Source organism: Antechinus flavipes, chromosome 1 (assembly GCF_016432865.1).
Source record: "Antechinus flavipes isolate AdamAnt ecotype Samford, QLD, Australia chromosome 1, AdamAnt_v2, whole genome shotgun sequence".
NCBI lineage: Eukaryota > Metazoa > Chordata > Mammalia > Dasyuromorphia > Dasyuridae > Antechinus > Antechinus flavipes.
In genome coordinates this window covers 645,295,294-645,439,472 of record NC_067398.1, presented here as the reverse complement: position 1 = coordinate 645,439,472, position 144,179 = coordinate 645,295,294, and the positions used below count along the sequence as shown (strand labels likewise).

The window sequence follows — 144,179 nt, the reverse complement described above, 5'->3', positions numbered from 1 at the left end:
GGAAAATTTAGTCGCACCTCAGATGTAAGAAAACATGAAATAATTCATATGGAGAAAAATCTTATGAATGCAATCAGTGTGGTGCTAGAACCTTTAGTCATGGCTCACATCTTTACACAACATCAGAAAATGCATACTGGAAAGAAACCTTTTAAATACAAAGAATGTGGGAAAGCCTTCAGTGAGAACTCAGATCTTATTCTACACGAGATAGTTCATACTGGAGAGACACCTCATGTTTGTAACAGAGGTGGGAAAGTTTTCCATTGGAAATCATATTGTTTTTGACATGAGAGAGTGCATATTGGAATGAAATCTTATAAGTGTAATGACTTTGGGAAAGACTTCACTCAGTCCTCAAGTTTTATTCAGCATCAGAGAGTTCATACTGCTAAGAAGCCTATGAATGCAAGAAATGCAAAGTTTTTGGTCAAAGCTCACATCTTGATGAACCTAAGAACATTGTATCTGGGGAAAACCTTTAAATGTAATGAAGGGAAAGCCTTCAGCTATTTCAAAAGTTTTAGTTATCACATAATAATTCACAGTAGAGAGAAACCCAATGAATATAGTAAATGCAAAAAAGCCGTTAGTTATCATTCCCTCCTCATTGTCATCAGAGAGCTCAACTGGAGAAAAACCATTGGAATATAATGAATATGGAAAAGCTTGCAGTAGACAATCAGTCCTTAAGGAACATCTGAGAATTCATACTGGGGGAAAACTATATGTATGTATTGGGTGTACACAGACCTTTAGTGGGAGTTTCACCTAATAGAACATCAGAGAACTCATACTGGGGAGAAATCATATGAATGTAATGAGTGTCAGAAAACTTGTAGTTGAAGTTCAGATTTCTTAAAACATCAGAGAATTCATGTTATGAATATAATGAATTTGGGCAAGCCTTTGGTCAGAATTCATATCTTATTTGACATAAGAAAATTCATTCTGGTTGAAAACACAATAGGCATAATGAATGTGAGAGCATCTTTATAAGAGGATGAAATGAAATAATATTTGAAAGCATTATGCTTATTCCCTTTTCTTTCCCCCTTTATTCAGAACTTGGTGAATATTAGTGAAAGGACATAGACAAGAAACAATTTAAGTGAAATTAATGTTTGATAGTCTTCAATTAGATTTTCTTTGGTAGCAGAGGACATATTGGAAAAATATTACAAATGTAGTAAGTATGGAACAGTTTTTTTAAAAAAAAATTTTTATTTTAAAAACATATGCATGGATAATTTTTCAACATTGACCTGTTTCAGATTTTTCTTTTCTTCCTCCCATCCCCTCCTCTAGATGGCAAGCAATCCAATATATGTTATACATCTTAAAATATATTAATTAAATATATTAATTAATTAATTAAAATATATATTAAATCCAACATGTGAAAACATATTTATACACTTCTCTTGTTGCACAAGAAAAATCAGATCAAAAAGGAAAGAAAACGAGTAAGAAAATAAAATGCAAGCAAACAACAACAAAAAGAGTGAGAATGTTATGTTGTGATCCATATTCAGTTCCCACAGTTCTCTCTCTGGATGTAGATGGCTCTCTTCATCATGAGATCACTGAAACTGGCCTCAATCATCTCATTGTTGGAAAGAGTCATGTCCATCAGAATTGATCCTAGTATACAATGATCTCCTGGTTCTGCTCATTTCATTCAGCATCAGTTCAGTAAGTCTCTCCAGATCCCTCTAAAATCATTCTCCTGATCATTTCTTATAGAACAGTTCCATTACATTCATATACATAACTTATTCAGCCATTCCCAGCTGATGAGCATCCACTCACATTTCCAGTTTCTTGCCACTACAAAAAGGGCTGCCACAAACATTTTTGCACATGTGAGTCCCTTTCCCTGCTTCAATATCTCCCTGGGATATAAGCCCAGTAGTAACACTATTGGATCAAAGGGTATATACAATTTGATAACCTTTTGAGCATATTTCCAAATTGCTCTCCAGAATGGCTGGATTCTGGAACAGTTTTTTGACAAAGGCCACTCCTTGAATATTGTAGACATCATACTGGCCTGTTTTATTTGTTTTTTTTTTTCCTCTATAATGAACATGGGAAAATCTTACATTAGATTAGTTTTAGGTGTATCCGATAATTCATTCAGAAGAGAAATTTGTGAATGTGGAAAATGCATCAGTTGCCATCAATTCTTATTCTAGATCAAATAATCTCTACTAGAGATTACAGTAAACATACTAAACATCTTTTTAAATGCTATGTGAAAAGCTTCAGTCCTTAATTCAGACCAGGGAGTTCACAGTAGAACAAAACTGCTTAAACACCATGAATATAGAAAAAGTCATAATAGAAGCATAGCTTTTAATGAACATCCAATTCAAACTAGGGAGAAGCCAAACAAAAGTAATAATTGTAGGCAAAATACCAGAGCTTTCATACTAGAGAGAATATTTGAATGTAAAAAAGTTTTTTTCCCCCCAGACACTTCTTTCATTGAACATCAGAGAATTGGTAACTCTTAATTTATTAATGCATTGGATTTTGAGAAAGAGCTTTGTAGATCCCAAAGAATGTATTTTGAGTTATATATCTTTTATTATAAACTTTTTGAAAGCACTGATTAAGTTTTTAACATTCTGCTGATACAGCAACTAGCCTTTCACCAATTAAACAGGCAATGAAGAATAGTGCTTGCCTATTAAATGATTAAAATGATGATTGTGCTGAAAGCCTTCAGTGATAACTTTCCCTTTAACCATAATGTGAGGGTTCCAATAAATACCCAATATCTAACAAATATTAATAAGCACCTACTATGTGCCAGATATTGTGTTAATTGCTAGGGCTACAATTAATAAAAAGAAAGCAGAGAATGCCTCTTATTAATAACTTGTTGTACTTCTGAAAATGGCACAAAATGCATAAAAATAACCTGGCTTGGTCTTTATATGCTTTATCCAGAAGAATCTTTTATTCTCTCAGATCTGAAATTTCATATATTGGGTCATATCCAAATAGTAAATAGTCCTTGGGCCTTTGATTATTCTGTTCTGGAAAGAGTGTGGGAAATAGAACTATGAGTCAAATTTCTCCCTATTCAATAAATATTTTCCCTCAAATATTAATTGAAAATGCCTGGCCTATATTAAGTGTTAAATAAATGCTAATTGACTAAGCTGACTAAAGATTGGGATGAATAAGTGAATTTCAGGTATGGGGTGACCTATGCAGAGATCAGGAAGTAGGATATGGCGTACTCATGTAACACTGGCTACCCTGCCTCCCACTGTCTGAAGACCAGGTATGTTAGATTTCACTTCTCCCCCAAGGTTTTCTAGACCCCATAAGGGGAGTTGTGGGTGTCCAAGATCTCTGCCATGACTCCATTCCTCAATAATGATGATGTTATCCCTAGTGTAGGGCAGGGTCCCTGCTCCCTAATTCCATTTACCCACCAATAGCTTAGTTTTTACAAAGGAATATTTACTTTCAGAGTTTAATCACACATAGACACTTATCCCCAACACAGGCATCATCACTCTCTCCTCAAACACCTCAGTTTCTCATTTACAGCTTAGCTCTTTGGCTGGAGAGTTTCCCAGTCCATTTCCAAGTCCCCAAACCCCTCTAGACTCAGCCCTGCAGGACTGGCTGCACTGCACCCTCCTGCCACCGATTCTGGCTGAATCGGCCACTGTGGCTGTGGCTCCAACTTCCAAGTCTACTGCTGCGAGGATAAACAGTCCAGAACAGGAAAAAAGAAACAGCAAACGGAGAAAAGAAGGAGGAAGTCCTTTCACTAGGTCAGTTCATGGTGCTCACACTGTGGATAACTGTGATCTTTACCTTTTAGATGCAGGGGGAAAGGGAAAGGGGAATGGAGGAAGAGCAGAGGCAGACAATGAGAGAAGGAAAAAGGGGGAGGGAAAGAGAGAGACAGAGATAGAGTGGGGAGAGAGACACAATGGAGTAGGATGGAAGGGAGAGTGTGGTGATCTTGTTCTCAAAACGCAGCCAGGTGATAAAAGTTCAGATCTTTTATTATCTCCAATATAGCCCGGTTAGTTTAGAGGTCTATCTCTCTGCTTGGTTCCAAGAGCTCCCTCCGAATGTCGCCAAATCCAAGGATTCTGTCCTTCAGCTTCTGCCTCTGCTTTCTTCAGCCTCCAGCCAGTTCCACTCTTCATGTCATTCCGGTGAAATCTCCCAAAGTGCTCTGTGTCTGCACCAGAGTGCTCCTCTCCAATGCAGCTGAACTCTCTTCCACGACCAGCCAGCCAAGTGGAATATGCCTTGCCTGGGAGAGAGGGCTTCTGGAGTAACTCTGCTGAAATCTGACCTTTTATACAAGAGGGATGAATTGTGGGATACGAGAGAGAGGGATTGTGGGTTTTCTCCCATAGTGCTCTCTGGCCCAAAGAGCTTCGAGGGAGGTATGAATTCACGAAGGTACAAAGTTTACTTTGTGAAGCTGGCATACTTGTGAACTCCAATGAGTAAAGATGCAAACACAAGCATTGTACTAATCAGTTCTACTTAGTACCTTGTTTCAGGTTCTGCCCAAAACATCTTCTTGTAAGATTAGATCAACTCTAATGAGTTAGCAGTTTGTAAAGATTCCAACAGGAGAGAAGGAGGGAGAGAGAGAGACACGAAAGGGAGGGAGAGAGATAGTGCAAATTTTGTTTGTTTTTTAAATTCAGAACCATTTTCTGTAGTCTGGGAAGGTATAAACAATGTCCTTTTACTTGCTTTTTCTAGTGCCATGCAATAAAGTCCCCAGATAGCCAATGCCAACATTCTCATATATAAAAACGAAAATTACAATTTTCATCAAATACAAAATTTTGCAGATTCAACAAAATAATTTTTGCTCCTCTGCCAATTATCTCTCCTAGCTTAGCTTTACAGGACCTTTCTCTACCTAAAAGACAAAAAAAAAAAAAAAAAAAAAAAAAAGGCAGACAAAACTGACTTGTGTCTGTAATAGAGATCTGGTCCACACTGAGCTTTCCAAACTACATGGAGCACTCCCCATAGAAATTTGGGACCTGGAGTCAACATGGCATCATCCCATTCTCAAATGAGAAAATTGTCTTGAGTGGAAACTTCCAGAGGTTTCCTCAGTGCATAAGATCATTCAAGTGGGATCTGCACAAAAACTATCTCCAGATAGGACACACTAGTTCTAACATAGATGATCCCTATAGAGGTCCAACCAATTTCCTCTTGGGCCCTTATCCTAAAGGGCACCTGAAATTCCCCAATGAATTCCTGCCATTGCTAGGGCCAACCAAATGGAATCACAAACTCACCCATCAGCACACAAAGACAAGTACAGTTGCCAAAACAATTTTCCTTTCCTTAAACTCTGGAAGCTGGCTATTGCTTCTAGGATAAAAAATAAAGTTCTTCCTAATCTGACTTCAAATCATTCTAGCCTTTTTATATATTACTTACCTTCCTGAATGCCAGGATTCTGCCAAACTGGCTTCTTTGTTCCTCCCTTCTCCTGACTGTTTGACTGCATTGAATGTCTCTCATACTGGATGTTTAGTCCTTCCTCACTTTCTTGTGATATAGTCCTGTCCTTCTAGGAACAGCTTAGAAAGTTAACTTCTACATGAAGCCTTTCCTGATTGACCTTAAAGACTTCCCTCTCTCCCTCCTGAAATACTGTGTATTCAACTATCTTTTATTTATTTTGCATGTACCCTTTGTTTTTATTTTGTATATACTTATATACAGTATATGTAGACTTCCTGATCGAGTGTAAAGTTCTCGAATGTAAGGATTGTCTCATTCTTTTTATCTATATCCCTAGAGTCTGGCAGACAGTAAGTACCTAATAATTATTTGTTTATTGCTGATTGACAATTTATTTTTCATTCTAGAGGCAATTATTTACTGATGAAATAGCCACTGTCTCAAAAAATAATCATAGTCTCATATACAAGTTTTTGATCATTTTAGAAACAATGTAGTGAAGCAATCTGAGTTCATATAGAGATAATAATACCTGCCCTACTACCTAACCTAGTTGTGAAGAAATATTTAGTCCTTGGTACTTGATGTTTGCCAAGTTTTATTTTTAGACTTTTACAGAATTGTACAATACACAAATGTGTGCTATGATAGAGAAAAGGAACTCTAGGTAGTTGACTGTCTTTATTTGTCAGTTATTCCTATGCAGATGATTTCCCAAACCATGAATTCAGTTCTGAATTCTTGCCCAGACTCCAATCTCACATCAACTGCTATATTCTTTTGGATAGAGGGATCTCAAACTCAACACACCCGTTATTTCCTCTGCCAGCAATTGGCATGAATGCTGGATGAAGCAATGAGTGAAATAAATATGAATGGAGCCAGGTGAATTCAAGCTTATATCTTTTTTTTAAATTTAATTTTATTTAATAATAACTTTGTATTGACAGAATCCATGCCAGGGTAATTTTTTACAACATTATCCCTTGCACTCGCTTATGTTTCGTTTTTTCCCCTCCCTCTCTCCTCCCCCCCCCCCCAAGATGGCAAGCAGTCCTATATATGTTAAATATGTTGCAGTATATCCTAGATATAATACATATTTGCAAAACCAAACAGTTCTCCTCTTGCACAGGGAGAATTGGATTCAGAAGGTAAAAATAACTCGGGAAGAAAATCAAAAATGCAAATAGTTCACATTCGTTTCCCAGTGTTCCTTCTTTGGGTGTAGCTGTTTCTGTCCATCATTTATCCATTGAAACTCAGTTAGGTCTCTTTGTCATAGAAATCCACTTCCATCAGAATACATCCTCATACAATATCGTTGTCGAAGTGTATAATGATCTCCTGGTTCTGCTCATCTCACTTAGCATCAGTCCATGTAGGTCTCTCCAAGCCTCTCTGTATTCATCCTGTTGGTCATTTCTTACAGAACAATAATATTCCATAACATTCATATACCACAATTTGCCCAGCCATTCTCCAATTGATGGGCATCCATTCATTTTCCAGTTTCTAGCCACTACAAACAGGGCTGCTACCAACATTTTGGCACATACAGGTCCCCTTCCTTTTTTTAGTATCTCTTTGGGGTATAAGCCCAATAGAAACACTGCTGGATCAAAGGGTATGCACAGTTTGATAACTTTTTGGGCATAATTCCAGATTGCTCTCCAGAATGGTTGGATTCGTTCACAACTCCACCAACAATGCATCAGTGTCCCCGTTTTCCCGCATCCCCTCCAATATTCATCATTATTTTTTCCTGTCATCTTAGCCAATCTGATAGGTGTGTAGTGGTATCTCAGAGTTGTCTTAATTTGCATTTCTCTGATCAATAATGATTTGGAACACTCTTTCATATGAGTGGTAATAGTTTCAATTTCATCCTCTGAAAATTGTCTGTTCATATCCTTTGACCATTTATCAATTGGAGAATGGTCAAGCTTACATCTTGAACTATTTCTTATAGCTTCCCTTTTATATCCCACCAGAGGCATATTTTTCTATTATTACATTACACAAATGCCAGAAAATCACAGAAAGTATAACTAAGTCTGTGACATTTCCTTGTTCTAGTAGACAAGGACTATCTTGTTATTTGTTTTCATTTTTGAAAGCATCCTGTCTCAGAAATGCACCTGGGTCATGTCAGTAAATAATCCAAAGGAGCTCAGTTATGAGTTATTAGTTGAAAAACTGACCTTGTCAAGTGTCCTAAAGTCTTCCAAGAGGCCTTGCCTTGCTTTGGTCTTCCAAAGGATTTACAGTTGGCTCCCCACATGCCTCCCATATAAAATGGCCCTCCTTTAGACTCCCTTATTTTGAGGGCACAACCATTTTTCCAAGAATGTAGGTTATAAACCTTGGAATCACCCTGGACTTTTCATTCTTCCCCACTCTCAATAGATTGTCTCCTTCTGTCTACTCACAGCCCACATTTAGGCCTTTACACCTTTTTTATCTGAATTATTTCAATGGCTTGCTAATTTCTAACTTCCTGTCTTCCTCTTTTCCAACCCATCCTCCTAAACAATCTTCCAAAAACACAAGTCTGACCATGTCACTCTCCTAAAAAGCTTATACAGGGATGAAGTCATACATAGCACATTTATCAGATAGGCACATAATATACACATAATAACAATCTGGGACAGATTGCATGTCTGTTGACAGCTTTAAAAATATATCTTAAGTAAGGATTCATCTAACAATATGAACTATAAGTAAAAAAGTCTAAGTTTATAAACTTGAATTCAAAAATATTATCTGCAGAAATATATGATAGTAAGGGTTAATTAAGTCACACTGAATTAAGATCTGGGGATTTCAGTTGCCCAAAGCTTAACTCTCAATGTATAGTGTGACATGGTGAACAATCTGATTTTTGAAAGCTTTAAAACAATCATGACATGTAGAATAAGGGTGATGAACATCTGGTTTGATAAGCCCCTTTCTGGAGTATTGCATTTCAGGGCATCACATCTGAAGAAGGATATTGATAAAGCAGTGTGTGTGTAAAGGAGAGGACTCAAATCTTTGCCATATAAGAATTGAAACAACTGTGGGGATTTTTAGTTAGGAAATGAAAACAGGGACATTCTGAACTAAATAGTAACTCAAACTCAAAAAATATTTTGAACTAAATAACTCAAACTCAAAATATCCAAAACAAAACTCATTACTCCCAACCCCAATCCCAATCAATTTACCTCTCTATATTCCCTGCTACTTCTAATCTCACATTTCCAACAACCTCTCAGAGACCTTGAACTAGATGTTGAGAAGACATTTAAAAAGTCAATATGTCCAAAACGGAGCTCACTGTCTTTCTTTCTGAATCCTCATTCCACCCTACCCCATTATTGTAAGGGTAATACCATCCTCTCAGTCCTCCAGGTTTACAATCTAGGTGTCATCTATTCTCATTATCTCTTATTCCCCCATATTTAATCTATTGCCAAGACCTGTGGATTTCATCTTTGTAATATCTCTTTCTTCTCATAACTGCCACCACCCTGGTATAGGCCCTCGTCTCATTCCTAGACTATTCCAATAGTCCACTGATGGATCTACCTTCTTCCATTCTTTTCCCACTCTAGTCTACAGTTCCTAGCACATAGAAGGCATTTAATAAATGCTTCTTGTCTGACTGACAGATTAACTTCCATTCTTTTAATCATAAGGGTTTACAGAAGTCATCCTTGAGGTCTCACTGTTTTTCACTTCATCTATCCATCTACCCAAATAATTATCAGGTTTTGTCAATTATATTTCTGCAACATCTCTCACATTCACTTTCCCTCCCCTATAGCAACCAACAGCATTTTTTCTTGGATTATTACATTAATCTCATTTTTCCTACAGCTCTGGCTCCACTCTCCAATCCATTTTCTGTATAGCTACAAAGTGATATTCCTATAGGGAGAAAGACACCCCTCTCCCCCCCATCCCCCCGCCACCAGATTCTTGATCTAAGCAGGTCCTTGATAATAAAGAGTGAAATTATCTAGAGAAAGTCTGAATTTTATTGTCCAAACTACTCTCTGAAGCAAGCTGGAAGAGCATTGATTATCTTGATCATTTACTCTTAATTGGACCTTTAGTTATCTTTATGTGGGCTTTTCTTACATTCCCACCTATGGTTGCGGCACTGCTGAAATTCCTAGCCAAATTATAAAACCATCATAACTCCACAAGTTAATGTGTCTGATCAGAAACCCAAGTTATGATGTCAATCTCCAATTTCCCCTATTAAAGAACCTATTTGTACTGTAATCCCTTGATGAATTCCTTTTTTAGGACTTTAGTTTATCTTATGCCTTTGAGGGTTTATTAGGGACTTGCCATGCCCTAATGACATCTCCCTTATTAATGGTGTCTTCCTCCACCCTCCCCTCTAGTCCCCCTCTCCCCTTCTCCCCCTCCCTCCCCCCCTTGGGTTGATTGTGACTTCTCCTGGGGAACTTTGCTGTCATTGATGAGGTCTAGCTTTGGGCTACCTAAATGAAATTAGGGTTTAAATGAGGTCTGGTGGCAGATTCAGGGTACAAGGAGTCAAAGAGAGCTCCCCTGCAACCCCTTTGGATTTGGCGCAAGGATATGGAGTTAAATGAGGTCTAGAAGCGGCACAAAGAGTCCCCTGTAAAGGAATTACAGGCTAGATTGATAAAAGAGGTTTATTATGGAAGTAATTATTAAATTAAGTAAATATTATTATTTGGAAGTAAGGTTCAAGGCAAAGGTTCCCCAGCAGGATGAATACAGAGAGGACTGGTGAGACTTACATGATCTGATGCTAAGTGAAATGAGCAGAACCAGGAGATCATTATATACCTCAACAATGATACTGTTTGAGGATGTATTCTAATGGAAGTGGATCTCTTCGAGAAAGAGAGCTAATTCAGTTTCAATTGATCAAGGATGGACAGAAGCAGCTACACCCAAAGAAAGAACACTGAGAAATGAATATAAACTGCTTGCATTTTTGTTTTTCTTCCCGGGTTATTTATACCTTCTGAATCCAATTTTCCCTGGGCAACCAGAAAACTGTTCGGTTCTGCAAACATATATTGTATCTAGGATATACTGTAGCCTATTTAACATGTAAAAGACTGCTTGCTATCTTGGGGAGGGGGTGGAGGGAGGGAGAGGAAAAGTCAGAACAGAAGTGAGTGCAAGGGATAATGCTGTAAAAAATTACCCTGGCATGGGTTCTGTCAATAAAAAGTTATTTAAAAAAAAAAAAAAAAAAGGCAGTGGTTCTCAAAGTCTGGTCCAGAGCATCCTGAGGAATCTCTGAAATCCTTTCAGAGAGTCTACAAATTCATAATTGGTTTTTATTTTTAATGTGATCAATTATCTATAACTATAACCCACATAAACAAAAACTCTTTGGACACATCCTCAATCATTTTTAATAGGATAAAGATATTGAGAACAAAAGTTTGAGGACCACTGGTAAGGTATAGTTAAGGAAATAGGTAAGGATAAAGAGATAAGAGGACGCCGGAAATAGGATTCCAGTGGACAGAGATTCCTGGCATGCCAGACTGACATGTTTGTTACCTCTGCAAAGAGAGGATCTTAGTTTGGCTCTTTTATAATGAGATTTAGCTAAAGGGGCCTGTGAGTGGAGTCCCAAGTTGGCTCAGATCCAAGTGGGGCTGGGACAGGCCTGGATCTTCCATTGGAATTCAAAGAGACTAGGATTCATGAATAAAAGGTCCTAGCTTCCTGGATAGATAATACATCAACTAGGAGGGGTTGGGAATCAGAAAGAAAGGAATAAATCAGTTCTTAAAGGGATCACAACCTACATCATCATCTTTCCCCTTGTTAATTCCCTTATTAATGGTATCTTCCCTCTGAGTTGATTATGAGTTCTGGGGAACTTTGCTCTCATCTTTTCCCTTGTTAATTGCTAAACCTCCTTTTCTTTGCTAAAAGCTATATGGAATTTAGGCCACTGTTTGCCTTTGCCTCTTTCCTCTTTGTCTCTTGATTTGGAGATATAGACCATCTACAAATTCTTTTGAGACACCTTGCAACATCAACCCATAACCCCCCATATACTTTTGGGGTTCAACATTTCCTCAACCCAGCATTTGATAGTGAATCCTATCACTTATTGCCTTCAACAGCAGTGTGATATACTGGAGGTTCTAGAGACCTGTGTTTAAGTCTCAACTACTCCATTGACCATCTGTATGAATTTGGGGGAATTATTTAACCCCTGTAGCTCCTATTATTCTCATTTATTAAGAGAAGTGATTCTTTTTCTACTATGTTAACAACCAATTATTAAATTAGGATTAAGGCTTTTTTCCTTTGTATTTCCTCATTCAGAGACCAATTCCTCTGATGTGGGTGTGGTCCCTTTAAGAATTGATTTATTCCTTTCTTTCTGATTCCCAACCCCTCCTAGCTGATGCATTATCAGTCCGGGAAGCTAGGACCTTTTATTCACAAATCCTGGCCCCTTTGAATTCCAATAGAAGATCCAGGCCTGTCCCAGCCCACCCAGATCTGAGCCAACTTGCGACTCCACCCACAGGCCCCTCTAGCTAAATCTCCCATTATAAAAGAGCCAAACTATAGCTGTCCTCTCTTTGCAGAGGGTCCTGGCATGCCAGCCTTATGCCTGGCATGCCAGCCTTATGCCTGGCATGCCAGGACCCTCTGTCCACTGGAACCCTGTTTCCAGTGCCCTCCACTCTTTATCCTCACCTATTTCCTTAACTATACCTCAGACCTTACTTCCAAACCCCATAATAAACCTCTTTTATCAATCTAGTTTTCGGCCTGTAATTCCTTTACAGGGGACTCTTTGTGCCACTTCTAGACCTCATTTAACTCCGTATCCTTGCGCTGAATCCAATGGGGTTGCAGGGGAGCTCTATTTGGTCCTCTGCACCCCAAACCTGCCACTAGACCTCAATTAAACCCTAATTTCATTTAGATACCCCATATCTAGACCTCACCTGCAGGCCACTGGACCCAGCTGCTCTGGAGAACGGGGTGAGACTGGTGACTTTGCACAGCCTCCCTCACTTAAATCCATTCCATTTGCATGTTATGGCATCATCTCCCTGATGTCATGGTCTTCAAATGAAGGGCCATTACTACCATCACTGCTGCAGCCACCATTACCACCACCAACAACAAAGGACAAGATAATTAGATGAGATGGCCTAAATTTTTAAAAAATGTTTTAAGATTTCTTGTTGTCTTAGATTGTCATTAGCTTCCCCTTGCTCAATTCTAGTTTTGTATTTTCTTAACTTGGTTGGCTCTCTTTTCATGATTTTCTTGCCTTGTTCTCATTTTTTCCCCTAATTTCCCCTCAATCTCTCATATTTGATTTTTAAATTCATTTTAAAATTCTTGTATTTGTAGGCTCATTTGATGTTTCTCACTGAAAAGATTATATTTTCAAATTCCACTATCTTCTACTGACAATGAACCCAATATCTTCTCTATCCCTATAGTAGCTATCTAAGGTAGGATCCTTTCTCCTTTGCTTACTCATTTTTATTTTGCCTTTATCAGCCCTTAATATAAACAAGTTTTAGAACCAAAGATGCCCCAAGCCTCAGGTCTTCCTTACATGCTATTTTCTGAGATCTGTCCTGGGGCCCAATCTTGGGTTCTCCTCTCCTTGGGTTGGGTACTCCTAAAGCCATGACTAGGGACCCCGGTCACACAGTCCTGCAGATGCTCTTGCTCCTTGCAGTTCCGTCATTGGCTCCAAACTATAGTTGTCCTCTCTGCTATGGAATTGAAACCAGCAATACTGTTCATCCCACATACCCACAGCCAACAGGGTCCCTGCCCCTCTGCTACCAGATTCACCAGGCAAGTGCTAGCTCCTCCCCATAGCCACAACACAGGATGAGTGTGAAAAATGGATATTCATTTATTTTGTTTCTACAGTTATGAAAATTAAATTGGAGAAATGAAACAAATTTGAAAATTGAAACCAACAAGGACATCAAAGAATAATCAAGGGTGTAAAAATGTAAGCTCCTTGGAGGCAAGGATTGGGTTTTGCAATCAAGTGTAGTGACCTGAGATTTGAAAAGAACCTTTTGTTCTGTGCCCCTAGTTTTCCACTTCTAGAAGGGAAGTCTTTGGGGGCAGGGACTGGATTGAATGGGATGAAGTTTCCTCAGGGGTGTGCTTTGCTGAGATAACTACAGAAGGGAGCCATTTCCCTGCTGTAATACCTCAGTTTCCCTGAATTGTTCTTAGTTTCCCTGGTGGCTACCCCCCTTTTTTGCTTCATTGGGACTGAGAGATTTGGAGCCTCGAAACTCTGGCCACTTTCACATTCCAAAGAGTCATAAAACTCCAGATGGCTTATATCAAATACTTGAGTATCTCAGACTTTTGTCTCCTGCTAGACCTCCTTATCTTGACCCCCAATCTGTCAGGACTAAGTTATGGTCCTTTCTGGAATTTCTATATCAAATACTTGAGTATCTCAGACTTTTGTCTCCTGCTAGACCTCCTTATCTTGACTCCCAATCTGTCAGGACTAAGTTATGGTCCTTCCTGGAATTTCTACTTGATGCGAACTGTCCCCCTGATCTTTGGGGGGAAGGGTTAGAAAGGCCCTGATGTAAATTGTGTCCTCTTTAACCTTTGGGGGAAGGGTGGTCCTGAGTCTCAAACCCTCTTGGTCTCTGGGAGGGGCCCCACCCATTCATAAGGGAAACTCCCAGATAAATAATCTCATTCAATTGGAAATCTTGGCCTGGGGCATAGTCAACATCCTCTATTGAAATGAAGATTAGTCCCTCAAACTGCTCCCCAGCTAGTGTTACACCTCCATGGACTGCTCTAACCTTGTAGCTCCCTTTAAGCTATTCTTAATGCCCAACCCGGATCCCACAGAGACAGACCACCAGGAGTTAGGGGTGAAGGAAAGAGAACTTTATTCTTAGAGAGCACATATTTATACCCCGCTGAAGATCTGGGGGAAGTGGTAGGGGGGGGGTCCTCTAGGAACCTGGCACAATGGGATTGGCCTGAGAAGAGGGCGGGAGGCTTGCTAGTCTTTGAGAGCCCTAAGGAGGGAGACTGGTACCTGAGGTCAGACACTGTCTCCTGGGGATAAGCCCCACTTCCACATAGGACTCACTTGCACCTGGGTACCGCTCATCCTTCAGGTCCTCCCACATGCCTTAAACTGCATTCCTTGCTCCAGAGGCCTTTAACCCTTACAAGCTAGGAGCAAAAACAAATCCCACATAACTAGAAACCCGTGAATCCATCACTACTAATTCCTAATCAGGAATGCCCACTAAGTTGCTTCTCATCTTAGTAAAAGTCCTAACAGGAGTTTGCCGGCTGATGAAACTATTTCTCTTCTCAGTAATAAACCCATTCTTGCCACAAACCTGAAGCCTGTATTCATTCGGGTTTGCAGATTCTTTGCAAAGCCTGCAGAGGAGCCAGTGGGTCCCATTGTTGTCAGGGGATCTCTCAACCCTCATTTCTCACACTCATCCAGTGCTCTGCCCTCCCCCGTTTCTCACCCCTCCCCCCCTTGCCTTTGTTTTCCTGATAGCTGGAGCCCTGTAGAAATCTCTGGAATTAATTGCTGGATGCTGGATACTTTGAGACAAGAGTCCCATTCAGCTGGCTAGAGATGGAGCATGAGTTCTGTTCAATTGCTAGTCCTAGTTCTTCATTATTAAAATATTAAAAACCTAATTTCTGTCTTGCCTCAGTTTCTCCAGCATTACACTGCTAATCTGCTTCATTTGTAAAAACACCCTGGTAAGCATTTGATAGCCTCAGATTTCCTTCATCTTTTTCAAAACTTCTTCCTTGTTCCTTAGCTCCAGGCAGAAAACCTCCACTGCATTCTTAGAAACTCTGCTTTAGAATGTGGGCTCCCAATGCCAGCCAATAGTTTGGAAAGCAGCTAGGGGTTTGGACAGGAGAGCTCTTAGGGGATAACCAGGGACTACCTCTGGCTTGTTTGTGTGGGGATCTCTTGAATGTCAGAGACTGTTCATCCTTTCTCATGAGAAAGAAATAAATGTTTTTTCCTGCATTCAGACTCCGACTCCAGATTGTATTAGTATTCGCTATTATCCCACACAAGTCTGATCTGCATCATTGCACATGGCATTTCTAGACAGGGGAAGTTCCTTCAATGTTCTACTCAGCCTTCAGACTCTCACACTATCCATGAGGTGAAAGTTCCTGAGGCTGAGGCTGCCTCTTGATCCAACTACCCCCAGGGTATGTTGTTTGTGGATTCCTCAAAGTCTGCCTTCACTGGTTTGTACTTCACTGAGGCTGAAACTCTGATCCTGGAGGTCTGGTCTTCCCTTGGTTCTTTTCAAGTTGTCTTAGGAGGACACTGTGTTTTACCCCAACTCCCTTTATTTCTGCTGCTCAATGTTCCTTCTGAGGAATGTCCTGACTTCTTTTGTAGAGGAAATTTGGAGAGCCAAAAGTTGTTTGTTTGCCTTTTTAGAAATCTATTTGGTCATCTTCCCAGAATCCTCTCACCTAGTTCCCTTCCTTTTAGAGCTGCTCCAGATCCTGATGTTTGTTAATTCAGTAGTGTCAACATGGACATGTCCATACTGCATTCAAGCCAATCCCAGCCTCTGAAGGTCCAGTCTTTTCTGAAGTGTCTCAAATTAAGGAGTACAACTGATTTACCCCATGCTTTTTATTGTTTGTAAAGGAAATCTGAAGAGGCTGGAAAATTCTGATTTAGTCCAACATGTTCTCAGAATTTATCTCTGTTCTTACTGAAAAGAGAAATACAAAACAGGAGAGTTAACCTTAAGTGGTGCCCTCACACTTGACTGCATTTGGCCCCTTGGGTCTCTTCAATCTAAAATTCACCTTGTATAGAATTTATTTCCCTGTCAATAGTCACCTGTAATAAGGTTAAAGGCAGGATTTGAAGTTACAGCTTTGCAGTTTCTGAACCCAACCATCTTCCTACAACCATTTGGGTTTCTACAACAAAATTTCACCTTCGTAAGCTGGGCTGCCCTACTTGCTGATGGAAGGAATCAAGGACAGGGACTTCTTCCTCCAGACAAAGCCTTGCCCAGACAAGAGTCTTTCTGTACTTTGAACAGAAACTGGATCTCCCAGTTGGGTGGAGTCCTGTCTGCCTAAGTAAGGAGTCTGTGCCTTAAGTGCAAGGAAGTAATCTCATCACTCAGCCACTTGAATGACGTTTTCAAAAATTTGGATTTACCAGAAATGAAAGAAAAAGAATGGATGGATGACAAAATTAATAACTAGTTATTATTCATAGAATAGTATAATATGTCTAATTCACACTCTGCAATTTTATTTTTTTCTTTTTTGTTATACTTATTAAGCAAGTGATTTATGGGAGATTGTCCTCTGACCCAGTTTTATAGTCCTATATAGCAACATTTGCCAAGCACTATTTACATTATACTTATATTAATTTGTGAATGGACCTTTACCATAATCCTGTGAGGTCAGTAGTATGTACAGAGCTTAGCTTAAGTCTTTTTTGTACAGATGAAGATTCTGAGGCTTGAAAGGATAATGGTGCTGTCATCAAGAAATGTGGGGATTTGTGTTGAACCCAGATATCTTATGAAGCCAAGTCCAATAATGCTATCTGCCTCACCATTCACTTAATGTCTTCTGTGAAATAAATACATCTTATGAAGAATTTAAAGTCATTTATAGTGATAAGGGGAAAAAAAGGCTCTAAATCCCTATTGATTAGAAACATACAAATTAAGACAAACTCTGAGTTATTACTTCACAACTTCTTACATTGGCTAAAATGACAGGAAAGAGAATGATAAATATTGGAGGGCATGTGATGATACTGGTGGACTTGTGAACTAATTCAGCCATTCTGGAAAGCAATTTGCCACTAGAGAGTCTAGGTCCGAAAGAGATTATAAAAGAAGGAAAAAGTCCCACATGTATAAAAATGTATCAGCTCTTTGTGATGGCCAAGAATTGGAAAATGAGTGGATGCCCATCAATTGGAGAATGGCTGAATAAGTTATAGTATATGAATATAATAGGACACTATTGTTCTATAAGAAATGATGAACAGGTAGATTTTAGAAAAGTTTGGAATACTTACATGAGCTGATACTAGGTGATTTGAGCAGAACGAGGAAAACATTGTACCCGACAACAGCAAGTTTGAATGATGATCAACTGTGATAGACTTAGCTCCTTTCAGTAATTCAGTGATCCAAGGCAATTCCAAAAACCTTTGGAAGGAAAATACCACCCATATCCAGAGAACTATGCAGACCAAATGCAGATTAAAGCATACTATTTTCTTTTTTGTTTTTTTCCTTTCTCATGATTTTTCCCTTTTATTTTTTTCTCCAACATAATACATATGGAAATGTTAAAAATTAATGCATGTGTATAACCTAAAAAAGAATACATCATAGAAGTGAACATAAAGAAATACTACCACTTTATCACACTAACGGTTTTATTTGAATGAATCTCAAAAAAAAAAAAAAAAAGAATTTATATTCTCCAGTGGTCAGAGGATCAAAATTACTATCAGGAAGTGATCTCAGAAAGCATAAAGTATAATTTCATCAGGTCACATGTTATAAGGGAGTAGGATCAAAAAAAAAAAAAATCAGTTGCAGTGCATAGAGTTTTGGCCTTGAAGTCAGGGAGACTTGAACTCAATCCTACCTCAATCACTTACTATCTAGGGGATTCTGGTCAAGATCACTTGATCTCAGCCTCAGGATCTTCCTCTGTGAAAATTGGAATAATACCTGTCTCACTAGATTGTGGTCAGGATACATTAAGGCCACAGGAAAAGCACATTGCAATCTTTCAAAGCATTATAGAAATACTAGTTAAGATTATGATGAAGACAACTCAAGAAAAAAAAAAAATTCCAAGTTTCTCTACCTGTAGTAAATGGGCATTTCCTCTGGAACTTAGCATCCTCTAAGAGTTTTCATAGGCCCAGAGATGTTAAAGGTAATACACCTAAATATATTGTGAAAGTCACAAATCCAAATATGCCCCAGGGTTACTCTGTCCTGCCTTGCCCTTTGCTCTTGCCTTATCCTTTCAAGACATCGGAATTCTTCCTCCATCAATAAGTTTCTTCTGTGATCATACTTCTCTAATACACAGGGCTCTGCTGATCTAGAAGGTTCTCAGCTTCTTCAAACTGCTTCTGCAAATTTCTCTGCATGGTCTGGAGCCGTTTCTTGCACTTGAGAGGAGCCTCTCCTACAGGAGAGCCTAAGGAGAGCCTACAGGAACCTCATGCTCTGGGGTTTCACAGCATCTCACACAGTGGTGTCTGGTCATTTTGGCAAAAGAGCTTGAAGACTTTCCTGTGAAGGGTGCACTGACTCTGTCCCTTAGTACTCTGAAGAACCTGGAAGCTGAACCTTTTGACCAGGTCAGTCAGCTGTGCTAGGTACTCATTAACTGGGGGTAATGCTCTGATCTGGGGCACTTGCCTGCATTCAGGACAAGAGAAATCCGTTTGCTGCCTTCCAGCAGGAGGAAAGACATTTTCTGAAAAGCTGTTGGAATACATGAGGGCTACCTGACAGACAGGAATCTGCCTGAGATCCAACCCAGAATCCATCATCTTTTGTGAGAGGACGACACAAGAAGACTGAGAGACCGCTGCTGTTCTCTGACCTCCCTGCTCTCCCTCTGCCTCCAATTTATTTCATTCCCAGTCTACCACACCTGTGTCAGCAAAGGCTGCCTTACAATTCCTTCAGATGTTATGATCCACAGCTGTGGAGGCTCTTGGAGAATTGACCTGTCCCTTAACAGTAGATAGCTAAAAAACAATGTTAATTGAATTGAGTAAAATAGTACTTTAAAGAATGCAACAGGATTGGGAAAGGAAGAGCTTTTTTCTGCTATTCTACTTATTTCTTCATTTGCTCAAGTATTGACCAATATTTCTAGAACTTCCCTGGAACTATCCTAGTATCAGGGGCTCCTCTAAGAGATACTATGAGTATTGGGAGTGTGATGGGACTGAGAAGGGAAACTTTTCACATGCATTATACTGATCTAAAAGCCTCAGGAATTATTGACAAGGGACAGAGGTTGGTCCAGAAATGGGGAAGCAAGGAGGTCTGAAATTGTCTTGTTAATGAAATGGCTTCTGGGGGGAAAGCTTTCAAACTGTGTTTGAGAGACATGGGGATGAAAAAGAACTGGAAGGATTGTGGGCAGACTTGTGAATTGTTTCTGAGGAGTGTTTCAGCTAATTTATCTGGAGACATGGATAAGTTGAGTCAGTGTGAGAGGGCAAGGGTAGTGAAGAGGTGGCGAACCCTGATCTGCTCTGATAGTGGTGTTCCATGTATAGGGGCTAGCATGGGGAGGGAGAAAGGAGCATCTTATATAAGCCACATTTTGAATTTCTCAGAAGGCACATTTACTTAGGCTCAACTTCCAGCCAAAAGTTGAGTTTGAACCTTCTGAATTTAGCCCAGATTCACCTCACAATGATTTTTTTTTTTTTTTTTTTTTTTTTGCTTTTGAAGTTTTTTTCTTCTTCAGAGTAAAAATGCCAAGGAAAAAGCAGGTTAACTTCAACTGATCCCATCACATTTGGTTATTTTGGGGTCGCCGAGTCTCTTCTATGTCAAAATCATTTGAAGTGAAGTTACTTGCCCACAGACAAAACTAATAAAGGGAAAGGGATATTTGAAGTCACAGCTCTCTTCAGTGTCTGAATCTAAGCATTTTTCTACTGCTCCACTGGCAGCCACAGAGGCTCTGTGGAGGCTGGAATCAGATGAGGAAGCAGCAAGAAAGCATCTGGCTTCCAAGAGCTCAACTTGACCTCTTGAGTTTCTGGGAATTAATAATCAGGTAACTAATCAGACTTGCCAGCAATCAATAAATTGATGGTCAGTGGTTCCCTGTCCTAACCAAACACATCAAAGGAGACTCTGAAATGCCTTAAAGCTCCTCTGAAAGGGAACTCCCCTGACAAGTGAAAATCAACCCTGATTGGTGGACATTGACTGAGGAGGTAAACTTCAGCTCTTCCTGCTGAGAATGTGGCTTGATCATGAGGCTGAATAGCTTCAAGGCACTTGAATCCAAGTCAGCCAGGATTCTCCTTCATGAGCTAGGTTGCCTACTCTCTGCTGGAAAGAATCAAGAAAAGGGGCTTCCCTCCCCCCCCTCCCCCGCCCCAGGCAATTCTCTTTGTACTGTGAACAGGCACTTGGTCTCCCAGTGGGGTGGGTCCTTCCTACTCAGGTAGGGAGTCTGTGCTTTAAGGGCTAGGAGCTATCATGGCTCTCAGAGGCCCAGTGAATTTGGTCTTGACAGGAGTGAAAGGAAAAGGGGAAGAGGGAATCCACAAAAATGAAAATTAATCATTAATAGAAGAGTATAATATTCATTTCTCTCACCTGAAATTTTCTCTCAATTCTTTGTTACATATATGGGAGATATTCCTATGATGATTTTATAATTCTGTAGGTCCAAATTTACAACCTCCCCTCCCCCCCCCCCCCCCATACACACACACATACATACATTACCTTCTTGGACATTTACCATAATTCTTTGAGGTCAATGGCATTTATAGGCCTTGGCTCCATTTGAGACATAAACAAATTAAGGCTTGGCAAAATTAATGGTTCTATCACCAAAAAGGTTGAGAATTTGGATTGAACTCGGGTCTCTCATGAAGCCAAGTCCAACATGCTATCTACCTCATCATTCATTCACTTATTGTTTTCAGTGAAATAAATATGTTATAGACAGAGATAAAAAGAAGAGAAATGCTACCATTTGATCACACTAAGAGTCTTTTTTGAATGCATCTCAAAATGCAAGGAGGCATTTATATGTTATGCAGATAACTCAAGGCAAAAATTTTTCCAAGTTTCTCTACCAGGTGTAAGGAACACTCACTTCCTTTGGAACTTTGTGTCTCTTAAAAGTTTTTCCAGGCACTGAGAAGTTACATGACTTAACTGACATTATTATGATCCAGGAAAGGATTTGAACTTAGATCTTCTTGACTTTGAGCCCAAGGTCTGGTTCCACAAAAGTGATATATTCTTGTGACTTTATTTTATCCTCTTTTCCTGTAACTTTCAATTGCATAATAAGGTGGACATTGGGAGAGCAAAGGGTATGGCAATATATGTTCGATCCTCCATTACTTTCTTGGTGGGAACAGAAACAGCTTTGTAGTTCAAGCCTTGCTTGATGTGAATAACTCTCTTCTCTTCTAGTGAACAGAATTTATTTTTCCTTCTGAATTATCTGATAACCCTACAAATTCATCCAGAAACGTGTGACTCTGCAAGATTATTTTCATCCAGTTCACCTCCACTGCATTTTGATTCTCTGAAAATAGAGAACTGAGCCCAGTAAGGCTGTTCCGTTTAGATCTTAAATCCGAGTCATCCTATGTGGTCTTAGATTGCCTTTATCAAAGTGTTCACATTATTCTCTACCTAATCAACCCAAATATGAAATTTTATATTGAGGTTTGTTTGGATGCTACTTTCTGAAGAGGAAGTTTATAAAGTAAAATTTATCTTGGGAAGAAAAAGCAGAGAAGCAGAAGGAACTGGAGATAACCCTGAGGACTTTAAGGAACAGAAAATGTTTATGTTGGAGGAGACAAAAATGTTTATTTTGGAAGAGACTTGATCAAAGTTTTTAAATATTTAAAGGACTTTTATTGTAAAGAGGGATTAGATTTGTATTGCCTGGCCTGAGGGTAGAAGTTGGAATAATATGTAAAAGCCAATTGATTTCAAGGTGAGTTGGGGGAACCCCCAGGAAATATTAACTTTTAGAACTCTCCAAAAATATCTAGTCTGCCTCAAAGCTTTTCAAAAGAAGTCTGTAGACATCTTTGTAGAAAGGATTTTGGTTTACAGGTTAATAATCAATTCTGAGATTCTATAAACCCCCAGTAAATATTTAGAACTAATCTGAGCAATTAGTTTTTTTGCCAGCCAGCAGCTGGCTATATTTAACTGCTAGCTTGTATGTAAAATAGTCATATTTTTGCTAATCATAACTGTCACTGATCACTGAAAAGGTGAAAAACTTACAGATCAAGGACATATTGATTAGAGACTGTTAGCTAAATTAGTTGAAGCCTTAAGGCCTGTTTCAGCTTCTGTGGAGTCATGCGATTTTAGATAAGGCCTGGACTACATTCCATTGTCCAAAGAAGGGATTAAAAGTAAGAAGCTATACATTGCCTCATCTACTGCATTCCACTGACCAAATAGGGGAATAGAGACTTAGGTAACCAGTCACAACATATAGAGGGTGGGATTTTCGGGTTCTTTGTCTGAAATGTATAAGAACTATGACCACTCTTAAGGGAACGGCTCTCCTGCTGTGAACTTTGGTTCATAGACCAGGATGGGATCCATTTCTATAGATTCTAATAAATAATTGTGCTTTCCATGAGTGATCTCTGAGTAGTCATTTTTGGGTAGGGGTCTTTTTACATCCCACCATAGTTGGGGGCTCATCCGGGATGAGGTCTTTGGGGGAGATGGCTGTGCACCCCGGACAGGGACAGGTGCCCATAGAGCAGTTTTTGAGAAAACCATCGCCCCTTCTTCTGATGTAATTTGGACTGATATGGAGAAGTGGGAAAGTGGTTGAATTGTCAGAATTTTAATTGTATTACTGTGTGTTTAAGACTTGGGATGGAAATTGTTAAACTTGTGTAATTATTGCTGTTATATTTGAAGGATTTTTAGTGTGTTATGTGCATATGTATATGATTTATATGTGGGGTGGTTATTTGATAATTCCTTTCTGTAAGGGGAAAAAAAAAGGGGAGGAAGAAATAGGAAATTGGGGAAACTGGTGTATTTTCTTAGGCACTTCTGCCCTACCCTCTATCTTACTAGTTCAGATTTAATTAGAAGTCCTTTTCATTTTTTACTCCTTGCTTAAATTTACTGGGCTATGATTTGCTAGTTATGCTTTAACTTTGAAATCTCTTATTCAGTTGGAATTGCCCTGGCAGTCTCAGTTTTGGGGATTATTTTTTAGGAACAACCAGGAATCGGATACCTCTCTTAGGACTGGCAGTCTCTCTGATATGTCTCTCCACTCTGTTTAACCCAGGTCCTTAATAGTATTTCAGCATACTTAAAAGGACCTTGTAGTTTGCTATCAGGCCTCTAAACATTCGGGGTTTGCCTGCCTTGGTCTAACTGTACATAATCTGCTCAGAAATCTGATCCCTATACAGCCCTCTCTGTTCCTCTGGGCAGGGACAGGTGGAGCTACTCCAAGCCTCACCCTTCTCCCCTGGAGCAGATTGCCCCTCTGAATGGTAGCGCAACTGTCTTGAGTCCTGCTGCTCTGTACACAGAGGCCGAGTCATTCACAAATGACCTCAGACCTAACCTAACAGTAATGCTCCCCAACTTCAGAGGACCTGACACGATTGAAATAAGGAACTTTGTGTGTTGCTGATTAACTCTGGGGTTATCAGGGAGAGACTTGACCTTGCCATAAGTCCTTGCATTGTTCTCGCTTTATTTTTATTTTTATTTGGTCTATTTACTTCACATAGGGTTGGTCAAAATTATGGTGCTAAAACCTTCTAGAGGAAGGTAATTCAAAGATTTGAATAGTTAGAAGAGAGTGTGGAATGTTGTGCCACAGTTCTCTTTTGATGTCCTGACCTAGTTTCTCCAATTGTCCTATTTAGTTACTCTTGTCTCAAGTTATAACCTTTCCCTCTTAGTGTTTGAGATAAAGGTTTTATATCCTTAGGCTATAATCATTCCTTCTTAATGTTTGACAGGATAAAGGTCTATCCATTTTAGACATCATTAGAATATCAGTAATCTCTCCAGTACCTCCCTCCATTGTGTCATCCTGGGTGCCCTCCCCCCATTAAGTTATCCCCATCCAGGTACCTCCCCCATTATGTCATTGTTCTTGTTATCCTGTAAAATTCTTGCTGTCCTGATACTCAGGCCTGGATTCTTTGAGACGATAGTCTCACTCATCCCTGGGACTAACCATGGATCCATTTGGTCACAGTATATCTCCCCATTTAATAAACTGTTGAATTGGTCTCTAATCTCTATCTCGCTCAGTTTCTCTAGCATTACATGATGTGCCCAGTACAGTGCTAAATTCTTCATAGATATTGTGTCATTTGATATTTACAACAACCCTGGGAAGCAGATGCTATCATTATCCCCATTTTATGAATGAAGAAACTTAGGCAGAAAGATGTGAAATGACTTGCCCCAAATCACACAGCTAGTTAAGTGCCTGAGACCAAATTTTAACTCAGGTCTTCCTGACTCCAGATCTGCTGATCTATTTACTGTGATACCTAATTGTCTTTGTTTCTTCACTTGTAAAATGTTGACAATAGCACCTACCTCCTGATGTTATGAGGGTCAAATGAGATATTAGTAAAATATTTTACAAATTTGAAATGCTGTGTAAATGCTAGGTATTACTGGTATTTGACTTCAAAGTGGAATCAGTTCATTTATTTTTGAAATATCTTTGAGGCATTCTACTCTTGCTTAGAAGCAACACACAAAAGGATGCTGGAAAGGTAAAAGAGGAGGTGCCCTGTGCAGGGTTTTGAAGAAGAAGACCATAGAAGTACCAGGAGTAGGAGATAGGTGAGGAAATAACTGACTTAGATGCACATAAACATACTTAAATGGAGACATTTGGTGGTACTCTTTGTTCTGCTTTCCCGTAAGAAGGGCAGAGTATCCAGGGTATTGATGGAGGTGTGAGTACCAAGGCTAATTGAATTTTGTAGGATGATTAGAGAGGTTCTGATGCTGAGATTCCTAAGGACATTCCTTGTTGGGAGTTCAAATGTTGGAGTTCTTGTTTTTCTCACTACACAGTCGGTTTAGCTTAGAGCCCTCCGAATGTCTCCAAATCCAAGGGTTTTGTCCTTTAGCTCCAACCAGCACAGAGATGGAATGAATCTCTTGTCTCCTTCACTTGGGGCTCGGCTAGCTTTCTGGTGAGTCTTTCAGACCAGCTTGGTCTCAGTGGGGGAAGTGCAGGAGCCCAGCCACCAACTACAGTGGTATGAGATGAAGATGAATCTGGTTGTCCACTGAACTCTCCACTCGTAGCTTTATCCTCTGAAAACTCTTCATCTGCCACCAGCCAGCCAAGTGGAATATATTCTGCCTTGCCTCGGAGAGAGGGCTTCTGGCGTAATTCTGCTGAAATCTGTCAAAGTGCTCTCTGTCTGCACCAGAGTCACTCCTCTCCAGTCCAGCTGAACTCTCCTCTGCGACCAGCCAGCCAAGTGGAAAATGTATTCTGGAATAGCTCTCTCTCCTCATTGGCCTTATATGTGAATCTTCTGAGAGAATGGGATTATGGGTTTTCTCCCATAGTGCTCTCTGGCCCAAAGAGCTTTAAGGGAGGTGTGAACACAAAGGTGTAAACACAAGCATTGTACCAATTAGTTCTACTTAGTACCTTGTTTCAGGTTCTGGCCAAAATCTTCTTGTAAGATCAGATCAACTCTAATTAGTTAGCAGTTTGTAAGGATTCCAACAATTCCTGAGTCCAATATTCCTTTCAACTTTATGTCTTAACAAATATTTATGACCAGAAGCTTGATAAACTAGATTTTCTTGTTGTGTTGAATGATTTTGATGTGTGAATGGAAGTACTTGTTGGAAAACATTCTTTCATTTGGGAGTTCATCCTACCAAGTGAAATATTTTTCATAATCAACAATGAGCATAAATATGAAGCATATGCAAAGGACTTTCAAGAGGAGGAAAGAACTAATGTCTAGGGATATTGGGAATGACTTTGAATTGAGTTTTGAAAAGAGTTAGGAGTACCAAGACATTGAGATAAAGGGGGAGACAATTGATAAATGGTCAAAGGATATGAATAGATGATTTTCAGATGAAGAAATTAAAGCTATCATATGAAAAAAATGCTCTAAATCATATTGATTATATAAATGCACATTAAAACAACTCTGTGGTACTACTTCATTCCTCTTAGATTGGCTAAGATGACAGGAAAAGATACTGATAAATGTTGGAGAGGGGACACTAAAGCATTGTTGATGGAGTTGTTAAATGGTTCAACCATTCTGAAGAGCAATTTGGAATTATGTCTAAAGAGCTATAAAACTGTACATACCCTCTCTGATCCAGCATTGCCACTACAGGGTCTGTATCCCAAAGAAATCATAAAAAAGGCAAAAGGAGTGACATGTGCAAAAATGTAGCTCTTTTTTTTTGTGGTGGCAAACAACTGGAAAATAAGTAGAAGCCCATCATTTGGAGAATGGTTAAATAACTTATGGTATAAGAAAGTAACGGAACATTAATGTTCTATAAAAATTGATGTGCAGGCTGATTTTAGAAAGGCCTGGAAAGATTTACATGAACTGATGCTGAAGGAAACAAGCAGAATCAGGAAAACATTATACATAGCAACTTTGTGCTATGATGAACTATGAAAGACTTGGTTTTTCTCAGTGGTTCAGTGATCCAAGGCAATTCCAATAAACTTTGGATGGAAAATGTCATCTTCATTCAGAGAGAGAACTATGGAGTTAATATAAATTAACCCAGGCTATTTTTGTTTCATTTACTTTTTTTTTTCCTCCCCTCTGTTTTCCCCTTTTATTCTGATTTTCCTTCCCAATACGATTCATAAGAAAACTTGTAAAAACAAATGAACGTACATGTGTAATCAAAAATCTTTTTTATATGTAACTGGGGAAAATACAAAAAAATAAAATAGAGAGAGAAATGGTGGAGGAGAGGGGGAGGAGGGGAAGAGAGAGAGACAAGAGACAGAAACAGAGACAAACAGAAATAGAGACAGGTGTTGGACTATTCATCATAACACTAGAGTGCAGGCAACAACTAGTAGAGGTCAGACATACTGGAACATATTGTGAAGGTAGTAATATGAAATAAAAGTTGTAAAGTAGGAAATTGATGGTTAAGGGCTTTAAGTAGTTAATAAAAGCTAGATTTTGGTGTTTTAAAAATATTTTTGGGCTTCTAAGATAAAATACAAAATTTTCTGTTTCTAATTTAAAACTTATCTTCCTTTAAGCTTCCATTTCATATTATTTCACTTTTAACTATATTCCTTCAGCTCCTCAAAATTTCAACTAGAAAGGCTTGTTTGCTGTTCCCCAAACTCATAATTTCCTCTTGTACCTTTTTATCTTGTTATACCAAAAGTTCTCAAACTTTTATTATCCCCTTACACTGTAAAAATTGAGAACGCGTCAGAGTTTTTGTTTCTAGGGCGTATAACAATCTTTACCGTGCTAGAAATGAAATTTTATTATGAAAATAGGTTTGACCTCAGTGATTCTTTCAGGGACTCCCTCGGGCATAATTACGAGCCCAGTATATATACCTGACACTGTCTAATAGAAGGCGACTCTAACCTAAGTCCCTTAAAACAATCCCAACCCTTCCTTCATCCCTAGTTAAAAGCCGTGGTCGGTGGGGAAAACGCGGGAGGCATTTTGAAAGATGGATTCCTCCCAGACTCTCTTTCAACTTCCGGGAAACTTCAAAGCTCTTCTATAGGCAAGCCTGGAGAGGAAGTGTGTCTCCGCACTCCTATCCTATCTCCAGGCCCCGCCTCACTTCCGGCGACACTCTAGGAAGCCGGAGAATTTGTCGTCTCGGTGCCCCAGTAGATTAGAGTTACATTTTAATTCTTTACCTATCCGATAGATAAAGATAAAGTCACAAGGACTCCAGGAAGGAAAAAGAAGAGAATAAAGGATAATTTAGAAAGCAGGAATGAAGACCTGTGAGGAAAAGCTTTGGAAATTTGCCCCTCCCTCCCTCCTCCCACACTCTCTAGATCCCGCCCTTATCCCGCCCCTCCCCCAACCCGGTAAAACAGCAGGGGATGTACATACCCTATAATGAGGCGCCCGCCTTCTGCGAATGTGTGATGAGGCGGACTTTTAACTTCGCCCCTTTCTGAATCCCAGAGTCATTCCTCACGTAAGGGTATGGAAACCACAGCACTCAGATGAGGGTTTTTTTAAATTTTTATTTGCTTTTAACTACTGAAACCGAACTGGGAAAATTCATAAGCAGATAGGACCCACTAAGAGAGTACAGACATTGGTGAGTGATACGCTTCAGTTTGCTGGGGGGGAAGGCAAATCTCCACTGGGTGAGCAGGGAGACACTACATCATCAAATAGGCGCTCCTTCTTCTCTCGGAGGCAGGCTGGAAATGGAATGACCACAGTCCGGAAGCCTGGTGGGGGTTTGAGAAGTGTTCTCTGGAGAAACGCTCACTGAGATGAAACGCAGCAAGCACAAAGATGGGAGTCCACTGGACAGAGAGTCATGGGACCAGGCTTAGTTCCTGGAAGTGGGGGGCCAGGACAAAAGGTGGGTTTGACGGGCGGTGTGAAAGAAACGCGTTGGAACTTATAAATAAGGGAGTGTTGGAGAACGTTGTAAAAAGCAAGACTTCTAGTGCTAAAGTCCAGGTAGACCCCAACCCTGGGTATAGGGCCTTTCAACCGATGGTTCAGTGATCCAGGATCGGTACTGATATAATAACCATCTTCCTTCTTGACACATACCAGCATGAAAAGATTGTAATAATAGCCGTACATGTCTCTGCGCCTTTTTCTCCAGTAATAGGAGGGGAAGATCCCCAATGCCCACTGAGGTACCTGACTCACATCCACCTCCCAGTAGTGTCTGCCGGAGCTGAAGGTCTGCTTAGCAAAAACACCATGGTAATAGTTTTTTTCAGGATTCTGGAGCGCCTCCTGGGCTTCTGTAGCCGTCACACTCCTCAGATCCTCAGAAACACTCACATAGGAAGCTGATGTGGGATCCATGATCATGTCCACTCTGAATCGATTGAGCATCTCTATCAGGCCGGGGATAGGATACTCTCTCAGCTCTGGGATGATAGCCGTGGCCCTTTGGGACAGCTCTGACTCACTCCTTTCCAGCAACTGCTTGGCATCCTGTAGCAAATCCAGATCCGGTCGGTTGCCCGCTTCCTGCAGTTGTAGCTTGGACTCCTGAAGGGTTTGTCTATGCTGGGTTAGTCTGTCCCGCCTTGCCCCTTGCTCTTCTCTTACCGTTTCAATACAGATGGATTCTTCCTCCTTCAATAAGTCTTCAAGTGTGAAATATTCTTCTGTGATCATCCTTCTCCAATACTCAAGGCTCTGCTGAGCTAGAAGGCTCATAGCTTCTTCAAAATGTTTCCCCAAATTTCTCTGCATGTTCTGGAGCTGTTGTCTGTACCTGGGAGCAGCCTCTCCTACAGGAGAGATCCTATGACCCCCGTGTTCTGCAGTTTCACAGCATCCCACACACAGTGGAGTCTGGTCCTGTTCACAAAAGAGCTTGAAGACTTTCCCATGAAGAGTGCACTGGCTCTGTCCCTTAGTGCTCTGCAGAACCTGGGAGCTGAACCTTTTGACCAGGTCAGTCAGCTGTGCTAGGCACTCATTGACTGGGGGTAATGCTTCGCTCTGGGGCACTTGCCTGCATTCAGGACAAAAGAGAGCCTGGGTTGCTGCCCTCCAGCAGGAGGAGAGACATTCTCTGCAAAAGTTGTGTCCACAATGGAGGGTGACCGGCTCAGAGAAGTAGTTCCTACAGATGCTGCAGGTGACATCAGTCTGCATTTTCTGCAGCATTTCTACAGCAGCTTCCATTCTTCTCTCTCCTGTTGCTTCTCTTCTGCAGCAGCTGAGATGAAGAGACTCCACTGCCAGTCAAGGCAATGCTTCTGAGCAGAAGGATGCTTTCCTTTTATAGGAGGTAGCCCTGCCCTCCTGGAGCCTCCCAGAGGTGTCAATTCCCTGGCCTAGCATCCTGCAGCTCAACCTGTCAACTCTTTCTGGTTGTAGCACCCTTTCCCCCACCCCTTGAGTTCACACCTCTGGTTGGCACCTTCAGGTTTTCACCAAGCTGAGAGAGCTCCTGTGTCTGCAAGGAGCAATGCTAGGAAAACATGGAGGTTTAGCTCAAGGATTTTCAAATCTGTTTATACATAGCCATAGCAGAACTGTCTGTAGCCAGATTCTTTCCTTTTCCTTTCCACACCCAATCAGTTCCCAAGACTGATCAACAATCCTCTGCCCTTTTCCCTTTCAGTCTACTTATGGAAAGTCACAGAATTTGTGATCTGGAGGGTATCTACCTCTCTAGTCATTTAATTCCACTCACACCCATGAGAACATATTCAAGAGCACATCCAACATGATCATTCTCTGCTTTAGGAGGAAAGTCACCACTACAATGGGGTCCTTGTGACCTTTTTGATTTGCAAATTTGATTTGATTTGATTTGATTTGATTTGACTTCTGTCTCTCTGCAAAGTATCTTCTTCCCTCCTAATCCATCCTCTCCACAAGCAACTAGAGCATTGAAAATGTCTAAAATGCTGTTACTCAGAATAACTGATAAACAGGCTTGTTTCTTAGGTACACAATGTAATTTTTTGTTCCCACGCTTATTTCAAAGCTAAGTTTTTTCCAAATACATACAGACAGTTTTTAATAGTCATCTTTGTAAAGCCATGTGTTCCAAATTTTTCTCCCTTCCTTTTTTTCCCTCCCCATCCCCTAGAGACCCTTTCCATCCCCTAGGAGAATAAACATTCCAAAACACGTGGAGTTCTTCTGAATATATTTCCATATAGCATGCATTTTTACAAATAGTTCAGCATATAAAGCACTTTAACTGATTTTTATTTTTTATAAATAAAATTACCAGGAGAAGGTTAGGTGGATCTTAACACTTATTTGGCACTTTCTGGTTTCCTTTCCCTCACTCTTCCTTTCTTTCACAAATGCCCTTTTTGAGGGCAGGGTATAGTTTGCTTGTCTTTGCTCCTAATAAAGCGTTTCAGCAAAAATTGTAGGTAGTTAAAAATAACACTCTAAAAAAGGCAACAGGATTGGTAAGGAAAGAACTTTTTTTTTTTTTTTTTTTTTTTTTGCTATTCCACTTATTTCTCCATTTGCTCGAGTATTGACTAATATTCCTATAGCTTTTCTGGAGCTACTCTAGTGTCAGGGGCTTCTGTAAGGGCTATCATAAGTATTGGGAGTGTGCTAAGACTGAGAAGGGAAATTTTCATATGCATCATCCCTGATCTAAAAGCCTCAGGAATTATTGACAGGGAAGAGAGTTTAGTCCAGAAGTGGGGAAGCAATAAGGTCTGAAATTGTGTTGATTGTGAATAAGTGGCTTCTGGGGGGAAAGGATTCAAATTGTGTGTAAAGGACATGGTGGTGAAAAAGAACTGGAAGGATTATGGGAAGACTTGTGAATTGTATCTGAGGAGTGTTTCAGCTAATTTATATGGAGATATGGATAAGTTGAGTCAGTGTGAGGGGGCAAGGGTTAGTGAGGAGTTGGTGAACTCTGCCCTGCTCTGATAGTGGTGTTCCATGTATAGGGCTAGCATGGGGAGGGAGAAAGGAGCGTCTTATATAAGCCACATTTTGAATTTCTCAGAAGGCACATTTACTAAGGCTCAACTTCCAGTCAGAAGTGGAGTTTGAACCTTGTGAATTTAGCCCAGGCTAGCTTCACAATTTTTTTTTACTTTTGACTATTTTTGTTCTTCTTCAGAGTAGAAATTCCAAGACAAAAGCTGATCCCATCACATTTGGTTACTTTGGGGCCCCTGAGTTTCTTCTATGTCAAAATCTCTGATCATTTGAAGTGAAGTTACTTGCCTACAGACACAACTAATAGAGGGAAAGGGATATTTGAAGTCACAGCTCTCTTCAGTGTCTGAATCTAAGCATTTTTCTACTGCTCCACTGGCAGCCACAGAGGCTCAGTGGAGGCTGGAATCAACAGATGAGGAAGCAGCAAAAAGCATCTGGCTCCCAAGAGCTCGACTTGACCTCTTGAGTTTCTGGGTAATTAATAATCAGGTAACTAATCAGACTTGCCAGCAATCAATAAATTGATGGTCAGTGGTTCCCTGTCCTAACCAAACACATCAAAGGAGACTCTGAAATGCCTTAAAGCTCCTCTGAAAGGGAACTCCCTGACAAGTGAAAATTACCCTGATTGGTGGACATTGACTGAGGAGGTAAACTTCAGCTCTTCCTGCTGAGAATGTGGCTTGATCATGAGGCTGAACAGCTTAAAGGCACTTGCATCCAGGAATCCAAGTCAGCCAGGATTCTCCTTCATGAGCTAGGTTGCCTACTCTCTGCTGGAAAGAATCAAGAAAAGGGGCTTCCCTCCCCCGCCCCAGGCAATTCTCTTTGTACTGTGAACAGGCACTTTGTCTCCCAGTGGGGTGGGTCCTTCCTAACCAGGTAAGGAGTCTGTGCTTTAAGGGCTAGGAGCTATCATGGCTCTCAGAGGCCCAGTGAATTTGGTCTTGACAGGAGTGAAAGGAAAAGGGGAAGAGGGAGTCCACAAAAATGAAAATTAGTCATTAATAGAAGAGTATAATATTCATTTCTCTCACCTGAAATTTTCTCTCAATTCTTTGTTACATATATGGGAGATATTCCTATGATGATTTTATAATTCTGTAGGTCCAGATTTACAACCTCCCCTCCCCCCCCCCCCCATACACACACACATACACACATTACCTTCTTGGACATTTACCATAATTCTTTGAGGTCAATGGCATTTATAGGCCTTGGCTCCATTTGAGACATAAACAAATTAAGGCTTGGCAAAATTAATGGTGCTATCACCAAAAAGGTTGAGAATTTGGATTGAACTCGGGTCTCTCATGAAGCCAAGTCCAACATGCTATCTACCTCATCATTCATTCACTTATTGTTTTCAGTGAAATAAATATGTTATAGACAGAGATAAAAAGAAGAGAAATGCTACCATTTGATCACACTAAGAGTCCTTTTTGAATGCATCTCAAAATGCAAGGAGGCATTTATATGTTATGCAGATAACTCAAGGCAAAAATTTTTCCAAGTTTTTCTACCAGGAGTAAGGAACACTCACTTCCTTTGGAACTTTGTGTCTCTAAAAGTTTTTCCAGGCACTGAGAAGTTACATGACTTAACTGACATTACTATGATCCAGGAAAGGATTTGAACTTAGGTCTTCCTGACTTTGAGCCCAAGGTCTGGTTCCACAAAAGTGATATATTTTTGTGGTTTTATTTTATCCTCTTTTCCTGTAACTTTCAATTGCATAATAAGGTGGACATTGGGAGAGCAAAGGTATGGCAATATATGTTCAATCCTCCATTACTTTCTTGGTGGGAACAGAAACAGCTTTGCAGTTCAAGCCTTGCTTGATGTGAATAACTCTCTTCTCTTCTAGTGAACAGAATTTATGTTTCCTTCTGAATTATCTGATAACCCTACAAATTCATCCAGAAACATGTGACTCTGCAAGATTATTTTCATCCAGTTCACCTCCACTGCATTTTGATTCTCTGAAAATAGAGAAATGAGCCCAGTAAGGCTGTTGCGTTTAGATCTTAATCCGAGTCATCCTATTGTGGTCTTAGATTGCCTTTATTCTCTGCCTAATCATATTAAATTTTATGTTGAGGTTTGTTTGGAGGCTACTTTCTGAAGAGGAAGTTTACAAAGTAGAGTTTATCCTGGGAAGAGAAAGCAGAAAGAGGGTAAGGAATTGAAGATAACCCTGATTACTTTAAGGAACAGAGAATGTTTAGTTTGGAGGAGACTCAGTGGAGATGTGGTCAAAGTTTTCTGAGTATTTAAAGGACTTTTGTTGGAAAGGGGATGAGACTTGTTCTGGCTGGCTGGAGGGTAGAAGTTAGAACAATATGTAAAATTAAATTAATTTTAAGGTGTGTGGGAGGAGCTATCAGGAAATATTAACCTTTAGAACTATCCAAATGTATAGATATGGCCTGTCTCAAAGCTTTTCAAAAGAAGTCTGGTTGAACATTCCCCATTGTCAAAAGGATTTGAGTTTACAGCTTAATGCTCAGTCCTGAGATTCTATAAATCATCAGTTGTTAGAATCCTAGTGTTAACTCAATGGAATTGATACAATGCTTATTGGTTCACACATTAGAGCAAATCCTTACAAGGTGTTAAGTTACTAATATTGATAGAAACAATGCTTAAGTTAACACCTTTGAGAGTTCACACATTAGCTCACACATTAGTTCACATGTTTGGGGAATTTCAGGGTTCAGTATGAGATATCCAAATTCACCTCTCCTATAATCCCACTCTCAGAGGAGGAGTCACCCTTTGAGTTTATACCTCTAAAAGAGCATAAAAACAGCTGAGCTCAGTCAATCAGTCAGTTGAAAACTTTGAGAGGGGAGCATCAGTTGGAGATTGAGAAGCCATGAGTCGAAGTTGAGCTAGAGGCAAAAGACTAGCAACGAGAGCTCTCAGAACCTCATCTCTGTCCTGCTGTGCCCCTGAAATAGCTGGACAAAGCTTTATGCCTGAGATGCTTTTTTTTCTCTCCACATCTTAGAGCTCTTGCCCATTCTAAGACCGTAAGTATAGAGGAGAACCAAACCATAAAATTAGGGACTATGTAAGAATAAGAAAAGGGAGATAAAGTGGAGTGAATCCTTTGTCCTGCCTCTTTAAGTACCATCCTCCCAGACTTCTCTCCATCACAGGCCCTCTCCCCTTTCCTAGCTTTATGTCCTACCTGACAATGCCAGTTTCTTAATTTTCTCCAGAACAGCCCTGAACCCAAAATTCTACTTTCTAACAAATCCACCATCTGATTGGTTCTAATGCACAGTATTGAAATTTTTCTCTTCTACCTTTATATAAATCTGTACAATAGACTCCTGAAAATGTGCCCTGAAGCCAATGTCTTTGAGGTTTTTGACCTACTTATTGAGGGAAAAGATTTATATATAGCACTCAAGGTTTACAATTTTTTTCCTGAGGCAATTGGGATTATGAGACTTGCCCAGGGTCACACAGTTAGGAAGTGTTAAGTGTCTGAGGTCAAATTTGAACTCGGGTCCTGCTGACTTCAGCGCTGGTGCTCTATCCACTGCACCACTTAGCTGCCCCGGTTTACAATTTTTTTATTTTTTTAACAATCTAGACTTAAAAGTCCATATCAAGATTTTCTGACTTTAATCTATGTTCCACAATTAACCATCTAACCAGTTTTCAGTTCTTTAATATACTTAACCATGAAGTTCTTTCCATTAATAAACATCTAATGGCAATATTACCAACAGAACCAAGTAGGAAGAAAAAGAAAGAAAAATTCCTTTTAAATCACTGCAGACAGTATAAAATACTTGGGAGACTACCTTAAAGACATATTCAGGAACTATATGAACACCATTAGAATTTCAGAAATATTAATTACTAAATCAATATAACCTAAATATCTACCTAAATTAATTTACTTATTCAGTACCACACCAATCAAATTACCAAAGAATTGTTTCATAGAACCTGAAAAAAATAACAAAATTATCTGGAAGAGTAAAAAGTCAAGATTATCATCAAGGTTATCTATGAAAAAAAAAGTGAAGGAAAATGGCCTACTAGTATGAGATTTCATATCCTATTATAAAGCAGTAATATCAAAACAGTCCTGTGCTGGATAAGAAAGAGTGTAGTTGATCAGTGGAATAGAGTAGGTACATAATATATAAAGTAAATGATCACAATGATCTAGTATTTGATAAATCTAAAGATCTAAGTTTTTGGGGTAAGGATTCATTATTCAATAAAAACTGGAAAATAGTCTGGCAGACATTAAGCATAGACAAACATCCCCCACCATAAACCAAAAAAGTTATAAAGGATGATATAAGGAAATTAGAGGAATGTGGACAAAATTGCCTATCTGATCTATGGATAAGGAAAAACTTATGACTAAACAAGAGATAGAGCGAATCACAATAGATAAAATGGATAATTTTGATCACATGAAATTAAAAAAGCTTTTGCAGAAAACAAAACCATTGCAGCCAAAACTAGAAAGAAAGAAGAAAATTGGGCAGAGGATTTCTATAACAAATTTCTCTGATAAAGACCCCATTTATTGAATATATAGGGAACTGAATCACATTTTAAAAATAAATTTTATGAATTTATAAATAATAATCATTCCCCAATTGATAAATGGTCAAAGGATAAAAAGACAGTTCTCAAAATAAATCAAAGCTATCTATTCACACAAAAAATGCTCAAAATGATTAGTAATCAGAGAAATGCAAAATAAAACAAATCTGAGGTATCACTTTATATCTTTCAAATTGGCTAACATCTCAGAAAAGCAAAATGCCAATGTGTCCCAAAAGGGACACAATTCCACCATTGATGAATTGTCAATTGGTCCAACCATTTTGGAGAATGATTTGGAATTATGTCTAAATCTCTGCATAACCTTTGACCCAGCAGTATTGTTAAATGTATATCCCAAGAAGATCAAAGAAAAAGAAGGAGCCATAAGTACAAAAATATTTATAGCACCTCTTTTTGTAGAGGCAAAGAACTGGAAACTAAAGGGATGTTCATCAATTGAGGAATGGTTAAACAAGTTATTGTATATGAATATGATAGAATGCTATTATAATGTAAGAAATGACATAGGGATGGTTTCAAAAAAGCCTAGGAAGATTTATATGAATTGATACAAAAGAAGTAAATTGAACCAGGAAAACATTATATACAGTAACAACAATATTTTAATGATGATCAACTATGAAAGACTTAGCAACTCTGATCAATATAATGATTTATGACATTTTCAAAGGATACATGACAAAAATGTCTATTCATGCTGGTTAGAAACCTACTGAATGTAATGAGTATGTGAAAACCTTCACACACTTTACAGGTTTAACTCAGTATCAGAAAAGTCATACTGGAGAGAAACCTAATGAATGTAAAAAAAAATTTAAGTCACTATTCATGACTTATTTGACATCAGAGAGTTTATATTGTAGACAAACCATTTAAATTAAATGAATGTGGAAATAAGTGCTTTGGATAAAAAATAGAAAATAGGTCTTTAGTGAACACCAATGAGGGCGAGAATCCTCTGAGCATCTAGAACGACCCGGGAGACACTTGGGGGGGGGGGGGAGAGATGGGGGGGATAGGACTCTGCCCGCAGGTGGACACGTCCCGACTCCGGAAGGTGACCGCGTCGGGACAGGGCTGAACCCTCCGCAGGTTGGTTATGATTAGCCAAAACGTGACTCATACATACAAGCCAGCAGATGAGTATAGCCTGCTGGTGGCTGGCACATAACTATCTGCTCGGGTCAGTTGTAAAGTTTCTATTGATTTATAGAAACTCAGGCCCGATCATATAAAATGTAAGCCAAAATCCTTTCTACACTGGGGAAAGGTCAACCAGACTTCTGAAAACCTCCAGAGATAAGAAATGCTTTGTTTTTGAGGCAGACCGTATGTATACCTTTGGATACTTCTTTCTTTTTTTAATTTATGCATAATTTTCAACATTCACCCTTGCAAAACCCTGTGCTTTGGAAACTTTTATAAATTAGTATTTGCTAGTGGTTTCCACACACACACACCTTGAAATTAATTGAATTTTTTATATTGTTTCTAGTTCTACCTTTGGGTCAAACAGAAGGAGTTTAATCTGTCTTCCAAGTAAAAGTCCTTTAAATACTTAGACAACTCTGATCAAGTCTCCTCTGAGTTCTCTAAAGTAAACACCCTCTGTTCCTTAAACTGGTCATGGTTGTTTCCACTTCCTTAATCTCTTTCTGCTCTCTCTTCCTTGGATAAGTTCTAATTTATAAAGTTCCTCTTCAGAAAGTAGCATTCAAACAAACCTCAATTATAAAAAAAAAAAAAAAACCTCAATATAAAAGTTCAATTTGGGTTGATTAGGCAGAGAATAGTGTAAACACTTTTATAAAGGCAGCCTAAGATCACAATAGCATGATTCAGATTTAAGATATAAACTGAACAGCCTTACTGGGCTCATTTCCCTTTTTTCATAGTCAAAATGCAGTGGAGGTGACCTGGATGGAATTAATCTTTCTGAGTTATATGTTTCTGTGTGAATTTGTAAGTTATCAGATAAATCTGAAGAAAAAGTAAATTCTGTCCATTAGAAGAGAAGGGAGTTATTGTTGAGTTCTCTCTACTCACCAAGAGGGTCTCAACTGTTGAACTCCCCTACTTACTAAGAGGAACTATACCTGGGTTCCTTACCATCCTCCAGGTACTTGGATTCCGAAGCAGCTCCCTCCAGCTGCTATCTTTCCCCACAGAGCACCCGACACACCAGAAGTTACTAATTACTGCAAGCGTTTATTAAGTACCCTACATCTTCTCTAATGGCGTCTGCAGCTTTTCACAGTTAACATTCCTTCATATATACCATCTTATTACATCATCTCATACCCAGCTTTCTTTGTCTTTACCCCATCACGGTACAGGCTACTCAATAACAAAATCATTAATCTTGGGGTAAACAACCTTTCATTACTGCCTTCCTGTTTTCCTCCTCTACACACCTTGTTCCCCCTCCTCAGGTTATTTCCTGCTATATAGCTCCTTTTGCCACGTATACCTAAAATCATCTAACAAGTTATTCACTTCAAACAAGGATTGAATTACAAGGGTACTTGTGTTCCCACTAAGAGAGTAATGGAAGATTGAACATATACTGCACTCCTCTTTGCTCTCCCGATGTCTACCTTATGTTCAACTGAAAGTTACAGGAAAAGAGGGTAAAATAAAGCCACAAGAATATATCACTTTTGTGGAACCAGACCTTGGGCTCAAAATCAGGGAGACCTAATTTTCCTGGATCATATTTGGGGTGTGTTAACTTTCAGAAAGTCAGTTAACTTCTCAGTGCCTAGGAAAATTTTTAGATATACAAAGATCCAGAGGAGGTCCTTCTTACTATTTAGAGAAATTTCGAAAAGTTCTTGCTTTGAGTTACTTGCATGACATATAGGCGTCTTCTTACATTTTGAGATGCACCAAAAAAAGATTGTTAGTGGGATAAAAAGGTAGTATTTCTTTTCTTTTTATCTCTGTCTGTGGCATATTTATTTCACTGAAAACAATAAGTGAATGATGAGGTAGATAGCATATTGGATTTGGTTCATGAAAGACCTGAATTCAATCCAAATTCTTAACCTTTTTGATGATTGCACCATTAATTTTGCCAAGCCTTAGTTCATTCATCTCTCAAATGGAACTGAGGCCTATTCATTGCGCTCAAAGAATTATGGTTTCATACACACACACACACACACACACACACACACACACACATACAGTGTTTTTCAAATCTGGCCCTACAGAATTATAAAACCATCACAGAAACATCTCCCATATATGTAATATAACAAAAAGTCAGAAAATTCTAGGTGAGAAAAATAAATATTATACTATTCCATTAATGATTAATTGCATACTTCTTTTCTCCCTTTTCCTTTCATTTCTGTCAAGACCAAATTCACCCAATCTCTGAACCAAGGCTGAGTGATGAGATTAATTCCTAGCATTTAAAGCACAAACTTTAAAGGTAGGCAGGACCCCACCCCACTGGAGACTCGGTGTTTATTCAGAGTACAAAGAAAATTGCGTGGGGGAAAAGCCCCTTTTCTTGATCCCTTCTATCAGAGAGTAGGCAACCTGGCTCATGAGGGAGAGTTCTGGCTCACTTGGATTCCTCGATGCAAGTGCCTTGAAGCTTCTCAGCCTCATGATCAAGCCATATTCTCAGCAGGAAGAACTAAAGACTTAGTTTACCTCCTCAGTCAATGTCCACCAATCAGGGCTGATCTTCACTTATCAGGGGAGCTCACTTTCAGAGGGGCTTTAAGGCATATCAGGATCTCCTTTGATGTGTTTGGTTGTATCAGGAACTACATAGTTACTTGAATATTAATTATCCAGAAACTGAAGAAGTCAATTTCATCTCTGGTGGGCCAGATGCATCTTGCTGCTAAATTAAGAAGGATCAAATTGCACTTCTAGATGGAAGTTGTGCCTTGTAAATGTAAAAAGTTGTACCTTCTGAGAAATCCAAAATATTTTTTATACAAGGTACTCCTTTCTCCCTTCCCATGTTAGCCCCTATACTTGGAACACCACTGTCAGAGCAGACCAGGGCTCATCAGCCCTGAATTTTGAAAGCTTTCATTCTATGTAGTTTGAAGATTAGAAGTATTTGGTGGAACTTTAAACCCTAGCAGTAACTGTGAACTGTATCCTACAATGAGACCTAGCAAACAGAGGGAAGAGGACCCAAGACTCCAATGGGTAGAGAATATTTTCCATATTATCAGTAATTCAGCGTAACACCTAGGGGGATTAATCAAGGTCAGCACTTCTCAGGTAGAATGCATTAAATCCTAGACTGACAATAAGTTGAATTTAAGGTATTGTTTGCAGGCATAGTTTGAGGGGAAATAAGTGAAAGTAGAGCTCACATTGTCTGACTGGAGCAGAGCTGGCCCCCTGAATGGTTTCCCAAGGTCAGATTATCTTCCCTGTCTTTCTGAGAATGATATTCAGAAGCCCAATGTTTGCCCTTCTTGCATAAAGTCAAAAGTTTATCCGCTGAACTATGATGAAATGCAACCTTTGGGTTGTGCAATTTTTCCTCATGTGACCCAATTATCTACAATTATTGCACCTATGAGAATTTGAAAAATTCTGAGATTGAGATGTGTACTGATTTAGCACAGCCACTATTACTGCAGCTTAAAAAATACAAGTCCCAGCATTCTGATACCTTTGAATCATTTCTTCTAAAGAATTTTTTGGTTTCCCCCCCAGCTAATGCTTTCTTACAACTGGCATTAACATTTTTTTAATCTTTTAGGATTTATCTATTTTGTGTTAAACTTGGTTAAAAAAAATATGAATTAAGTATAAGCATGCATATTTACACATATCTTGCTGCACAAGAAAAATCAGATTAAAAAGAGAAAAAATGAGAAAGAAAATAAAATTCAAGCAAATTACAACAAAAGAAGCAAAAATGCTATGTTGTGATCCAAACTCAGTTCCCATAGTTCTCTGTGTGGGTGTAGATGACTTTCTTCATCACAAGATCATTGGAACTGGCCTCAATCACATCATTCTTGAAAAAAGCCATGCCCATGAGAATTGATGATAATATAGTTTTGTTGTTAAATATGCACAGTGATCTCCTGGTTCTGCTCACTTCATTTAACATCAGTTCATGTAAGTCTTCTCAGGCCTTTCTGAAATCATCCTGCTGATCATTTCTTACAAAACAATAATATTCCATGACATTCAAATAATATAACTTATTCAGCCATTCTCCAATGGGCATCTGTTGCAATCCTTACAAAGAATGGATAGAGACAATAATTATCTAATTTAGCATAGTTCAGTATGATTGATCTGATCATACAAGGAGATGTTATGGGCCAGAACTTGAAACAAGGTACTAAGTGGTATTGAGGAGACAATGGTTAAATCTAGTTTAGCATTGATTTAATCCTACAACAAATAATGGTTTCCCAGTGATATAATGATTGGTGTGTACTCAGTGTACAGCATATAAGCAAGAAGCTCTCAGGGCCAAAGAGCACTCTGGGAGATTGAGAGCCAGGAGTTAGTGGAGGCATCAGTTGAGAAGATTCAGAACCAAGATTCAGAGGGAGCTGGAGGCGAAAGAGGACAAGCTGCAAGAGCTCTTGGAACCAAGGAGGGAAATAGGCCTCTAAGAAAGCTAACCGGGCTATTTTGGAAGAAGCAATAAAGAATTGAACTTTTAACTCCTGGCTGCATTTGAGGTGATTATTGATCTGAACTAAAACTAAGGCTGCCTCCAGAATCTCCCTGAGAAACCTGCTCCCAGAGAGAACCATCATATATTATACAAAAGAAGAGAACATTCCAGGCAGCCACTCATTTTCCAGTTTGTTGCTACTACAAAAAGGGCTTCCACAAATATTTTTGTACATGTGAGTCCCTTTCCCTCCTTTAGGATCTCTTTGGGATGTAAGCCCAGTAGAAACACTGCTGGATCAAAAGGTATGCAATTTCATAGCCTTTTGAGCTAATTCCAAATCGCTCTCCAGAATGGTTGGATCAGTTCATAATTCCATCAATAATGTGTGAGTGTCCCAATTTCTCACATCCCTCCAACATTCCTTATTATCTTTTGCTGTCATCTTAGCCAATCTGAGAGGTGTGTGGTGCTATCCCAGAGTTGTCTTAATTAGCATTTCTCTGATCAGCAGTGATTTAGAGCATTTTTTCATATGACTAATAATGGTTTCAATTTCTTCATTTGAAAATTTTCTGTTCATATCCTTTGATTATTTATTAATTGGAGAATGGTTTGATTTCTTATAAATTTGGGTCAATTCTGTATATATTTTATCAGAACCCTTGAATATAAAAATGTTTTCCTGATTTATTGCTTTCCTTCTAATCTTGTCTGCATTCGTTTTGTTTGCATTAGCATTTTCAAAAGCAAGTTGTTTCAATAAAATTTAAGCTGCCTCCTCATCCTGATTGTGAAGGCTGAGAGGTGATTTCAAATATCCCTCTACCCTTATTAGTTGTATCTGTGGGCAAGTAATTTGACTTCAAATGATCAGAGGTTTTGAAATAGAGATCCAGGGGACCCAATGCAGCCAAGTGTGGTTAACTTGAAGTTAACCAACTTTTGTCTTGGCATTTCTACTCTGAAGAAGGAAAAAACATCAAAATCAAAGAAAAATATTCTGAAGAGAGTCTGGGTTAAATTCAAAAGGTTCAAACTGCACTTCTGGCTGGAAGTTGGGCCTTATGAGAATTTAAAATGTGGTTTATATTAGATACTCCTATTTCCCTCACTATGCTAACCCCTATACATGGAACACCACTGTCTGAGCAGACCAGGGCTCATCAGCTCCTCACTAATCCTTATGCTCTTCCATTAACTCAACTTATCCATGTTTCCATATAAATTAATTGAAACACTCTTCAGATACAATTCACAAGTATCTACACAATCCTTCTAGCTCCTTTTCACCACCATTCCCCTTATATATAATTTAAATCCTTCTCCCTCAGAAGTCACTTCATTCACAATCAATACAAACAATTTTAGACTTCCTTGCTTCTGGACCAACCTTTCTCCTCTGTCAATAATTCCTGAGGCTTTTAGATCAGGGATAATGCATATGAAAGTTTCCCTTCTCAGACCCATCACACTCTCAATACTTAGTTTAGCAGTTATAGGAACCCCTGACACTAGGGTAGCTGTAGAGAAGGTATAGGAATATTGGTCAATACTTGAGCAAATAGAGAAAGAAGCCAAATGGCAGAAAAAAGTTGTTGCCTTTCCAATGTTATTGCCTTTATTAGGGTCTTTTTAAACTCAACTAACATTGTTTTCTAGCTACCTACAATTTTTGCAGAAATTCTGCAAGATATTAGGAGATAAAGATATAGTGAGACCCTGATCTCAGAATTCCATTTATGAAAGAAAAATAAGGTAAAAGAAAAGAAATCAGAAATTGACAAATAAATTATAATACCCACTAAGACTTCTCCTGGTAATTATATTTATAAAAAAGAAAATTCACTGTCTAGACGATGGGGGAGTAGAGGAAGGAAGGGAGAAAAATTTGGAACACAAGGTTTTACAAAGATGAAGATTTAAAACTCTCTTTGCATGTATTTGCAAAAAGAACTTAGTGAAAAAGAGATTAAAGGAATAAGAATAGGCAATGAGGAAACCAAATTATCACTCTTCACTGATGATATGATGGCATACTTAGAGAACCCCAGAGATTCTACTAAAATTTTATTAGAAATAATAACACCTTTAGCAAAGTTGCAGGATACAAAATAAATCCATATAAATCATCAGCATTCTTATATATCACTAACAAAACCCAACAGTTAGCGTTACATTTAAAGTAACTACTGATTGTATAAAATATTTAGGAATCTATCTGCCAAGGGAAAATCAGAAACTTTATGAGCAAAACTACAAAACATTTTCCACACAAATTAAGTCTGATCTAACCAAATGGAAAAATATTAAATGCTTTTGGATTGGGCGAGCAAATATAATAAAGATGACAATACTACCTAAACTAATCTATTTATTTAGCGCTATACCAATCAGACTCCCAAAAAACTATTTTGAGGACCTAGGAAAAATAACAACAAAGTTCATATGGAAAAACAAAAGGTCAAGAATTTAAAGGGAATTAATGAAAAAAAATTAAATGAAGGTGGCCTAGCTGTACCATATCTAAAATTATATTATAAAGCAGCAGTTACTAAAACCATCTGGTATTGGCTAAGAAATAGACTAGTTGATCAATGGAATAGGTTAGGTTCAAAGGACAAAACAGCCAATAACTTTAATAATCTAGTGTTTGACAAACCCAGGGGCTCCAGTTTTTAGGATAAGAACGCATTATTTGACAAAAATTGCTGGGAAAATTGGAAATTAGTATGGCAGAAACTAGGCATTGACCCACACTTAACACCGTACACCAAGATAAGGTCAAAATGGGTTCATGACCTAGGTATAAAGAATGAGATTATAAATAAATTGGAAGAGCATAGGATAGTTTTACCTCTCAGACCTGTGGAAGAGGAAGGAATTTATGACCAAAGAAGAACTAGAGATCACTATTGACTACAAAATAGAAATTTTGATTACATCAAATTGAAAAGGTTTTGTACAAACAAAACTAATGCAGACAAGATTAGAAGGGAAACAATAAACTGGGAAAACATTTTTACAGTCAAAGGTTCTGATAAAAGGCCTCATTTCCAAAATATATAGAGAATTGACTCTAATTTATAAGAAATCAAGCCATTCTCCAATTGGTAAATGGTCAAAGGATATGACAATTCTCAGATGAAGAAATTAAAACTATTTCTAGCCATATGAAAAGATGCTCCAAGTCATTATTAATCAGAGAAATGCACATTAAGACAACTCTAAGATACCACTATACACCTTGTCAGATTGGCTAGAATGACAGGGAAAGACAATGCGGAATGTTAGAGGGGATGTGGGAAAACAGGGACACTGATACATTGTTGGTGGAATTGTGAACACATCCAGCCATTCTGGAGAGCAATTTGGAACTATGCTTAAAAGTTATCAAACTGTGCATACCCTTTGATCCAGCAGTGTTTCTACTGGGCTTATACCCCAAAGAGATACTAAAGAAGGGAAAGGGACCTGTATGTGCCAAAATGTTTGTGGCAGCCCTGTCTGTAGTGGCTAGAAGCTGGAAAATGAATAGATGCCCATCAATTGGATTGGCAAGACTTACATGAACTGATGCTAAGTGAAATGAGCAGAACCAGGAGATCATTATACACTTCAATAACGATACTGTATGAGGATGTATTCTGATGGAAGTGGATTTCTTCGACAAAGAGATCTAACTCAGTTTCAATTGATCAAAGATGGACAGAAGCAGCTACACCCAAAGAAAGAACACTGGGAAATTAATATAAACTGCTTGCATTTTTGTTTTTCTTCCCGGGTTATTTATACTTTCTGAATCCAATTCTCCCTGTGCAACAAGAGAACTGTTAGGTTTTGCACACATATATTGTACCTAGGATATACTGTAACCTATTTAACATGTAAAGGACTGCTTGCCATCTCGGGGAGAGGGTGGAGGGAAGGAGAGGAAAAATCAGAACAGAAGTGAGTGCAAGGGATAATGTTGTAAAAAATTACCCTGGCATGGGTTCTGTCAATAAAAAGTTATTTAAAACAAAAAAAAAGGAAAAAGAACTTAGCTTTTTAATAAGACTGGCAACAAAAATATACATTATATTACTTAACAAGTCTGTTTTTCAGTTACTTTGTGTAGTAGCATTTTAGACATTTTTAATCCTCAAATTGCATGTAGAGAGGATGGAATAGGAAGGAAGGAGACACTATGCAAAGAGAATGTAAAAGTTATTGCAAATCAAAAAAGTCACAAGGACCCCATTGTAGTGGTGACTTTCCTCCTAAAACAGAGAATGACCATGTTGGATGTGCTCTTGAATATGTTCTCATGGGTGTGAGTGGAATTAAATGACTAGAGAGGTAGATACCCTCCAGATCACAAATTCTGTGACTTTCCATAAGTAGACTGAAAGGGAAAGGGGCAGAGGATTGTTGATCAGTCTTGGAAACTGATTGGTTGTGGAAGGAAAAGGAAAGAATCTGGCTACAGACAGTTCTGCTATGGCTATGTATAAACAGATTTGAAAATCCTTGAGCTAAACCTCCATGTTTTCCTAGCATTGCTCCTTGCAGACACAGGAGCTCTCTCAGATTGGTGAAAACCTAAAAGTGCCAACCAAAAGTGTGAACTCAAAGATGGGGGGAAGGGTGCTGCAACTAGAAAGAGTTGACAGGTTGAGCTGCAGAATGCTAAGCCAGGGGATTGACACCTCTGGGAGGCTCCAGGAGGGCAGGGCTACCTCCTATAAAAGGAGAGCATCCTTCTGTTCAGAAGCATTGCCTTGACTGGCAGTGGAGTCTCCATCTTAGATGCTGCAGAAGAGAAGCAACAGGAGAGAGAAGAATGGAAACTGCTGTAGAAATGCTGCAGAAAATGCAGACTGATGTCACCTGCAGCATCTGTAGGAGCTACTTCTCTGAGCCGGTCACCCTCCATTGTGGACACAGCTTTTGCAGAGAATGTCTCTCCTCCTGCTGGAGGGCAGCAACCCAGGCTTTCACTTGTCCTGAATGCAGGCAAGTGCCCCAGAGCGAAGCATTACCCCCAGTCAATGAGCGCCTAGCACAGCTGACTGACCTGGTCAAAAGGTTCAGCTCCCAGGTTTTACAGAGTACTAAGGGCCAGTATGCCCTTCACTGGAAAGTCTTCCAGCTCTTTTGTGAACACGACCAGACATCACTGTGTGTGGGATGCTGTGAAACCCCAGAACACGGGGCTCATGGGATCTCTCCTGTAGGAGAGGCTGCTCCCAAGTACAGAAAACAGCTCCTGCATGTACCTGTTTTTTTTCCACCATCTTGGCTCCGCCCTCTTTGAATATTGTACAATAGTATAGCAAGGAGTTGTTCTGTCCCTCTGACTCAATATGACTAAGTCTCACCACTCATCTCTATAAGCATTTCTTGTCTCTCTTTCCTCGGGTCCCTGCATATCCTGGATCCGTGGCTCTTCCCTTGTTACAGTTGGGAACCGACATCAGGTTTGGAGAAAAGAAATTCTGATCATGGTGAAGGAAAGGGAATATGCTCATCTGTCTTGGAAACCAGCTCTCTTAGAGCTTAGAGCCAGCTCTGAGATCTGTGAGGGTCAGATGGAAAAAACTAGAAAAGGTTAAAAATATGAGAGTTCTGGGAGAAAGAGACAGACCTGTCTGGTATAGTGTTACTAAATATGTTCCCAGAAATAAGGTAGTTCAAGAATGGTTAACATTAAGTTACCCATATATATAACCTGTAAATAAAAGGCTATTAAAATAAAATTTAAAAAAAGAATGTTTAACATTTTGAGTCATAAGAGGAATAATTCATTAGGTAATAACTCATTATGAGAAAATATTCATATTTCTCTAGCATTCTATTGTTAATGAAATGCTTATTAAGCATTGGGCACAGAGACTTATATGTTCTCTGAATGAGGTTTCCAAATCTGTTCCTAGAGGAAAGTAGTTTAAGAAAAGTAATTACAATAAAGAATCCCTTCCAAGGTAGACAAGATTTCCATAATTCTCCATGATCACATCCTTGTAGTCTCTTTGAGGTGATTTCAGATGCCCCCATTCCTCTTGTGTAAGATAGTCAAATCCTCAAAGATCATCATCTCCAGAAACAAACACATTCTGTTGCCTCAGAGATGAATTCAACATGGAAATTTGAATCTTATGTATGCTTCTTATCTACTGGAGATATGTGTTACTGGGTTACTAAAAGCAAATAATTTAAAACACCTTTAATAACTAGAGTATGAATCTGACACTAAAGTTGGACCCAACACTAATTACAGTATTTTTAAGGATCCAGAACTGAAATTTCGATCTCTGAATATTTTTAACTTCCCCGATCACAATTTTTTCTCTTGAAGCCAATTCTATGCCTTTGGTCTTTTACTCTCTTCTAAATTTTTACTAATCATTGAATTATACTTCAGGTTACAATGTCTTTTGTATGTCCTAGTGCAAGTGCCTACTTGTGTTCCTGAGTTCAGAGATTCCTTTATGAAAACCTTAATTTTCTACAACCACTCTTCTATTACTGCCAGTCTCTTGGATGCTGTTCTGCCGTTCACTCTCCTTCACAGGCCTCAATTCAAAACAATTTCACAAGTATTTATGAAGCACGAGGAAGTATTAGGGATACAAAGACAAAAATGAAAAACAGTGGGCAACTTGTGGAATTTACTTTCTACTGCGAAATACAACTTGTAAATATAAATAAATTTAAGGAATCGGAAGAGGAGAAAAAAAAAAAACTAAGGAGATTGAGGAAGTTTCCTTTTCAAACTGGTACTGAAGCAGATTACTGAAATAAGAGATTCTAAAACGCTAGTGATTAGGAGGTGACGCATTCCAGCAATGGGGCACAGCTTGTGCAAAGAGAAAGTGTGCTCAGTTTGGGGAACGGCTGACCATTTTGGTTCAAATAGTTTGTGAAGGGGAATTATGTGAAATAAAGCTGAAGCCAGATTGTGAAGTGTGCTGTGTCCCCGGCTCCCAGAGGGTGGATCGTGAACAATTTATCCAGTCCCCTCGTTTGTAAAATGAAAGAACGGAGGCCACCCCAGGTGGGCTACATCGGGTCCCTGAGTTTGCAGTCAGAAGGAGGCTGACCTTAGAGGAATCTTCCTATAGGAGGCTCAGACCCCGGTTCCGCCCACCCGGCCCTCCGGGGGAGGGGCTCGCGCTCCCACGGAGGTCCGGGTGCCGCCTCCAGTCCCAGCTCCACTTCGGCTTGCGGCGGGAGCAGACTACCCTGGACACATACACTGAATCTCGCAAAGCCCTGGTCGGAAAAAATTTAGCAACTCCTGTCTCCCAGAGCGAAACCACCTGAGGAAGGGGCCCGGGGCTTCTGGGACCGCTCTAGGAACTTGGAAGGACTGGACTCTCTGGGTTGGAGGACTGCCCCCAGTGAGGCAGGGTCCTTTATAAAGTACGTCACCCTCCGCCAATGAACTTCCAGCCTTTGCTTGCCACCTCCTAGGGACACCAGCTGCCAATTGTCGACAAATCGGTTTCATTTTCAGACAATTCCGAACGTTGAATGAATGAAAACCATTTATTAAAGGTTTGATGAGCCTAACACGGGGGTAGATGCTGGGGATACAAATACAAAACTGGTCTCCAGGGAGCTTCTATTCGAATTGACGGGAGGAGTCCTCTAGGAGAAAGTGACGGAGGTACAGACCTAGCGGATGGGTAGAGCGTGTAAGGCACTTTCAGAAGCTTTAGTAATGATTGGTCCCTGGTCTCAGAGAGGGATAGAGGAAAGCATGTGGAAGAGGAAGGGAAGAGGGATGAGGAAGAAGGGAGATTAAATGGTAAAAGAGAGGAAGGCACCAGGCAGGGAAGGATGGGAAAGCTTTGGGATGGGGTGGTGTGGAGGGCCAGAATTCTGGAAAGGTGTACTCAATCAGGAACAGCAGGGTGCTTATAGTTAAGCACCTACTCAGTGTGGGATAATGGTTCTCTAAGCATATACTTCATGTGACAATGGTGATGTAATGGTTGCACATGTTCAGTTGATATAGTGATGTAATTGTACTGGAGTATTTAGGGGCTGGAAGAACTGGGATCTAACCTCTCAACCACAAACACAGAGAAGACTTCAGGCTCCAGACTCCAGATTCCAGACTTCATCTTTGACCAGCCTCATAGCGGCCCTTTTGCCTTCATCACTCCTCCACTAAGCTACCCAGGACATTACAGGGTGGGAGATGAAGCATGGTCTAAGCTCTGGGATAGTTAAATAGAGAAGGTCCTGGGCCTTTTCACTGGAAGTCGTTATTTAATAGATGCTAAAGTATTTCTTAAATATTTTAATAGTATATAAGATAGGAACAAGAGTCTGAGAGTGGGCCCTATAGTTTCATGATAATTGTAAACAATAAAACAACTTCCAAGGGGAAAATGTACATATACTCATCCATGTGACATCTTTTATCACTAAACCTTCTTTATTTTGTTTCTATATAATATCTGGCCTGGCCTAAGTATGGTTAGGGATCCACCATTTTGTTCTGTTGACACCCCAGCACAGGAATTGTGAATAAACTTCCCCAACAAACCTCTAGATATATATCACATTGGAAAGGGCTGCTTTTTTTCATCCATATCTATGATGGGATCATCTCTCTAGATCCTTTACAAGTAGGTGTTTAACAAATGTTGATTAAATAAGGTGAAACATGGTAGTTTTAAAGCTGAATGAATGAAATCATCCCAGGGTATTAATTCAGAAGTCAATCAGTTGTAGATTTGTAACCATTTTAAACCCTCCATTCTGTGCCAGGAATTATATACTTCAGTAAATGCTAAGCATATAAAGAAGACAAAAGATGGCCTCTAGTCTTGAGGAACTAGGAGAAAGTTAAGATTCAGTGATTCTGAATCTCTGTTGGGCATTATCCAAACTCCAGGCCTTACCTCCTCTCCCTCTGCCTCATTCCTTATTCATATCTTCCTAAATAGTAACCCAGTGTTGACAGATTTTAAGGTGCTCTTAATTTTGGGTATGTCTAACAGAAAGGTAAACAAAAGGGAAAATATAAAGCTGGACAAATTGCTGGAGAAACTAAAGCTAAATGATATATGCTCTAAATGGAACTGCAAAAGAATATGTATTTTTCAGCATTACATGGAACTTTTACAAAAATTGACCATGTACAAAGATATTGCAAACAAATGTAAAATTTTTAAAAATTAAAAAAAAATAGTAAATAGACTAAGGCTTCTTAAACTTTTCCCCCTTGAGACCTCTTTTTGCCTGAGAAACTTTTACAACCCAGGTATATAGGTATATATAAGATGTAAGATAGGTATACAAATCAAACATTTACTGATAATAAACTGTAATTTCATGACTTCCACATTCAGTAATGATACCCTGGTTTCCACTCACAATTTAAAAGCTGGGTTGAAGATCATAACAAAAAAATACTAATTTCAGGGCCTGATAGTGCAAAAAAGATTTGGTTGTTCAATCACATCCAACTCTTTGTGACCTTATTTTGGGATTTTCTCTGTAAAGGTGGTTCACTATTTCCTTTTCCACCTCATTTACAGATGAGGAAATGAGGCAAACAGGGTTAAGTGTCTTGCTTAGAGTCACACAGTCTGAGCTCAGATTTGAACTCAGGAAAATGAGTTTTTCTGACTCTAGATTCAGACACACTATCCATTGTGCCCACCTAATTGGCCTCTTGTTTATTATTCCTCCTTTACAACCCCTCCTTTTTGTCATATCTATCTTCTGCTCTCCCAAATTACTAAAGGGAATACTCTGCTCACCACTCAATTCATTGACTTCAGTTAAATTAACAATGACTCCTCTTCACAAAAGGTTTGGAACTCCTAATTTTGGCAGAACTGAAGTTGGCCTGACACTTGATGGTGCACTGCCTGGGGTCCTGTTTTTGGTGGATCCTGTGAATCTTATCTCTGCACCTAGACTGTGCTCCTGCCCTTAAACCCCTCAGCACCCTATAAGAGCTTGGATCATGCTTTTACTTTATCCATCTCCTCCACCGGACAGGGCACACTGGAGTAGCTAGATGATGATGGATAGAATACTGGCCCTGGAATCAGGAGGAGCTTTAACATTAACTTCATGGGCAAATTATTTAACCGTGATTGTCTCATTTATTTGTAAGGTGAGCTTATAGCACGGAGGACCAGTGTTCCCCTCATTGGAAATAACAGTTTGCAGTTCTGAATCTACTGCATTGAGAAGCGGTGTAGTAAAAGGACCTCCAACATTGTGGTTGTCAGAGGAAATGAGTGTAAGCAGAACTTTGCTAATTACTGCCCTCTGAACTTGGGGAAGTCATAGGGATGTATTAATGAGTAACTTTGATAAAAGAGGAGCAGAGGCTTAATAAAATCAAATTTAGGGGATTTCAAATCTGAAACAAATTCTGACTCCATCTCTTTTCAAAGGGACAACCACCCTGATACAAGCCTTCATGCCACCTACCTGGAAGGAGCAGAACAAGAAGCAGAGAAAGTCTCAAACAAGCAGATTTCAATTAAAAAACAAACAAACAAACTTCTCAACAATTAAGATGGTAAAAAAAGGAAATGTGCTGCCTTGGTGGGTTGTGTAGGATGGATAATCAGCAATGTAGAAGGAAGGTCAGGGTTAGATTGAACTAGATAGCCTAAGAGCAACCTTCAAATTAAATTTCATGTCTGTGTCTACTGTAATAGACTACTGTAAGGCTTTAACCTTCTATCAGTCCTTCCTGCCCCCACATTCTCTCCACCCTTGTCCTCATATATCCCTTGTACCAGTTCCAGAGTAAATTTCCCTGTCCATGAGTATGAGAATGATCATGTCATTTCTCTGCTGAGAAATCTTCAGTGGCTGCCAATTGTAGAGAATGAAACTCATATTCTTTTGCTTAGTGTTAAAGTTATCTGACACCATACTACCTTCCCAAACTTGTACAATATTACTTCTTTCCACAAAACCCGAAGAGGACTTTTTTCCTATGAAATACTCCCCATGTTTTTCCACTTTTGTGCCTGTGCTCAGGCTGTTCCTGAAATACTCCCCTCCCATTCTAGTCAGGGTCCCACAGCTAATAAGTGCCTGAGGATGGATTTGAATTGACTCCAGACTTGATGCTCTATCCAATGTCCTACCTAACTGTTCCCCGTTTACTTCCTATCCATGTTTTAAACTCTAAAAATCATCTAAAAAAAAAATCAAGGAAATTAAAAAAAAAAATCCCCTGGGGCCAATAAGTACCTCAGACTAGGCCAGTACGTATCTTATAATTCAGACAGCACTATTTTATACCTTCCCAATACATCTATGTGATACTGAATAGGACAGTTACTTGTGTATGTTTCCATAAATGCAGAGATTGTCTTTTATCTAAGCATTCCATCTTCCCCACTGCCAGTACAGCACTGCTTGAAACATAAAAGATTCATAATAAAGGCGTAATGATTGAGTGATTTATCTAATGGAAGTGAAGGAAGAAACCCTAAAATCCTTTTCATTTCTTCACAGCAGAATAATGGGAAGAAAGCACTGGGAAAGGGTAATGAATTTAATAGCTTTTTTGGGGAGACAGCAAGGTGGCGAAGTGTGTGGAGCTTTCGTTAAGTTACTTAAACCTCTGCCTCAGTTTCGTCATCTGTAAAATGAGCTGGAAAAGGAAATGGCAAACCACTCTGATATCTTTGCAAAGAAAATCCCAAATGGAAACAGAGAAACAAGACAAAAATGACTAAATAACGACCGACAAGAGAGGGGGACGGCCGAGACAAGGCGGGGATGGGGAGAACAGACCTGGAGAAGCAAGTTAGAAGTCGAGTTTGAAATCTGAGAGGTGGTGGGATCACAGGCGAAGGCAAGGCGGAGTCAGAGCTCAGAAGGGGCGGGACCAGAGGTGGAGGTTAAGGCGGAGCCAAGACCATGAGAGGGAGGAACCAGCAGTGGAGGCAGCTCCGAGAAAGCGGGGCGGAGTCACAGGAACACATTCAGCCAAATTCCAGCCCGCTGAGTCTGGCTCCTGGAAAGAGCGATCCTGCACAAGCGCAGGCTTCCTCCTCTTCCCTCCCCCTCTCCCCCGCCTCTCCCCACTTCCTCAGATCGGTGCTTTTTCTGGGGAACCCAACCCAATCCTGCCTCCCGGTGACCCTCTAGGAAGTGTGGAGGACCGTCTGCCTGCGTCTCAGTGACCTGCTAGTCCCCTCCCGCGTAGGGGGCGGGCGGAGTTCAGGAGCCGAAATGGCGGGAAGAAGGAATGAAGGAATGAAGGACCATCAAATCTCAGAGGGTAATACCTGGTGGAGTTGGGGGAGGGGTGGTTTGTCCTTCGTTCTCCAAGAGGATCAGGACGTCAGGGAGATAATGCCATGACATGTAAGTGAATTAGATTTGAGCGAGAGACGGTCACCTGCCTCGCTTTATCCTTCAGAGCCTCTTAGGTTCAGTGTTCAGATAGAAATTGGGACTACCGGAGATGGCTCGGGTGGAGGGGTGGGGCGGCTAGGTGAGATTGGCCCTCCGCTACCGCCCGGCCCGCCCTGGCGGCTGGGACGAAGGGCGTTTGGCTTGGATGGGGCAAACACCTGCCTCTGGCACACGCACAGGTGGCTCCAGGTTGTGCTCGCTGGGCCAAGCAGAACAGAATCAATTCCTTCCCTTTCTCCCTTCTTTGTATCCCCAGCACTTAGCAGGGTGCGTGACACAGCAGGGGCGTCTAATAAATGCTTGTGAACTTGGCCATGACAATCGTTCAAATATGTGCAGTCCATTATAGTGTCCCCATCCCTCCCCACTTCAGCCAAATCAACCTGTTCTTTCAGATGATACAGATGTGGCATTTTTAGTTCCTTCACCATTCCGGTCTCCCTCCTCTGGAGCCGCTCCAACTTGTTATACTTGAACCTTCTTAACTTGTGCATAGTGTCTAGAACTGAGTACACCTATTGATTGTATCTAGAGTAAAGCAAGGTGTCACATCCAGCACTCTGTCCTTTTCTCTGTTGATGCAGCTCAAGCTAGTTCACCTGGACTCAAACCCCACCTCCAGAGCTTACTAGTATTGTGGCCTGGGCAAGGAACGAAACGTGGGCTCCATTTCCCATCCCATATAATGGGGTTAATAATAGTTACTTTACAGGATGGTTTAGCTCACATGAGATTTTTTGTAATTACTATTTAGGCAAAGAGGGCTCAAATCCAGATTCCCTTTTAATCCTATAAACTGCTGGCCCTGAATATCCTCATGGACAGGACATAGTGCCTTTACTTTTGCAGGTGATGATTGTCTAACTGAATGAGGAAGAAAAATGAGAACCTGCAGAACAGATCTCAGAGTGGAAGGTGGGAGTGAAAAGATCCACCAGTTGAAATGTGGGAACCCTTCTCTTCCCTTCTCCTGTCACCAAACCTCTCCTTTGGGATTTTCCCCTTAGAATTGTGTGAAGTTGGGCAAATCACTGCAATCTCTTGGTCTGATTCCTTCCTGTGTCTAATGGGGATTTTGGAAATCCTATATTTAGAGATGGGGATTTCAACACAACATAACTGTACAGGATTTGGGAAGCACAGAGAATGGAAAACTACACATATAAACTACTATTAAGCTTTTGTCCTTCAACCAATTTGTACTCCCTTCCCTACCATGATAAGCATTTCTTTCAAATGCCCAGACAGCTCCAGTTCTTGACTATTTGAATTTCTCCATTCACCTTTTCTAGGTCCACTTCAACAAAACCTTGAAGACGGTGGCAATACTTTATTTCTCATCTCAGTTCCCTCCAGGGTTCATTTATTTTTCTCTTTCCTGTGATGCTCCCAACCTTAAATAAGGAATTTACAACTCCATCTTTTCACATAGTTTCTTTTATAAAGACTTATAAAAATGTGATTTTGTGTCATTTAACTAAAAACTATGTAGAACTTCAGCAAAGTATGCTTCTGTCAACAACCCACTTGGACTAGTAAGTGACTAGTTCTAATGGTTCTTGTCTGAATGAATCACTTTCTTCAGTTCTCAGTCACTGTTTTACTTTTGCTCAAACAGGATCACACATGAGCATCAGGAGTAGGAGACCTGGGATCAAATCCTGCCTCCTCTGGTTATTGTGTAGGGTAAGACATCTAAATTCTTTAGCCCTCATTTTTCTCTTTTGTAAAAAGAGAGGGTTATATAAGGTCTTCCAACTCTATAAATCATCTTCTTTTTAAAGTGAAATTTAAGAAGGCTCTATGAAACATGATCACAAAGGTAGTATTAATCCTGAAAGAGAAACTGAGCTTCCTGATGCTACATCCAAAGGGCTCATTTCCTCCATACCACTCTGTTTGACACTTTGTCAACAATGGAGAGGCTGTGAAAAGACAGATTACTTAATATAATGTTGGTGTAGCTGTATATTCTTCCAATGGTGCTGGAAAAACTATTTGAAATTATGCAAAAAATGTAGCTAATGTGTTTAAAAGATTCCACTGTTATGCATGTGCCCAAATTAGGTGATAGTTTCCACCTATATCTCAATACTCATAGCAGTCCTTTGCACAAGTACTATTCATTCTCTAAACGATGAATGTTGATTGACAGTCTCTCCTCTTAAATCTGTTTTTTTTTTTTTTCTGGTGTTATCACTAGTAATGTTTTTCATCAAATTTGTAACCTTGAGCTTATCTTTGCCCTCTAATCCAACTAACAAGTCTTATTGATTTCATCTCCACAATGAATCACATTTGCTCTTCTGCTCTAGTTCTACAGGTATTAATCCAGTCTGTAGGATCTCATTGCTATTTATAAGGGCTACTGCAATAGTCTCCTAATGGGTCGTAGCCAACTTCACTTATCTACTGTTGCCAGAGTATTCTTTTTCATGTATTCTTACAAGATCATATAGTCATGTGATTTTTTTCTTTCAAACAAAATCTTCAGTGGCTTATCCAAATTACTTTGGCATTCAAGGCCCTATAATCTAGCACTGACCTATTTTTCAAGTTTTATTTCATAGTATAAAAACAAAGGACCCAATCTTACCCTTCTTACTTTTACTTGCTAGTAGTGCTCTATCTTGACCAATGAATTTTAAAAATCACTTTAAATCCTACTTCCTCCTGCATGTGCATTTTAGTTAATTGTGTATATATCTTATCCCTCTACTATTCTTCAAATTTCATGAGGCTTGGGAGTCTCTCTAAACTTTTCGTCTCCTCCTATACCTAGGACAGTGCTCTACTCTCATAGCAGGTGTTTAATGACTATTGAAATGAATAGAAGTTCTGATGATTTGGCCAAATGATCTCCTTTCCATTACCCTTCTTGACTTCGCTACTGCATTCCATATCAATACTCCCTCCCTTTGTCTTAGAACTCTATTCCTGGATCCCCAGAATTTAGCATAATCTGGCACTAAATAGAAATTTAACAAATTCTAATTTGTTGATTTCAAGAACTTTCCAGCTTCTTTTTTTCTTGCTTGATTTTTCCATTTACTGATTGAATTCTTCTTTATTATACCTTCTAACTACTGACATTAGAGGCAGTTTAGGTGGTATAGTGGATAGAATGCTGTACTTGATGTCAGGAAGATGCCCAAACTATAATATTGCCTCAGAAACTACTAATTGTGAGTCTAGGCAAATCACAACCTCTTAACCTCAGTTTCCTCATCTATAGAATGAGGATAAATAGTACCTTTCTCACAGAATTGTTGTGACCATTAAATGAGATGATATATGTGAAGTGTTTTATAAACCTTAAAATGTTACTTTATTGATATTTAAGCTTTATTTTCTCTTCGTTCTCTTTTAGTTCTGGATGTTTTGCCTTACCCCATATACTGAGGAAGCTCCAGTTGTTTGTAGGCCATCTTTATGTAAATATCCCTTAAAACATTAAAAACTAGGCTCATTATCTTCTAAACTTCCTGACTTTCTCTGATGAGGTGGTATTATTTTCTCTCAATGAGACTTATAAGGAAAGAAGTAGAGCCACCCTGCCTAATCCATATCAATTTAAGATGGAGAAGAAATGATTTTGAAGTTAGAATGTCACCCTTCTGTGTTTCCAAGGAATATAACTTTAGCTCTCAGGGAGAGAGATGACCAACTGGGGGAACTGTCACTCAAGATTAATTAGCATTAAGCCAATTAGTTTAGCCAAGCAAAAACATTTATTAAACACTATGTGGCACCAGGTTAGATCCTACAGAAAGTTATATAAAAATGGGCCCTGCCCTTGAACTTAAAACCTTTAATAGGGTCTTGCTCCAAAGTAACTTTTGGGAATTCTCCACTACATTGAGGTCACTCTCTGCTATGAATTCTCTGGTGCTGAATAAGTTTTGAGCTGTGACAGAAAGTTTTTCCACATTCACAACATTCATATGGTTTCTCACCAGAATGAATTCTCTGATGTTGAAGAAGATTTGAGCCATGACTGAAAGCCTTCCCACATTCATTACATTCGTAAGGTTTTTCTCCAGTATGAGTTCTTAAGTGGTCAATAAGAACTGCAAGTTGTGTAAAAGCTTTTCCACATTCATTACATTCATAGGGTCTCTCTCCACTATGAACCCTCTGATGTTGGAAAAGGCTCGAGCTCCAATTGAACGTCTTGCCACATTCATGACATTCATAAGGTTTCTCCCCAGTGTGAATTCTCTGATGTGCAATAAAGACAGATCGGTGACTAAAGGCTTTTCCACACTCATTACACTGATAAGGTTTTTCTCCAGTGTGAATTCTTTGATGTCGAATAAGATCTGACCTTCCTCTGAAGGCTTTTGCACATTCATTACATTCAAAAGGCTTCTCTCCAGTGTGAATTCTTTGATGTTCAATGAGGGTTGATCTATGACTAAATGCTTTGCCACATTCATTACATTCATAGGGTTTGTCTCCAGTATGAATCCTCCGATGCCTAATAATTTCAGATCTCTGGCTGAATGCTCTCCCACATTCATTACATTCAAAAGGTTTCTCTCCAGTATGAATTCTCAGATGCTGAATAAGGACTGAGCGCTGGCCAAAGCTTTGGCCACAAGTATCACATTTATGAGGTCTCACTCCCACAGGAACTCTTTGCTCTATAACAAGATTTGAGTTCAGACTGAAGTTTCTCGCAAATTCAGAACATTCATGACCTCTCTCATCTCTAGGGGTTTCTTCATGCATGACTGTCACCTGTGCCTTTCTCTGCTGGGAAAGGGAGTTTTTCCATCTCTTCTCAGATGGGATACTCACCTTACTATCTAACCTCCTTTAAAGTTCATAAGTTTTTCCAAATTTAGGTTTCTGGAGAACATCTGTTTGGAGAATTTCTGATATTGTTCTGCAAGATTCTATTTCTTCAGAAATTTCCTGCTTTGGGATCAGTAACTTGTTGTCAGTCCTGGTCTTATAATCTGAAATTATAAATGGAAAGTAAAAAAAAAAAAAAAAAAAAAAAAGTCACCTGTTCTCTGATTGGAAGTAGAAGGGGAAGGAAGTTGATGGAGACAGATGACAATTATAGAATAACTGCAAAAAGCCTTAGATTTACAAGTAATTGTATAGGCCATGTAGTGCAATCCTCTATCTGATACATGAATAATAGAGTTGGAAGGGATATTCAGTTCACCTAGTAATGAGGTTCCAATGTCCTTGACAAGTGTTCTACCTTCCACCTGAAGATCTCTGGTGATAGGGAACCCCCTACCATTGCAGGCAACTCATTTCCTTTTGTTCAGCTGTGTTAGGAAGCTTTTCCTTTATTGAGTTGAAATCTGTCTTAACCATTACTCCTATTTATATCCTCCTAAGCCATGGAAAATAAATCTAATCTCTTCTACTTGACAATACTTCAAATTCTTGGAAGACAGCTATTAAATTCTCTCTAAAAATTGATAGTGATGTCCAAGAGGGTCTCATGATTTTGATAACTTTAAAAAGTTATTTAAAAAACTGATAAAAAAGACAAGTAGAATAGAAGAATGATACAGTGGAATGATGAATGTCCTGGATATAAGGTATGTGAATCCAGACAAGATGATACAAGACTTTTGACTAGAAGAGACAAAAAAGAACAATGAGTAAGAATATTAGAGGATAAGCATAAAATCTGGAAGTAAGTTTGAGACACAATAATTAGAAACATGAGAATTCAGATGAGTTAGTAAGAATCATATTTGGTGAGATGGTTCTTTAACCAATCATTTAATTTTATTTAACTTTTCTCCTTCCCTTTTCCCCTCTGACATTTGAGCAATTACTACTAAAATTCTTCCATTACAAGACAGCTCTTAGAGCTGTCTTCAGATATTTCAAAGTCTGTCATGTGAAGAGGCACAAGATTTATTCTATTTTGGCTGAGGGGACAGAACTGGAGCAATCAATGGGAATTTCAAAGAAACAAATTTAGTTTGATATAAAGAAAAACTTCCTAACAATTCAAGCTCTCCCAAAGCAGAATAAGGTGCCTTATGAAATAGTGTGTTTCTCTTAAGGAAAGGCCTTCATCAATTCGATGACCATTTGTCCAGAGTATTGTAGAAGGGATTTTTTTTCTTTTGGAGTATGGATTGGCGTATGGAATATGAGCTAGATGCAGTATGAGATTCCTTCTAACTTTGAAATTTGATTATTCTTAAATATGAACTTTTCTTCCCCCATAAGCCCATCCTCAAAATGCCCTTTCCTTGACTTCCATGACTCTCTGCTCTCTTGGTAATATCATCTTTTCAATGCTTTTTGTGTGACTATCATGATGGCTTTCTACTCCAGCTAAATGAAACCATTTAATGTTTTCCTCTAATGAGTTTGTTTCCTTCATGTATCTTCCTTTTGTACTACACGCCAGCACTTCTGAAATTCTCTCTTTAAATTCATCCATGACATTATTTTCCCACACAAAAACATACAGTGGGTTATTATTTTTTTCCCAAATTTTAGCCTTGTATCATTTGTCCAAGTACCTCTCCAAATTTTTTTCTATCATTTTTCAACATGGTTCATTAGACCCATTTTTACCTGGCAAGTTTTTCTTCTTTACACTGAACATATTTGTAAGTGGAATATATTTTTAAGTTTGGAGAATGGATAACAGAATATCTAAAATAGAATAATGGGACATGAGGCAGGAAAGATAGGTTGGGAGTAAGGATGGGGAACAAGTCCTGGTTTTGCCATGTTAGTCATGTAGCTTTGGACAAGCCATTTCACCTCTTGGAATCTTACTTTGCCACTACCAAAGCTCTAATGAAATCAATCCCATTTTTATGTGAGGACTTTGAAGTTTAGGAAGCCCCTTCCATTCCTGTGAGTTAGGCTATGCTAATGTTAAATGCAATTTTCAGAGAGAAAGATGAAGTCCACCATCACAAAGCTAGAAAGTTTTGGAGCTGGGATTTAAAACCAGCTCTTCTGGTTGCAAATACTTTAATAATCATAAAAATTAAATTATTGTGATTATTAATCTGTGCCCTTAGAATTTCACACTGCTTTCAAGAGTGACCTTTCTATTCATACATTCCCTGCCCCCTCCTTTTCTACTAGGATTACTGAGCTAATGTATGAAGATTCATCCAAGACTATCTAAACAAACTCCTTTTACAGAGGAGGAAACTGAGACCAAGAGAGGATAAGGGCCACTGATTAACAAAGTCAAAAAGGTGGTAAGGAGCAGTAGTTTGAAACCATGTTCTCTGATTTCAGAGCTAATTTTCTTTTTCTACTCTTTAATGCTGGTTCTGCATGCCCTAACATTGTTTTAGTGTTTCCTTGGAACTTGGCATATATTTTGAATCTGATTTATCATATATCTGCTTATTATTTTTCTTAATGTATATGTTTTTTCTTTCCAACTAGATATTAAAATCCTCCAAAGACAAGTCCTGCATTCTAAATTTCTTTTGTATCCTTCTATAACATATGCTAAGTCTTTAATAATGATTGAATATAAATTACTTAATCCATACTTATTCAGACCCTTTGAGTCTGGATATCTCCAATGGAAGTCCAAAGAGCTGTTGAAAAATAGGAAAATACAAGTATAACTCACTTTATATCAAAGCTACTGATTTCAGAGATATCTAGACCAGAGGTGTCAAACTTGCTGTTATGGAACCATAAACCAACACTAGATTAAAATATAATTGGAAAATGTTTAAGAAAATAAAGATACAACTACATATATAATGCTAATTTGTGGTTTTCCAGGTCAATATCTGGTCTGCAGGAATGTGCTTATATATCTAGTTTATCTATTCTTGGTTCTCAGAGAAAGAACCAAAGGGTCAGAAAAAGGAGGTAACTTAGTCCAAAGTTTGATCATTTAATTGCTGATAAGACCAGGATCCTACCACAAGCTTTCTGACTCTGGTTCCAGGGCTTTTATAACCATGTATCAAAGAAGCACTGTTTTTTTACAGTTACATATACATATGACAGTTTAAGAGAAATAAGGAAATTAGATGTTGAACAGTGCTGTAAAAAGTATATTTAAGAATATTTTAGTTATATGCCTAGACTCTTGGTTAATCTTTTTTTGCTCAAGTCTTCTCGTATGAATGGGACTAGACTTTTTGAAGGCAAAGCCAATGGAGTTCAAGTTCTAGAAAGTTTTAACCAAACAGGAAATGCTAAAAACACTTGAGTACAGGCACAGAGATAAGACTATGTTTCTATCATCTTTTCATCTGAAATCCAGTGTAGCTAAATGAGGAGAAATTCTTCAATATTGGCTTAGCTGCTCAATGGGAGAATTCTTTGGTCCTATAATTGCATGAAGACACTCTATTAAGGTGTAGGGAGGGGTTTCAATTCTTTTATCAATAGAAGGAGTACCATTTTGATGAAATCAGAGGTCAGATCCTCATTACTCTTGCAATAGCCCCTTAACTGGTTTTTCTGACTGTACTCCCTCAAAACCTACACCATTGTCAAACTGGTATCCATTTGGCAGATCTGACCATAGCATATTCCTCCCCAAAATGCCTTCAATGGCTCCCTACTGTCTTTGGTATTAAAATCTAAAAACTAATCTGAAATTGAAATCTTTTCACAAACTGGATTCTACCTACTTTTCTATTTTTATTTCATATTACTACCCTTCATGGGCAGCTAAATGATACAATGGATAGAATGGCCAATGGGCCTTAGTCATTCACTCTTTACTCCAGTCAAATTGGTCTGTATATAACATTCCATCTCCTCTCCTCTGCCTTTGCATCATTGTCTGTCTCTTCCCAAAAGCCCCCCCTCCCCCATCACCCATTTACTACCAATCTCTTTTTCTTGAAATAAATTTGCATATACTTTCTATTTATTTGTGTAAATTTTATATGTTCACCAGGAGAATTTAAACTTCTTGAGGGCCTATCTTTGTATGCCCTGGGTCTTGCACAAAACATTTAGTAAACTTATGAACTGAACCGTGGAATTATGAAGTAATTAGTATTTTGCCATCTAACTAACCACTGTATTACCCACCCTCCAGGATCGTTGGGGCTCTGTGCCTTAAGCCACAAATAGAGCTATATTTTGTAAATTTATGTTTTAATTTTCTTATTCGGTAGAATTCAGTTGTGAATCCAATTGGCCCTGGAGATTTTTTCTTACGGAGTTCATGAATGACTTGTTCAATTTCTTTTTCTAAAATGGGACTATTTAAGTAATTTATTTCCCCTTCTGTTAACTTGGGCAATTTTTGTAAATATTCATCCATTTCAGTTAGATTGTCAGACTTGTTCCCATACAATTGGGCAAAATAGCTCCTAATTATTGCTTTAATTTCTTTTTCATTGCTGATAAGTTCACTCTTCATTTTTGATGCTAGTTATTTGTTTTTTTCTTTCCTTTTTCTGATCAAATTAACCAAAGGTTTATTTTGTTGGTTTTTTCATAAAACCAATTCTTAGTTTTATTTATTAGTTCAATAATTTTATTAGTTTCTATTAATCTCTCCTTTGAGTTTCAGAATTTCTAATTTGGTATTTAATTGGAGGTTTTTAATTTGTTCTTTTTCTAGCTTTTTTAGTTGCATGCCTAATTCACTGATCTCCTCTTTCTTTATTTTATTCACATAACTATTTAAGAATATAACATTTCTCCTAAGAACTGTTTTGGCTGCATCCCATAAGTTTTGGTATGTTGTCTCAATATGGTCATTTTCTTGAATGAAATTATGGATTGTGTCCGTGATTTTTGTTTGACTCAATCATTCTTTAGAATTAGATTATTTAATTTCCAATTGGTTTTTAGTCTCTTTCCTTGACCCTTTATTGATTATAATTTTTATTGCATTGTGGTTTGAAAAGGAAACACTATTATTGACTTTCTGCATTCAATTGTGAGGTTTTTGTGGGCTAAAAATGGTCAATTTTTGTGTAGGTGCCATGTACTGCCAAGAAAAAGATGTATTCCCTTCTGTCCCTATTCAGTTTTCTCCAAAAGTCTATCATATATATTAACATTCCAATTTTTTTCCTTGTTTATTTTGTGGTTATATTTGTCTGATTCTGAGAGAAGGTTGAAGTTCCCCACTAGAATAATTTTGTTGTCTATTTCTTCTTGTAACTGGCTTAAAATCTCTAGGAATTTGCTTGTTCTACTACTTGGTGAATACACATTTAGTATCATTTCTACTTCATTTTTTAATGGAATCTTTAATCAAGATGTACTTTCCTTCCTTATCTTTTAATAAGATCTATTTTTACTTTTGCTTTATCTGAGATCAAAATTGCTACCCCAGCTTTTTTTTTACTTTAACTGAAGCATAATAAATTCTGTTCCAGCCTTTTACCTTTACTCTGTATATGTCTCTCTATATCAAATGTGTTTCTTGTAAACAATATATTGTAGGATTCTTTTTTTTAAATCCACTCTGCTATTTGCTTCCATTTTATGGGAGCATTCATCCCACTCACATTCACAGTTATGATTACCAGTTCTATATTTGCTTCCATCCTATTTTATCTTCTATATGTACTTTTGTTCTCTTTTTTTTTTGGTCCAAAGTCGTGGTTTTTTTTTTTTTTTTTTTTTTTTTTACCCACCTCACCCTAGTTTTCTTGTTTGGAAAATCCAAGGATTTCTATGAACTCAAACCAAATGTCACCTCTTCCAGGATGCCTTCTCTGATTTCTCCCTAATACAAAAGATAGCATGTTGAAGTCATCAAGAGCTGGGTTAGGAAATTAGGAAGACCTGGGTTTAAGTTGCTTCTTCTAAATACTAGGTCTGTGACCACAGACAAGTTACAAAGCTTTGATGGCTAGGTAATTTTAAGATTATAAACTGCAAGTCATACTGCTGGAATGAGATTTCAAATTCGAGTGGCTTACACTGATGAAAAAACAGATCCAGACCCCAAACTCCATAAACCCTACTTCATAGGTATTTAGCACCTTGTTTTTGCATAATTGTATGTTACAATTTATAAATGTTGGGTGTTTTATCTGCTTACTAGAAATATGAACTCGATGGGAAGTGGGTTCCCTTTTTATCCAAATTGTTGATGTTTGCTAATGCTAAGCCATTTAAATAGGGGGCCAGTTCACTGTCTCTCAGACTGTTGGAGGGCTGGGCTGTAGCAAAAACAAAAACTTTGTTTTGTGGGCCTTTAAATAAAGAAACTTAGCCCTGGGTGAGGGGGATAAACGTCCTCAGCTGCTGCATCTGGCCTGCGGGCAGTAGTTTGAGGACCCCTGTGCTAAGCTGTGTGCTTAGGGACTTAAGTCAATTTAATTCGACAAACATTTATTATCAGTAATGGCCCAAGATTATCAAAACCTAAAGATTTCATGAACAAAGACATGGATAAATGCTAAAAACAAACCCAGAAGTTATTGGGTTATTAAGGAATAGACTAATCAATCAAGATAGACAATAGGAAGGATAACATTAACTAACCTGAATTTTTTATGGAATAGAGAGAGACTCCAGAATGAGAGAAGCAGATGAGACTGAGGACTGTGGAGGACAGTAGTTCTGTGGCCACCACATTGTATCCATTTTTATATATTTCAAAAGTAAGTGATTTCTTTGTTGTGGATGCACCAACCAAAACTGTAATATGGTCAGAATTAGAGTTGAAAAAGACCACTGAAATCACCTTGCCTGGTCTATATGTGAGTTGGAATCCCCTCTGCCTCTGAGAGGCAGATCTCTGCCCAACACTTTAAAGGAAACTTTACTTTGTCAGGCAGCCCACTTTACTTCTGGATAATTCTTATCTGTGAGGAAGTTTTTCATCATATGAAACTGAATTCTACTTCTTTATATCTTTTTTACCCACTATTTTTGGTTCTGCCTTCTGGGTCTAAGGAGAACAAATCTAATCTCTCCTTCCACATGATAGCCATCCAAATACTGGAAGTCAGCTAGGCTCCCAAATCTCTTCAAAGCTGGACAAATACATATTTAAAATTTACAACTTTGGCAAAGGGTGGAACAACAAAATCCCTGCAAAGTTCAAATGACTAGCAAACCTAAGGACAGTGGAAATGTTTAGCTGTGCTAAACTGCCATTTCACACCTCCGTAAATTTTCTGGATTTTCTGGGGCAAGCTTCCATGATTCCTCATTTTCCTTTATTAAAAAAAGACTTTAGCTTGAGTACCTTCTCTTATATGTTGCCTCTTCTGAGTTCCTGAATTACAAACATTTTCTCTTTCCTCAGATTTCCCCACTAACATATCCTATTTCTTTATTTTAAATTATAGAGTACTTACACTACTTCTACATCACCTAGAATAGAAACTTCTTGAGGGCAGATTCAATCAATTCTATCTTTATATTCTTAGCACCCAGGAAAAAGCTTAGCACACGGTAGATATGTAATAAATGTTTGATAAACCGAATTTGAACTTCAAAGGAATTTGCCTATGGCACCCCAGAAACCTTATCTCTCTCCTCTTTTCCTTTGTGCTCAAGTGATTTGCCCAACATCCAGGGCCCTTTTTGATAACCTAAATCTAATATTTTACCAGAGACAAGAAAGGTCTGGATTTTTTCCTGGTTCTATTGCCAACTTACTGTGTAGCCTTGTTAAAGTAAGTTTACTCCTTTAGGTCTCAGTAAAATGTAGATTTACTCTGCTAGAAATATACATTGTAAAATTAAAAGGTCAGACTATGGCATCTTAAAGTTCCTTCCAATTCTAAAATTTACAGCTATCTATACTATAGAAAAATAGATTTAGTAGGGCTGAAAGGGCTATTACTGTGGCGATTATAAAATTGCCATTGGCAATTAATTCTTGTAGGATGAGTCATTTAGGTATGAAGCCCGTGAGAGGTGGTAGTCCTCTAGGGAAAGGAATGTGAGAAGAATGATAATGGTTGTTGATGCAGATTTGTTTCACAGGCCTCCTAAGGATTTGATACCAATAAAGTTGTGTCACAACTCCGTAGAGCTATAGTTTATCATTGATTATTAGTTTACTTGAAGCTACAAAACTGTGTGAAAGCTTAAGGTGGACCATCATGTAAGGAAGTACAGTAATACTGTTTCAATAAGTCTCTAGAGTATTAAGATTTGGTATGTTGTACTTCAAGGGATTATGGTCTTTGACATAATCCTCTCTCAGCATATAAGTTTTCTGATTTAATACGTCTCTGAGGCCAGATTTGAACTGAAGTCTTTCTGATTCCAGGCCAGCCACCTGCCGTGGCTTTTATGAAGCTGACTGCCGTGGATTTATAAGAACTCTTTATCTAGTCCAACTTTCGGCAAGAAAATAAAAAGCCAAAAAGTAAAAGCAAAAAGATTGTTCCGAGATGATTCTAATCTGATCAATAAATAATTCCCGACAGGCTGTGCAACATATTGGCCAATGGTCAGCTTTGGAGTAGTATGACGTTAAACTGTAAGCTCCTTGAGGATATGCTCTGACTTTTCCCTTTCTCTGTATCTCCGGCGTTTAGTGCAATGTCTGGTTCACATCAGGCGCTTAATAAATGCTTGCTGCCCATCAGACTCTGCTACATCTTTTACTAACGGGCTCCTTTACTATCCTTACCATGCTTGCCCTCTCCCTCTTCCAGTCCAATTCCACCGGCCTAACAGCTCGCGGGCCGAGGGTTCCACGATCAAGGAACACCAGGAACCCGAGTGGGCGGATTAGAGAAAACAAAGGAGGAGCTCGGAAAAAAGGGGAAAGGGAATGGAGAGGCACGCCCCGCTCCCGCCACTATCCACCCCAGCCGAACTCACCCTTCTCCTAGTGGCGGGACACGACGTGGGGCCGCCCTGGGGCGCAGGCGCGATCCCTCCCGTGAACTCGGGCGCGCTTAGCGGCGAAGGGCTGTGGGGAGAGCAGACTCCAAAGAACTTAAAAATAGACCTAGAGTGTTCAGGCCCTGAGCCAGAGCCCGAGCCCCAATCTCAGTCCGGCAGGAAGTGTCCTCTTTCCACCACACACCCCCTTCCTGCGGAGGGCCCCCGGACTGCTTCCTCAGACGCTCTAGAAAGACGGGAGGACTGGGCATCTCGTTCGTTGGCTGGCTGAAGGGCGGGGGAGAGAGCGTGGTACCGAACTCTCTCTAAACTGCGTCTTGTGCTTTCTGGCCTACGGAGCCCGTATTGCTAGGGCAGCGTGCAGGGGTAGAAAGCAATCTGGCCGCATGATTTCCCTTCATACACTCTACATTTCTGATAAAATAAATGATCTGTTTTCCGAGCAACAGTCGTAAAAACTGACCTTACCCTGTGTGTACTAAGATATTTGTAGCAGTTCTTTTGGCGGTAGAAATCGAGGGAGAGCCCATCTATTGGGGACGGCAGAATGAATTGTGATAGCTGATAGCGGTGGACAGGAGCACTGCGAGTGCTATGAGAAAGGATGAGTGATGGGATTTCAGAAAAGCCTGGGGAGACTTAAATGAACCGATGCAGAGCGAAGTGTGGAGAACCAGGAGAACGTTTTACACAGAAACAGAAATATTGCAACGATCAAATGTGAAAGCTGTGGCTACTCTGATCAATGTAAGGATCTAGGACAGTTCCAAAGGACCCACGATAAACTGATGACCTCTGAAAGCAGATTGTAGCATACTTTTTTTTTTACTTTGTTTCTTGCTTTTTTATGGTATAGGATTTTGTTTTTTTGTTAATATGATTAATATGGAAATGTTTTACATGACTTCATGTATATAATTCATATCATATTGCTTGCTTCTCAATGAGTGGAAAAAGATTGGAGGGACAGAGAGAATTTGGAAGTCAAGATTAAGAAAAAAAAGGAATGTTTAAAATAGACAAACTAGGTAATTTAAGAAAATCTAACATTAGCTTTCATCTCTCACCTCAGTCTCAGTCTCAGAACTTCCCAGATTAGCATGCTGGGGTCCAAACCATAATTTGGCTTCAATTGATCTTCCTAACTTAATTTTACATTATTTTCTGATCTCAGCATCCATCTCCTACCCCTACTTGATAGGAAGAGAACTAGACTGGAAGGTTGATACTAACCAGTTTTGGGACATGGAACAAATCACTTTCCTTCTCTGGGTTTCAGTTTTCTGTTTTAGAAAATGCTTTTGTTGGCATTGACGGTCTTTGAGGGACCTGTCATTCCTATCCTAAGCTTTGAACTTCCAGAAATAGTCCCGGACATGGAATCAGATCAAATTCCAACATTTCCAAACTGTTCAGGTATGGACTGGATTTGATTATCTTTAATGAGCCTTAGAATTCTGAGAATTTGTGCAATTTTATTTCTGCTTCTCCTATAGGAACCCATCTGAACCAGAATTTAGTACCTAGGCAAGTCAAATAAGGGTGAGGTAAACTTGAGGTTGACTTCAGGGGAGAAATCCCATTTGAGTTTGTCTTAAAAGTGCTTGATGACATCCTGGTCACTAGGTGGGATTGGCAGAGAAAGCCTGAAGTATTGATAAGATTACTTTCTAAAGCAACAGGGAAGGGCATTGATGGGAATCAGCTCAACCTTACAGCCCCCCTCCTCTTCCCTTTCCCCCACCCTTATCAAATCTTGAGTAAACCCCACCTTACTATATCCAATCAGATGTCAAACCCTTAATGTTAAATTTCCTTTACAAATCTGCATATTTATCCATGCTATCTTTGCTGAATTCCTTTTGAGATGCCATAGCATTCTGTCTAATGGTATCTTTCTTCTCATCCCTTCCCTCATACCTCATGGTGTCTTTCTCCTTACCCTATCCCTCTCTCAGGCTTGGTGGTGTCTTTTTCCTTCTTATAGCTAAGTAACTCTTTTAGGGTGTTAAATTCCTCCGTGGATTTAACCTGTCAATCAATGGGATACTTCTACCTCATAGAGTATTCCCTTTCTCCTGCTTAATTTTAAGTTTCACCAAGGAACTTGTTTTTCCATTGTTAATTGTTAAAACCCCTTTCCTTGCTAATATTTGCTTTCCAAAATCTATTTCATATTTACCACTCCTGGTGTCTATTTTACCTCTTCATTTTGTTTCATAAATAAATCTACATTTTGCCAAAGAAAAAGACCATTGTGAATTCATCACATGACCAAACCCAACATTTGGTGGGTTTGCTTTGGTGCTGTACCTCAGACACATCAGGATTATTATTTTTAAATGTTTCCAACCATGGATCCCAGAGACAAAATTGGTGGGGTTTAGAACATAGGTTCAATGTTGGGATAGTCTTAAGGAATCAGGTTCCACTTCAAAAGATGGCAGAATTTGTTAAAAATCAAAGTAAACTTCCCCTCTCTGGAAAATATTCAAAGAAAGGGTAGATGACTTTGCCAAAGAAGCTGTAGAGGAAGGTAATTCCTTCATTGGGAGTGAACAAGTTGGGAGAAAAGACAGAATCATAGAATTAGAGCTGGAAATGACCTTGGAAATCATTCAGTCCAATGCTCTCAATTTATAGATGAGGAAACAAACAGAAAAGTCAAATAGCTAGCCCAGGGTCACACAACAAGTGTCTGAAGAAGGATTCCTTATTCCAAGTCCAGTGCTCTATCCACGACATCAGCAGTCCTCAAACTATTATTGAGGGACCCCTGGGGATTCTGCTCGTCCTTTTAGGGGGTATGCAAAGTTAAAATAATTTCATAATAATATTAAGCTGTTTTAATTTTGAATATGGTAAATATTGATAGATATTATCCATATAAACAAAAGCTCATTGGAGAAGTCCTCAATAACTTCTAAGACTGTAAGGGGGTCCTGAGATTAAAATGCTTGAGAATGTTGGTGTACAACTATACCAAGCTATTTCTGTTAAATTGCTGAGGACTTTTTTGCGGCTTCTTGTTAGACAATAATTATCAATTGCTCCAGGTATTGTATTTTAAAAATCTCTCCTGGTCCTATGAGCTCTGGTTGGCATTCCAAGCCCTTGATAACCCAATTCCCTCCTACCTTTCTGGTCTTCAAACGCCTCTGTCTGTATAAATCCTTTTTGATACAGCCTCCTGGCTGTTATATGAACAAAACATTCCTCCTTTTGGCTTTAGACATTTATTTTGGCTATTTTCTTTGCACTGAATGTTCTCATCTCTAATTTCTGGCTTCAATTATTTCCTTCAAGTCCTAGCTAAAAACCTTCTACAGGAAGTCTTCCTGTCAATTATTTCCACTTTGTCCTGCATATAGCTTGTACATAGTTATGTAATCCTTAGCTTATTGGATTCTCTCCTCATTGACAGAGATTGATCAGTCCATTGCCTGTGCTTGAGGAAGTGGGGTGGACTTAGTGAGAACAGAAGAGGAGGGATGTCCTGAACTATTTTGGCTTCCAGCTTAGAGAGGAGATGGACATTTTGACTTTGCATTAGGTCTCTGGAGGGAAAGACAGACTCTGGGAGGAGGCCAACATGATAGGAGTGAGCATTCTCCATCATGTCCCTAATCTCTAGCTTGCTACACTAGAGATTTTAGGAATTTCCCCTTAAATGAAATCTGGAAATCTCTTTTTTGATTGAGCTGAGCTATGTTGCTCTCAAAATTCATTTGCACTTCTGCTCTGAAAAGGAGAGCTCATTCAGTTTATATACATACATACGTGTGTGTATGCATATTCATTTTATATGTATATTTATTTTCATGCATATATTTTCTCTGATATTTGCTTTTTGCTGTCAACTTAGGTAAAGGGTTTTTTTTGTTAATTGCGATGTGGGTTCATTGTGCTACGGTTTTTTGGTGGGATCCAGAAGCATTTTTGTTTGTTTGGATTCACTTGGTTCTATCTTATTGAATGCTAAGGCTTTTAAATAAGAATTTATTTCTTGTATTGTAGGTCTGATTATTTGATTTTGTTGGCAGTTCTAAATTTATGATATAAACCTTAAAATATGACTTAAAATCAATTGAATTTAATGTTCCATAGATTTGGAAGCTACCATTGTAATTTCTCTCTTTACTCTAATTCCATGTCTTTACCAGCTCAGCTGAATGAGGAGGAATAAAAGATCAACTGTCACCTCATGACCACATTGATAATATCACCATAAGGGCATATGGGTCTATTACTGCTATCCTTCTTTATTCCTTTATGTCACAGTTCCTTTATTTGAAGTGCCCACAAAATTGATTTTTGATAGAAAACAACCTTTGATTCACTTTTCTTAGAATAGTGCTCCCTTGTGGCTCTGATCACTGATGTATGTTGGGGTAGTCACCCTTCCTTCCCACTGGTGAATTCAAGCTGCTGTTTTGAATTTGGAATCAAGGATGCGGATGTGAATCTTGGCTCTCCAACCTAATGCATTAATGATCTTAGGCATTTTATTTCTTTCTAGGCCTAGGTTGTTCCCACCTATAAAGTGAAGAGATTGATTCTGAAAAACTATTTGAAATTATGCAAAAAAGTCTCCGAATGCGTTGTCTTATGACACGATGAGGACCTCCCCTCTCAAATGTGAATGGCATATATAATCATATATAACAAAATGTTCATAGTAGTACTTTTCATGGTAGTAAGGACCTTGGAAACAAAATGGGTGTCCATTGATAGGGGAATGACAGAATAAACTTTGGTATTTTAACATAATGGAATATTATTATTCTATAAGAAATAACAAATATACAGAATTCAGAGAAAAATGGGAAGACTTGAATTGATGTTGAGTGAAAAGAATAGGGCTAAGCAAACAATATATACAATGACTACAAAAATGTAAACAAAACAACATTAAAAAGCTTCTGAAGTCATAATAATTAAACCAACCAGTTCTGGTCCTAGAAAAGAGGAGGAAAACATTTCCTTTCTTTGAGCAGAGAGGTGGAACAGTACAGGTAAAAAGTGATATATCTATCTGTCTTTATATTTCTCTCTATATATACTATTACATACTTGCTTTGTAGTTTGACTTCAACTTTTCTGTGTTACAAAAGAAAATTAATTGGGGAAGTTGTATACTGGGAAATGATTCTCACATTACTAATACATAAATAAAAGTTATTAAATGGGAGGAAGAAACAATTGATAAGCTGTTTTTCAGGGAATATATCTTATAAGTGGGTTTGTTTGCTAGGTAACAATTGTTATATTAAAACAAAATATCTCCTCACATGTTAGGAAAAAGTGAATAAATAAAACAGGAGTGGGAAGGGTTTGAATCTCTCTAAAGTCCCTTCCAGTTTTGAATTCTTTGACTCTTTTTAACATCCAATTTGAAGAAATTGCAAAGCATTTGTGCACCTCTGACAAATTTCAAAAATTGTGCCCCCAATATGTGTTACTGCCTTTCCAAGCTTTCATTGTACTATGTTGGTCCTAATTTCTCACAATTCAGAGAAGAGCAGGGGCATGTCAAATGCTCGTGTCATTGGGGAGTTTAAATGCTGCTGCCTATTAAGGAATTCAAAACTTTATTACTATCTAATCATGAAGACAAGACCACTTGGAAAGACATATGGGGATAGAGGAAGTATGTGTAGGACCAATAAAGGGCTAGAATGTTTTGAGGTCCTTGGGATTTCTATCAAAAATGATTGGCCCACAATGTTTTGTCCTCCCATGACCCTCATGATTAGATTCTTGTTCTACAATCCCATGTGGCTAACTGGCATTAGAAAAGGACAGAGTGCTGCTTCTAGGATACAGAAGCTTGTCTCCAGATTGTCTCTCAATGCCTTTGCTTTTCCTCTTCCTTACAGGAAGACCCAGGTAGGAAGATGGCAACAGAGACTTGAGTATAATTCATATATATCTGAGTCATACTTCTGCCCTAGAACTTGGTTTTCTGGAGACAGAGCTAGCCTAAGGGAGACCCTTCTCCTTCTTCAGGTCTCCTCTCATTTGAGAAAGTCATAAAATTGTAGAATATTAGAGCCAGAAGACTTTAGAACACCAAATATAGAAAAGTCAGAGCTGAGAGAGAGAGCTTAGATCATAGAACATAGGATCTGAGAACATATAACATGGAACATTAGAGCTGAAAAGGCCTTTAGAACCTACCACATCAGAGGCAGAGGTTTGATAATAAAGCAAAATGTTAGAGCTGAAAACGATTTTGGTGGAACACAGTGTTACAGAAACAAAGGACTTTAGAACATTGGCCTGAGGGAGAAGAATTAGAGACATTATGGGACAGGAGATCTCTTCCTTGTGGTGGGTAGAATTAGGGTCAGGGGCAAAGGAAGTGGGGTAACAGGGCAGAGGGGAACTCTTGGAGGGGGGAGATCTCCTTTCAAAGGTCCTTCCCCATCCAGCTGCAGAGCAGCATGATCATGATGGTCATCCCCACACCTGTAAGGATGCCCCCACGATTGGCTGTCTTTGAATTCATGTCTGGGGATTGGCCTTCCAACGATAAGGGGTTGCACATGTCAAATTGGCAGCAGTTCACGGTGACGTGAGTCCCTTCTATAATCTTGGTGGCTTCTTTGCAGGTATCTGAACACCATGCCGAAAAGGTGGTAAAGTAGTTGGAGTCTGCAGAAAAAGCAGGGGATAGTGAGATGTGATAGTGAAGGGTATGGGAGGGGAGGGAATAGTCATAGACTGGATCTGCTAGGAGGAAGGGTAGCTACTAACTAGGTGGGGGAGGGGGAACCACAGTGAGGATGTGGTGATTGGGATAAGGACCCAATAATCCAAGTCTGCCACAGGACCAGGGAGTGGGTCCTGGGGGAATGGTGAACTTCAAATTGGTACTTTATTTTGACAGCTGCCTCCCATTATCCCTCTCAATTGGGGATGGAGAGTGGGGAATGGAGCAGAGGGAACCTCAAGGAGCTTCTTTCCTGCTTGCCATATTTCTCAGGTGAATGGGAAAAGTTTGATATTTCTTCAAAAAGAAAACTATAAATTAACTAAACTATAGGATCGAATTCCTATTTTCCCCTGTCTTCCTGATGGGGGTGGAAACTGTGTTCCCTTTTGAAATTAACATTCTGAAATTCTGTCCCCTTCAATTCCTGACCCTCTGTAAGAGAGCTTCTCAGACTGGGCAATTTCTAAGGCAAATCATCTCCAATGATAGCCGGATCTCCATTCAAATTCAGGCTAAAAAAGCCTTCAAAGCAATTTTATTTGGGAGATCCTGGTCTGATCAGCTCAAACTGCCCCAGCTCCCTCCTTTTCCCTTCTCCCCCCAAGATCTGCTCATATAATAGGTTTCTGTTTACTTTTTTTTTTTTTTCAGAAGTTCAAAAGTAGCATGGTCTGCCTCTTTGGTATAGCTACCAGGATCCTGCCCTCTGAGAAGGCATTCTCTGCTCAGGGCCAGCCTCCATTTTCCTAATAGGACTTTGCCACTGAGGAAGTCAGTTTTTCTAGCAAAGCTGACTTCTCATCCAACAATAAACTTCCATTTTTGCCACCTAAAACTCTTTGGGTTCATGAATTCTTTCACCAAAAGGGGATTTCCACAACTCTCTGATTGCCACTAGAACTCCATCATTCCCTCCCTGGTAAACAATTCCCAGGATATGGGGTGAATAGAACAACTCTGGGAATGTATAGATCTAACTGACCTGGCGCTTATCTACCCAGTCCACATATTGAGAACACATATCTAGGGGTCAGCAAAAGACATGTCTTTATCCAAATCTTAAACTTATGTGTTGTTTCCCACTGATCTAACATCTATTTTCCCATCCAGTGCTGATTGTTTTAATGATTGATGCTTCCTAATATAGTTTTCGCACTTAGAATGTAAGACCACAGTCTCAGTGAATGAGGAGGAGCCAACAAGAAGGAGCAGGCTGGCACTGTTGCTCAGGGAACATATATATTGCCCTTGCTGCCTATGCTCAGCGCCTCACTTCCACCTCTTGTATGGTGGGGGTGACACCACTTCTCATAAGAAACGAATAAAACTTTTTCTTTATACCTTGAGAGATCTCTGAAATTTATTGAGTGGGTTATGTACAGGTGATCAGGTATATGTTCTGTGGGAAGCGTGGAATCTAAACTATTTCTGGGTCACCTTAAATGAAGTGAGATCAAGGGCTTGCTTTTCATGAAATCCCATCCTCAGAAATTTCAGCCCTAGAGAATAAGGATCACACTGGGCCTCTTCCTTGTTAGTCTTAATCCAGTCATTCTTCCCAGGGAGGATGAGAAAGAGAGCTTGCTGACTTCAAACAGAAATTTCCCTCCCAATCTTTCACTTTCTACCCACCAAGTCATGCTGCTCCAAGTCTCTCTGGCTTTAGAGAAAGGTATCTATAGAAAGACAGCATAGTGAAAAGAAAAAAATCCCCAAATGGGAGGTGGGGAAGCTGGTTCTAATTTTGGCTTTGTCTCTATCTAACTTAATGTGTGTTATTTCCACTCTCCAAGAGGTATGTCCTTTTCTATAAAAGGAGAAGAGTAGAATGTTTTCTCAAGTTCCTTCTTTAACACTCTCTGAGGATTGTCTTCCCCTTGAAGGGTTGAAGACTTAATGTCTCTCCTTCATAGGGAAAAGTGGTAGGACATTGAAATGGAGTGTGTAGTATCAGGTATCACAAAGGACAAATGGTTTCAGGTACTGTCTTTAAACTTTGCTAATAAAACTAAATTGAAGATAGAAATTTTGCTTATAATATTATATATAAAGATGTATTTCTTGTGAGAAAATCTAGGAACCCCACAGTGGGTAATATAGTACAGAACTTTCAGATGAGGATCAATGACAGGAGAAGCAGAGGAGATATTGTTATTAGAATATCGCAGAGAACACCTGAACAGAAGGATGCAATAGAGAAGGACTTTGGCTGGCAACAATGCATGCTTTCCCTTGAAGGGAGACTTCAATTATCCAGATACTTGCCTGGAGTCTTTCCCTTGTCAGATGTAGAATAGTCAACAAATTATTGATCTATTTTAGGGATAATTTTATCCTTCAAAAAATGGAGGAAATAAAGAGTGGGAACTGCTGTTCTGGATTTTATTCTGATCAACAAGGAGATTTTGGTTGTTGGAGGAGAAATGATGGGTACTATGGTGATGAGTAGGATGGGAAGAGGAAAATGACTAATCTATCATAAAACTCAGGATAGAAGGAAGGTAAGTCATCAGAGTGTAATACACAACCTAGATTTGAGGAGACTTTACTTCAAAAAGTAGAGAATAGAAGAACAATAGGATCCACCAATTCTATATATCCCCAGGAGGGATGGGAAGCTTTTATAAATGAAATTCTGAATACACAGATATGATTCTAAAAAGGAGGAAAAGAAGGAACTGCCTAGATGAGGTTATAGAATGGTGAAATGAATTCAAAAATCAAGTCAAATTAAAAAAAAAGATATAGAAGATAGGTAGGTAATAGGGGATGAATGTGCAACAGTAGCTTCATTCTATAAGATCAGAGTCAGGAACACTAAATTCCAGAATGAGCTAAGACTGGTAGTCAATGTTAGGGCAAAAAGAAGGCTCAGATGTTTTCTGGTACCTCACATGTCCCATGGACTCTTCTATCTCCCGACTTCAGACTTTGTCACTAGCTGTCCCCTCTCTCCACCTCCTGGTTTCCTCTTCCTTTAAGTCCCAACTAAAATCCTAAGAGATTTGTAAGAGAGAAGCCTTTCCTGAACCCCTTTAATTCTGCTTCTTTCCTTTTGTTGATTATTTCCAATGGATCCTGATTGTAGCTTGTTTGTACATAGTTGTTTGCATATTCTTTTCCCCATTACCTAGCAACAGAACAGGGAATGTTTTGTTTTTCTTTGCATCTCTATCACTTAGCACAGTACTTAGTACCCTGTGCTTAATAAATATTTATTGACTGACTGATTATCTATCCTGATCCTCCAGTGGCTAAGTATTTTCTTATCCTGAAATTACTTTGCATTTACTTTTCATATTTGGTACTTACCTGTGTGTCTGTTACAGTCTCCTTTTATCCCCTTTCCCAATGTAATGTAACAAACATCTTTGTAGTCAAGGACTCTGTTTTAGCAGCCTATAGACCAGAAACCAATCACATAGCCTCCTAAGAGATGTAATTTTTTCAACCCTTTTTAATAGAAGAAGATGGAGGAAATATCATTCAAGACTTGGGAGATGGCGGGAAGTTTTTAGTTTTTTTTTTTTATTCTTTGTTATAAAATATGACTCTCTGGGAGGGCACTACATTAGGAAATATACAATAGGTGTATGAAAACAAAAGATGTTCATAAAAAATTTAAATATAAGAGGAATATCAAAAAAGGTTAGGACAATTATTTGGGTAGATAGGATGATGACAAAAGAATGGAAATGAGAAGCCTAATTATCCAACTCCCATTTTGCTTCTGTTCTTTTCCCCAAAATCTTTGGATTGAGAAATTAGAACATTGCAGTTTAACTGGGAGATGAAACCAAAAGTGAGTGAGAAGATGATACAAGAGCATTGAGTTATACTTTGTGAGTTCAGGCCATTGGCCCTATCTCTTAGGGAGTTAAGAAAAAGGCAGATTAAAAATGGCTATCAAATGACAGCAGTATCTCTACTGGGTCTGTATCCTAAAGAGATCATAAGAAAGGGAAAATATATGCAAAAATATTTTTAGCAGTCCTTTCTGTAATGGCAAGTAACTGGAAATTGGATGGATGCCCATCAGTTGGGAATGGCTGAATATGTTATAGTACATGAAGGTAATAGAATATTATTGTTTTATACAAAATAATGAGCAGCCTGATTTCAGAAAAGTCTGGAAAAACTTGCATGAACTGATACTAAGTGAAGTGAGTAGAACCAAGAGGACATTGTACACAGCAACAACAAAATTATGTGATGATGCTGTAATGAACTTGGTTCTTTTTAACAATGAGATGATTCAGGCCAGTTCCAATAGACTTGTGATAGAGAGAACCATCTGCATTCAGAGAGAGGACTTTTGAGGACTGAATGTAGATCACAACATAATATTTTCACTTTCTGTCATTTATTTGCTTCTTTTTCCTCATGTTTCTTTTTGCTTTTACCTTTGGATTTGATTTTTCTTGTACAAGATGATGAATGTAAAAATATGGTTAGAAGAATTGCACATGTTTAACTTATATTGGACTGCTTGCTGCCTATGGGAAGAAGTGGAGGGAGAGAAAAATTTGGAACACAAAATTTTGCAAAGGTGAATGTTGAAACTTATCTTTGCATGTATTTGGAAAAATTAAAAACTATTAAAATGAATATTTAAAAAAGAACAAGGCAGCTATGAATGCAGAACTTTTGTTACCAATTTTTGAAAGATAGAAATAAAGGAACAAATATTTATTAAGTATCTACCATGTATCTACCAGACACTGTTTGAAGTGCTTTACAAATATTCTCTTATTTGATCCTCACAACAATCCTATTATTATTCTCATTTTACTAAGTTACTGGATAGTAACCTGCCCAAGGTCACACATAGTAAATAGCTGAGATCCCAGCGATCTATCTATTAAGTTACTTAGCTGTTTATAATCTTTGAAGGATCATGGAGAAGAGATACTATCAACTTGAAAAGGGGAAAATGCTATATGAGTTTTCAAAAATAGGAGAATGGTTTCTGCATGCTACAAGTTCAAAACATTTTCTTTAATTCCTGGCAAGGTTCTAGGGTGTGTGTATGTGTGTGTGTGTGTGTGTGTGTGTGTGTGTGTATAAATTTATAAGCTTTTAGAACGCAATGGATGGCTCACTATGAGCCAGCATGTCAGCCATCATCAAGAAAAGGTCCAGTTAGGTTCATCTCATTTCCTTTGTGGATATGGTTATCAGAGTGGTAGATTAAGGGAACATCGTAGGCAAACTGATTTTGGCAAAACAAAATGAAAACAAAGCAAAAACCAAACCTTAACAGAAGATCCAGGTGAATATCTGGAATCAATTTAAAAATTGAGCTTTACTAATAAAGGGTAGGGAGAAATGGCTTGATAACAGAACCTCCGGTGGGAAACGTGGTAGTTTTTAGTAAACTTCAAGCTCCATATAAGTCAACAGTGTGATATGACATATAAAAAGCAAAAGAATTTAGGGGAAAAAAAGAACTTAAATTTGGGAAGCGACGATCCCTCGGTTCTCTGTCCTCATGGGATCACTGTATTCAGTTCAGGGCTCATCATTTTAAGAAAAGCATGACTATCTGGAATGTGTCCAGAAGAGGGCGCCCAAGATGTAGGAAGCCGAGAGATGCTGCCAAAAACGGGGATAAAGGAACAAAGATGCTCAGCTTGGAGAAAAGATCGTTAATGGGATCCCCGTTGTTATTTGAAGGATTGTCGAAAGAAAGAAAGATCAGATTTGTTCTGCTTGGGACCTGGAGATGAAACTGGGTCCAACGAGTGGGACAAATGTGCCAGCTTAGATCTGATGGCAAGATAAATTCCTAAAATGTAGATTGTCTAAGATTGGTGTGGACTGGCTGGACTGGTAATTGGAGTCCCCTCCAATTGTACTGTGGATAAATGAGGATGCGTGCTGAGGTATAGATGGACGACATGGCTTTAGTGGTTCCTCACAACTCTGAGATTCTGTGAATTCTAAAGTGCTAAAGAAATGGGTCGTATCATCCTCATCCTCATTATTATTCATTGTGACCATAACCAAGGTAGACAAGAATTTGGTTCTCCCTTCTTGGACTGGGGAACATGAGAGTATGGCGAAGTCCCAGACAACAGAAGGAAAACAGGAAAAAGATCTAGAGGGAAAGGGTGATAACTGACCAAGATCATAGACTCATGGAACGGTAGAGCTAGAATGGGCCTTAGAACCTAGAATGCCAGAGCTAGAAAGTCCTCGGGGGTCTTACTTTTACACATGGGACACTGAGCTTTAGGGAGAGATAATATACTCAAGATTATGGACCTAGTCAGAGGCCAAGCTGGGACTCAAACCTGGTCTCCAGGCTTTCAGTTCGGGACTCTAACCAGGTCTGTCTTTCTCCTGAACTCAGATGATGTTACCTTAGGACCAGCCCCTCCTGTCTAGGATGAACTCCTCTTTCCCCCATTTACCTGCATTCCCTCTAGTGATGATGGTTTTGCAGAAGGTCTGAGAGGGTGAGCAGGTTTGGATCTTATTACAGCGCTCCTCAATGGATTCTGACTCACAGGTGTAGCATTCCAGGGAGCCTGCAGACATAAAGGAAAGGGGAAAAATCAGACAAGGGAAGAAGATGCTGTGTCAGGGACGAACAGGATAAAATTCAAAGATAGCCAACCATTTGGCTGCAATCTACCTGTTCAGTAATGTGAAATAATCACATTCTTCCCTTTCACATTCTCTGAATATTAACCAAAGGGGTGAATTAGTAGTTTCCTAATCTCACTTTTGTTTTCCTGCCTCTTCATTTGCTCAGACAGTCAGTCACCTACCCAGTCATCCACACTATTCCTCATCTTTGCCAACTGAAAATCTCTCTGAACTGAAGAGCTCTGAGTGCCGAGTGAAACATACTGTTTAACTTTATTTTTCATGCTATTTTTCAGCTTGACAGTTGTTTTTTTTTTTAAAGGTAATCTGGGTTAAGTGACTTTCTCAGGGCCACCCAGCTAGTAAGGGCCTGAGGCTGAATTTTCATGCTTTTTAAATCTTTTTCTTAAAGCTTTTTTTTTGGGGGGGGGGAATGGCTAACATGGAATTTTTTTTTGCATGACTATACAAGTATAATTGATGTCATAATGCTTACCTTCTCAAGGTTTGGGAAGGGATGGGGAGAATATGGAATTCGAAATATTAAAAAGAATCTTAAAAATTAAAAGAATCTTCCTTCCATTGGCATATTGCATCCCAATTTCATAATTGGGAAATATTTAACAAAATAAAAATATAAATTTTAAAAAAGTCTTCTCTTTCTTCAAAGCTCAGTACAGTTGCAACTTTTTCTTTAAAGCCTTCCCTGATTCTACACTTTTATCACTTTTTTGCTCTTATTATATTCTATCATATGTTATTATATTTATTTGTGCACATGTCATTCTCCTAAGAGAATGAAAGTGCCTTGAAAGACTTCATTTTTTACTTTTGGATTCTTGGTACCAGTGCCATACCTCATACTAATTGAATTATTGAAGGAAAACACGAAGTTAGAGGAATGCTCATTAGTGAGAAAGTAGGGAAATGGCTAAGTTGGAAGGGTTTCTTTTTGTATATACATGCCTTATTCCCACTTCCACATTTTTGCTCTTGTAGTTAGCTTCTTCCATTTCCATCATCTCACCCTCTCCATCCATTCAAACATTAACCATTGTTCAAATGCCACCTCCTTCAGGAAGCCTTCCTTGATTACTCCAGCACTCACTTCCTTCTCCCTTCTTTGAACTCTGAGATTCACTATCTAAATTCGGCATTCGACACTTAGCTCTTGCAACCTCTGACTTCCAGGGCCTCTGGACTTATATCACAAAATAGTATTGTCAAGGTTACAACTGTACAACTGTCATCAGCTCTTCAGTAATCTCTGCCTAAGATCTCAGGCAGCTCAGAGCACAGCCTAGGACATAAGTCTTCTCCAGGAGTACAAAGAACATAGGACAGAAGCAGACTCAGGACAGACTCTCCAGAATTGCCAGGTTTGTGTTATAGTCATAGTTTAGTCCTCAAACTTTTTAAATAGGGGGCCAGTTCACTGTCCCTCAGACTGTTGGAGGGCTGGACTATAGTAAAAACAAAACCTTTGTTTTGTGGGCCTTTAAATAAAGAAACTTCGTAGCTCTGGGTGAGGGGGATAATTGTCCTCAGCTGCTGCATCTGGCCTGCGGACGTAGTTTGAGGACCCCCGTAAGGCTAGTTTAGAGAATTCTAGTCCAGAGGCCCAGGCCTTTTCTGGTTTCATCTGCTCCTTGTAGGCAGCTTTAGAATGGGAGAGAGAGCAGTGATTTTTCCAGGACTATTGATAGAAAATGCTGGTTTCCCATTCAACAGATCAACTCTCTTATCTTCCAGAGGAGCTAATATATAAGCTTCCTGCTTCAATTCCTCTATGAATTTCTATGGAACAGTGATCTTGTTGGTGAGTGTTCCCTCCATGGGTGCTGATAACATCTCCTCATTAGTACCCCAACCACTGGCTTCTCTTCTCACCCAGTGTGATTTTGAATGTGACCTTTCAGAAATCCTCCAAGGAGAATCTACCCAATGTTTGGAGGCCTTCCTTTGGTAACTGATAAAATGTGACCTTCCTGAAGACAGGGGCAGCAACATGAATTAGTGGATACAGCAACAAGTTTGGAGTCAGGAAGACCTTAGTTCAAATGTGGCCTTAGACACTTGCCGACTGTGTGATCCTGGGAAGTCAGTTAACCTCTGTCTATGTTAGTTTCTTTGTTGGTAAAGTGTAGGTAATAATAGCATGTCCCTCCCATAATAACTATTATTATATTTATTGTTAATTTGTTAATATTGTTAATTTTTAATTTTTGTCTTAGTATTTTAGTGTTTTGCACAGCATCTGGAGCTTTGAGAAAGGGATCTAGATCTATGATTTCACTAGTATTGATGTCTTTTGTGTTATTTCTGTCACATGCTTCATTATTTATAGATTTGTGCCCTCCTCACATCTACCATGCATTTGTCTATTGCCCTTTGGGGTCACTTGAGAATTTTATTTTTGTGAGATTGTGGCATTTTGTAATCTATAGACATAGGTATATGGGATGTGTGTGTGTGGGTGTGTGGGTGTGTGCATGTGCATGTGTGGTATGTATTTTAAAGGGCTTTCATATAAAGGAGTGATGTGAGATTGGTAGAAGGAACTGCCTTGTATTATTTCACTATTTCTTGTGTATCTTCTCTTTCTCCCTTCCTCTCTCCTCTTTCCTTTCTTCACATCCTTCCTTTCTTTCCTTCCTTCCTTCCTTCCTTCCTTCTTCCTTCCTTCCTTCCTTCCTTCCTTCCTTCTTCCTTCCTTTCTTCTTTCTCTCCTTCCTTCCTTCCTTTCTTCTTTCTTTCTTTCTTTCTTTCTTTCTTTCTTTCTTCTTTCTTTCTTTCTTTCTCTCTCTCTTTCTTTCTCTCTTTCTTTCTTTCTTTCTTTCTTTCTTTCTTTCTTTCTTTCTTTCTTTCTTTCTTTCTTTCTTTCTTTCTTTCTTTCTTTCTTTCTCTTTCTTTCTTCTTTTTTCTTCCTTCATCCCCTCTCCTCTCTTCCTTCCTTCCTCTCTTTCTTTTTTCCTTTCTCCCACCTTTTCTCTCTTCTCTCTCTCTCTCTTTTCCCCTTCCTCTTTCCTTCCTTTAGAGTTTAATAATTTGCCTGACATATAGTGCTTAACAAACACTCATTGCCTTAAATGCAGTTGACCTTGAAACTAGATTGTAAAGTCTCCAAGGGATGGGATTGGGCTTCTATTTCCTTCTTTCCTTATGGATTGGGGATAAAAGACAGACTTACTGATGGACTGAAAGAGAAAAGAAAAATCATTGGCATATCGCATCTAGAGCTAGAAAGAATCACAGAGATTATCTTGTCTAACATCATATTACATATGGAAAAACTGAGGCCTCGATCAGTCAAGTGATTTAGAGTAGCAGAAGGAGGTACAAATTCAAAACCATATCCTATGAGGATCTCCTGAAGAAATTATAGATGTGTAGGTTGGAGGAGAGAAGACTTGGAGGTGAGGAAAAAGTGATCTTTACATTCAAGAAGAGGAAATATTATTAAGATATAGAAGTATTAGCTTTGTTCCACTTGCACTGGGTGGAGGCACTAGGATCAGTAGGTGGAATTTACAATCAGACAAAAAAAGTTAGAGAAAATGAAAAACTTCCTAACTATTAGAACTATCCAAAAGTGGAATGGACTGTTGAGTAGACACTGGGTAAGTCCATATTGGGGATGTCATAAGATCATAAATTTGAACTGGTATCTTAAAAGAGTCAATTATAGGCATCTTCCTAGGAGAAGTGGTGGTAACAACTGTGGAGCTGAATTACAAAGGAAATGAGGGGCAAGAATGGGTCAAGCTGGGGACGCCAAAGGCTGGGCTCAGGCAGTGTGGTTGTGGTTGGCAGCCCATATGACTTTGGCCTTCCCTCCAGGCCATTCTTCACACAGATGCCCAAGTCATCTTCCTTATGTACCACTTTGATCAGGGCACTGTCCTAGGCCTCTGTTGAGTTATCACTACCTACAGGATCAAGTATAAATCTTCTGTTGTTGACAAGAAATCTAAGTCTAGTGCCAAGATACCTGTCCATCTTTTTCTTATACTACCCTTGTTTTAGAGAGTCCATGTAACTGGACCATCTCTCTCTTCCATTCTCATGAGCTGGATTCCCTTTATCCCACTGACTACCATTTCTACATTTGATCCTTCCTCTTTCCCCTCTACCCTCAATCCTCTCCCTTTTCATACTTCTTGATGCACTTTGCCTTGACTTCTCCTTTACCCTTATCTTTCTCCCTCTCCTCTACTAGTATTGTTTCTTTATCCGTCCTCCCATTAGATTTAAAAAATAGGACCCAAAACATTCCCCAAGCACTTAATGCCTACTGTGCACAGACTACCATCTCAGGTTTTGAGAGGAGCTGGAGTTTTAGACAAAAACTTGTCCCTCCTTTCACAAAGCTCTATGTCCAACTAGGGAATAGGATATGCACAAAGATTATGCTAAAACACTTCATTTCTTAATAAATATAGCTGAGAAATTCTAAGATATGTAAAAAGAGAGGTTAGAGGGTAAGAATCAACAGATAATTACAAGGCCTTCCACACAGTAGGCATTTACTCAAGTGTTTGTTTTGTTGAATTCGGTTGAACTGAAGAAGTGCAGAGGCTTTCAGATAACATCAGAACAGAGCCTTGGGAGGAAGAAGGGGAAAGGCAGACAATGGGCCCTGGGAGTCAGCCAGCTGGGAACTGGCCAAATGCTTAACCCCATTCGTTGCCAGAATTTAAGACAGTCCGAGGACAGTGTCCACTTACTGTCACCAGGAAGGGGGACATTCACTTTTTCTTCCCTCTAGATAAAGTTCAATCCTCATCTTGAAGTCAAAGAGTTGGAGCTGAAAGGAACCTTAGAGTTGGTCTGGATCAACCTCCTTCAAATTGAAGTTGAGGAATCTGAGATCTAGAGAAGCCCTAGGGTCTCACAGCTAGTGGGGTCTGAGGCAGGATTTGAACCCAGATTTTCTTAACTCTACTTATATCACATCATGGGGGCTTTCTCTGCCTGTTCCTCTTCTTTTATGAAAAGATCCCCCCTTTTTTGTTGTCATTTTTGTTATTTGTCTTTTATTCTCGAAGAGGACCCCGATCACACAGGGAGGAGATGCTATGACATGTGAATGAACTGGGTTTTTTGTGAGGGAGGGCTGGGCAAGGTCACCTGCCTCACTTTTAGTAGGAAATACACTAGAACTGGAGACAAAAGAGTCCCTATTCTGACCCTTAGGAGCCGTGTGACTCTGCATAATTGTCTTACTTATTCTGAACCTCAGTTTGCGCCTCTGTAAAATAGGGATCACAGTATTTGTAACACCTATCTCACATTGCTGTGAAAGGACTTTGCAAACCTTAAATTGCTCTAAGGAATTAGGTTCTCTTCAATGAGAAGCTCACATTTCCCTTTCCCTGCCCACACTGCCTTCTGCTCATTTCTCTCTTTTCTGAGCTCCCTTTCCCATACAGCTGCTATTACTTATTTGGACTTTTAGTGGAAGTTGTTTACTCTTTCCTCCCTACTCCACCCCAGAGAGCATCATCCCTACTGACTCACTGCTCCTTGTAGGCTTGGTTTGATTGCTATGATCAAGAAGCATTTGCAATCTCCAACCCCCATTGGGAAGCTGTTCCTCCTTCTTTTGAACCCCTCCAAGATCAGTGCCTGGTCCTCTCTCTTCTTGCCTTATGTTATAATTAACCGTGTCTTTTTCTTCCCTTCCCAGCCAAGCTGCCAGCTGTGAGGGCAGGGACTGTCTTCCTGCCTTTTCTCCCCTAGCCCAGAGCTCCCAGGACTGGCTCATATCCCTGCTTTTCTCAGCTAGCCAAATATTTCTCATCCTTTTACTAGGGGCTTCTTAAGCTTTTTAAAATTCTGGACCTCTTTGATAGCCTGATGAGACCTATGGGCCCTCCTCAGAATAACATTTTTAAATGAATAAAATAAACATAGAATCACAAAGGGAACCAATTATATTGAAATACAATTATTTAAAATACAAAAATGTTCAGGGAAACCAGTTTCTAATTTAACATCTTCTAGAAAGCCTTCCCAAATCTCTCCAGGTGGAAGGGATCTCTAATACCTACCCATTCCCTAGCACATGTCCCTTAATAATAAAATAGCTACATTTACAAGGGCAACTAGGTAACACAGTGGACAGTTAGGCCTGGAGTTGGGAAAGCCTGAGTTCAAATGCAGCCTCAGACACTTAGTAACTGTGTATCTTGGGCAAGTCACTTAACACTGTCTCATTTTCTTCCTCTGTAAAGTGGGTTCTAGTATTTTTCCAAGAAAACTCCCAAAAGGGGTCAGTAAGAATAGGATGTGATTGAAAATGACTAAACAATAAAAGCATTTACCATGTGCTTTGAAGGTTGCAAAATGCTTTATAAATGGTATCTTGTTTGATCCTCACAACAATCCTTAGGGGGTCCGTGCTATTATTAGCCTCACTTTACAGGTAGGTAAACTGAGGCAGGCAGTTACCTAACTTCCTCAGGGTCCCATGGCTAGTAAATGAGGTTAGATTTGAACTCAGGTCCTTATAGCTTCAGGTTCAGTGCCATATCCACCCTGCCAACTAGCTGCCTCTCTGTGTCACCCTGCTGTGGAGGCGACATGTGCCGTCTCCTCTCTCCTGAGGGCGCCTCTGCCGGCCTCCTGCTCATGACAGACACTGCTCTTGGGATGCTTGCTGAGATCCTAGGACATTTTCCTTTGACATGACCTTCCATCTGTGTCTTGCCCAGTTACTTATATTTTGTCTCGCCCTGTAAATGTAAGCTTCTTGAGGGCAGGAGTGGCCTTTTGTCTGTCTCTGTCTCCTCGGCACTCTGCCCGGCGCCCCGCACAGTTGGTGCTTAATCTCTGACTGGCTGCAGCTCCCTGGTCCCCTCCCTGTGGGAGCTCACTTTGTGCACAGTCAGCATGGAGCACACTACCTACTGGTCTTAAGCGTGAACTTTCCTGTTCTCTGGCTGGCCCTGTCCAGTGATCTCACCTGGAGGACCGGAGGTGTCTGCAGAAAACAGTTCGCCCATTTACCCAGCAGGCTTCGGGCCTTTGCAGTGGAAGCGGCCCTGGTTTGGAATGCCGGAGTGGGGTGGGGTGGGTGGGAGGACCTGTGCCTCTGGGAGGCTTCTGGAGGGCTGTGGGACAGTGGCTGCTGTGTGGGAAAGTACTGAGTGATGCCTTTCCAGGGCAGAAGGTCTTCCCCTTCCCCTCTCCCATCAAAGGCAACCTCCTGAGGTAAAGCTCCATTCACCCATGGCTTGTTCCAGCTCTGCCAAGCAGCTCACTCCCCTCTAAGTACCGATTTCTCTGCTTCAGACTGACTGAACAAAAAGGCACTTGGTCCCTTCTTTGTGCCTTTCTTTGCTTAGGTTGTTTCTGTATTTGGAAAGTCCTCCCCTGGCTTTGCTTCTTGAACTCATGCTACCCCCACTCAAACCCTGTGATAAACAGAGATGGCTAAGACAAGCGGTGAAGGGGTTAAAAATCACTTCCTCCAGGAAGCCTTCCCTCCTTCCCCACCCTTGTCTGTACCCCTACTCTTGTCTGTACCCCTTTAAAGCCCAAATTGTGGGAATAATAATTATCTCTGCATGCTTCTTTTCCCACTGCAGCTCCGTAGGTCCCAGGGGAAGAGGGCTGGAGCAGGGAGGATTTGGGATAGATTTGTACCTTCATAGGGAATGTGCTTGATTTCAACTTCATCCTCATCATCATCTTCATCATCATCATCCTTATAGTCGTAATCTTCATCTGTGCTTTCATCTATTGACTTTGTCTCCTTCTGTTCACTCCCTGTCCCAAAGTGAGAAATATAGGTCTGAGTTAGGTGGTCCCAGGAAAAAGTTTAGGGTCTCTGGTGGGACCTCTAAGGGGCTCTATCTACTTTCTCCTCTGTAAATTCCACTTTCCTCTAGTCTCCTCCTAGCTCCCGAATGCCTGTGGGCTCCCTGTTGCCTGCTACTCAAGGTCCTTAACAATTTAACCCTAACATGTCTATTATGACATTTTCTATTATGGAAAGGCATTGGACTCAGTGTTGGGAAGTCAAGATTCGAGCCTTGTTTCTCCTGAAGATTCACTGCGAAAGCCAATTCATGGCCTTCTTGGCTTTTAGAATAGCATCAGACTCAGAGAATCATAGTGTCCTGCTATGCTTTCATGGCTTAACACTGCCTTAATTCCTGTGAAACATTCTGTATTTAGAGGCAGAACTGAGTCCCGAGTCGTGATTTCTCAAAGGCCAATAGCAGCACTGGGATCAGAACTCCAGTCCTCTGACCTCCAGTCCCTCCTTCATTCCATTTACCCTGTGGTCCCACAGGCTGCTCTACTAACAACGCAGCTCTCCAATGACGGGCTCTCCAGTGGGCCTGCTGGAAGCTCCCCAGCAGGAAGCCTTAGCCCCCTCTCCCAGGCCTCCCGACTTCTCTGCACTTTTGTTCTCTCCTGAGGAGGAGAGGCCTTTCCCCCGTCTAACACCTTTGCTCCCTCTTACTCATCACCCCCAACTCCAGTGCCCAATCCCTCATTCACCTTGATCCAGACACAGCAGGACAGCCATCAGGATGGTAATAAAGACCCTCATCCCCACAGGACAGCCTTGCAGCCCAGCTCTGTGCTCCGACAGCTGTGTGGTCAGTGGTGTCTCTTAGCCAGAGATTTGTTGTCTCGGTTGTCTTGGTGCCAGAGATGGGATGGCAGCAGCGTCCCGGAAAGGCTGAGCTAAAGGATGCCAGAGAAGGAAGGGAAGCCGTGTTGGATAGACAGACCGACTCAGCTCCCAGCTGAGACAATTGTTCTCCTCCTTCCCTGTACATGGGCTCTGGTCTTGGCACAGTGCCTGTCACGTTTCTCTTCCTTCCCATTCCCCAACTGGACCCTGGGGGACACTGGAGGTCAGAGGGGAAGTGGGGAGAGGAAGAGGAAATCATTCCAGTCCTGAGAGGTCAGACAATTCCAGGAGCCTTCTTCCTGTCCACCTGTCTCCCATTCCCTCAGTCCCTGGAGCGAGCCCCATTTACCATCATTTAATACCCTGGAACCCCTCTCACCGCACCCAGGACACCATCCTTTTGAAAACCCAATACCAGAGGAGAGTTCAGCAGGTGACGGTTCAGTTAAGGCATGTTAAATAAAATCTGATGGGCCAGCTTTTGATTGCTGCTCATGTCGTTCTGACTTATACTTAAGTAATACTTTAATGCACTAGGGCAAATACTTAATCAGGAATTTTAGTACACTAGGGCATACACTTAAGTAGTAACTTTAATGCATCAGGGCATATATTTAAATCAGTAATTTTAATGCATCAGGGCATATACTTAATTAGCAACTTTAATGCCACAGGTCAAACACTTAGGTAGTAACTTTAATGCACCAGGGAATTGGTAGCAGAACTATGGAGCACACATCATCACACCTCTACAGGGATAGAAGCTCTGAAGCAAACCCCTGCACTCACCTGCTTTTAGGCTCCCCAGCCAGATTATTGTTTGTGAATGTTCTGCCTCAGGCTTCAATTTTAGCAGCTCCCCTTTCCTCTCTTTGTAAGGGACACTCCCTTATAAAGTCTTAGCTGCTGGCTCTCTAGTCATCCTCTCCTCCCACACATACTCAGCACAACTAATGTCTCTCCATGCTGCCAGATCCACGGGCCCCAGGCCAGCCTCCACCTTCTTTGTGCCACATCCACAGTGTCCTGGTGACTTTCTGACAACCCTGAAAGAACTTCAGTTCTTGCAGAACTTCAGTTACTCATTCTTCCCTCCCACCTCTCAACCCCCCATAGTAGCAGTCACCACATAGAACTAATTCTAAGTCTAGGCCACACAAATAATCCTGAGCCCAGGACCTTGGCTTCTAAATGGAGAGTCTTTTCCATTGCACCATGGGCACTTATAGGGAATTTTGACCTGCCAGTTTCTGCTCTTGCCCCTTTGTTCCTCTCTTGGTCTTCAGTAGTACTCTAAGCACTATCTACAGTATAAGAGCAGCCGGTACAGATAGAGAAACATTAAGACCTGGTTGATAGACCTCAAGCTTGGGACTCAGAAGGTTTTAGAATTTAGCACAAAATAACTTCTGTACCCTGGATCTCAGTTTTCTCATCTGTAATTTGGACATATGAATCCCTGCCCTGCCTGCCTGATGAATCTGTTAAGATCATATGAGGAAAGAATTTTGAATGGAATACAGCCCCCTTTAAGATTGTCCTATAACTCACTGTCTGACTTTAATCCACTGCAAAATAAGAAGCTATCTAAGATTGCCCCTAAGACTATCTAGTTCTGATCGTCTATGACATTCAGGGACAGTTTGTGGACTGTCATTAATTTTCTACCTCGTAGGACTGTTAGTTGCATATGAGAGCTGAGCAGCTTGGGTCTAGCCCAAGGACAAAGATCAGGGTATCCCTCTGTCGCCAGACTACAAATGGGTTGAGAGGGGTAATTAGCTCATGTCTCTGATCCTCTCGCTGTATAAATAGTCAGAAGATCAACTTGGTTCTAAGTTCTAGCCCAGAGCCCATTAGTTGTGTGGCCAGCTACAGGTTATTATAATTTATGTAAGCCTCTGATTCCTCACTTGTAAAATGGGGATAGTGATTCTTGTAGTTGCTGCCCTACAGGGTTCTTGGGAGGAACTTCTTGTACCCATTAAATGCTATGGAAATAGAGATGAGGATTATGCAGGCTTGCTGTTACTTCATTTCCCTACTTCTATAGAAAGTCTAGAATCAAAGAATCTTAGAAAATAGTAGCTAAAGTGAAATGAGCAGAACCAGGAGATCATTATATACCTCAACAACGATACCTTTTGAGGATATATTCTGATGAAAGTGGATCTCTTCGATAAAGAGAGTTAATTCAGATCAAAGATGGACAGAAGCAGTTACACCCAAAGAAAGAACACTGGGAAATGAATATAAACTGCTTGCATTTTTGTTTTTCTTCCCGGGTTATTTCTACCTTCTGAATTCAATTCTCCCTGTGCAACAAGAAAACTGTTCAGTTCTGCGCACATATATTGTATCTAGGATATACTGTAACCTATTCAACATGTAAAGGACTGCTTGCCATCTAGGGGAGGGGGTGGAGGGAGGGAGGGGAAAAATCGGAACAGAAGTGAATGCAAGGGATAATGCTGTAAAAAAATTACCCTGGCATGGGTTCTATCAATAAAAAGTTATTAAAAAAAAAAGAAAATAGTAGCTAATAATAGCTAATATTTATGGAGTACTTACTATGAGCCAGCCACCCTGCTAAGCACTTTACAAGTCTTGGTTCATTGATCCTCATGATCACCTTGAGAGATTGGTGATATTATTTTCCCCATTTTACAGATGAGGAAACTGAGATAAACAGGGATTAAGTGACTTGCCCAGGGTTACACAGGCAGTGAATATCTGAGGCGTCACTGCCAGTCATTCTCTCTTTGTTCAGATCATATCTGGTTCCTGTTCCCTTCTGGATGCCCCATTTTAGGAAGAACATTGATAAATGGGATATGACCACTTGGGCTGTGGAAGAAGGCTTTGGGAGCTTGGAGAGGCAAGAAGGAAGGTGGTTATGGGATCAGGAATAGTGGAGAAAGGTAGTTTAGTTATTCAGCTGTGAGATCCGCTTTTCTCAGTCCCTTTAAAATAGCCATCAGGAAAGTACATTAGATTCCTCTCTATCCCCGCCCCTGACCTTGAACAGATTTTCTCATTGTGTGAGGGCCTTTTTTTGCCCTGATGGCTACTCGTGGGATTTCTGGGTAAATTCTGAACTTCCTTTGAAGACCTTGCAGTGCTGGGGGTGGGGAGAAACTGGCGGGGACAGAGAGATAAACGGATCACAGCGTCATAGATTGAAAGCTAGGATTTAAGGCCCAACTAATCCAACTCCCTCACTTTGCATATGAAGAAACTGCGGCTGGAAGTTCAAGTCCTGGATTCAAAATTTCTGGGCTGTTTCCTTGTGGGCAAAGCACTTAACCTTTCTAAGCCTTACTTTCCTTATCTACAAAATGAAAAAATAATAATCTCACTATCTTTCTTTCAGGGTCATTATGAAGAAAGCACTTTCTTCATAATCTTAACCACTTTCAAACTTTTAAACATTAGAGAAGTGTGAATAAAAATTAATAATAAGCATAAAGCCTTTATTTGCTCTCCCCAGCAATACACCTATATTCTGTGAATCTGCTCCATTTTCGCCCTTCCCATCCCACCCCATCCTTCCATTTCTTTAGGTATGCCTGGTATAGCAGGCTTCTGGGCTAGATAGAATTCCCAGAAAGCACAGCCATAATCAGCCAGTGGTGATGCTGGTGAATCAGTGACTTATGAAAATAACAATAACCAGCGTTTACCCAGTCCTTTACCTCATTTGATGCTCTCAACAACCCTGCTATAACTATCCCCATTTTACAGATGAAAACACTGAGGCAGACAATAAAGATTAAGTGATTCATCTGGATCACAAAGCTAATATTAGAGGCAGGATTAGAAGTTAGGTCTTTCTGCCTCCATATCCAGCACTCTATCCACTATGAATAGGGTGAATTTTGTTCCCCCCCCCCAAATTTTCATAGGTATTATTCTTTTTCTTCCCCCACTTCTTTCTAACTCCTGGATTTGCCTGGGATATCTCAGAGGGATACTGGAGTCATGGAGATGGCTTTGATGGGGATGTCCTGCCTAAGAATCTCTGAGAGTTCCATCCCCCTATTAAAGGGTTCTTTCCCTTCTCTTACACTGCCTTGAGGGCATCTAGGAATTCCCCATTCTGAAAATGCAATGCTACTAGAGTGCTTCTCTCCCATTAAAAACAAGAATGGTTATTATTATCATTATTATAATATATAACACTTATATAGTGCTTACAATGTATCAGGCACTGTACCAAGTGCTTCCAATGAGAATCTGAACTCTTTGAGGGCGGAGTCTATATTTTTGCCTTTCTTTTCCCAACATTTAGAATGCCTGGCATATAGTAATCACTTAATAAATACTGACTGACTGTCGACCTAGGGTTATAGGATCATAAACCGTAGAAGCCATGGGACCTTAAACTTTTATCTCATCCAACTCATTCAACAGAGAAGGACATTGAGCTTCTGAGACGTTAATGTCCACTGGGTAGTAAAAATATACAGCCATTGGGAAACTCTTGGCAAGGAATTCCTTCCACTGGCCCAGAATGCAAGCCTACTGGGATTTAGCAAATAACTCCCAGGAATTTGCCTTAGGTAAACAGAAGTTGAGTTGGGTGTCACACTTCAAGTGCAGCTGTCAGAAGTGGGATCTGAGCTGAAACCCTATAAGCCAGGTTCAGCCCCTTAGCCAAGGTACTGCATGGTCTCTTTAGGTTGTGAGACTAGAAGGTATGGGATTGTAGGATCCTAGAAGAGTCCTTAGATCATAGATTGGTAAAAAGGGCCCTCAGAAGACATTTGTTCCAAACCCTCCTTGCACAGTCCAGAGTAAGGAAAGGGTCTTGTTCAAGGTCACTTAATGTGAGGGTTACAGCTAAGACCCTGGTCTCTCTACTCCTTAGGAAGTATTTTTTTTTTTTAGTACCATACCATGGGATGGCACAGGCTTGCAGGTAAAAAGAAGAGGGAAGGAAAGGGAGAAAGCATGTATTAAGTGCTTACCCTGTGCCAGGTGCTTTACAAATATTACCTTACTTGAATAATAATATTATAAAGAATAATAATTATAATAATTATATTTTATATATAGCACCTTAATGTTTACAAAGTATGTTATTTATGTTATCTTATCTAAGTCTTACCACAATGTTATGAGGTAAATACTAAAAGTATCTGAAATAGGGAAAGGAACAAAGATTTGTTCAGAGCCATGATTGTGCCAGGTACTATGCTTAGCATTTTACAAATATTATCTTATTTGAACCTTATAATAATCCTTGAAGGTAATGCTATTATTTCCATTTTACAATCAAGGAAACTGAGGCACACAGAGGTTAAGTAACTTGCCCAGGGTGAAGCTAAGTGCTCTTATTATCCCCATTTTAGAGTTTATAAAATGAGACAGAAAGTAGCTAAGTGATTTGCCCATAGCTAGTAAATATCTAAGCAGGATTTGACTCTAGTCTTAGCTCTCTATCTACTGTACCACCAGACAGCTTGTGATTTCGTAGGTATGAAGAATTCCTAAATGGAAACACTCCATCCACCAATGCAGGTCAGCACCTTTTCTGCAACTTATATTCTTAGAGAGCTGCCTAGAGTGCTTGGAAGTTAAGTGACCAGTCCAAGATCACATAGCCAGAATGTGTCAGAGTGTCAAGCCTTCCTAACTCTGAGGCAGCAAGCTTTCCATTGGCTTGCCATGTTTCCTCTTAAGGTTTCTATACATCCCATTTTATAAGTAAGAAAAGCAAGGTTTCTTGAGGTTCAGTGACTTGCCCGTCGTCAAATGGCTAGTTAGCATCTGAAATGGGGTTTACTACTATGTTCTGAGGAAAGAAGATTAATCAGAGGACCCAGAGTACATAGACTAGGGGAAAGACTTAATATTTAAGTGATCCCTTGTGTATCTGTCTATAACAAGGGAGACCCCACATTTGGAAGTACCTTGCCACTTCCCTCTGGAAGAGGTAGATGGATAAAAGAGCTCAGTCCCAGCCCCAGGCCTAAAAAGGGACCATTTTGTTTAGGGTAAGAGCTGACAGAAGGGCTTATTGGGCAATCTGCTCTTTTGAAGTCTCTTGTGATCTGTCACTCACTGCAGCTCATCTGTTACTCACATCTTGCTTACTCATGTGAGATTGGGAAAGATCCCCAATTCTATTCAGGGAAGAAAGTCTTCCTCTCCATCTAGCTGATGGAAATTTCAGTTCCCATATTCTCCCAAGGTCTAACTTCTTCATATAATATCAACCAACAACACCCACCATACGGGCAGGGAAGGACTGACAGGGTCAAAGGGCAGTCTTCCTCAGCCAGCTAAGAAGAAGGGGAAATCTCTTTTTATTAATCAGCCGACTCACTTTCCATATTTTGGATTTCTAACAACTACTTCTGCTCTCTTGAGGGCTTGGCTGTCAGAGATGTGGGGGTGGGGTGGGGTGGGAAGCAGGTAACAAGCTCAATTGTTTGGTTTGGGGTCCATGAATTTATATGGGAAAAGACTGCATTTTTTATTTTCATTGACTTCTAAGTGAAATTTAGAATTTCCTTCAATTAGGAATTTTAAAAAAAGAATCATTATTCTGAAAAAAGGATTCATAGGCCTCAACAGAGTGCTTAAAAGGTCCAAGACACAGAGAAGCTAAAGAATCTTTGCCCTAGAGGATTACTGGGATTCTACAGGTAAGGGACCACAGAGCAGTCCCAAGGTGGGAAGGGAAGATATATATCTGGGGGACAGTTCTCATTTTAGACACTTGTCATTGGCTGGTTGCTATCCATTTTCAAAGAGGACCAAAATGACATCACTATGTTGGAGTCGAATTACAGTGTGTCTGATTATGGCTGATTAGACCAGTAAGAACTCAGAATGCTCTGCCACATCTGTATCAAACACAAATAATCCATATGAACTTTTGGGATGATTAATCTAATTTTGCTCACCTCACATTTCTTTTGGGCTAATTCAGTTTTGCTTTGCTCATAGAGCACAGCACCTTCTCTGATAAGACATGCCATGCTGGGCGGTCCTGTGTCAATGGCTCCCATGTCATAAATCGATTCTAAAGTTCTTGATAGAAACCATGAGAGTGTCTTTTTTCTAACCACCTTGTGAGCAATTGCCCTGTGTGAGTTCTCCATGAAATAATTTTTTTTTTTTTTTTTTTAGCAAAAGTACATTTGGCATCCAAACATTGCAGCCAGCCCAATAGAATTGTGCTTCTTGCAGTAAAGTTGGGTTGTTAGTCTCATATTGACTCCCTCCCCAATCAAGGAGGATGCTAGAGCTGAAGAAGGGTCTGATTTATTGGTACCTAACTTGTTAAGAACATGCCTGGGTCTTGTTAGGCCCCAGAAAGCCTATAAAGGGTTAAAGGGGACTGTACCATTAAGGAGTTGTAGGTTCTCCAAAAGTCCCCACAGCTGTGAATCATAACATACTTGAAAGAATTGCAAATCAGCCTTTACTGACGCAGATGTTGCTTATGAATTGGGAATAAAATAAATTGGAGGCAAGAGGAAAGAGGAGAGAGGTCAGAGAATGCTACTGCCTTTCAGTCTCCTTGTATTGTTATTATCCTCTAACATGAAGGGATCTATTCTGCTGGTCAGAATTAGATTCCCAATAGCCATTAGCAGGTTGTTCCCTTACCACTAACTCACAGAATGAGTTAAGATACGGAGGTAACAAGATACAATGGGAATAGAATCCGGACTTGAAGGATCTGGGTTAAAATTTTGTCTGTGTCATTAGCTGGACAAGTCACCTTTTTTTAAGATCTCAGTTTCCTTAAATATAGAGTGAGAGGGCTTTTTCTAGAGGGTCGCTATGGTCCCTCTCAACTATGATCCTATGATAACTTCCCGCTCTGAAGCAAAGAAGATTTAAGATCAAATCATGAGGCAGATGAATCTTCTGAGATGTCAATGAATCTAGATGACAGGGTTGGGATGAAGGATGTGGGGAAAATTAAAACCTCGAGAGTTTTTTTGGGGGGATGTTATGGGAAAGCCAGAATGATTGAGTGGAGGTGGACTCTTTATAAAATAATCTAAAGAGCTGAGTCAGTGAAGGAAGCAAGAATTAGGCCAAGTGCCACTGAGATCCAGAAAGGCCAGCTGTACATGGGATGGTAACTGCTGGCCTTCAGAACATCTTGCAACATTCCAGTTTCCCCAATTCTGATTTTTGTTCATTCTTGTTAGGAGTTAATTGCTATGGTTAAACCAGAGTTGATAGACTAGCTTTTAAAATTTGTTTTTGTTTTTATTTTTAAAGAGAGACATAGAGACTCCAGGTCTCAGAAAATAATAGAACAAATAGGCATTGGGCATCCCAGTGGGAGGAAGAGGAGGAGGAAAGGTTATTATCCTTGAAGCTGAGAACACAGAAGGGGGAGGAGAGAGAGAGAGAGAGAGAGAGAGAGAGAGAGAGAGAAGAGAGAGAGAGAGAGAGAGAGAGAGAGAGAGAGAAAGAGAAACGGGGGGGGGGGAGGAGAAGGAAGAACGAAGAATGAAGCGGGGGTTGGGGGGAAGAAGGAAGAGACAGAGACAGAAAGATAGACACATAAAGAGAAAAAGAGAGAGAGAAAGAGGGAGGGAGGAAAGGAAGGAAAAAGAGAGGGGGAGAAGGAAAGAAAGATGGAAAAATAGAGGGAAAGAAAGAGTGAGGAATGAGAGAAGAAGAAAGAACAGAGGAGGGAGGGAGAAAGACTGGGGAGAGAGAAAGAGAAAGGGAGGGAGAAAAAGAAAGAGGAGAGAATAAGGAGATACAGAGAGGAAGGGGAAGAAAGAGGGAGGAAAGAAGAGAGACAGGAAGAGAGAAAGGGAGAGAGAGATGCCCTCTCATTCCTTGGCTTTGGTGACACTGGTCTCTTCCTGATTCTCCTTCTACATGACAAATCCTCTCTGACTTCTTAGCACCATCCATCTCCAGACCTTACAGTTCTGTTGTATCCCATCTTCTCTTCTCTCTACACTTGCAGGAATCTTATCAAACTCCTTTTCCTATAAATTCAGCTTTCATCTCCATGTCAACAACTCCAAAATGTACATATTCAGTCTTAATCTCTCTCCCTGGTTCTAATTCCACATTGCCAACTATCTGTTGGACCTCTTCAACTGGAAGTTCCACAGACATTTCCAACTTGAAATGTTCAGCATGATATAGCGGAAAGAGTTTATGTTATGGAGCTATGTAGTTATGGATTCTAGGCTGCAGATTCAACTCCCACATCTGATACTACTTATATGGCCATGAGCAAGTTATTTAATCTTCCTGGTCTCAGTTTCCTTATCTGCAAAATGAGGGAATTGGCCTAGGTGACTTTTGAAAGCCCTTCCTGCTCCAAGAACTGTGATTCTGTGTATTTGTTATAGTCTTCCCTAAACTTATTCCTCCTCCAAACTTACCTGTTTTTATTTAGTTCATCACCATATTTCCTTTACCCTCTGTGAAAACTTCAGGGTAATTTTTGACTCTCTCCTCTCCTTTACCTTTTCTCCTTCCCCCCACCCAACACATTCCCAAGGCTTGTAGCTCCTACTACACAGTATCTCTCTCTTCCATCTTCTCCCCTCTCACATGGCTTCCTCTTTAGATCAATCCTTTGTTACCTCTTGAAGGGACTAATAGTTTCCTAATTGTTCTTTTACTTCAAGTCTCTCCATTTTCCAGAGACTTTCCACTTTTGTTGTTATTGTTTCAATCAATCATGCCCAACTCTCCACGACCCCATTTGGGGTTTTCTTAGTAAAAATACTATAGTAGTTTTGCAGTTCCTCCTTCAATTCATTTCACAGATGAGGAACTGAGGTGACAGGATTAATGACGGGAGGACAGGATTAAGTGACTTGCCCAAAGTCACACAGCTAGTAAGTGACCAGATTTGAACTCTTGTTCTGACTCCAGGGTCAAACACGGAACTTGTCTGCTCAGAGAGTTGTCAGTGACCCCCCCATTGCCTCTAGAATAAATTATAAACTTCCTAGCTTGGTACCTACATTCTTGCCTCCAGTCTAATTTTCTAGATTTTTTTTTCCATACCATTTCCCTTCCTATACTCTACATTCTAGCTAATGTGAATTAGTAGTTTCAGGGCAAAGTAGTCCATCTCCTGTCTCCAAGTTTTGTCCCTGCCTAGTGAAGATGGCTCTCATTCCTGAATTTCCCTCCCTCTTCTTAGAAACCTTAGCTCTCTTGTGGCTCAAAGCACCCAAGTGCCACTTCCTAATGGAAGCCTCTTTCCATTCCCTCAGTTCTTTGTACTCTTTCTCTTTACAAATTACCTAATATTTATTTTCTAGCAGGAATGATTTCATTTTTTTCTTATTGTATGTACTAGGTGTTTAATAAATGTGTTAAGTTAAGCTGAGTAGATCAGAGGCTCCACACTAGTTGGTGACAGATTTTTTGACAACAGTAATTGTGGTAGAACCATTGAAAAGGAAATGACATGGTCAGCCTTATCTCCTAAGGAGATGAGTCCCTTCTAGTTCCAAATCTCGAATCTGTTGACTGTCAATGACTTGCAATCTGTGTCAGTGGCAGAAATGCCCACATGGATGAAGTCACTTGTTCTAACTAGGTATGGGGCCAGGCAGTTGAAAAACAAGATTTCTGCAGAATGGGGCTGGAGTTGGGTCAAAGGTGATTGCTCAATGGAAATTCTCAAAGTGGGAAGGCAACACTATCCCCAGAGCCCTCTGCTCTACAAAATGCTTTCCACAATGAGGAGGAGCTCTAGATCTTTGCTGTGAGTCATGTCCAGAAATGGGGTACTCCACCCATACTGGACACAAGGAGAAGGAAGAGGCCAATGTGGGGGTAGGGAGGGTTAAGATAACTTCCTAAGAATTGAAGCTATCTTATCCAAAAGTGGAATGGGCTCTCTCTCTCTCTGTGTGTGTGTGTGTGTGTGTGTGTGTGTGTGTGTGAGAGAGAGAGAGAGAGAGAGAGAGAGAGAGACAGACAGAGAGAGAGATGGGTAATGAATTTTCCCTCACTAGGAGATCTTTGTTGTTTGTCCTTCATTCAGAGAATCATGACATCAGGGAGCTGATGCCATGATTTTCAAGTGAATTGAATTTAAGTGGAGGCTGTGCAAGGTGATCTGCCTCATTGTCTCCCCCACAGCCATTGATCTATTTTTTAGATCAGGATGATTGGAGATGGCCCTGGATACAGTGGGAGAACTTGGCCTTTAAAACAGGTCTCAGTTTGACTGATACAACATCCAATCAGTGATTAAGGATGAGTAAGAAATAAGTAGAGGATGGCCTTTTTTACTTAGTAAAAAAAAATCAATCTGGGAAGGGAAGGTCCTCAGGGTTTCTGGTCAAAAACAGAAATAATTGCTCTTTATACTCATTCTGGGATATTAGGGCTAAAACACTGATCAAGTTCAAACTTGGACTGAGACCTATTGTCAATCAATGAGAGTCTTAGTGATTTGAATTTAAGGTATGAGCCCTAAGAAAGAAATCTAGGCTGTAAATCCCAAAATGTCTTTCCAGGTTTCATCGATCAAAATTTATATTTGGGTAGAGCACCTGAAGGAATGAGTATGATTCCCTGTATGGACAGAGGGAGAGAAGGGAGAGAGTAGAAAAGGGAAGGAAGGAAGGAAAGAAAGAAGGAGGAAAGGAAGAAGGAAAGGTTGGAAGGAGGGAAGAAAGGAAGGAAGGAGAGAAGGAGGGAAGGAGAGAAGGAAGGAAGGAAGGAGGGAAGAAAGGAAGGAAGGAGGGAGGAAAGGAAGGAATGAAGGAAGAAGGAAGGAAGGAAGGAGGGAAGAAAGGAAGGAAGGAAGGAAGAAGGAAGGAAGGAAGGAAGGAAGGAAGGAAGGAAGGGAGGGAACGGAACTGTGTTGCCCAATGGAACAAAGACAAACAACAACCTGTGAATAGTAAAAGCTGCCTCACTGGGGACTCAACCAATTGGCCAGGGGATCTTTAATGCAAGAATGAATGATCAATTGTTGAAAGTGTTGCAAGGGAATGACTGACCAAATAAGGGCTGGGGCTTCTGAGGCCTCTGAGGTGACAAAGGAGAAAGGAAGAGGGAGGAGATGAGGGAGACAGTAGGATGAGGAAAAAGAAAGATGGAAAATGAGGGGAGTGGGAAGGAAAGAAGGGGGAAGAAGGGTGAGAAATTGGAATGGGAGGAGGAAGAAAGGAGGTTGACATGAGGAGAGCCCAATGATGTAGGTAGGTTGGGGAGAGAAAGTATGGGTATTTACTTCATTTCAGCTTTCCTCAGTCCTTTTCTTCCCTGTGCAGGTGTCTCTTTGCCCTGTTGAGCAAGGGATATGTCAGGGCAGCCACAATGGGCCAAAATTGCTAAAATGCTAGAGTTAGGAGGGGACTCAGAAGACAGAATAGCAGAATTGAGAGGAACATTACAACATAAGACTATCAGAGCTTAGAGGAATTTTAGAATATGGAATACAGAATATCAGGCCTGGAAGAGTGCTTAAGATAGAACAATAAAGAATGTTTGAGCTGAGAGCCCTTAAAACTTAGAACCACAATGCAGACCTGCGAGAATCCTTAAAGAATAATACAGAATGTTGGAGATGGAAGGGCCCTTAGAACACAGAACATGGGGTGTCAGAACTGGAAGAATGCTTAAAGAATAATACAGAATGTTGGAGATGGAAGGGCCCTTAGATCACAGAACATGGGGTGCCAGAACTGGAAGAATCCTTAAAGAATAATACAGAATGTTGGAGATGGAAGGGCCCTTAGAACACAGAACACGGGGTGCCAGAACTGGAAGAATCCTTAAAGAATAATACAGAATGTTGGAGATGGAAGGGCCCTTAGAACACAGAACACGGGGTGCCAGAACTGGAAGAATGCTTAAAGAATAATACAGAATGTTGGAGATGGAAGGGCCCTTAGAACACAGAACACGGGGTGCCAGAACTGGAAGAATCCTTAAAGAATAATACAGAATGTTGGAGATGGAAGGGCCCTTAGAACACAGAACACGGGGTGTCAGAACTGGAAGAATGCTTAAAGAATAATACAGAATGTTGGAGATGGAAGGGCCCTTAGAACACAGAACACGGGGTGTCAGAACTGGAAGAATGCTTAAAGAATAATACAGAATGTTGGAGGTGGAAGGGCCCTTAGATCACAGAACACGGGGTGCCAGAACTGGAAGAATGCTTAAAGAATAATACAGAACGTTGGAGGTGGAAGGGCCCTTAGAACACAGAACACGGGGTGTCAGAACTGGAAGAATGCTTAAAGAATAATACAGAACGTTGGAGATGGAAGGGCCCTTAGAACACAGAACACGGGGTGTCAGAACTGGAAGAATCCTTAAAGAATAATACAGAACGTTGGAGATGGAAGGGCCCTTAGAACACAGAACACGGGGTGCCAGAACTGGAAGAATCCTTAAAGAATAATACAGAACGTTGGAGATGGAAGGGCCCTTAGAACACAGAACACGGGGTGTCAGAACTGGAAGAATGCTTAAAGAATAATACAGAACGTTGGAGCTGGAAGGGCCCTTAGAACACAGAACACGGGGTGCCAGAACTGGAAGAATCCTTAAAGAATAATACAGAATGTTGGAGATGGAAGGGCCCTTAGAACACAGAACACGGGGTGCCAGAACTGGAAGAATCCTTAAAGAATAATACAGAATGTTGGAGATGGAAGGGCCCTTAGAACACAGAACACGGGGTGCCAGAACTGGAAGAATCTTAAAGAATAATACAGAATGTTGGAGATGGAAGGGCCCTTAGAACACAGAACACGGGGTGCCAGAACTGGAAGAATCCTTAAAGAATAATACAGAATGTTGGAGATGGAAGGGCTCTTAGAACACAGAACACGGGGTGCCAGAACTGGAAGAATGCTTAAAGAATAATACAGAATGTTGGAGATGGAAGGGTCCTTACAACACAGAACACAGGGTGCCAGAACTGGAAGAATGCTTAAAGAATAATACAGAATGTTGGAGATGGAAGGGTCCTTACAACACAGAACACGGGGTGTCAGAACTGGAAGAATGCTTAAAGAATAATACAGAACGTTGGAGATGGAAGGGCCCTTAGAACACAGAACACGGGGTGCCAGAACTGGAAGAATCCTTAAAGAATAATACAGAATGTTGGAGATGGAAGGGCCCTTAGATCACAGAACACGGGGTGTCAGAACTGGAAGAATGCTTAAAGAATAATACAGAACGTTGGAGATGGAAGGGCCCTTAGAACACAGAACACGGGGTGTCAGAACTGGAAGAATGCTTAAAGAATAATACAGAACGTTGGAGATGGAAGGGCCCTTAGAACACAGAACACGGGGTGCCAGAACTGGAAGAATCCTTAAAGAATAATACAGAATGTTGGAGATGGAAGGGCCCTTAGAACACAGAACACGGGCTGTCAGAACTGGAAGAATCCTTAAAGAATAATACAGAACGTTGGAGATGGAAGGGCCCTTAGAACACAGAACACGGGGTGTCAGAACTGGAAGAATGCTTAAAGAATAATACAGAATGTTGGAGATGGAAGGGCCCTTAGAACACAGAACACGGGGTGTCAGAGCGGGGAGGGTTATTAGAACTTATAACGCAGAATGTCAGAGCCAAGGAGGGACTACGCAGTATGGATGCCAGCCCTGGAGGGACCTTAGAACAGAGGATGTCAGACCTGGGACCGGTTTTAGAACAGAGAACACTGGATGACCGAGCTGGGGGTGGGACTTAGAAAGCAGGAAGTCAGGGCTGAGGGCTGGGGCTAGTGGTCCTTAGAACATGGAAGATAGAGAATCAGAGCCACGAGGGCCTCAGACACAGGCTATCTGAGCCGGGAGTGTGTGTGTTGTGGGGCAGAGACTGGGAACACAGGGTGTCATGACCAGGAGCGGAACTTGGAGCCCAGGACCCAGGACGTCGGGGCACGTCGGAGCCGGAGGCCCCGGGGCAGCCTTGATGGTAGGGGGCTCCCTAGTCGCAGTAAGGGCCCATAACACCCATTTGTCGATGTCAAGGGTGGCCCTGTCCTCCGGCTCGTGGGAGCATTAAATCGGGATCCAAACCCACGCCGGCGGAGGCCTCCCCTTCCCGCCCCGGTGTCCCCGGTGAACCTGCGGATCTCGGGCTCCTCGGCTCTCGCTCCTCCGCGTTGCCCCGGCTGCCCCGCGCTCCCAACAGCGCCACCTGGCGGCCGCCGGAGAACAAGACAGTCCCCTTGTCCGTCCCAGGCCGGGCCCATCCTCTTTCGCTAGCTTGGGGCGGAGGTCCGCTGATGGTGGGGGCCTGCGGAGCGCTGCCTAAGCAGAGGCGGCCCCATTCTGACCTCTCCAGCGTCTCCTTCTGAACCTCCCTTCTCTCTCTTAGTCCTGAATCGCCCTTTTCCGTCTCTGCCCCTTCGGATCTGTTTCCCTGTTTCTCTCCCCCGCTTTTCTCTGTGGGTTTCTCTTGCGTCCCTCGGTCTCTCCTGTTTCTCTACCTCCGGGCTCAGTCCCGGGGTTATTTCTGGGAACCCCCCGCTCCATCCCATCCCGTTTCTTGCTCAAGGCCCCGCTCCCCGGATCCGTGACGTGCCCCCACACCCAGGACTCAATCCTGGCCTGGGGGTGCTGCCCAGCTCTCAGGCCCCGAGGCTGAAGTGAGACCTTAAAGGGCCAGTTCCCGGAACTTGAGCATCGTGCGGGTAGGGATCCCTGATGCGGGGGGAATTCTGAGGCGCCACTAACGCGTGGGGAAGCAGGACCTCCGACACAGAAAAGGACTCAGGAAATAAAATCGAGGACGTAGCGATTACTTATCCGAGGTCACAGTCCCCTTCCAGCCGTTTAGTGTGCTCTGTGCCCAAGATCTGGGGCGGCTGGAAGCGTGGCCCGACACTAGGACTTCCCTAGGGGACGCCCACAATCCTGGGGAATAGAAACGCACGGGAAAGTCACCTAGGGGCACCAGTCCCCTGACACTTTAATCTTTGAATAGATTCCTTCCCTCCCCCCAAATCAGTGAGCTTCACCTTGAAACAAGTACTTACAATGATAAAAAAGGGAAAATAGTTCGTCAATAATAATCAACACAATGGCCACATTTAGCAACACACGTGACATTTCTCCACCTCTTTTTCATAAGATTTCCTTCTGACTTGAACTTTTCAAATGAATTTTGTTGTAGGATCCTAGAATATCAGAGCTGGAGGAAATCTCAGACATCATTTGATCCAATTAATATCTGAGCGGAAATTTTTTTGACAAAATCCTTATGATGCTCTAGTTTCTGCTTAACCATTTCTGGTTATGGGGCGCTCATTTCTTTCCAAGATAATCTATTTCACCACGGGAGGATCTTCTCCGTCACATTAAGGTAAAATCTACCTGGGTGAGATTCATCCCAGACGTATTGAACTTCATCTCCACTTGGAGCCAATACAGAAGACCCTTGCCTTTGAGGCTAATTGTTTTCTGCTTCTTTCTAGAATTAACTTGGATCCAAATTACATTCTCTTCTCTGCCATTGCTACTCTCTTGGTCTTTTCAGGATCTTCATTCTTCTGTCCTTTTTTCTCTTCTGGTTCCACACAATAATACATATTCTATGATTTATTTACAAGGGAAAAGCAAATTAACAATTTAAAATCTATTAGGAAGAAGATTGTTATATGTGCAAATGAAAGAAATCTGTCTCATCTCAGACTGAGTACCATCTAACGTTTCTGTTGTAAATCTTGATTAAACCTCCTTGGTCCTAGAGAAGTCTTCCCTGATTTTGTCTCAGGTGGGAGAAGTCTTAAAGAGTCCTTAAAAGAATCAGACCATATTTCTTGGAACAACCTTTACATTAATTTTGGTAAATCATTCCATTGAGAACATCCATTGGTCCACTCTATAACTGAAGGCTATGAGTCAGGAATCTTTTTTTTTTAATATTTGATATTTTATCCCTTCCAATTACATGTAAAAACAATTTTGACATTCCTTACCCCCCTCCCTCCAGATTTTGAATTCCAAATTCTCTCCCTCCTTTCTTCTCCTTTTTGAGAAAGAAAGCAATTTGACCTGTTCTATGTGCATAGTCATACAATACACATTTCCATGTAAATCATGTTGTGAAAGAAAACCCAACAAAAATCCCCCAAGAAAAATAAAGAAATTAAAGAAAAAATATCTTTAATCTACATTCAGGATCCATCAGTTCTTTCTCTGAAGATGGGCAGCATCTTTCATCATTAGGAATCTTTCTAATGTCAAGGCAAGATCTGGGGTGCAATGGCCCAGTTACAGCTCAGTATCAGATGTGTCACAGTCATGCTGAGGATATCCCAGTGGCATCCATGGCTCCAGGAAGGAAGCCATCCATAGAACCAACAGTGGAGTCTCTCTGGAAGGAGGAAGTTCTCTAGGCCTTGCCAGCAAAGTCCTTGGGCCCTAGTAGGGCTACAGAGAGGTCAGTGGGAGTGAATTGGGAACTATCAAGCGAAAATAGACTTTAGCTGGGTCAGGGGATATGCAGAAGGAATAAAACATATCAGTTAAATTAATAATTCCAACCCACCAACACCAGCACCCTTGTGAAGGGAAAGGTTCCTGGATAGAAGAGAGACAGTGGTTTCAGTATTCAATAAAGCTGGAGACTGTTGGTTTTTATGGGAACCAGGGACAGTGAGGACTGTGAAGGGGTATAGGTTTCCAGGCAGCTCTTTACCTAGGGGCCTATCATGTTCCTAGACTTTGTTCTCCATTTGGAGATCCTGCCAGTGGTGCAAGTCCAGTGCTTCTCCCCAATGCAGAGAGGCAATGTGTTTTTCTGCCTACTTTCTCTTTCACAATAGTAAACAGGTCTTGCAGCTCTTTGGGTGGGCATCCAGATATTAACCATTTGGCAGCCACTAGCTCTCCAAGGTGCCAGTTCAGTTTTGCTAGGGTGTCTTGCTCTCTCCATCTCTCATGCTATCCTCTATGTTCATACTTATTTATTTTATTTTATTTGCTTTTCCTGGCCTTTGGCTTCCTCTATTCCTTCCTTTATCTGAGGAAGTCAGGGTATTGCCTCAATCTGCTCATTTTTTCTCTAGGAAAAAGTCTAGCTATATCTGTGAGTCCTGTTCAGTCTCATGCCACTGGATGGTGTCCAGAAGGTCCAGAGGGATTTGTTCCACCTCATCAGTGTCTACCAAAGAGTCCAGTTTGATACCCAATACCAAATCTTTCAGGAACAGAGTATGGGCATCCTCACTCCATATCCTCAGAAAAATCCTACTGTTATTGTCTCCATTTTACAGTTGAGGAACCTGAAACAAGATCAAACAGCTAAGTGTCTAATGCCAGTTCTGAATTAAAATCTTCTTGGTCCCCTATCTCAGTTGTATCAGAAAGTTTTTTTTCTTTCCTTCATTCCATTTAGGATAGCTAAAAAATAGGCTGTATGCCTATTAGAGTTGCTTCAATATTGGGCATTTATCCACATAGACTTGGGCTCCTCGATTCCATAGCATTGAGGAGAAAAAACTCTTTTTAAAACTTCTAAGGATGTACACAATTGGGTTTCCATCGTCTTTTCCAGCTTAATCTTATACTATAGTCTTTCATGACTTCTACATTCTAGTCAAATTAGACTTACAAATCATTCTCCAAACTTAACATGCTATTGTGTCTCTGTGCACTAAGTAAATTGAATTGAATCCTCCTTGAAACAAAGTCTTCAGGGCAGCTAGGTGGCACAGTGGATAGAGTACCAGCCCTGAAGTCAGGAGGGACCTGAGTTCAAATTTGGCCTCAGACACTTAATACTGCCTAGCTGTGTGGCCCTGGGCAAGTCACTTAAACCCAAGTGCCTCAGCACAAAAAAAAAAAAAAAAAAAAAAAAAAGAAAGAAAGAAAGAAAGAAAGAAGCAAAGTCTTCCTCTGTTGAATGGGCAAATTAGTTTTAACTTTATCCCATCAGGCCTATTTCTGAGCTTTCTAATAGTTCTAAGGAAAATGCAGTTCTCTTTCCATTGAGAATGTCTAACTTATATTTTCTTTCCTGGCAAAAAAATTGCAGTTCTTGCTAATCACACCAGGTATAGTGGTATATATATCATACAAATTCTATTGATTTACATATAATGTAGTCAAAGGTAATGAGCCAATTTATATTGAACATATTTAAATATACAATATCCAAATTAGGATAGTATATAATGGATATAGAGATATAAATCTTATATAGAAGTATGAGGGATCTGTTATTATCTATAATTAAATTTATTATAATCATTATCTATAATATCTATATATAAGATATCCCTGTGCTTAGTACCACCTAGTGCCCATCCCCTTTCTTTCCTGTCTTCTTTTGTGTATGGTCTTCTTCAGGTTGTCAGCTCCTTCAGAGCAGGGATTGTCTGTCTTTTTATTATTGTATTCCCAGCTATAAGCACATCTTTGTAGTTTACAGCATTCCAAAGTGGAGACAAACCGATTAAAATGTAATTAGAAAATACTTAACAAATGAGAAAAATATTATTAATTCTCACATTATTGGAGAAATGCAGGATTTTTTCCTTTTATATATCCTCTTTCTCTACTATGTCAAGCCAGCTTGTGAGGGACCTTGTTGATAACTGGATTAATTTCTCCTCAGTTTTATTCAGACCAACCCAAGGTGGGAAATTCATTATGTTCCACTCAAGTTTAGGTGGTGGGGGTAGATTGTTTGTCTAGATTGCCTAAAATAGGCTGGGTGTTGGTCTGGGAACAAAAGTGATCAAAGTCCATCCCCTAGCTCCTCAGTAGAATAGGCTCATCTCTCAATATAGTATTCATTCTCTCATTACTTTTTAACCAATCTGAGTTACGAATGGATTCTATGAGGGGTCTTTGGTATTTGATAGTGCTATTGACTCCTTTTATTAATTACATACTTGTATAATTAGAAAATGATCACTTATCCCCAAAACTATGTCTCTTGAACTTTTTGTATATCACACAAAATAAGTAAAAATACAGCAAAACAGATAATATTGTGAGATAAAACTTTTGTTTTCATGGAAATATGCAAATGAGAACATCCTTTTAAGAAAGCATATTGCTATAGATATAGTATCTTGAATTTGTAGTTAAACCAGACTAAACTAGCTGAGGGTTATGAAGACAAGAAAGTAGGACAAAATTTGTAATTAAGCTTACACATGCTTAATTGCTTAATGAATATTAATTTCTCCTCTTCAAGAGGAGCTTAAGCTCATTTTATTGATCATGCAATGTATATGGTGGGTGGGGAACATATACTGGGATAAGCACATAAGAGTTGTATCCAGGAAATGGTTTTCTAAGTCAATATGTGATCCTTAAGAATCCTTCTCTATGGGTCATTCATTGGTTCTTGTTGAGTCTGACACAATTGCCCCATACCATCCAGAAGGCTATACAGCTTAGTCAGAAATAACTATTTAAGAGCAAGAGGAAGCTGAGGATGAGGGAAGACAAGGGATGTGACCAGAAGTCAGAGGAGCTTTGTGTGTGGCCAAGACATGAAAAGGAAATGCATATTGGAACTTCTTGGAAGAGGTTGTGCTTATGACTTGGGACTTCATTATATCAGGTTCTTAGGATTATTCCTCCATGCATTAGGGATGCTCAGAGGTGCTAAAGAGGTCGAGTTCTCATTCCAGCATATCTAACCTTTGATGGGAAGTAAGAAAGAACCAGTCATTGAGGCTGTGGAAGAAATGGATGGATTTAGTCTCGAGGAATCCGGAAAAGGGATGAGGGCCAATTAAGAGAACAGGACATGATAAGGTCAGAGACAGCCTGTGGGAGAAAATTAGGCCTAATGAATCTGTAAAATAGGAATAGTAAAACAACTTACTTTAAAGAATTATTTTAAGCTTCAAATGATTATATAATCTGCCTTTTGGGTGGAGAGGCTTGTAAGAGAGCTGACCTTGACTCTTGAGCTTGTCTCACCCTCTTTTTGTAGAATTGTAGAGGAGGGAAGATGGGATTTAAGAGATTAGTATGGAATGGAACAGCTGAGAATAGCTAACCCATGAGCATTTATCAGAAGGTTTGGATTGATTTTGTGTGGTGTTTTAGCAGAGTTACCCTGAGATCTAGACTACTAAGGGTTGACTTAGGGATAGAACAGGAAATCTTCCTATCTCCTACTAAGGCTACTTTTCCCGCTTCTGGTGAACCAGATGGGAAAACTTGTTAGTTCTTTGTTATTTTTAATTTAGATCTCATTTAATGGTAGGTAATCCCATATATAGAGTGTTGGACCTTAAGTCAGGAAGAACTGAGTTCAAATGTGACCTTAGGCACTAACTGGCTGTGTGATACTGTATAAGTTACCTAACCCTGTCTACCTCACTTTCTTCATCTGTAAAATAATCTAGAGAAGGAAGTAGTAAATCACTCCATTATCTTTGCCAAGAAAATGCCTAATAGGTTTATAATGTTTGAGTCATAAGAGATGACTCAAACAACTGAACAACAACTAGATTAATTCCAATAATAAATCCCAGGAAGTGATCACATGCATACAAATCTATACTAGTAGAAGTTATAATTATATAAAATATGGTAATTGGTTCCAACTCAATGGAAAAATCCAGTTTGAAATCCAATAATGTGACTACTTCATGGGATTCATTATTGACATTAATCAGGACATATAAAATTCTGTTGGCCAGATAAAATTTCAAGCTATATGTATTTCATTTAAAGCTTACTATAGTGAAAGGAAAAAAAGAGTGTTTTCTTCCAAAGCAAGGGTTCCTAGTGTCTATTATCAAAGATCTCCTTGGAAATCTGAGTATAGCTAATAAACCTCTTTTCAGAATAATATTTCAAAATATATAAAATACATAAAAATACAAAGGCAATCAAATTATATTGAAATGTATTTTATTGATAGAAAAACTGTGATCATATTTGATCTAGAGACAAGTCTAATAAGTATAGTAATTTCCAAATTTTGAGATATTTTCAATACTTGTAATATGACTTGTAATATGTAATAAAAATATCTGTTATTTCTTTTGGTGACAAAGTGATAGGTTTCATTTGTGGCCCACATTGACAACCAGAGAATGAAAATGCTAAATTTCAGGTAAAGACTAATGAATATAATTTTGTTCATATCTAAGATCACCTATTCCTGGAAATTACTCATGGGCATGAACTCAAATTAAGAACCCATATTCTAGGAAAATGGAAGGTTTGATTAATGAGAAAGAAGTGGCTGTTTAGATCTTTGAAGACCTGTTTGTGTTTCTCACTCAAATTAGCTTTCAAGTTCTAGAGGTAGATTGTTTCTTCCTCTGTTTTTTGGTCTTCTCAACTACCTATCCATAGATGAGGTCTTTGAAAGCTCTATGGCAGCAGCACCTATTTCTGATAATAGCCACCAAACCTTGGAACACTCTTCAGTTCTACATAATTGTACCTCTAAGTAGATAGTACTTCTGAAAAAGAAAAAAAATCTCAGTTTTTTTCTAGTTCTACTTCCATGGCCTTCTCATCCTCTGCAATTCTTGTTTGCATCCTTCAACGAATCCTCCATTTAAAAAAAAGTACATAAGAACTATGATGGAATCTGTTAATATTTTGTGGATCTCAGAATAGCTTCTGTAATCCATACCTCAACAAATAGCTTTCCTGTCTCTTTCCCACTTCTTTTCTGGTCACATATTTCTGTCATGATGTCTTATAAACCACTTAGGTCCTAGTTGTTAGAAACAGCATGATTAGTGGACATAACTTTGGACTTGATGTCAAGAGGGACTTAGGATTTATTTCCACTTCTTCCACTGGCAAGTTCTACAAATTAAGTTCCTTATCTTCATTCATTCATTTACTCATTCATTCATATATTTATTTATTTTCAATAGGCTTTTATTTTAGTATATTTTATTCACACAAGGAAAGTATAAGGCCTACCTTGAGACACCCAGGGGCTAGAGAATGGGAGAGCTGAATAAGAGAAAGAGGTTCAGGTCAAAGGATATACAATAACCAATTCCACATTGTGACTGTTTTCATTACAATTTTCATATATCATAAATTGGCATAAGAAATTAAATGGAAATTTGGGGGGAGTTTTATGGAAGCTGCAGGTGACACATGAAGCCAGCCGATGACACAAAAAAAGATTAAAAACTCAGAAAGGCATAAAATACATGTATAGTATTGTATAATATCAACATATATTATTTTAATACCATAATAATTTGGACTTGTTTGGTACAGAGAGCCCAAAAGTTCTGGGGAATTTTCCATACCTAAGGGGGCCACACTGTACTCCTAATTCCAGCAATGTGGAAGGATAACTAACTGTAGTGATATCATGAAATATGCTGGCAAATGCATAACAACTGGTTCTCTATAAAAAAATGTATGATATAAATTTAATGTGAATTATTAACATTTTCCTATGATTTTCTTAATCAAAAATAATTTTTCAATCCCTGATTTGTAGCCTTTATTGTTCTTTGAGGTGTAAATACTCAGATTAAAAACAACCCATGCAGTTAGAGTCCATGCAGACTGACTTTAGCATACCCCAATCTTGCATCAATCACTAGAATGGAAGGTAGAACCAGATTTTAGATCTTGTAGAGGTCAGCTGTGGGAGCCTTGGGTCCAGTGTCTAGATGTAATCAGAAGAGGGAGCCAAAATTTAGTCATGGGAGAGTTCTCTAGGACTTGACTCACTCAGCTTCTGCTTAGCTCTCTGCCTTTCTTTCTTATTGAACCATAAGCATATTTGGGTCCTTTATTTCTTCACCCTTCTGAGGACCTATTTCTCTCTCTCTCTTCTCTCTCTCTCTCTCTCTCTCTCTCTCTCTCTCTCTCTCTCTCTCTCTCTCTCTCTTTAATTCTAGCTTCCTCTCAAATCATCAGCTCAAAGTAGAAATGGCTAGAAGTCAATAAGTCTCCAATTCCCTTCTCTGAGTTCATGATCAGGGAACAAAAAATGAACAGAGAAGATTATCAAAGACAAAAGACTACAAGTATTTATACAGTAGTTAGAGAGGTCAAAACAGAACACTCAGAAACTTTCCTTATTGGGCAACTGCTACGGAAATGTCAGTAGAAAGTACAAGCTGCCTCAGGATTTCCCAACCTTTAAAGCACTGTACTAATATCAACTATTATGGCTGCAACATGCTGTTACCTGCTTATATACTTCTGTTTTTTGGATAACCTGAAATTTTAGTGCTTTGGAGTCTTGTGGTATTGTTGGGAAAATATTGGTATTAATATACAACTTTTTGTTTGTTTTTGGAAATAGCTTAGCATCATCAGAAGCATTAATTTATGCTAAATACAACTCCACCTTTTTTTCCTTTTCCTTTGTAGTCCACTTACAGTACCTATCTAAGACCTAAGTGCTGATGGACTCACTCATCTACCTGGTGCCTACATGGAATAATGGGAGCAGAAAGCTATTGGGGAATCCTAGGCTCTCCTTGACAAGGGAAGAAGGTCCATACATAATATTTTCCAATACAGACATATTTACTGTACTTATCAATGGCAAGTAAAGAGAGTTGCAGGCAGGGGTATGCGGTAATGAGGGACTGAGCCTGATTATTAAATATTGTGTGAATACTTACATCTTGAAAATGGGTAAACCACAAATCAGGGCTTAATTTTTTGTTTTGTTGATTCTCTAAACTTAAGAAAGTAATGGAGAAAATATTACTAGCATACATTAATCTTAAAAGTGTATCATAGGAACATATGTTTTACCTGTGGAGCTAGTTGTTAAACATTTGCCAACCATTTACCAGCACATCTGGATGCAGGTCATGGCTTGAGTGATATCTTTCTTTTCTTCCTGGTGCTGTCACTCTTTGGGATTCCACTTCTATTCCAGGGATAAACTGGCCAGACCCATTTCAAGTGGAGCAATGATTACTGGTAGGTAGGAGTACATATGCTCTTGAGTAACTCCTCCAGCCAAAGTGACTTCTTCCATTTATGCCTAGATCTATATAAGAACACAGAAAGGACCCCTATTAGCCAGCTGCCTTACAAAGCTCTTTCAATATATTTATCATCAGAGATATCATCTCAGAACCAGCAGAGATAAGTGGTCTATAAAAGGAATGGATAGTCCATAGTTCTTCCTTTGCTCCTATCTCCTCCCTCTCTCTCTCCCTCCCTCCAGCGATCTCTCCCTTTCTCTCTTCCTCTGTCCTTTCCTTCTTCCCTCCCTTTCTCCCTCCCTCCCTCGCTCCTTCCTTTTCTCCCTCTCTCCCTCCTTTCTTTCCTCCCTTCCTCCCTCCCTCCCTCGCTCCTTCCTTTTCTCCCTCTCTCCCTCGTTTCCTTCCTTCCTTCTTCCCTCCCTCCCTCCCTCCGTTCCTTCCTCCCTTCTTCCTTCCTTCCTTCCTTCCTTCTTTTTTTCCTTCCTTCCTTACTTCTTTTCTTTTTTCTCAACTGGTCCTTGTCATGATCTTTTTTTTTTTTTTCATAGCAGTATGGCATAGTAGATTTGAAACCAGAAATTTGAGTTTGAACTTTCAAATTGTTTGCTATGTGATCATGGGTAAATCACTTGAACTCTCTTGCCTTTAGTTTCTTCATCTGTAAAATGTAGTAATTGTATTAGATGGCCTTAAATTTTCTTCCAGCTCTAAGTCTATGATTTTACAAAAGTTTTGTATCATGGATTCTCCTTCATTTTTTCTGATATGGTCAATGACTTGCCATAAAATTACCTATTTAGAAACCATTTCTTGCTGAAATGGTGGGAGAAATAGACAAAAGGGCCTGATGATCTTCCCTGCCACCAAGAGCCCCAACTCCCCAAATTAGGTCTAAAGTAGGAGGCTGGCCATGGAGATCAAATGAAATATATGCATATAGGTTAAGTGCCAACCAAATTTTAAACACTATAAACATGAATTATTACATTTATTTGACTAAATAGGTTACTGATGTAAGAAAAGTGGAGGGATAATCAATAAAACTTGGTTACTGATTGAATGTGTGTGTTTGGAGAAACAAAAAGAGACAGAAGGAGAGATGGAGGGAAAAGGAGAGAGAGGAGGAGGAAGGGAAGGAGAAGGGAAGGAAAGGGAGAGGGAGAAATGGAGGGAAGGAGAGGGAGAGGAAGAAGGAGGAGAGGAAAGGGAGGGGAAGGGAGAGGAAGGAGAAGAAAGGGGAGGAAAGGAAGAAGAGGAAAATGAAGGGATGGGGACGGAAGGAAGAAGACAGATACTGAAGTGTGAGATGCCGATTATGAAAGATGCTGCTTTTGAACTGTTCTATTTTGTGTGTAAAAGATATGCTCACGTGCATTTCTTTTTGACGGCCTTTATAAGTAGGAGGAAGCCGTGCCTCCACCATCAAACTCCCGAGGTTGGGCATTGTAAAGGCTCCCTCAGCACCAATTGGATTTATGTGATACAAGATTCTGTCACCAGGGGGAGCTCAGTCCACAGTGCCGGCTGTTAGTGAAATATAGGATTTTTATAGACCCTCAACTGCCTGAATATGTGCCTAAAGAAACCGACCTACAGGTGGAGGAAGAAGACAAAGCACAATTTCTAAGCTGAAAGGGACCTCAGTCCCCCCATACTGGAATAAGAACTTTGCACTGGAGACTCCAACATCTAACTAGTAATCAATCCCCCAGCCTGTGTTGAAGATTCACAGTGAAGAAGCTGCTTTGGGGCAGCTCTAATTATTAAGAAGTTTTTCCTCATGTCGGGGCAGCTGGGTGATGCAATGAATAGGGTGCTGGGCCTGGAGTCCAGAAGACCCGAGTTCAAATCCTGTCTCATAAATTTACCTGTGTGACCTTGGGTGAGTCACTTAATCTCTCAGTTTTCCCATCTGTAAAATGGAGATAATAATAGTTTCTACATCTTAGGGTTGTTGTGGAGATCAAATGAGATAGTGATTGTAAAATGCAGAGCCTGGCACATGGTAAGTGCTAGACAAAAGTTGGTTATTATTGTTGTTTTTATTGTTGGGGCACTGCCACATTCTTCCAGCCTGTTTACCTGAGCTTCTACTGGCTTTCCTGGTGAGACCTCTGTTTCACTGTCTTTTTGTTCAGTGCTGAGCTTGGTGAAGAAGCTTACTGCTTGTTTTGTTGAATTTTTTTGCTCATTTTTCACTCTGGTACCCTTTAAAATCATTATTGAATTTTTTGGGGGGAGAGCTAGGCTCTTGTGACCCTTCATATCTCCATTTTAATTAGAATTCTCTGCCTTATTTCCATTATCTATTATAATTATCTCCCTCAAACAGTGGTCCTATTACTACTTTAATCTTTCCTGCAATATAGTTTTTTAAAAAGCAACTTCCTGGTGTGTCCCTGTATCTTTGTATTAAGACCCCTTCTGGGTGAGTGGTATTTTCCAGCACCAACATATTTATTTCTACCTTATAGTACTCTTATTATCCATTGATGCCTTACTCCATCCTAATTTTTTGGGCTGGGGGTTGTAATGAAGCAATATTTTCCCTCAAAACTTTATCTACAACAATAGGTTTTAGGAAAGTAATGGGGCATGTGAGAGCATTGATGGGACAAATTTCTATTGTTACAGCAGTAATAATGTGATGTTTAAAAGTTCAACCTACATGGTTTTTGAGTAATCATTTTATTAATAATTCTAGCATGTTATTGTGTCAGTAACTTGAATGCCAAAGACCCATTCAATGTTTACATAGCCTTGGAAGGGTGGATGGGTGGCAAATGACTCTGATTGGTTAACAAGTAATGAGAGAGAATGAACATTATAATAAGAAGTAGGCTTATTCTAATGAGAGTTTTAGAGTGACACTGAGCATACAAATCTTAGTCAAAGAAATTTATCAATTTCCATATCACCTGTCTGACAAAAGGGAGGATCCACATTTTCCCAGGACTGTCTGAATAAACACCATGAACAGAAATCTACTCATTCACTTAAACTTAGAATTTTTTTTTTTTAACTGCCTTTGATTAGATTTTAGCCATCTTGACTGGTAAATCTCTGCCCCAAATTTCCCACACTAGTTGATTTCTGCATGAGGATGTAGGAAAGGGGGAAAATGTTGGTTCTAACTCGATGATTAGACATTAGTTGCATAATAATTAATAATATAAGAGAGAAATAATAGTTTCTCTCAATAATCATAATTGGCATTTATGTGGTGCTTACTATGTGCCAGGCATTATGCTAAACATTTTACAATTGTTTTATTATTTTATCTTCATAATAATCCTGGGAGACAGGTGATATTTTTATCAACATTTTACATGAGGAAACTAAGACAAACAGAGGTTAAATGACTTGTCCAGGGTCATAAAGTGTCTGAGGCTGGATTTGAACTCAGATCTTCCTGACTCTTGGCCTGGTGTTTTATGTACGGTATCACTTTTTTCTCCAAAAAGGAGTGAGAGGCTTGATTTTGAATCCCAACTCACTTTGCCTTTTGGGATTGGAATTTCTTCATTTAAAAAATTGAAATTAGTACTTACTGTATTTGGCACTGCATTTCAGGAAAATAACTTTGAAAAAACTTTCAAATGCTTGGGAAATAGGGATTGACATTACATCTTGTAAAAATTTTTTTTCCTTATATTTTCTTTTATTCTCCTTGTGTCTGGGGCTTGGAGCTTGTGGGACATGATATAGCAGGTCAAATAAGCCTAAGAGAATCTAACAGAGATATAGATTTATAATAAGATTCTATCTTCTGTACAGGAACGTGTGTGCCAGCATGTTTAGAGTAATTCAAACTATATCCTCAATTTAGAGAAGTAATTTTTGAGAAATTCATACAGTGTTTCAAATGTCTAAGCATAGTTTTAAGCCATTGAAAATAAACATGCTTCAAGTAATGCCATCATAAACTACATTGACAAAAGCAGTTCCTTGAATGAGAAATTGATTGTATCAAGTCCTGAGAGCAGGTGGATATTTGTAACATCCACACCCACCTAAATGAGAAGGAAGAGCAGTCCAAGCTTTTCTGTGTATTCAGTTTGTGGCCCATCTGACGAGCCATAATCTGAAGTTTGGCTCAATCTTGTAAAGTATAAGATAGATGGCACCTGCACCAACAACTTTGCTCCCTCTTAGAAATATTGGTTATACAAAACTGTCACAAATAGTGAATGAGTAAGCTCATTTATCCAAGTCAATCAGTAAACATAAAAGAGAAATAACATGTATTAGAATTTAAGAATATACCAAAGTATACATGAGTTCAGCTGTAAATGAGATAAAATCTTAGTTCAATCAAAGATAGAGAAAAATTCTATCTAACCAGGAGAGGGCCACTCTTAGCAATCTAGAAATATAAGCTCTAGAAGTCAAGGATCATGATAAGGGTATGATTTCCCCTGTCTATGTCCCAAGGTTCTAGTATATTATTCAAAAGTTTGCACCAAGTCTACCTTGACCTGTCCAGAAGTCCTTTCCCCCGAATGTCTTTGTAACCAATTAAAGTAGTTCCATGGAACAAAAATCTTTAGAATGACTTTTCACAGGAATCAGGAAAGCTGAGGAAATTTGCTCATATTCTAGGAGTCTTCTAAAAATATTATTCTAGTTGAGAACTGAAATTATTCCAGAGATTGGAACAAGAGTCCCATTTCAGTAAAACTCTTGAGAAAGACTGCAGGGAAGGAGAAAGAGTGGTCTTGACTTTAATGTCAGTCTAGGTTTTTTTCTCTTCTGTCTTCTCCTTTCTCCCTTTTTAGATAGAGAAAGACCTTATGAACTTTAAAGGTCTGGAGGATTGGGATTTTTCTAGAGGCATCTGGAAATCAACTCATAGCAGGATAGTTTTTTAACTGGGAACCAGAGACAGACTAGAGAAATATTCATGGCTCTGCAAGTGTCCCGTCCACCGAGACTCAGTTATTCGTGGGGGGTCGAGGAGGATCCAGCCTGAAAGAGAAACGGGCAAGAAAGAGGAGGGAGACCAAGCTGATTATTGCCAAGGTCTCAGTTTATTGCTCTCAGGATACAACTTATATAGCAAAAGCATGGGAAAGAGAAATAGGGTAGGGTCTGGAAAAAGAACATGGGCTATAGCTGGTCCAGTGAGCAGGAACATAGTGTGGTGACAACTCAAGATTAATTCTCAAGACTGTTTTGCCTGGTTGCAGTTCTCAGAATTGTTTGACCACCTGTGCAACTCTGTTGCAGCAAGGTGGGGGAAAAGGCACCTGGGCTGGGGTCATGAGAAAGGGACCTGGGCAGGGGCCTTCTGTTTCCAACATGCAAGGATCTCAGCAAAGAAACTACACTATTTCTTAGGGAAACTTCTTGAGGACCCCACAAATGGTAGAAAAGGACTTCTAGCAACCAGCAGCCATGTTACCCCGTGTCAGATGTGTTCCCTGAGATTGAGCCCAGTTTTCCTAGACTCTGTGTATATTGGTGGGAGAGAAGGTGTCACAGACTTTTGTGGGAGTATTTCATATCGCTTTTTTTTTCTGTACCATCTGAGTAAATATCCTTTTCTAAAAGCTGCTTAAAGTGGATTAGTTGATTGTCAATAGATAGTTTTTAGAGAACTCATACTGGTAGCATTCAGTGAGCTATAGTAGTGGAAAGACATCCTTCTTCTCCCTCCTATAAGCTCCTCTAAAAGGAACAATTAGTTGAGATGTGGGAATCACTCATCAGGGCAAGTAGAAGTTGTGATAATAGCTACATTACTACATTTGTTACATGTACACAAAGTAAAAATTTATCTTTTTGTGATTTCTTTCTTTTGTTCCTGTTCTTGTCTAGAAACTTACTTCTAGGTTCGAACATAACATGTCTACTCCATTTCTTCAAAGGGATTCTTGCCTATAGTAGTATATGTAGTGATCACCTGAATTAAATTTGCTCATTCCTGTCTATTTAAGTTTACCCATACCCAATATGTCAGTTAAAACAAGACTATGGAGCAAATCATGAACTTCTTATTGCCAAATTTAGACTTAAATTGAAGAAAGTAGGAAAAACCATCAGACCATATAGGTATGACCCAAATAATATCCCTTATAAATATGAAGTAGAAATGATAAATAAATTTAAGGGATTAAATCTGGTATTTTGAGTGTCTGAAGAATTATGGATAGAGGTTCACAATTTCATACATGAGGCAGCACAAATAACATTCTAAACAAAAAGAAGGGCCATGAAGCAAAATAGTTGTCTCATGAGGCTTTATAAATAGCTGAGGAAATAGCTATTTATAAATAGTTTTATAAATACCTTTAATGAAAGATAAAGGAGAAAGGGAAAGCCTTACCCAACTGAATATAGAATTCCGTAGAAAATAAAGAAAAATTAAAAAATTTTTAAAAAGTGATCAATGCAAAGAAATAGGAGAAAACAATAGAATGAGAAAGACATGAGGTCTCTTCAAGGAAATTAGAGATATCAAAGTAAAGTTTCATGCAAAAATGGGCATCGCAAAGGACAAAAATGGTAGGAATATAACAATAGCAAAAGAGATTTCAAAAAGGTGGCAAGAATATACAAAAGACCTATATAAGAAAGCTCATTACATCACTGATAATTACAATAGTGTAATTTTTAGAACCAGACATCCTGAAGACTGTCAAGTGGGCCTTAGGAAGCATTCCTAACAATAATTATTGTTCTTGTTTCTCAAAGAGGAATAAAATCACTTCATTGTATTGAGAGTCAAGTTACTTGTATCTGACTGTGGCTGATCAGACCAATACAAATGACTTCAGAATACCCTACTACAGGTCAAGCACAAATAGTCCATGTGAACATTTGAGGTGGATTTTCTAAATTTGTGCATCTTGTGTACTTGTGAACTATTTCAGTTCTACTTTGCTCATAGGGCACAGCACCTTTGCTGATGAGGGCACAGCATGCCGGGCAGTCTTGTGCTAGTTTTTTTCAGGTTACATAACCAATTCCAAAGTTTTTCAGAGAGACCTTGAGAGTGCCTTTGTATTGCTTCTTCTGACCACCATGTGAGCATTTATCTTGTGTGAGTTCTCCATAAAATAGTCCTTGAAGCAAGCAAATGTTCAAACAACATGGGCAGCCCATTGATGTTGTACTCTCTGCTGTACAATTTGAATACTTGACAGTTTAGTTCAAAAAAGGACCTCAATGTCACATACTTTATCCTGCCAGATGATCTTCAAAATCTTCCTAAGACAAATCAAATGGAAGTAATTCAGTTTCCTGCCATGACACATATACTATCCAGGTTTCACAGGCATAAATAATGAGGTCAGCACAAGGGCTCTGAAGACCTTCAGTTTGGTAGATGGTCTACCTTTTCCACATTTTCCTTTAAAGCCTCCCAAACACTGAGTCAGCTCTGATAATGTGTTTGTCAATCTCGTTTTCAATGTGGACATCCCTGGGAAGTATACTGCCAAGGTAAGTGAACTTATCCACAGCATTCAAAACTTAACCACTGATTGTTCCATATGTGGATGATGTGTTGCTGGCTGATGGAGTACTTGTGTTTTCTTGTTGTTAAGCCAGATTTAATACAAGTAGCAGAGAATCAATCCATATTTTGTGGCATCTCAGCTATGGAGGCTGCATTGAATGCACTATCTTCTGGGAATAAAAAAATCATGCATTAACTCTTCTTCTATTTTAATCTCAATAATTATTGCTAACAATAAAGTTAGTGGAAGTAATGGAATTTCAGTTGTATTATTTAAAGTCCTAAAAGATGATGCTTTTAAAATATTGGGCTCAATATGCGAGCAAATTTGGAAAACTCAATAGTGGCCACTGGATTGGAAAAAAATTCATTTATATTCCACTCCTAAAGAAGGGTAATGACAAGGAATGTTTAGATTACTAAACAACTATACTCATTTCACAATCTGGCAAGGTTATGCTTAAAGTTCTGCAAGCTAGATTTAGCAATATGTGAACCAAGAATTACCAGAAGAGTAAGGTGGCTTTTAAAGAGACAGAGGAACTAGAGACCAAATTGCCAACATTGGCTGGATTATAGAGAAAGCAAAAGAGTTCCAGAAAACCAGCCATAGTAAAACCTTTAATGTGTGGATCACAACAAAATGTGGCAAGTCATCAAAGAGATGTGGGTACCATATTATCTTACTTGTCTCATGAGGAATCTGCAAGTGGGCCAAGAAATAACAGATGGAACAGCTGACTGCTTTAAGATCGGAAAAGAAGTACAACAAGGCTGTATATTTTCATTTTATTTATTTAACTTATATGCAAAGTACATCATGTGAAATGCCAGACTGACTGAATCAAAAGTTGGGATTAAGGCTGCTGGGAGAAATATCAGCAATCTCAGATATACAGATAAATACCACGCTGATGGCAGAAAATTAAAAGAAATTAAAAGTCTCCTGATGAGGGTGAAAGAGGAGAGTATAAAAGATGGCTTGAAGCTTAATATCAAGAAAACTAAGATCATGGCAACTGGTACCATGACTTCCTGGCAAATAGAAAGAAAAGAATGGAAGCAGAGTCAGATTTTATATTCTTGAATTTAAAGATCACTGCAGACAAAAACTGCAGTCATGAAATTAAAAGATGCTTGCTCTTTGGAAGGAAAGCTCTGGCAAATCTGGAAAGCATATGAAAATGCAGAGACATCAACTTGCTGACAAAGTCCATATAGTCAAAACTATGGTTTTTCTAGTAGTAATGTGTACCTGGAGTATTAGAAAAACTAAATATTGCAGAACCTATGCTTTCAAGTTGTGGTGCTGGAGAAGACTTGAGAGTCCCTTGGACAGCAAGGAGATCAAATCAATCAATACTTAAAGAAATAATTCAGCTATTCACTGAAATGTCAAACACTGAAGTTGAAATTTAAATATTTTGCCACATAATGAGAAAAAGGAACTCACTGGAAAAGACCTTGATATTGGGGAAGACTGAAGGCAGAGGGAGAAGGGGATAGAAGAGGATGAGATGAATAGATAGCATCATGGAAACAAGAAACATGATCTTGGATGGACTTTGAGAAATAGTGGAAGATAGAAGGTCCTGACATGCCATGATCCATGAGGTCACAAAGAGTCAGACAAGACTGACTGACTAAACAATAATATAACATCTTAAGTCACCCTTCTATATGACAGAGCTCAAAAAAATTGCATAGAATGACCATGTTTCCTGTCTTATTTTCCCATTTTGGGGGCTTCCCATTTGGGAACTTAATAAAGCTAAAAGCAATAAGCCTTTATTACGGGCACATTTAATAATATGAACTGTCACTTGATCCTATAAATCCCTGCTAGCTATCATACTATATCTTTCCTTTCCTTCCCTTCTCAGCTGAACTCCTTGAATGAGTTTTAGGTATCTTCATTTCCTTTCTAACTCTCTTCTAGACTGTCTGCAAAGCAGCTTCCTAGTTCATCTTTCAACTGAAACTGTCCTTTCCAACATTACCACTGCTCTCTTAATTGCTAAATCTAATGGCCTTTCTCCATCCTCATGCTTTTTGACGTGTCTGAATACTCACCTTCTTCTGGACACTCTCTTCTCTCTAGATTTTTGTGACATTACTCTCTTCCTGGTATTCTTTTCTATTTGTCTGACTACTTCTCAATTTACTCTGCTGGAGCTTCCTCTGAGTCACATCCACTAAATGTGAATGGCTTCTTCCTATACCCTTTTCTATTCTTTGTATTATTTTGCTTGATGATATCATTAGCTCCCTTTAGTTTAATTATCATCTCTTTGTAGATCCAGCCCTCACAACTTTTAACTCAAGGAAATTAACTAATGATTTGGGGAGATTCAGAGTTTCCCCTTTTCTATTTTCAAGACCTCTGAAGGTTGAGTTAACTTTGTCTATCTGACCCCAATCTTACAAGGAATCTCTAATCTAAGGTGAATTCCATTCAATCAAGCTTGGGTGGGGACAGACATTTCTAAATGTGGTGGAGACAGCTGCTTTTGTCTAAATTTCCCAAGGCTGGGGACCATAGGGACATAGAAATAAGTCTTTCTGTCCAAGGATGACATGAGCCTGTCATAATAATCATTCTCTCATTGATTGTTAACCATTCAGGATTGATTCCCACCTAGAGAATACCTACTCTTTGAAGCCCATATAAACTGTGAGCCTGGCCCCATGATTGTCTGAGGTCTAAGAGAGAAAGCCAAATGATTACTCTTTTATTAGTAAATGTGTTGGCTTTATTAATAAAATGATAGAATAATTACCCTGAAATTACATTTCTTCAACCTTTTTAATCGCCACACCTCTCTCCCAAGCTCCAGTCTTTCATCATCAGCTACTTACTATATACGTCCAATGGATATTCTGTAGACAACTCAAATTCAACATCCCCCAAACAGAAAACATTATTTTCCCATAATATTCCTCTGTTTTCCCAACTTCCCTATTCTTATCCTCCTTATGGTCACTCTCCTTAAAACCTCAATATCAGTCATGGCTCCTCATTTTCACTCACTCCATATATCCAGTCTATTGTCACATCTTTTCCTTTCTTCCTTCACAACATCGGAATACTTTCCTTTCCATCTACTCACACAGCTACCACTGGAGTATAGGTCCTGATCATCTTGTGTCTAGTCTACTATCTATTAATTGATCTTCCTGCCTCAAATAGTCCTTTGGAAGATGATGAGGGCTTAATCCAGGATAATTTTTTTGGGAGGAGAAGAAGAGAATGGATATAAGAAATATAGAAGTAGAATTTACAGAACTTGAAAACTTCTTAGGTATGAAAGATGAGGGAAATAAAAAGGTAAAAAATCCAGAATGACTAAGTTTATAAACCTGTGGAACAGGTATGATGATGTATTCTCAATAGATATAGAGAAATGTGGACCAAGGACAGGTTTACAGGTATAACTCCTGTCCCAAAGCTCATTAATATATAATTTTCTCCTTTTTGGAGATCAGTATCTTGTCCTGAAAGAAAGACAGGGCATTGTTGTTGAGAGCTGGAAAACTCCAGACTTCTTGAGAATTTGGGGGGTCTCTTTAAGCTTTAAGTCTTCTTAAGGACTTTTTAAAAAGGGAAGAAGGAAAAGGTCAATTCCACTTCCAGAAAAAGACTGGAAAGACAAAAGTGAATGATAGACTACATCTTTTCTCTATTCTCAGCTTGCTACTTTGGAGAACTTTCCTTTGGGTGAAATGTAGAACTTTCTTTCTTGGTTAAACTGTTACCTTGCTCCTAGTGGGAGATCTCCTTCATTATGTATTGTTTAGTATGTATTCTTCTATTTATACCTCCTTTAATTTCTGTTTTGTTACCATTTTGGATAAATGGATTTTCTTTAGTAATTGCTATATGTTCATTGTGGCACTGGTATTTAGTGGAAAGAGTGAAGAGAAATCTCTATTTTACCTTGCTCAGATTCATTAGGGCAAACTCAGGAAGTAAAACAAAAATTTATTTTAGCATACTGGAGGCAGAGATGTTGGGTGGGGCCAAGTCTTGGTTCAAATATATTCTGCTTTTCATAGAAAACAACTTCCATATAAGGGCAAAAGTATTTTGATTGTTATTCAGTCCTGTCCAATGTTTCCTGACTCCTAATGGGCTTTTCTTGGCAAAGTTACTGGAGTAGTTTGCCATTTCTTTCTCCACCTCATTTTTACAGATGAGGAAACTAAGACAAAAAGAATTGACTAACTTGCTCACGCTCACACAGCTAGTAAGTATCTGAGGCCAGATTTGAACACATAAAGATGTGTTTTCCTGACTGTAGACCTAAAATTAGACACTTTATGTACTGCACTACCTAGCTGCCTTGAGTTCCTTTTGGATTGATATATATAATTATGAGGAGATAGGATTAGTACCTCCTCACTTTCTCCCTCATTACAATATCATGGAGACAGGATTAATGAACATGCACACTGTCACTTTATACAGACTACTTTAGACCCAAAATCTAAGCAAGATTTTAAAATGGAGTTACTTCGAATCAGCACAAACAGCTGACTTTGCACAATTATGACTTGTTTGGACTGAAATCGATACTTGGTTAATTGTAGAAAACAAATTTGGTCAAATAAATTATGGGACCTGAGCATGTTAAAAAATCAGACTTGAAATTCTACAATTAATGCTAATGGATTATTGGTCCTGCAGAGTGGGATTGATGGGGAACAAGAAGTCACAAAGGTGAATTCACAGGCTCAGGTCATCTTCCAGTCAAAGTGCAAAAGCTTTATTATGATGCCATAAAATGGGCAAAGCTCCTTAGTGGAACTCACTATTTACTATGGAGAAAGGAGGACTTTTTAAAGGAAAGGATTCAAAGCAAGGTATGTTAACTAGTTGCTTGTCTCAGAAAGCCAACTGCTGATTAAGGAGTGTTTATACCTGGGGGTTGGAGGCCAAGCTATAGATTCTATAAAATAACTGTGGTCCTTGGTGCAAGATAATCCTGTAACTGCAAGAAATTCCACAAAGGCCATTTAGGGACAGATAATTCTATCAGTATTGCTCCCTGGGATCCAGCTAGATACTGAGTTGCTACTAGGGACATGGCCTTATGTTGGGGTCTATTCATTCCATCAGGACTTTCAAAGAGAGACTACCCTTCTTTCTCATATCCATATAGTCTGGATTTTCGTCCTTCAGAAATAAAGACCATAGCAGCCACTTTTGTAAGGAACAGTCAGAGAAGAATCAGAGAGTACATGTCCCTTCAACCCGGAGGCATCCTAATGTGGCAGTGAAATGATTGTGATATAAAAGCAATTGCTCCAACTTAGGTTAATTGACCCGTCCACCGGGCCATCAAAGTGCGGGTCCCGAGACTGGAATTTGTCTGTAAGGCTATGCCTGAAACGTAATGGGGTTAGAAATGAGGAGGGAGACCAGTTGGGGTGAAACAAAGTCTCAGTTTAATGAGTGAAGAGGGTCTAGTTAAATACATTTCTGAATGGGGGGTAGCAAAGTAAAGAATGTCACACCAGATGTGTGGCAGACATCCTGGAGCCTAATTGTTATCTTGCACCTGGGCTGATAGGGCCAATTTTCTGGGACACACATCATCTTGTCTCAGGAGTTTAGGGTGTATAGTTTGTTTACGATAAGGTTGTAGCTTCAGAATTTATGTGCAGGCGATTACATTCTTCTTTAGCTCTTTGATTCCAAGGACATGGTCTCTGGCATGTCCCCCAAGGACATGGTCTCTGGCATGTCCCCCAAGGACATGGTCTCTGGCAGTTAATCAATCAGAAGTTCTGCCTGGGTTGGCATGTGAAAACTATTAATGAACTCAGGAGAACGTGACAGCTTGTGTTTAAAAGACAAAAGGGGAAAGATCTTAAGAAAGAAAAGATAAGATTAAGAAAGTGAAAATTTCAGTGATAGCCATGAAAGAGAAAAGGCAGGAAAACAGAAAAGGGTAAAAGGGCCAGGAGGAGAGATTTAGAAAAAAGGGGGAGAGGGAGAACAGTTGTGCTTCTTTTGTAAAAGGGAAGAACATTTTCAGAGTTATTGCATGGCATGCCAGTGGGACAAGGTGACAGACTCTAAATTGTTCAAAGAGGAATGTGAGAAGAACCGCCTGCCATGTGGAGCTTCTTCCACTACCATACCTTGGACTGGGCAATCAAAACTAACATTCTATCTGTACCCAGTTGGGGATAAAGAAGATGAAATTTGAGAGGATGGACAGAGGAGGTGATTGAGATGTTTTGTGAAAATGTTGGAGGGGATGCCAAACTTGAGAAGTTTTACTTGAAATTTGCTGTTAATGGGACATCCTTTGCTTAGTGAACTCTGAGGGATTTTCTTAGTGCTTAAGAACATCTTCTGCCCCAGAACTTCCAGGTGTTAAAATGGAAAAAAGAAAAATTGTTGACTCAGAGAAAGGTGAGGCATGCATTTAATTATTGTTGTTCAGTGGTTTCCGATTATTTGTGACCCCATTTGCAGTTTTCTTACCAAAGATAAGAGAATATTAGAGAATCAGCTAAAAAACTAGCTGAAACAATTAACAATGTTAGCAAAATTGAAGCATATAAAATAAACCCACATAAACCCACAGCATTTCTGTCTATTGCCAACAAAACTTAGCAGGAAGAGATAGAAATTACATTTAAAATAATTGCACAAAATACAAAATATTTGGGAATTTCCCTGCTATGATAACCCCAGAGAATACAATTAAAAACATTTTTCATATAAATAAAGACATATCTAAATAATTGGGAAAATATTAGTTGCTCATGGATACACTAAGCCAATATAATAAAAATGGCCATTTCTACCTAAGCTAAATTACTTATTCAATGTTGTACCAAACTACCAAAATGACTATTTTACAGATTAGAAAAAATAGTAACAAAATTAATCTGAAAGAACAAAAGGTCAAAAATGACAGTCAATGAAATCAAGGAATCAATGAAAAAATTTTGAGGGAAGGCAGCCTAGCAGATTTCAAACTGCATAAATTACAAAGCAGTAATCATCAAAACAATCTGCTACTACTTCAAAAATAGAGAGGTGGATCATTGAAATAGATAAGGAAGGTATGTAATGTACCAAAGTAAATGACCATGGTAATATAATGTTTCATAAACCCAAAGATGCAAACATTTGCATCAAGAACCCACTATATATATATTTTAAAAAGTTAATATTTTACTTTCCCCCAGATACATGTCAAAACAATTTTTAACATTCATTTTTAAAACTTTGAATTCCAGATTCTTTTCCTTTTTTCTTGTCCCCTCCCCCATTGAGGATACAAGCAATTTAATATAGGTTAAATATATGTTTATTTCCATGACAGTCATGTTATGAAAGAAAACATAGACCCCCTTCCAAAAAAACCCCAAAATACCAAAGAAACCCAAAAAGGGATGCTTCAATCTGCATTCAGACATCAATTCTTTCTCTGCTTATGGATAGCATTTTTCAACATAAATCCTTCAGAGCTGTCTTGAATCATTGTATTGCTAAAAATAATTATGTTATTCATAGTTGATCATCTTACAATATTGCTGTTACTTTGTATACAATACATTTCACTTTGCTTCAGCTCATGAAAATCTTTCCAGATTTTTTTGAGAGCAAGCTGCTCATCATTTCTTATAGATAATAGTTGGTGCATAATTTTTGTTTGCAGATGATTGTGCACTCAATGCAACCTCTGAAGCAGAGATACAACAAAGTATGGAACAATTCTTCTGCTTGTGTTAATTTTGGCCTAATAATTAAGACCAAGAAAACATATGTCCTCCACTAGCCAGCATCACACCATCCATGTGTGAAATTGTAGATAAGTTACTTACTTTCCAGGGATGTCCACATTGATAATGAGTTTGACACATGCATTGCCAGACCTAGCTCTGTGTTTGGGAAGTTCTGAAGGAAAGTGTAGGAGAGACTACCAAACTGAGTCTATAGAGCCACTGTGCTGATCTCATTGTTGTATGGCAGTGAAACCTGGACATATACCAGTGTCATGGCAGGAAATAGAAGTTGTTTTAAGAAGATTCTGAAGATCATCTAGCAGGATAAGATAACAGACACAGATCCTTTCTCAAACTAAACTGCTAAGGATTCCAACTCTACTGAAGAGAGCACAACATAGTTCAAAGCGCAAAATATATTTGCCAAAATTTATTTTTTGGAGAAGTCACAGAGGGCAAGCGCTTACAAGGTGGTCAGAAAAAATGATATAAGGGCACTCTCAAGGTCTCTCTTAAGCACTTTAGATTTGCTGATGGAAGTGGCTCTTTTCAACAATGAGATGATTCAGACTAGAGACAATTGCTTAGTGATGAAGAGAGCCATCTACGCTCAGAGAGAGGACTGTGGGAGCTGAATGTGGACCACAACATAGCATTTTCACTCTTTTTGTTATTATTTGCTTGCATTTTATTTTGATTCTCATTTTTTTCTGGTTTGATTTGATTTTTTCTTGTGTGGCAAGATAATTATATAAATATGCATGCATATATTGGATTTAGCATATATTTCTACTGTGTTTAACTTATATTGGACTACTTGCCATCTAGGGGAGGGAGTGGGAGAAGGGGGAGAAATTGGAACACAAGGTTTTGCAAGGGCTAATGTTGAATAATTGTCCACGCACATGTTTTGAAATAAAAAAAGCTTTAATAAAGAAAAAACAAACAAAAAATTCAAAGAATTTAAAGTAAAGATTGAAATACTTTTCTTTACTGATTAAAAAAAATTAAAATTGACAAAGTATTGTTTTCTACTGCAAGAGTAGTCCCAGAACCCTCTTTGGATCCTCAATAGGAAGACATAGTCTGATTACAAATACTGTTTCTGAAAATGGCGGGTCTGTAGCACATTTACTGACAATTTCCAGTGAACATTTTCTTTATGATCGAATGAACAAAATTTTTTGGGAAAAAAACTTTAGAATCGATTGTATGACATGGGAGACACTGGCACAGAAGACACATGTTCTCAGCAGAATTGAATGAGCCCAAAGGAAACATAACATACTCAGAATTAGAGAAGCCATCTCAAATATTCATAAGGACTCTGCTGTGGCAGAGCATTCCAAAATTGTGTGGGTCTAATGAGCTGCAGTTGGATATTCTTTGTAACTAGACTCTAACATAGGGATATCATTTTAGTCCTCTTCAAAATACTTTAATTCTGTCGTAATTACATACCAAAAATTATTTAGCCATTCCTCAGTTGATGGACATTCCCCTCAATTTCCATTCTTTTCCCCTAGAAAAGAGCTGCTATAAATATTTTTATACATATAGTTCCTTTTTATTTTTTAAAAATCTTTTTTGAGATACAGACCTAGTAGTAGTTTTGCTAGGTCAAAGAGTATGCATAGTTTTTTAACCCTTTGGGCAGAGTTCCAAATTACTCTGCAGAATGGTTGAATCAGTTCACAACTTTACCTACAATGCATTAATGTCTCATTTTCCCCACATTCCCTCTAACTTTTATCATTTCCCTTTTCTAATAGCCAATATAATAGGTATGTGGTAGTTCTTCAGAATTGTTTTAATTTTCATTTCTTTAATCAATAGTGAGTTGGAACATTTTTTAATATATGGCTTTATCTTTTGATCATTTATCAATTGGGCTTTTATTTTTATAAACTTGATTCAGTTCCTTATATCTTTGAGAAATGAGATCTTTATTAGAAACACTTGCTACATTTTTTTCCCCACAATTACTCTTGCTAGCTGTATTTCCCTTCTTTTTATTTTATTCTTTCTCTCCTTTGATTCTATCCCTCCTCAAAAGTGTTTTGCTTCTTATTACTCCTTCTCTAATCTGTTCTTCCTTATCCTATTACCCTCCTATTTTCCTGTAGGATAAGATAGATTTCTATAACCATTTGAGTGTATGTTATTCCCCTTTAAGCCAAATCAGATGAAAATAAGGTTAACTCACTCTCCTTTATTTTTCTCCTCTTCCCTTCCACTGTAAAAGCTTTTTTCATGCCTCTTTTATCATGTGATAATTTACTCCATTCTCTCTCTTTTCCTTTCCCTTTCTCCTAGTACATTTCTCTCTCACCCCTTAATTTTATTTTTAGATGTCATCTCTTCAAATTCAATTAATATCTTGTCCTCTATTTTTACTCCTTCTAACTGTTCTAATAATGAAAAAGTTCATATGAGTTACAACTATCATCTTCCCATGTAGGAATATAAAAAAAATCAACCCTGTTAGGTTCCTTATTATTTCCCTTTCTTGTTTACCTTTACTGGTATTTGAAAGACAAATTTTTCTATTCAGCTCGTCCTTTTATTAAGAATGTTTGAAAATCCTTTATTTCATTGAATATCCAATTTTTCCCCTGAAGGACTATACTCAGTTTTGCTGGGTAGGTGATTTTTAGTTGCAATCTTAGTTCTTGTGCTTTCCAGAATATCATATTATTCTTTAATGTAGAGGCTGCTAAATCTTGTGTTATCCTGACTGTGGCTCTAAAATACTAATTCATTTCTTTCTGGCTTCTTGCAACATTTTTTTCTTTCTGAGAGCCCTGAAATTTGGCTACAATATTACTGGGAATTTTTGTTTAGGGATCTCTTTCAGGAGATTATTGGTGGTTCTTTCAGTGTCTATTTTATCCTCTGCTTCTAGAATATCAAGGAAGTTTTTCTTGATGATTTTTTTATTTCTTTGTAATATTTTATTTTGGAGAAACAGAATAAGAGAAAAGAAAAACAGAAAATCAATACAAAACAAAAGAGTACATTGTGATATGCCCAGCAGAACATTAGGGAGGATTCAAAATATATAACAACAAATATTAATTTAAGAACATATATATATAGAAGAAATTATATTCACAAATGTCCATCTTTTCTTTACTTCCTTGTATATTATTCTTTTGTTCTCTGCTGTACATCTTTTTTACATTATTTTTTTCCCCTCTTTCATCCCCCACTTCACTCCCAAGCAGACTACAGTTAAGAAAGGATATATATGTAAATATATGCATATATACACACACATATAGATACACACATATCTCTTTTTTATTCCCCTGCTACCCTCAAGCTACAGTTAAGAAAAGATACATTTATATATACACATTTAGTTACAAAAATACATATACACATTCACACACATACCCACCCCAGATACACACCTGTCTTTTCTATCCCTGCCAACTCTTTCATTGAATTCTGCTCCATGACTTGGCTTAATATTACTTACCCTCCTCCCATACAGGGATCCCACCCTTGCCTTTTTTCCTCATCCTTTTTTTTTCTCATCCATCCATCTCTCCCCCCTTATTTCTTTATAGATTTTGGAGGGTGCTGTATCCTTCATGATATATATGTAATGTTGCCATTCCTGATATGAATAGGTGTTCAGAACTACCAGTTCTCCTCCCACCTCTGTGTTCTTGACAGTTTCTTAAAAGATGATGTCTAGGTTTATTTGTGTTTTTTTGTTTTTGTTTTTGATCATGGCTTTCAGGCAGTTCAATAATTTTAAAATTATCTCTCCTGTATCTATTTCCCAGATTAATTGTTTTTCCAATGAAACATTTCACATTGCCTTCTAATTTTCATTCTTTTGGTTTTTTCATTGTTTCTTGATTTTGAATAAAGTCACTAGCTTCCATCTGCTCAAATTTAATTTTTAAGGATTTATTTTCTCAAGTGAGTCTTGGTCCTTCTTTTTAAATTGTCCAGTTTTACTTTTAAAGGAGTTGTTTTCTTCAGTAGATTCCCCTCACCCAGTCTGACCAATTCTGCTTTTTAAAGCATTCTTCTCTTCAATAACTTTTTGTACTTTCTTTACCATTTGATTTTATTTTTTAAGGTGTTATTTTCTTCAGTATTTTTATGTGTCTTATTTATTAAGCTATTGACTTGTTTTTCATGATTTTCTCGTGTCATTCTCATTTCTCTTCCAAAATTTTCTTCTACTTCTCTTATTTGATTTTCAAAATCCTTTTTAAGATCTTCCATGGCCTGAAACCAATTTATATTTTTCTTGGAGGCATTGGATGTAGGAGTCTCCCTACAATGTTCTGATCTTTCTTGTCACCAATAGTAATTTTCTAGTTCAATATTTTTTTCTGTTGTTTGCTCACTTCCCCAGTCTATTACTTGATTTTCAACTCTTTGTTAAAGTAGGGCTCTGTTTTCAGGATGGAGGGTGCAGTGTTTCAAGTTTCAGGGGTTTTGTGCAACTATTTTCAGGAATACTTATAGGGACCTATAAATTTGCAGTTCTTTCATGATATAATCTAAGGAGAAGTGTGCATACTACTCTCCTGTCCTGTGTTATGGTCTGTGAGTGACCACAAACACTCTTCTCTGCCCTAGAACTTTGAGGAGGGGTCCACTGTGGCTCCACTGTGGCTGAAAGCTCTGGTGTGCTAGTGTTCCTCCTCACTCTGGAACTGCCACCCAGATCTGTGATCAAAGTATTAGCAAAGTAACAGAGTTCTGCCTCAGTGTTAGCAAAGAGACCTCTGCAATCTCCTTATGACCAATAAATTTTGTCCCTCTTACTATCTGTGGGCTGAAAGCTTCAGAAACTGCTGCTGCTGCTGCTGATGCAGGTGGCTCCCAAGGCCTGCATGTAGTAGTTAGAAGAATTGGGGGAAAGTTTAGACAAGTCCCTACCTTTACTCTACCATCTTGGCTCTGCCTCAAGAATCAACTATCCCACAAAAAACTACTGGGAAAACTGGAAAGCAAAAACTAGGTATAGTTTAGACACAGATTTTTCATACCATATAGGTTAAAATGGATACATGATTTAGAAATAAAGAGTGATCTAAATAAATTAGGATAATTTACCTGTCAGATCTATGGATAAAGGAAAAATTTATGATCAAGCAAAAGGTAGAGAGGATTACTAGAAATAAAGTGGATAATTTTTGATTACATGAACTGGAAAAGCTTTGGTACAAACAAAACCATTGCAAGCAAAATTAGAAGGAAAGCAGGAAACTAGGAAAAAATATACAGCAAATTTCTCTGACAAAGGTCTCATTTCTCAAATATATAGGGAACTGAGCCAAATTTATCAAAATAAGAACCATTCCCTAACTGATAAATAGTTATAAGATATGAGCAAATAGTTTTCAGAACAGATTGGATTTATCAATAGTCACATAAAAATGTTTAAAATCATTGTTGATTAAAAGAATGAAAATTAGAACAATTATGATCATATAAAGGTCATAAAGGTCATATTGGCTAACATGACCGAAAAGGGAAAGGACAAAATCTGGAGGGAATGTGGGGAAAAAAGTATATTAATGTATTATTGGTGGAATTTTAAACTGGTCCAATCATTCTGGAGAACAATTTGGAACTATGCCCAAAGTACTATAAAACTGTCCATACCATTTGATTTGTCCAATGCCACTTCTAGGTCTATATCCCAAAGAGATCAAAGTAAAAAGAAAAAGACTTTTTATGTAGTAGCAAAGAATTGGAAGTTGAGGGAATGGCTGAACAAATTGCGAGATGTGATTGTTAGATATGACAAGGTTGATGGTTATGGGAAAACCTGGAAAGAAATATATGAACTGGTGGCAACTAGGTGGTGGTGCAGTGGATAGAGCACCAGCCCTGAAGTCAGGAGGACCTGAGTTCAAATCTGGTTTCACACACTTAATACATCCTAGCTGTGTGACCCTGGGCACTTAACAAGTCACTTAACCCCAACTACCTCAGCAAAAATAAAAAAGAAATATATGAACTGATTCAAAGTAAATCAGGCAAACATTATAAAGAGTAAATGCAATATTATAAAGATAACCTTTTTTTGGATTATTCTAATCAATATAATTCTAATCAATATAATGATCCAAGACCCATGAACCAAGATCCAAAGAACCCATGAAGAAAAATGGTTCCTATTCTCAGAAAAAGAACTAATGAACATTGAGTGCAAATTGTAGCATACTTTTTCACTTTTTTTTTTTTTTTTGCAACATGGCTATTATGAAAATATATTTTTGTGAATTTACATGTATAATTTATATCATATCACTTGCCTTCTCATTGTATGAGAGGCCTTTAAAGGAGAGAGCAAAGTTGAAACTCAAGAAATTTTAAAAATTAATGTTTATATCAAATAAATTTTTAAAAGGAAAAATGACAATTCTTGGAGATAAAGTAGGAGCATTTATTTGCAAACTGATTATAAGTTAGTAGGGATGGTGAATTAGTTCAGTCTTTCTGGGAAACGGTTTGGAGTCCCATCCAAAAAGTCACTAAATTATATATACCTTTGGAACTAATGATACTACTACTGGGATTATATATGAAAGAGATCAAAGACAAAGAGGAAGGAGCACTATGTACAAAAATATTTTGTACTTTTTGTGGTAGCAAAGAACTGGAATTATAAGAGGAATGTCCATCAATTAGGGAATGATTGAACAAATTATGGTATGTGTATTATTATTACATTACACAAAATGACAAAAGAGATAATTTCAGGGAAACATGAGAAGACTGGGATGAGCTATGTAGAGCAAAATTAGCAGGATAGAGGAACAATTTATATAACAACAATGCCACTGTCAAAACATGCTGATCAATGCAATGAACAACCATGACTCCATAGAGCTGATGATGAAACATGCTACTCATCCCCTGCATACATTGATGTATGGATTTGCTTTTCTTGACTTTATTTATTTGTCATTAAAGAGGATTAAAATTTTTTTTTGTTTTTGGAGAGGATTTGGAAAGGAGAGGCAGTTGAATGGTAATGATATATATATAAAGAAAACAAAGAAAATGAGATCATTGAAGCCTTTGAAATCACAGAGAACAAAAAGCAGAATAGGAAAGCTGTATAGTTTTTTTTTTCCTTTTTTTAAAATAACTTTTTATTGACAGAACCCATGCGAGGGTAATTTTTTTACATTATCCCTTGCATTCACTTCTGTTCCAATTTTTCTCCTCCCTCCCTCCACCCCCTCCCCCAGATGGCAAACAGTCCTATACATACATGTTAAATAGGTTACAGCATATCCTAGATACAATATATGTGTGCAGAACCGAACAGTTCTCTTATTGCACAGGGAGAATTGGATTCAGAAGGTATAAATAACCCAGGAAGAAAAACAAAAATGCAAGCAGTTTATGTTCATTTCCCAGTGTTCTTTCTTTGGGTATAGCTGCTTCTGTCCATCATTGATCAATTGAATTGAATTAGATCTTCTCTTTGTGGAAGAAATCCACTTCCATCAGAATACATTCTCAAAAAGTATCATTGTTGAGGTATATAATGATCTCCTGATTCTGCTAATTCACTTAGCATCAGTTCATGTAAGTCTCTCCAAGCCTCTCTGTATTCATGCTGCTGGTCATTTCTTACAGAACAATAATATTCCATAACATTCATATACCACAATTTACCCAACCATTCTCCAATTGATGGGCATCCATTTATTTTTCAGTTTTTAGCCATTACAAACAGGGCTGCCACAAGCATTTTGATACATACAAGTCCCTTTCCCTTCTTTAGTATCTCTTTGAGATATAAGCCTGGTAGTAGCATGCTGGATCAAAGGGTATACACAGTTTGATAACTTTTTGAGCATAGTTCCAAATTGCTCTCCAGAATGGCTGGATGTATTCACAATTTCACCAACAATGTATTATGTCCCTGTTTTTCCACATCCCCTCCAACATAGGAGGGGATTCTGCGTTATCTTTCCCTGTCATTCTAGCTAATCTGACAGGTGTGTAGTGGTTATCTCAGAGTTGTCTTAATTTGCATTTCTCTGATTAATAATGACTTGGAGCATCTTTTCATATGGCTAGAAATAGTTTCAATTTCTTCATCTGAGAATTGTCTGTTCATATCCTTTGACCATTTATCGATTGGAGAATGACTTGATTTCTTATAGAGTCAATTCTATATATATTTTGGAAATGAGGCCTTTATCAGAACCTTTGACTGTAAAAATGTTTTCCCAGTTTATTGTTTCCCTTCTAATCTTGTCTGTATTTGTTTTGTTTGTACAAAAACTTTTCGTTTTGATATAATCAAAATTTTCTATTTTGTGGTCAAAAGTGATCTCTAGTTCTTCTTTGGTCATAAATTCCTTCCTCTTCCACAGGTCTGAGATGTAAACTATCCTATGCTCTTCCAATTTATTTATAATCTCATTCTTTATGCCTAGGTTATGAACCCATTTTGACTTTATCTTGGTGTATGATGTTAAGTGTGGGTCAATGCCTAGTTTTTGTTATACTAATTTCCAATTTTCCCAGCAATTTTTGTCAAATAATGCATTCTTATCCCCAAAACTGAGGTCTTTGGGTTTGTCAAACACTAGATTATTAAAGTTATTGGCTGTTTTGTCCTTTGAACCTAATCTATTCCATTGATCAACTAGTCTATTTCTTAGCCAATACCAGATGGTTTTAGTAACTGCTGCTTTATAATATAATTTTAGATCTGGTACAGCTAGTGTAACAAACATAAATTGTACATGCAAGTAGCGGCATAACCAATATAAATCAACATGGTGTTGTAAAAGATTGCCAGAAGTCCTAGAAGAAAGGTATGTAAACAGCAGTCACACATACAGCGTCTTAACCCTTTTAATCCTCAAGGACAGGCAGTAGTGGAAAGGAGAAACAGAGACATTAAGACGCTGCTCCAAAAATAAAAGAAAGGGGGAGCCACAGGTAACCCTAGAGAACTTCTAAATCTAACCCTTTATACTATTAACTTCTTGATTTTTGACAAAGATGCACTGGCTCTGGCAGATAGGTTTTATAGCCCACCGGAAGGGCAGTGTCCAGTGCGAGCAGCTTCACTATCTTTAGATAATCGCCAGGTGATGTGGAGAGACCCAGAAAGTGGTGAATGGAAGGGACCAGATAGGCTAACTGCTTGGGGGAGAGGGTTTGCTTGAATCTCTACAGATGGAGAAGGAATCAGATGGGTGCCAACGAGCCGTATTCGCCTTGTCCATCACAGAGAGATGGAGCAGACCCTTGAAACGAAGGAGAAGACCCAAGAAATGTCAGGTGGTTCTGTTGCTGATTGTGCTCACCATTGAAAGAGCGTGGCAGTTATGGCTTTTGACTCATGGACATCGAAACTTTTTGGACTTAAAAACCCTCAGGAAGACTTCCAGCCAAGATGGTGGAGAGGAGGCACACAGCTGTGTAAGCTCCGTGTTTTCTCTCATTATCCATTTCATTACAAACCTCTGAATTAATGTTTGACTGAAAAAAAAGCTACAAGAGAAGGCATCCTTGAGACTCATCAGGAAAGGTCTGTTTTTGCTCGAGGGCGGGGACAGTTATTAGATCGGAAGCAGGCTGTGGGCAGCAGCGGCAGCGAGAGCAGGGAAGGCAGCTCAGAGCCAAGCAGACTGGAGAGGGGGTGGGGTGTGATCGCAGCCGCCTCTGCGGGGAGAGCTTCGCTACAGGACTGGATACTTTGCTCCCGCAGCAAGCCAGCAGCCCAGCAGAGAAGCTAAAAACACCGGGGCTGAAGAATACAACCCCAAACAGCTGGAGTTTCTTGGGACCTGGCCACCCCTCCCCCACAGTGTCTCAGCACGCTCTGGGATCTCAGAGCACAGGTGCAGCACAGCCATCGCTGTCCTGTTAGGGCCTCACTGCTGCCCCTGAAGTCTGTAGAGGCAGCTCGGTAACACCACCTAGCCCCTCCCCCCTCCCAAAGAAAGCAGCCTCCATTCAAGGGTTTTTTCTTTTGTTTCTTTGCTAGTTTGTCTTTGATTATTAGACAGAATGAGCAAGAAATTGAAGAGGACTTTAACCCTTGACAGCTTCTATACAGATAGAGAACACACTCTAAACCCTGAGGAGACTAAAAACAGACAGTCTCCAGGTGAATCCCCAAAGGAGGAGATCATCTGTTCCTCAGCACAGATGAATCTCATAGAAGAAATTAAAAAGACTCTCACAAGGGAGCTAGAAGAAAAATGGGAAAAGGAGAGGGAGGCTTGGCAAAAGAGCCTGGAGAAGTCAGTTAAAGAGAGAGTGGATAAAGAAATCAAATCCTTGAAAAATAGGATTAGTGAACTGGAAACAGAAAACAGCTCTCTAAAAAACAAAATTGGAGAAATGGAAAAAAATTCCATAAAACAAAAGAACTCAATGGGACAATTAGAAAAAGATTTTTAAAAAGTGAGTGAAGAAAATACTTCACTGAAAATCAGGGTCGAACAAATGGAATTGAATGACTCGAGGAGACAAGAAGAATCAGTCAAGCAAATCCAAAAAAATCAAACAATGGAAAAGAATGTGAAATACCTTCTGGGGAAGACAACAGACCTGGAAAACAGATCCAGGAGAGACAACCTGAGAATCATCGGACTCCCAGAAAAGTATGATGAAAAAAAGAGCCTGGACACTATTTTCCAGGAAATTATCAAAGAGAACTGCCCAGAAGTCATAGAAACAGAGGGTAAAATAGACATTGAAAGAATTCATCGATCACCTACTGAAAGGGATCCTAAAATCAAAACACCAAGGAATATAGTGGCCAAATGCCAGACCCCTCAGATGAAGGAAAAAATACTGCAAGTGGTTAGAAAAACCCAATTCAAGTATCGAGGAGCCACAATAAGAATCACCCAGGATCTAGCAGCATCTACATTAAAGGATCTAAGGGCCTGGAATATGATATTCCAAAAGGCTAAGGAACTTGGTATGCAACCAAAAATAACTTACCCAGCTAGAATGAGCATCTTTTTCCAGGGAAGAAGATGGACATTCAACGAAGTAAGCAAATTTCACCTATTTTTGATGAAAAAGCCAGAACTTAACAAAAAGTTTGATCTACAAATACAGAACTCAAGAGAAATCTAAAAAGGTAAAGATTAATCTTGAGAACTATATTTCAACTATATAGATGTATAAAGAATACATGTATACCTTGTTCTAGAAATTGATGTGGAAAGGACATTGTACCAGAAAAAGGGTAAAGTGGGGGTACTACATCTCATGAAGAGGCAAAGGAAACCTATTATATCTGAGAGAAAAAATGGAGGGGTATGAATATAGTGAGTATTTTACTGCTTTCAGAATTGGCTTTAAGAGAAAAATTTTAGACATATTCAATCTAGGTGAAGCTTCTCCCACCTCATTGAAAAGTGAGAAGGGAAAAGTGAAAAGGGAAGAAATAAGTTAAGTGGAAGGGAATACGGAAACTGGGAGGGAAAGGGGTAAGATAGGGGGAGGAAATCTAAGGCTGGGGGAGAGATACTAAAAAGGGAGGGCTGTGAGAAGCAAGTGGTGCTCACAAACTTAATACTGGGAAGAGGGGCAAGGGGGAAAGAAGGGAGAAAAGCATAAACAGGGGTTAACAAGATGGAAGTAATACAGAATTGGTCATTTTAACCATAAATGTGAATGGGGTAAACTCCTCCATAAAGAGGAAGCGGTTAGCAGAATGGATTAAAAGCCAGAATCCTACAATATGTTGTTTACAGGAAACACACCTGAAATGGGGAGATACATGCAGGATAAAGGTAAAAGTTTGGAGCAAAATCTACTATGCTTCAGGTGAAGTCAAAAAAGCAGGTTTAGCCATCCTGATCTCAGATCAAGCTAAAGCAAAAATTGATCTAATTAAAAGAGATAAGGAAGGGCACTATATCTTGCTAAAGGGTAGAATGAATAATGAAGCAGTATCTATATTAAACATATATGCACCAAGTGGTGTAGCATCTAAATTCTTAAAAGAGAAATTAAGAGCTCTGCAAGAAGAAATAGACAGCAAAACTATAATAGTGGGAGATCTCAACCTTGCACTCTCAGAATTAGATAAATCAAACCACAAAATAAATAAGAAAGAAGTCAAAGAGGTAAATAGAATACTAGAAAAATTAGATATGATAGATCTCTGGAGAAAATGTAATGGGGACAGAAAGGAGTACACCTTCTTTTCAGAAGTTCATGGAACTTATACAAAAAAATGACCATATATTAGGACATAAAAACCTCAAACTCAAATGCAGTAAGGCAGAAATAGTAAATGCATCCTTTTCAGACCACGATGCAATGAAAATTACATTCAACAAAAAGCCTGGGGAAAGTAGACCAAAAAATAATTGGAAACTAAATAATCTCATACTAAAGAATGATTGGGTGAAACAGCAAATCATAGACATAATTAATAACTTCACCCAAGAAAACGATAATTGTTGTGTTCTTTTTCTTCTTTAAAATATATAATATAAAATGGTTCTCTCTGGGGGGAGAGCAGGTCTCTTGAGGGAGGTTTTCTGGAGTCAGCCTTCCCTGGAATCAGGATTTTGTCGGTCCCTGTTCGGGCGCCAAAATGTGGTGAGCTTTTTCTTCTCAAAACGCAGCCAGGTGATAAAAGTTCAGATCTTTTATTATCTCCAATATAGCCCAGTTAGCTTAGAGGTCTATCTCTCTGCTTGGTTCCAAGAGCTCCCTCCAAATGTCACCAAATTCAAAGGTTTATCCTTCAGCCTCTGCCTCTGCTTTCTTCAGCCTCCAGCCAGCTCCACTCTTCATGTCATTCCGGTGAAATCTCTCAAAATGCTCTCTGTCTGCACCAGAGTGCTCCTCTCCAGTCCAGCTGAACTCTCTTCTGCGACCAGCCAGCCAAGTGGAAAATATATTCTCTCTTGCTTTGCCTCGGAGAGAGGGCTTCTGGTGTAATTCCGCTGAAATCTGACCGAGAGCCTCTGTCTGTTTCTTTTATACAAGAGGGATGAATTGTGGGATACGAGAGAGAGGGATTATGGGTTTTCTCCCATAGTGCTCTCTGGCCCAAAGAGCTTCAAGGGAAGTGTGAACTCACAAAGTTACAAAGTTTACTTTGTGAAGCTGGCATACTTGTGAACTCCAATGAGTAAAGGTGCAAACACAAGCATTGTACTAATTAGTTCTACTTAGTACCTTGTTTCAGATTCTGCCCAAAACATCTTCTTGTAAGATTAGATCAACTCTAATTAGTTAGCAGTTTGTAAAGATTCCAACAGATAATAATGAGACATCATACCAAAATGTATGGGATGCAGCCAAAGGGGTAATAAGGGGAAATTTCATATCTCTAGAGGCCTATTTGCATAAAATAGAGAAAGAGAAGGTCAATGAATTGGGCTTGCAACTAAAAATGCTAGAAAAGGAACAAATTAAAAACCCCCAGTCAAACACTAAACTTGAAATTCTAAAAATAAAAGGAGAGATCAATAAAATTGAAAGTAAAAAAATATTGAATTAATTAATAAAACTAAGAATTGGTTCTATGAAAAAATCAACAAAATAGACAAACCCTTAGTAAATCTGATTAAAAAAAGGAAAGAGGAAAATCAAATTGTTAGTCTTAAAAATGAAAAGGGAGAACTCACCACTAACGAAGAGGAAATTAGAGCAATAATTAGGAGTTACTTTGTCCAACTTTACGCCAATAAATTTGACAACTTAAATGAAATAGAAGAATACCTCCAAAAATATAGCTTGCCTAAACTAACAGAGGAAGAAGTAAATATCCT

General features: G+C 39.2%; 2 protein-coding genes and 3 long non-coding RNA genes across 9 annotated transcripts; 2 read left to right on the top strand and 3 right to left on the bottom strand.

Moving 5' to 3' along the window:
• Positions 1 to 14,399: 14,399 nt before the first annotated feature.
• On the bottom strand, positions 14,400 to 18,697 carry LOC127544551 (uncharacterized). 2 transcript variants are annotated; one of them, XR_007949468.1, is made up of 3 exons: positions 18,412 to 18,697; positions 17,606 to 17,906; positions 14,400 to 16,262 (listed from the first exon to the last, which is right to left on the bottom strand). It is a non-coding gene; the product is annotated as an uncharacterized LOC127544551 (long non-coding RNA). The 2 variants fall into 2 exon arrangements; XR_007949467.1 differs by lacking the exon at positions 18,412 to 18,697 and having other exon boundaries at positions 17,606 to 18,389.
• Positions 18,698 to 53,726: 35,029 nt separating this feature from the next.
• On the top strand, positions 53,727 to 75,916 carry LOC127544550 (uncharacterized). Of its 2 annotated transcripts, XR_007949466.1 has the most exons (4): positions 53,727 to 54,450; positions 56,206 to 56,273; positions 75,256 to 75,351; positions 75,733 to 75,916. It is a non-coding gene; the product is annotated as an uncharacterized LOC127544550 (long non-coding RNA). The 2 variants fall into 2 exon arrangements; XR_007949465.1 differs by lacking the exon at positions 56,206 to 56,273 and having other exon boundaries at positions 53,754 to 54,450.
• LOC127544544 (zinc finger protein 883-like) lies at positions 58,300 to 68,590 on the bottom strand. Of its 2 annotated transcripts, none has more exons than XM_051971225.1 (2): positions 68,340 to 68,590; positions 58,300 to 60,191 (listed from the first exon to the last, which is right to left on the bottom strand). In XM_051971225.1, exon 2 carries the CDS (start codon positions 59,319 to 59,321, stop codon positions 58,452 to 58,454), a length of 870 nt encoding a protein of 289 aa, XP_051827185.1. In that variant the 5' UTR covers positions 59,322 to 60,191; positions 68,340 to 68,590; the 3' UTR covers positions 58,300 to 58,451. The 2 variants fall into 2 exon arrangements, with proteins under 2 accessions (XP_051827185.1, XP_051827184.1); XM_051971224.1 differs by having other exon boundaries at positions 58,300 to 59,551.
• Positions 73,116 to 91,229, bottom strand: GPIHBP1 (glycosylphosphatidylinositol anchored high density lipoprotein binding protein 1). Of its 2 annotated transcripts, XM_051971226.1 has the most exons (5): positions 91,118 to 91,229; positions 90,190 to 90,378; positions 89,326 to 89,448; positions 81,498 to 81,614; positions 73,116 to 75,020 (listed from the first exon to the last, which is right to left on the bottom strand). In XM_051971226.1, the coding sequence occupies exons 2-5, from the start codon at positions 90,239 to 90,241 to the stop codon at positions 74,776 to 74,778; spliced, it is 537 nt and encodes a 178-aa protein (XP_051827186.1). In that variant the 5' UTR covers positions 90,242 to 90,378; positions 91,118 to 91,229; the 3' UTR covers positions 73,116 to 74,775. The 2 variants fall into 2 exon arrangements, with proteins under 2 accessions (XP_051827186.1, XP_051827187.1); XM_051971227.1 differs by lacking the exon at positions 91,118 to 91,229 and having other exon boundaries at positions 90,190 to 90,447.
• A 10,049-nt stretch (positions 91,230 to 101,278) lies between these two features.
• Positions 101,279 to 109,147, top strand: LOC127544552 (uncharacterized). Its single transcript, XR_007949469.1, has 2 exons — positions 101,279 to 103,418; positions 104,744 to 109,147. It is a non-coding gene; the product is annotated as an uncharacterized LOC127544552 (long non-coding RNA).
• Positions 109,148 to 144,179: the final 35,032 nt, after the last annotated feature.

Coding starts and splice junctions, on each gene's coding strand:
- LOC127544544 (XM_051971225.1), bottom strand. CDS start 59,321: ATGCATGAAGAAACCCCTAGAGATGAGAGAGGTCATGAATGTTCTGAA.
- GPIHBP1 (XM_051971226.1), bottom strand. CDS start 90,241: ATGAGGGTCTTTATTACCATCCTGATGGCTGTCCTGCTGTGTCTGGAT. Junction 89,449..90,189: donor CCTGCTGTGTCTGGATCAAG/GTGAATGAGGGA, acceptor ACTTTGGGACAG/GGAGTGAACAGAAGGAGACA. Junction 75,021..81,497: donor CATCACTAGAGGGAATGCAG/GTAAATGGGGGA, acceptor CTTTTTCTGCAG/ACTCCAACTACTTTACCACC.